Source organism: Varroa jacobsoni, unplaced genomic scaffold (assembly GCF_002532875.2).
Source record: "Varroa jacobsoni isolate VJ856 unplaced genomic scaffold, vjacob_1.0 contig00413, whole genome shotgun sequence".
Lineage (NCBI taxonomy): Eukaryota > Metazoa > Arthropoda > Arachnida > Mesostigmata > Varroidae > Varroa > Varroa jacobsoni.
Genome location: NW_019214461.1, coordinates 1 through 142,797, shown reverse-complemented (window position 1 = coordinate 142,797; position 142,797 = coordinate 1). Strand labels below are relative to the sequence as shown.

The 142,797-nt window shown below is 39.1% G+C and overlaps 10 protein-coding genes and 4 long non-coding RNA genes across 36 annotated transcripts in view; 10 read left to right on the top strand and 4 right to left on the bottom strand.

Moving 5' to 3' along the window:
• The window catches only part of Hacl (2-hydroxyacyl-CoA lyase), a 9,727-nt gene extending 207 nt beyond the window's left edge, over positions 1–9,520 (top strand). Inside the window, exons 2-14 of one of the 3 annotated variants that reach the window (XM_022851818.2) lie at positions 2,469–2,661; positions 3,281–3,374; positions 4,599–4,699; positions 4,878–4,955; positions 5,150–5,219; positions 5,841–6,004; positions 6,271–6,380; positions 6,640–6,803; positions 7,184–7,303; positions 7,499–7,652; positions 7,993–8,262; positions 8,540–8,726; positions 9,194–9,520. In XM_022851818.2, coding sequence (XP_022707553.1) covers positions 2,479–2,661; positions 3,281–3,374; positions 4,599–4,699; positions 4,878–4,955; positions 5,150–5,219; positions 5,841–6,004; positions 6,271–6,380; positions 6,640–6,803; positions 7,184–7,303; positions 7,499–7,652; positions 7,993–8,262; positions 8,540–8,726; positions 9,194–9,226 — 1,728 coding nt within the window. In that variant the 5' untranslated portion in view covers positions 2,469–2,478 and the 3' untranslated portion in view covers positions 9,227–9,520. The remainder of the gene's footprint in view (positions 1–2,468; positions 2,662–3,280; positions 3,375–4,598; positions 4,700–4,877; positions 4,956–5,149; positions 5,220–5,840; positions 6,005–6,270; positions 6,381–6,639; positions 6,804–7,183; positions 7,304–7,498; positions 7,653–7,992; positions 8,263–8,539; positions 8,727–9,193) is intronic. The other 2 variants (XM_022851819.2, XM_022851820.2) reach the window with 2 other exon arrangements.
• A 179-nt stretch (positions 9,521–9,699) lies between these two features.
• On the bottom strand, positions 9,700–42,841 carry app (Palmitoyltransferase app). The gene is made up of 8 exons (XM_022851816.2): positions 42,024–42,841; positions 40,762–41,468; positions 30,744–30,904; positions 20,256–20,414; positions 17,828–18,120; positions 16,124–16,318; positions 15,545–15,926; positions 9,700–13,209 (listed from the first exon to the last, which is right to left on the bottom strand). Exons 2-8 carry the CDS (start codon positions 41,037–41,039, stop codon positions 12,854–12,856), a joined length of 1,824 nt encoding a protein of 607 aa, XP_022707551.1. The 5' UTR covers positions 41,040–41,468; positions 42,024–42,841; the 3' UTR covers positions 9,700–12,853.
• LOC111271185 (syntaxin-7) lies at positions 21,012–55,062 on the top strand. Of its 6 annotated transcripts, none has more exons than XM_086972822.1 (6): positions 21,012–21,636; positions 33,704–33,858; positions 39,355–39,425; positions 40,346–40,391; positions 43,330–43,569; positions 52,411–55,062. In XM_086972822.1, exons 5-6 carry the CDS (start codon positions 43,531–43,533, stop codon positions 53,164–53,166), a joined length of 795 nt encoding a protein of 264 aa, XP_086828948.1. In that variant the 5' UTR covers positions 21,012–21,636; positions 33,704–33,858; positions 39,355–39,425; positions 40,346–40,391; positions 43,330–43,530; the 3' UTR covers positions 53,167–55,062. The 6 variants fall into 6 exon arrangements, 5 of the variants coding, with proteins under 5 accessions (XP_086828948.1, XP_022707556.1, XP_086828949.1 ...); XM_022851821.2 differs by having other exon boundaries at positions 39,876–40,391; XM_086972823.1 differs by lacking the exon at positions 40,346–40,391.
• LOC147752027 (uncharacterized) lies at positions 46,620–50,469 on the top strand. The gene is made up of 2 exons (XR_015315234.1): positions 46,620–47,457; positions 50,098–50,469. It is a non-coding gene; the product is annotated as an uncharacterized LOC147752027 (long non-coding RNA).
• A 4,130-nt stretch (positions 55,063–59,192) lies between the features above and the next one.
• LOC147752026 (uncharacterized) lies at positions 59,193–61,877 on the top strand. The gene is made up of 3 exons (XR_015315233.1): positions 59,193–59,577; positions 59,745–59,813; positions 60,761–61,877. It is a non-coding gene; the product is annotated as an uncharacterized LOC147752026 (long non-coding RNA).
• Positions 61,878–62,866: 989 nt separating this feature from the next.
• Positions 62,867–71,085, bottom strand: LOC111271179 (uncharacterized). 4 transcript variants are annotated; one of them, XM_022851806.2, is made up of 10 exons: positions 70,974–71,085; positions 70,367–70,586; positions 69,964–70,165; positions 68,748–68,961; positions 68,151–68,222; positions 67,522–67,937; positions 67,156–67,430; positions 66,882–67,013; positions 66,252–66,632; positions 62,867–66,047 (listed from the first exon to the last, which is right to left on the bottom strand). In XM_022851806.2, exons 3-10 carry the CDS (start codon positions 70,100–70,102, stop codon positions 65,646–65,648), a joined length of 2,031 nt encoding a protein of 676 aa, XP_022707541.1. In that variant the 5' UTR covers positions 70,103–70,165; positions 70,367–70,586; positions 70,974–71,085; the 3' UTR covers positions 62,867–65,645. The 4 variants fall into 4 exon arrangements, with proteins under 4 accessions (XP_022707541.1, XP_022707542.1, XP_086828946.1 ...); XM_022851807.2 differs by having other exon boundaries at positions 70,373–70,586; XM_086972820.1 differs by having other exon boundaries at positions 67,156–67,397; positions 70,373–70,586.
• Positions 71,086–71,202: 117 nt separating this feature from the next.
• On the top strand, positions 71,203–81,963 carry PIG-T (phosphatidylinositol glycan anchor biosynthesis class T). Of its 2 annotated transcripts, none has more exons than XM_022851814.2 (10): positions 71,203–71,297; positions 73,115–73,335; positions 74,042–74,122; positions 74,703–74,815; positions 75,137–75,328; positions 75,709–75,809; positions 76,076–76,433; positions 76,665–76,755; positions 80,515–80,607; positions 80,763–81,963. In XM_022851814.2, exons 2-10 carry the CDS (start codon positions 73,136–73,138, stop codon positions 81,244–81,246), a joined length of 1,713 nt encoding a protein of 570 aa, XP_022707549.1. In that variant the 5' UTR covers positions 71,203–71,297; positions 73,115–73,135; the 3' UTR covers positions 81,247–81,963. The 2 variants fall into 2 exon arrangements, with proteins under 2 accessions (XP_022707549.1, XP_022707548.1); XM_022851813.2 differs by lacking the exon at positions 71,203–71,297 and adding an exon at positions 71,428–71,650.
• A 1,407-nt stretch (positions 81,964–83,370) lies between these two features.
• On the top strand, positions 83,371–85,423 carry LOC111271176 (thioredoxin domain-containing protein 17). Of its 5 annotated transcripts, none has more exons than XM_086972818.1 (5): positions 83,371–83,472; positions 83,958–84,298; positions 84,503–84,590; positions 84,890–84,971; positions 85,128–85,423. In XM_086972818.1, exons 2-5 carry the CDS (start codon positions 84,154–84,156, stop codon positions 85,191–85,193), a joined length of 381 nt encoding a protein of 126 aa, XP_086828944.1. In that variant the 5' UTR covers positions 83,371–83,472; positions 83,958–84,153; the 3' UTR covers positions 85,194–85,423. The 5 variants fall into 5 exon arrangements, with proteins under 5 accessions (XP_086828944.1, XP_086828945.1, XP_022707534.2 ...); XM_086972819.1 differs by lacking the exon at positions 83,371–83,472 and adding an exon at positions 83,489–83,609; XM_022851799.2 differs by lacking the exon at positions 83,371–83,472 and adding an exon at positions 83,647–83,765.
• Positions 85,424–86,990: 1,567 nt separating this feature from the next.
• On the bottom strand, positions 86,991–98,686 carry LOC111271178 (uncharacterized). Of its 2 annotated transcripts, none has more exons than XM_022851803.2 (14): positions 98,553–98,686; positions 96,887–96,930; positions 96,431–96,668; positions 94,281–94,441; positions 93,174–93,311; positions 92,598–92,742; positions 90,469–90,562; positions 90,073–90,164; positions 89,636–89,739; positions 89,335–89,425; positions 89,008–89,165; positions 88,123–88,210; positions 87,809–87,879; positions 86,991–87,208 (listed from the first exon to the last, which is right to left on the bottom strand). In XM_022851803.2, exons 3-14 carry the CDS (start codon positions 96,447–96,449, stop codon positions 87,056–87,058), a joined length of 1,314 nt encoding a protein of 437 aa, XP_022707538.1. In that variant the 5' UTR covers positions 96,450–96,668; positions 96,887–96,930; positions 98,553–98,686; the 3' UTR covers positions 86,991–87,055. The 2 variants fall into 2 exon arrangements, with proteins under 2 accessions (XP_022707538.1, XP_022707539.1); XM_022851804.2 differs by having other exon boundaries at positions 96,887–96,926; positions 98,553–98,664.
• Positions 98,687–100,990: 2,304 nt separating this feature from the next.
• Sac1 (phosphatidylinositol-3-phosphatase SAC1) lies at positions 100,991–108,873 on the top strand. 3 transcript variants are annotated; one of them, XM_022851802.2, is made up of 10 exons: positions 100,991–101,196; positions 101,404–101,586; positions 103,000–103,156; positions 103,353–103,930; positions 104,219–104,309; positions 104,871–104,960; positions 105,191–105,314; positions 105,583–105,845; positions 106,075–106,178; positions 106,492–108,873. In XM_022851802.2, exons 2-10 carry the CDS (start codon positions 101,495–101,497, stop codon positions 106,811–106,813), a joined length of 1,821 nt encoding a protein of 606 aa, XP_022707537.1. In that variant the 5' UTR covers positions 100,991–101,196; positions 101,404–101,494; the 3' UTR covers positions 106,814–108,873. The 3 variants fall into 3 exon arrangements, with proteins under 3 accessions (XP_022707537.1, XP_022707536.1, XP_022707535.1); XM_022851801.2 differs by having other exon boundaries at positions 101,384–101,586; XM_022851800.2 differs by having other exon boundaries at positions 100,991–101,586.
• Positions 108,874–110,692: 1,819 nt separating this feature from the next.
• LOC111271181 (uncharacterized) lies at positions 110,693–114,688 on the top strand. 3 transcript variants are annotated; one of them, XR_015315231.1, is made up of 4 exons: positions 110,693–111,381; positions 112,249–112,359; positions 112,948–113,174; positions 114,586–114,688. It is a non-coding gene; the product is annotated as an uncharacterized LOC111271181 (long non-coding RNA). The 3 variants fall into 3 exon arrangements; XR_015315232.1 differs by lacking the exon at positions 110,693–111,381 and adding an exon at positions 111,764–111,778; XR_002686737.2 differs by lacking the exons at positions 110,693–111,381; positions 112,249–112,359 and adding an exon at positions 112,384–112,529.
• An 8,002-nt stretch (positions 114,689–122,690) lies between these two features.
• On the top strand, positions 122,691–132,864 carry LOC147752024 (uncharacterized). The gene is made up of 3 exons (XM_086972824.1): positions 122,691–123,056; positions 132,141–132,298; positions 132,584–132,864. The coding sequence occupies exons 1-2, from the start codon at positions 122,713–122,715 to the stop codon at positions 132,205–132,207; spliced, it is 411 nt and encodes a 136-aa protein (XP_086828950.1). The 5' UTR covers positions 122,691–122,712; the 3' UTR covers positions 132,208–132,298; positions 132,584–132,864.
• LOC147752025 (uncharacterized) lies at positions 127,621–131,197 on the bottom strand. Its single transcript, XR_015315230.1, has 2 exons — positions 130,915–131,197; positions 127,621–129,434 (listed from the first exon to the last, which is right to left on the bottom strand). It is a non-coding gene; the product is annotated as an uncharacterized LOC147752025 (long non-coding RNA).
• A 1,496-nt stretch (positions 132,865–134,360) lies between the features above and the next one.
• Positions 134,361–137,702, top strand: LOC147752023 (uncharacterized). 3 transcript variants are annotated; one of them, XM_086972815.1, is made up of 2 exons: positions 134,361–134,919; positions 136,200–137,702. In XM_086972815.1, the coding sequence occupies exon 2, from the start codon at positions 136,243–136,245 to the stop codon at positions 136,696–136,698; it is 456 nt and encodes a 151-aa protein (XP_086828941.1). In that variant the 5' UTR covers positions 134,361–134,919; positions 136,200–136,242; the 3' UTR covers positions 136,699–137,702. The 3 variants fall into 3 exon arrangements, with proteins under 3 accessions (XP_086828941.1, XP_086828940.1, XP_086828939.1); XM_086972814.1 differs by having other exon boundaries at positions 134,364–134,919; positions 135,785–137,702; XM_086972813.1 differs by having other exon boundaries at positions 134,364–134,919; positions 135,448–137,702.
• The last annotated feature ends 5,095 nt before the right edge of the window (positions 137,703–142,797 follow it).

Below are 142,797 nucleotides of genomic sequence, written 5' to 3'. Positions count from 1 at the left end.
TTGTAGAAAGAGATGTTGAGTGATGCTTCTGCGAAACGAAAACAAACAAATTTAATGCCATTGATTAGAAGGAACGGAAACAACTTACGACTATATAAATATATCTGAATACGTAAAGCGTGAGCAGTCGCCACTAATATCCAAAATGACAACCATTAAGTAATTCAGCCAAACTCCTTTTTCGAGTACTACCTCAACGATCCATAGGATCGGATTGCTTGATCTGTTTCATAAAATACACAAAAGAGTTTAAATGTAAGTCTTGACATGCGCTCAACTGTTCCTTACCGGAGGTATTGACAGTTGCGCGCGAAAGTTTAACATAAGCTCAGCACTAGTTCAATTCGGATAAATCCGAGCGTCCTCTCTGAAAAAAAGACTATCTACCTCAATCACTTCAAGCAGATTCAGTCTGTCTCAGATAATTTAAGCCATAAAAATATATGATAAAAAAAATCGCTGTGTTTGTTGTGAACTTTATCTAAAAGAAGTTTCGCTGGGTGCCTAAGTTAGTGCTGTACCGTCTTCGAAGACAATAGACAATGCTGTCAAGGTGTCATGGATGCGTTGACATTTTGACGTTTACGAACGATTTTTCAACCGAATCAGCATTATTAGCTTGCTTATGTCCAACTTTGAGTTTTTTTGAAACAGAAAGGTAGTTGAAAACAATGCGTGGCTCGTCGAGCTTACCAGTCTGCTTCTTTTCACTTCATTTGTATTCTAAATAAGATGCATAAACTTTGCAGATATTTAATTCTAATTATGACTATTTCGAACCCTGTTAGACCTCTTGTAGATTTGTCCGTAACATCACTCGTTCTACTTCGATGTCGAAGAAAAATATAAGAACCTAAGAATCGGCATGCCGTGTAGAAAAATTTTTTGTTCTGTGAATATGGAAGTTTGTTTTTGCTTCGAGTTGGCCCCGACGACCGAAAGGCCTTAGGATGAATTATTATATTTTCTGCACTCGGATCAGGCGTATAAAGCTCGCATAAGTACCACCCTAGTTATTTAGAAAAAGAATGTTATATACATCAGCGATTTGACACTTTCGTAACTACTTATTGTTTCAATTACAATTTATTTGCACATAATTCAGCACTGCAGTGGGTGGGGCCTGACGAATCGCGAATTCACATCTACGATTGTACTGAGGCGGCATAACATTTTTGCCCCAGTTTTTTTTCGATTTTTCGTGAGCGGCTGCCCCACTTTCGAAACAGACGATCGACGTTGCCCGCGGACAGAGGGCAGAGTCCACTCAGTTGCTTTCTTGGGCTTATCTATAAACGGCACGGTTTAAGGTAACAACCATCGCAATGGTTGCATACCGAAAAGCATCAATTATAAGAGTATAAATCATTTTTAACTACATGTCTAATTCTTTGTACCAAAAGTAATGCAAGACAAACGTCTTGACCAATAATAAAAAAAGCATTCTTTCATAGTGTTTCTATTTAACTGCTTAAATTATCCATATTGCTGTTATAAGGCGAATATTCCAGGACGAGCGATCTGAAAAGATAGTTACGCAAGTATTGTTTCTGTATGATAGAACCGGTGCGTACCACTTTTTTTTGACATGTGCGTAAGTGAAACAAAGTAAATGTTGATTGGGTTCTGCCGAACTTATTGACTATAGAATTATTTTTATTTCGAGTAATTGGACAATTTGGACATTGGCCCTTAAGTACTTTTCATCTTTGACACATGCTTTGCAGAGCCCTGGTTTGAACTGTGAGTGGCCACGTTACCATGGCATTATTTTTTTTTTTTTATAAACGAGACCAATTGGGTAGCTTTAGATATTCAGGCACATTTAAGAGAACTCTTACGTTTACACATCTTGCCACTTCCTTTGATGTCTAAGCGAAACAACTGCTTTTACCGAAGGTAATTTTCATCGTTATCAAACACAAATGGGATATTCCATAACCGTTCCTGAGCTGCTTATTACTGTTCAACGAGATGATCGTATGTTGATCTCGTTGCAAATTCATTCTGGGTGCAATTCATTCGTTGATAAAGAGCTCTTAGCTGAGTAGTCTATTTGGTGCGGACCGAATTTCAAGCTAAAAAGTATTCACTATCTGGCCTTATTGAAAAATTTGTTTCAATCAAATTAATTCTTTGCATACCTAGCGTAACGGTAATTTAAAAAAAAAAATATGAAAATTATCCCGTAGCTTCATTGTCGCATTATTGCATATTTATTTCCACTTAAAATATGCCGATTTTGACAATTAACGCTAAGCTAAAATCTGTTAACAGGACTCCTAAATTTTAGAACATGTTCTGGTACATGCATAAAGCCAAATCAATACTATCAGTGTCAAATCCTTTGTGAAGGTTTTTTTTGAATGTTTGTATATATCGGAAGTAATGACCTGTATAGAATAAATTAAAAGTGAATTAAAATCTGAACGAATCCGATTATTAAAATTGTATTGATTTAATTTAAGTTACAGGTATATGTCAACGACGAGTCATCGAGTTATGGCCCGCATGATTGATGGCGCGCGTGTGCTGGTGGAGTCGCTCCGACGTCAAGGCGTAGAGTACATGTTAGGTGTGGTCGGAGTACCAGTATTCGAGGTGAGCGTAGCTGCACAGCAAGCCGGCATCAAATTCATCGGGATGCGAAACGAACAATCTGTGAGTATCTACGAATGGATGAGTCTGATCATATTGTGTGAAATAATTACTAAAGATCAATACTAATGCTATGATAGATAGACCAGTAAACCGAACCCATGTACATACTGCCGTTACGGCACTTGTGATTCTTGAAAGGCTTTATTTAAAACCGGAGATCCTAGTTAGCTACTCGTGTCGGTGGTAAGCACCAATTTGAAAGAATCCAATATAACAATTTGTTTTTGTGGACTATGGTGTAGCTATGCATTATTCTGATCAACTTCTTCGCGAATTCATACGACGCTGCGCTGATACATCTAATTTCACTAATCGTCATATTTTTGGGCCACATTGTGGCACATCACGTATTGCCCATTTCAGAATTTTTTTTTTCTGGGAAATTCTGGCCTGTTCTGATTTCTGTCATCTTGTTTTACATGAAAGAGTCAAAAACGAGAAAATTTTTGTGAAACTTCGATGTAGAGTTAATGGACTAGAAGATTCATTGTAGAAATATAGCAGAAACATATATTCTCACACGTTCAGAATCATTGTAGAATATGCAATCTTATTGCCGAGAAACAACACAAAATCTTTTTTAACTATTACTCTTGTTTTTCGTTAATGCTGCGAGCAGGCCGCGTATGCCGCAGGGGCAATCGGATATCTAACCCGGCGACCCGGCGTCTGCCTGACTGTTTCCGGACCCGGTGTGCTCCATACAATTGGAGGTTAGACAAAGTCGTTCAATCATAATCGTTCGAATGCATCAAATAACAATGACGTAGTGCAGATGTTTATTAGGTTTTCGGTGCCTACCTATGCATCGTACACTAAGCACACTTGTGCGTAAGAACTGCAAACGACACCACTAGAGGAACACGTCGTCACAATTCAATTGGGGATGCAAATCTACCACTGATTTAAATTATAGTGAATCATTGCTCATAGCTGCCATATTTTCTAAAAGCCGGGTTATTTCAATCAACTTTAATTCGCCACTGCCTTCGTATCGAAACAAAATCCTTTTTCAAAAAATAATTGCTATAGCATATAACGAATAATGGCGGTCAGAGATTGACAAAAAAAAAAGACACTGATCTGATCAGTTCTATGGGTCGAACAATATCAACTTTAGTATGCAAGGAGTTGTTGCGTCATCACCAAGATTTTTACCGAATCGAATGTACTCGTTTTTCATCGAGGGAAAGATAGGCTAAAAATAATTTTTTGACGATCTTCAGGTTTGAACCTATCCAGTGTCTCAAGGAGTTTGAAAGCTTCTAAAAGTATTCCGTTTTTTTCGGATCTTACAGGCATTTTTACTTGGACATAGAAGGAGCTCAAAAATAGAATCATGATTAAAATTATGTGATGAACACCTTCCGAGGAAACTATAGTTCTAAAATATAAAGATTTTAAGAATTAAAAAAGGTGGTCTAAAATATCACGTATTTTATTTATTTATCTAAAATATTAAGCATGAATGTATTTCTTAGTTAACATTGAGGAACAATCTACCGAATTGGGAAAATGTGTGCTGGGGGGTAGGTTGAGAACATTAGCATTTAAAAGACATTTTATTATGTCATCGGACGCATCTTGAGTTTGCGGACACATAATTTGATCAGAGTTCTTTCCACAAGATCTTCGCCTTCCTTGAGGTAAACGAGAAAATTTACCAGAGCAATCTACCAATACATATCTACGCATTCTCTTTGTATGTTGTACCTATACGGTTATTATCTGCTGTCGCTTTCCCAACCTTCATCTGGATCGATTTTCATTATCAGCAGTTTTTCTCTTAAGTGTCCTTATCACGTTTAGTTTCTTTCGTATCACTCCTTCTTCCGCTGCACTCTTCCGTCTCTATCTCTGCGACTTATTTTTTTTATAGTGTTCCTTTTCAGCCCACTTGGGTTCAGCATGGTCATAAACAAATAGAAACGTTACAGGCCTTGCAAACGCACAACTTAATGGGTGGCCGATGATTCTAATCGGAGGTGCCAGTGAAAGGCAGCTTGATGGCGTTGGTGCTTTTCAAGAATATCTTCAGGTAAATTTCCTTATCATCTTGACAAACACTGCCGAATTATACAACCTGTACATAGATGTACTACTGATAATCTTTGACCGCGTGAGATCTACAAACGTTTCTCCGCATGATTATTATATATTTTATGAAAATGATTTTGGTGAAAATTTGATATCCTAATCTCTGTTGTTCCTGTTAGGTTGAATCGTGTCGAATGCATGTGAAGTATGCTGCTCAACCCAATTCAATTGAACAAATTCCGTTCGTCGTCGAGAAGGTCTGTAGATTCACATTTCCCTTCACAGACCTATGTCACAGTATTGAATGCTAAAAGAGGATCATCCCAAGCGCTAGCTACAACGAACATAAGCCTTTTATATAGAAGTTACAAGGTCGGAATTTTTCAAGGTGCCTTATGGTCTATTATTTGTCCTGTTCCGTGCTCACAGACGTACTATGTTCTTTTCACAGGCAACGAGAGAGGCGCTATTTGGACGACCCGGAGCTTGTTATATTAGTATGCCCGCTGATTTGATCACTGGTAAGATTGTTTTTATAGAATAGTAGGAAATTGCCACTAGTCTATATAAAACAGTGGTGAAAAAAATTCTTGAGCTCATCAATGATATGCATGATAACAAATTATTTTTACGTTGGACGGTCTTGTATCAAAGCAGATCTTGTATCGGCTCTCTCCAACCAATTATACAAAACCGTTGTAATATAAATCAAAGCAGTTAGCTTCTGTTGACCTACCTCGCTATCAAGTAATAGAGTGAATGTTACGTGGCTAGAGACACGAAAGCTCAGAAGGAGGCAAGCTCCACAACTCTAAAAGGTAATATGGATAATAATAATAATAATAAATAATAAAGGTAAAATAAGGATCTAAAATAGTCGTGTAGTTAAGATAAGAGAACTCGAAACATGTTTTTAGAGAACCATTATATTTTGTTTCGGTAGCAAGCATTATTGTCGATGAGCGGGTCCTTATAATCATACTGGACATATGAACATGGGACCATACTATACTGATCTATAGGTCCAAATTGCACATAGGTATTATTTCAACTATAGTACGTATTATCAGTAGTTAATGGATATGTCATGTCGGTTTTTATCGTAACCTAATTTTGAGATCAGAACCTCGCTTTGCGTTCAGGTGAAACGGATGAGTCGAAGCTCTACCATTCCAAAGTGGTAGGAGATGCTCCTGTATCCTTGGCCTGCCCTCAACAAATAGCTAGAGCTATCAGTTTACTAAGAACGGCTGAAAAACCTCTTATCATAGTTGGCAAAGGTTGTGCCTATGGTCGTGCTGAAAAGGTGAATTATATATATATATATATATATAGCAGTGGCTTTTTGCTGTCCTGTATAAAAAGTATGCAGCTATTCTGTGTCTACAATTAAGACCAGACTAACTTTATTATTAGAAAAACTGTTCTAGGGTCAAAAATTGGGTCATTTCGGAGACATGTGTTCAAATATATGTGCCTAATAATTACTTAAATTACAATGCAAACTCAATGGTCTCGTGAACAATAGTTAGCAGTTTCACGATAATTTGTTGTTTTTTTTTCTGTTTACAGAGTGCACGAGAATTTATTGAGAAGTCTGGTATTCCTTATCTTCCAACTCCAATGGGAAAAGGAGTGCTTCCAGACGATCATCCCCAGTGTATTGCACCCGCGCGTACAAAGTAATCTACAATTACGTACAGTACAATTACGAAGTAAAGCGTCGTTATAATAGTCAATTTACTAACCCACAAGATTTATTTTCCATAAACTTTTCTATGTGGTCTATTTCCTGTCGCTCTTGTATCCTCATGTGAAAGTCATAATGCGATGAAACAACAAAATGAACATGGGTTGAATAGTCAATTCATAGTTTTGCTTAATAAAAAATAAAAGAATGAATGAATAAACAAAAATTATCAACTCGTTTCGTTTCGCCAGGGCGCTTCAGGAGGCCGACGTAATCCTGCTGCTAGGCGCTCGCACGAATTGGATGTTGCACTTTGGAAGGCCACCACGTTTCAACACGTCTGTCAAATTCATTCAGGTTGAAATTAAAGCTGAAGAATTCGACAACAGTGCGCCCACTGAAGTCGCTCTTCTTGGTATAAATAATCTTGGCTCATTCCACTGCTGGCATATAACGACGATGATAACATTTGAGATTTATCCACCCTTTTATGAAATAATAACAATAAATGTTTCACGTTTTAAACTGTGTTATTATATTAAGAGTCATTTGTTACGAGTTGTAAGCACCCGAATCACTTTGCTAGAAGAGATACATGGAGCTTGTATGGCTACCGCTCGTACTTCACGGTTTCTTTAATAGTAGCCGTATTGGCCAAAACTGAAAGTTATGGCCTACCCTAGATAGTCCAGGCGTAGCATCAGCCAAGGACCAAAAACATAACTTATTTCGTTTCAGGGTATTATCTGAGCAATAAGAAATCTCACAAGTTTAGCACCCTTTTTGACGTTGCAGGCGACGTGAACACAGTCTGCGTCCAGCTGCGAGATGCTTGCTCATTCAAGCACGATTCTTCATCCGACTGGATCAATGGACTCCGATTTAAAATGGAATCCAACGCTAAAATTGTTCAAAGTGAGCACAAGTCTGAACTGGTAATTATAAACGTGTAGTTGTAATTTTTTTTTGCCGATAAGGAGATTGTTTCCACACGAACTAAACATGTTCTCTGCGTCAACATACTACTCAACTAGCTACTATGAAATGGAATACATACAGAAATTATTTTTGCCAATAAATGCATTTATTATCAAACGACTATGTCCACAGGCCTTACGGAGAGTAAAGCTATTCCAATGAATTACCATTCCGCCTATAAGATCATCAGTAAATACCTGCCAAAGGACGCAATAATCGTCAATGAAGGGGCCAACACGATGGATATAGGGCGAACCATGCTTCCCAATATACTGCCGCGCCATAGGTACATACACGAACACTTCCGTAACGGTTGTATTTGGCGCTGTATTTATAAGGCTTTATTTTGTAACTTGTCGTTAGCTACCGCTCTTTTAAACGATAATGGTTTTTCTTTCAGTTTTATGACTAAGTATCTATTTAACGAGTGTCCAGGAGAAGTCAGTAGGACAACCCCTCAGAAATAATTTGGGCCGTTTTACCTGTGAAAAGAAAGCTTTCAATGTTATGTTTAAATTTGAACTAGCCGGACGGGACCCAAAGAAAACGTGATATAATTTTGTTGTTAGTTAATAGAAGCATTTAGATAAAAAAATTAAGCCATTATTAATTCTGAATATGCGCAGGCTCGATGCGGGCACATTTGGTACAATGGGCATTGGATTGGGCTTTGCTATAGGGGCTGCCTTACACGCTCAAGCAGTGTACCCTGGAAAGCGGGTCGCGTGCGTGCAGGGCGATTCAGCTTTCGGCTTCTCGGCGCTCGAGTACGAGACCGCCGTGAGATATCGTCTACCTATCATATGTATTGTCATTAACAACAATGGCATCTACAATGGATTTGACGAAAACTCCTGGAAAGCGTTCTACCAATCTGGCCAGCACGAAGCTCTTTCGTAAATATATAAAATGATAAGCACCGAGTCAGAAAATTAATTCTGTGAAATAATTTAGTTATAATGCTTTCGTTTATTTTTGAATTTCAAACGTTATATCTGACGAACCAGGCTTTGGCCTGAGCTGTTTTGCTTTTTGCTATAGACTCACCTTGAATGCAGTCGAATGCGTCTACAGCAGTCTTCAAAAGTCGCTTCCGCATGGCATGATGAATAGGCACTTCTCTCACTGATTTCAGTACTTTAAGATACTATATACATCTAATCTGCATTCTAGGCTGCCTCCGAATGCACTGACGCCGAACGCGCGTTACGACGAAATTTCGAAAATGTTTGGTGGACGAGGATTCAACGTAAAAACGCATGCGGAGCTTGCTAAAGCAATGAAAGCAGCTGTGGCGTACATTGACGGACCATGTATCATCAACGTAAACATTGACGGAATGGCTCAGAGGAAACCACAGGTACTTCTATAATAAAATCATTGTTGCAGTTACGACATACATATGATGTTGCCACCATGAAATCCTTGATATAAATTGTGCGCTCTAGGTTTATCGGTCCTTTTCGTTTTACACATTTGAACCACGATCTCGGGCCAAGGCGAGTCACATGCAAATAATCTGAGTAAGCGTTATGTCCTGCTGTACGTTGGACGGCTAAATCTAAATCTCTGACTACGAGAGCTTGATTGAGTCCGTGATACAATTACGTAGCCACCTTTTTTATTATTAAGTAGTAACAGGGCTCGAGTGTTAACTCAAATATGAAAGAACTCCTGTTGCTGAGGGTTATATGAGAAAGTAACTTGCAATGAAACCAGTCCTTATCTAGCGAACGTGCGTAACGACTTCATTTGCTCTTTAAGTAGGCAAATAGATAATAATAATAAATTAAAATTACAGATTTCTGGCTTTCTCGTTGATTTCAGGAGTTCGAGTGGCACACAAGGGCCAAAATATAACTATTGCCAGGCAGATACAAACTGCAGCTAGCACAAAAATAGGGAAGTCTTCTTTGATTTGCCCATTCGATGAGCCTATCGTAAATTACCAATCGCCAGTTCTATTGTCACTAAGTGACACCACGGTTATTTGCTCATCTCATTGCATAAACGAAATATGCCTACAAATCTTTCATGCCTCAGGTAATAGATTTATTTCATCATATACGATACGCGCTGACATGAACCTGAACGACAAACCGCGCGTGCAGCTAATCCTATCGCCATTCTAAAATAAATATATTTTATAAAGTATTACGGTGCTTTCCTTCCCTTTGATAATGACACAATATTTTTTTTTGTTTATGATAAATCTACTCGAGTGACATCACTACAAGCACCTGTTCTATACGATTTAATTTAGCAGAAAACCACGTAAGCTCTCAACCCATTCAACGTCGCCCACTTTATTGCAATAATTGACAACACTTAAGTTTATAATATAAATACATTTATTTGTTGTCTATACTTTTTGTTTCGCATGTTATCTTATCGTTGTCGTTATCTTTGTCGACTTCTTGGCATTTGTATATTAGGCATCTTCACCAGTCGCTGTATTGTTGTACAGTTCTTTGTCCTAAACACAGCATCTCATACTCTACCCTGAATTCACTTTAATTATAACTCATTCAGTATTATTTGACTTCAATCAATAAAGCTATTAGAGTGAGTACCACGATTTCTCGTTTTTATTTCTTACTTGAAATATCTAATGTCCATTTTGTAGTCTAGTCTATTCTATTGGAGTGACCGTTACATTAACTATGATTCGTACGTTGCTCGCATTCATCATCCGTTCTCAATTGCAATTTAATTTGTTTTTGCGTCAAGGCAAGGGATGGTCTGAAGCCAACTGAACTGCCATATCGATCCTATCATTTTTCCGTTGCTTTTATGTGCTTTCCAATTTGAACGGATAATAACATTATCTTAGTATTATTCTATAGTTTACATAAAATGTCATTTCCCTACGCTTGCTTTTCGGTGTTCAAAAAAGAAAGACATCTCTATGTACAAAACATGATCACCATTTTCATAGCCGTTACAGTTGTCCTCCAGCATGGTCACATCCAATAATAAATATCCGTCGTCATTTTGTCAGTCAGACTTTTCTCATTGGCTTTGCTGTCCCTTAGTTCCTACTTCGTCGATTATCGCTTGAGAATTCTACACGTTGATGAGCAGGTTGTAGCCGTAATGATTTATTTTACGATCGTCGTAATGAGGTAAAACTACACAGAGAGACTATCCCAAAATTACGTTCTCGTCGCAATGTAGCATGATAATGAACTCATTACTCAGCATTTATTGACCAGGAATGTTTATGGTAGGCACGATATAAGTGGTTGCCCATATGAGGGTCACACAACTTCAACAGTAGAATCAAAGCAGTCGTGTCGTTGATTGTATTTAGTTGATTTCAGTATTGGTTTTTGACGAGGAATCATTCGTGAAGTCTCAAGCCACTATGATAGATCGAACAGTTCGGTTAATTTTGGGGCACTCTTAATGGCTCCACAATGTGAAAGTCGTTCAACAGCTGTTAACATCGTTTTTCTTATGCGTAGCCAGTAGAAACGTCAATTTACGATGAATTTTTCCCCATAGTCGTTTTTATTCTGAAAACCCCACCGTACAGTCATCTCGTACTCAGCAATTTAATATGATGAACTATTTATTTACACAGCATTTCTTATCGTTCTAAACTTTCATTACTTTACACTTGATTAAAATCATTTCTGATAACTTATTCATTTGTTACGATTTGTCTTTGTTATTATTATTATATGTTGTTATCCTATCGATTGTAGCACTTGCCACATAACACATGTCTTTGTATATTATTACATAGCACATATCTTGGATCTCTCTTAAAATATTGGCAGGATTTCGTTCAAACTGGACTTGAACGAGTCGACTCCAAGCCCATTCGAGACTAAAATGTCCAAGCCCATGGTAAAAATAATTATTCACAAAACGCACCCCCTTTCCCCCGTCCCCCGACGGCTCAGGTCATTCAGTCTTCATCGTGTTGCTCTCGTGACCCTTACGATATTTTACAGTATATATTTAATATGTACATTGGATTGCTGACCCTTTTCCAACGACTTACCACTGAAGGAGTGCATTTTTGATGGCCCGTTATGTCTATATTTGGATATAAGTACTATGAACGTTTAGAGGGCGAGTAATGAGCAACCGATTATAATTGGGCATCGTACCCACTCGGTCGCTTATATTCTTCCTTCTCATTTGTGGAAATAAAGAAAATCATTCCTTATATCCTATCTTGATGAAATTCACAAGGAAACATAAGAGCGTATTGTAGATCTAAAATTCTATTGTTGTACTGGCTTTAATCTTAAGATTTTTCGTTCTATCAATAAGATAACGTAATGTCATTATGCAGTATGAACTGTGTCCGTCGGGCCAAGACACAATAGCTTCTACCGTCTCTAAACGTTATTGTTAACGTGCCTGTTCTGTCTCATTGAGGATTCTGTGAATTTTCATCATATGACATGCTTTTGTGTTAATAGTCACACCCATATATAATAGCGAGCGTAATTACACCTTCCGTTATATTCATGAAACTATCACTGTCACAGCCCACTGCTTTCAGTTACAGTTACTACTGCTACAAGTACTATTAGATATTTATATATATATATATATATATACATTTGTGTCACCTTTCTTCATTCTTTCATCCTTTTGTCCACACAGCAGAAAATTCATGTATTGAATGAAGCAACGCAATGTGAAGCGCTATATTACAACGAATCCATCTGTTAACATTGGTATCATGCACATATCACTCAGTTAGGCCTTGCTTCACGAGTTCGGGTTATCCCGGGACTGTCGTAAGGGCAGTAAGATTGCATGGCATTGGCCTGGTGACAAATTAGAACTATACACTCATTCACTGGTATGTGCAAAGTTATTTAAATATAGTCTTATCCAACTTAACTGCGAAACCCCTGAGGGTACATCACACTGCGCTAAGTAAATGAAAATGGATCTCCCGATCGGAAAGTCTAGGTTGCCAGTGAGAGGAAAAACAACATCTAGATTGAAGCTGTCCTACATCAAAAGAATACAAATATAACACGGTGCTATCTATAGTCATTGCCCAATGCCAGCTAGATCTTAATCGTGGAATAAGCCTTCAATACTAATATACTTATCATCACCATAAGAGAACGCAGGATATGACATCCTGATTTGAGGATATTCTAAAGCTATTCATAGAATGTTGTGTTTTCCAGACACGCAAAGGCCGTACCTTCTAATTCTGATAGCAAATGTATGATCATTTCGGCCGCACATCGACATACATTTTCTCACCTCTTCTTGCTAATTACTAACATTAGCGTGTTGTTTTTCACTTGCCCGCTTATTTCTCTTTTTTCTTCTCATCATTATCATGAAACATTTCTCGTTGAAGCGGTCTACTATATAACAATTTCCACGAGCGTTTGTCGACCAGTACTTTTTACCATGATGCTGCTGCTGGCGAATCTTTCATTGCCCCGACTGCTACTTTCGCTGTCGTTTTGCACTACATCTCTAATGTCTCTCCTTACGCTATACAGACGACTGTTTAAGTATTGATGACGGAAAGTCGTTCGACGACGCGATCACCCTTGCTGGGGGTAATCCCGCGCTTTTCTGGTGAGAGGCTGCCAGATGCTGCTGGTGCTGGTGCTGCGCTTGTTGCACTGGACAACCATCAACATGGGGTGTAGCATGATAGAAACCCGTTGGCGCTACCATTTGATGCTGCTGCGTGTGAGCGAGAACATGCTCATGGGAGCTCATATGACTCCCAGGACCGCCGCCTCCACTTCCAGCAGCACCAGATCCGCTCTGATTGGCCATGTGCGACGAACGGTGCGGTGGGACCACGGCTACCGGTACAGGGTTATGACCCGTACTACGGCCTGTGCGGGACAGTGCATCAAGTAGGCATCAAGAAACACGAGAAGTATAACGTGCTATTAGTTAAGCTTTCTGTCTTACGCTTCTGCATCAGCTATGACCATACATAAAGATGTTGTGCCGGGCATGCAAGGCAGATTTTCTTCATTGGGAAATTGATTGAATCTCAAATGATTGTGCTTGCTACTATATGATTGTTGCTCGTAGACAAAGTAAAGTGTTTCCTTATTTTTGTCTTGCCTATTTTTCAATGACATTCCTTTGATTTGGCCAGCTGTTCTGTGTATGGAGTGAAAGCGTTGTGCAAACCTAACATACAGTGCAATTCAAACATAAAAACAATGGGAAACCTTATCAATAAAAAAGGTTTAACTGTGAAAATATTCGACAGCTTGGCATGGTCTTCGGCATCAACAGCTTTGCTAATCCGTTAAAGTAATGTTCTATAGCTTCGTGCAGACCATAACCGAGCAGGCTGCAGACTCGATTCAAACATTTATACCTTCTTTTCCTGAGTGTGGTGTATATCAGTTTACAACAATTCGAAAAGTCCATTCGAGTTTGCAGTGCATTGTTGTCTTCTAACACACGCATATATATGCTTCATCCGTTTATGCTACAGGTGGACAGTGGACAAAGATATGTACATATATATTCTGCTTTTTTAGCTTGGTGCAAAATCTTTTCAAACGAAGAAAGTTTATAGGTGGCGCTATAGCGTACTTTTATCACACCTGCCTCATGTAAAGGTGACACACGAAGCTATCTACAAAATCAGAAACAAAGAGACATAAGAATGGAGAACACTGTAAGAAATCTCTGTTATACATTGCCTTAGCCTGATCAATCAACTGATTGTCCCCGTAGCCTATTTCCGGGAAAAAATAAGAGCAACTAGAAGACCGAAAGAAAGGCTGGTATAAAAACTGTCTGACAGTGCCGATATAGTAAGTGCAATGGATTTGTAATTGCCACTTGTCACATGTTTGCTTGTCATCTTGAGACATTCGTTTATTTGGATATCGCTCAATAGTATTATCAATGGTTTTCATTACTGCAGTGATTAAAGATCGAGACTGTTGACAGAAATTTTCGCTAAACTTCGTTCAAGAAGTAAGGCGGTGTTTTTAAGTAAGTCACGCGGCACCATTGTTGGTCCATGTTATATAGACATATCGGCAAGAAAAACCGCAGATTAAGCATGTGACTATTGCTGCTGTTATTCTAAGCCATCGACACTCGACCACGGCGCTTCCTGACGATAAGTAACAGCATTTTATGTTTAGAGTCGTCGAAAAATTGTAACGACCTTTACATTATGACCCTTAATTAGCAAGGTTTGGCTTTATTGGTGGCGGGCGCAAATTTTAAATTTCAAATTGGCGTCACATGGCCAGAGTTTAATTTCGTAAAAGATTGATTGAAATTGTATTTGAAGGATATGCCGAAAGTAGAAGCATTGCTAAACCGCTTTATGTAGTAAATTGTCAAGTTCTGCTACATTACAAGATTAATTGTCATTCGTAGCTGTTGTTTACTACCTAAGACCCGGTGAAGGTGCTAATTACCCTCCCACCTCTCCCCCCCGGCAGGTCTCGAGAATTAAATCTTTCTTAAGCACTTTGTAGGACCGACAATGCCGTTAACATTGCTTGCTATGTCGGCAGCATCCGTGGTCATTTGAAATGTTCACTTTTCACAGTAGAACAATGATGAATTTCGTTGTTTGTCAACTCTCGGTTGTCACATCCACTCGATGGCCGATAACGTCCTCTGGGCTGAGGTGTCGAATAAACGGTATAATAGACGTGTTACCTGGCTTACCTTTTCATCATCATCATCATCATATCTCATAAATTGTGTCACCAGAATGTACTGTTTACTAAGTTCAACTTGAACATAATCTACGAGACTTGCACCTAAAAACAAGTCTGATTACTGATACTCCAAATAGATCAACTATAGACAAATATATTTTAGAGAAAAATCAGAGTACTGCTTATATAGAAATATACACCTCTGTGTGGAGTTAAGGACCCATACGTAACTTTTGTAAGAATACTGCTTTAATACAAATCAGGCCAATACTTGCTACGATCTGCAACTTCACACAACTGTTTTTAGTCTTATAGATATCAATGATTAGTCAAAAAAAAATAACAAAAAACAACAATAAATAATCCTAAACAGGATATTATTATTGTAGATATTAAAGCTGCTGCACGAATTTTTAATTTCTCAGAATAGGTCTTCTGCAGGTTGACAACTTATCGAAAAATTAAGTTCGCAATCGCCCGACATAGGATAATCTAGTTCTAAGTTTAAATCGCAACTTACCTTGTATATGTTGAGCTGGGAGAGTACCCGCTCGATCGTGACCACGAAACTGCTGTTGTTGTCGATGCAGCTGTTGATGCTGCTGCTGCTGCTGCTGCTGTGAATTAAGATGTGGATTCCACGTGGCAGGCGGGGCCGATGTGGCACGACTTTGGTGTCCAGGATGGCCTATGTGAGCAACGAGATGTCGACTATCGGCAGGTCCTAATCCATCTGGTTGTCCCGTTGACATGGCAAGATTACCGAGCCCGTGGCCCCCGTTGTTTCCACCGCCTCCTCGGCCATCACCACTAACCATTCTCTCAACCCTGTCCAGCTGGCTTAGAGGAATGCCTCCAGCAGCGACCTGCTGACCTCCGGCTAAATTATGCTGCGATCCATTCTATGAGACAGATAGTACGTATGATAATAGTTAGAAAAGTTAGGGGAACAAACGGCTATTCAATAAAATAGTATTGTAGCTTTGTTAAAAGATCACCTTAATTACTAATATTCTAAAGTTCTCTAGTACTTTATAAGGTTCTCTAGAACATGGGCAATCCATTGTAACGTTATACCGACGTACGTAAGAAAATGTACCTTCGAGCTGGCATGCACAGTGCTAAAGGGTCGGATGGTTGTAATCCTTGACCCACTATCAACGTAACTTCTTCGAGCAATTAACGATGGAGGTATAGGCGCACACAGCACACCAGCACAGTTGGCTATACAAGACCCCTGCGAATACGGATTGCGAACGTCTGCCCCCCGGCGAGATGAGAATGATCCTTTGATCTGGAAGCAGAAAACAAAAATTAGTGTGAGGTGAATTATATATGGCAAATGGTCTTTATTTATATAGGAAACAAGATATCGTCAATTTCTTACATTGGGGCGGTATAATCTAGCTGGCTAATAGGCATCGGTTCGTTGTTATGATAAACAAATGGTTATTGCTGATTTAGGCTGTAGCGTTCAGAGATAGTTACTAATGTCATTTTATAAACCTGTTAAAGAAACATGCCACATAATACTCCACATCAGGGCTGACAATCCGCAACGTAGGCCAGTTTTTTGCGGTTTCGACGGGAGACTAGAACGGACCTAGTTGTGCCATGTGCCTTCCGGACGGCCCCTCGTAGTGATAATTCATAGTTCAGATGAAATAAATAAAGCTTATTTTTCTACGACGGAAACAAAACTCTTATTTGTTTTTAATGACATCAACTTTTGTAGGGATACACGTATTTAATCTAGCCTGTCGCCTTTGCTAAAAATTATTTTAGCATATAGACGGCTCTATATGCATATAGCTTTAACATTCATATAAGCTTCTGCAGCTTCAGCGTAAGCTAGCTAATTCATTTCGCTACGAGTTGCCTTGGACTAAAACATATTCATTCTACGATAACTTACGTCAATAAGAAGAAGCAGAACCCTCTCCGGAAGATTTCATCAGAGATGTATTCGTCTATTTTCCGTGCGGTGTTTGGGATTAGAAAGCAACTTAGGAACCATGGAAATATCATTCCCTCTGTCTTGCTTACACAACTACACTATCTCTATATTCAGAGAAGGAAATCTGATAAATAACATAAATATAAACAAGACAAGATTGTATTCTAAATGTATCACCTATGCGGTACTTATGCTACTACGTAAAATCGGTAATAACAGCAACCGTGATATTATCGGAACAAGCCCCTGCTGATTTCGACTCAGAAGGGCCGAAGAAACGACGGTCTTGTGTGCAGGAAGTAGCCATGATTCCAATAGGGTAACTGAGTAGGTAACGAGCAGGTTGGCCAAAATACTGCATACAAAGATAAACAAGTAACGAGCATAGATCCAATATCAAAAACAGCTCACTTTATTAGAAAAAGCACTAGCATTAATAGAAACAGATGAACTATGAAACAATGTAGATGAGTAAAATATACTAAATAGCTATAGGAACATGTTAACTGACTGTATTGAATCGTAGGTATGCGTGTATGGTAAACACCAGATCAAATAAAAAAGGAACGAATGGAAACCGATTTGTGCCGCGGACCGTGAACAAGTAATGCTTGTGACAATCCGTGGTGTACACGTGGCATATATCGTCAAAAACGTTGAATTAGTAATGTGATTCTTGATATTTCATCATTTGGATTGACCTGCTACACACAAACAATAGCTAGTTGTTATTTGGACAATTGTCCTTTTATATATGGCTCTTGGCATGCTCAATGCGCGTACGCATCGTGCATAGATCGGTGTGTATCAGCTGTTTGCGGTCGGTTAACGTTCGTTAGGACTTACATCCTCGTTGGTTGTTTGGTTAGCTGTTGTTAGATAAGTGTGGAAGCCAGCCAGGCCTAGAATGCTCCACAGTGAGAAGAAGCAGACGACGCATTCGATACATGATGCGGGGTTGTCCCGTAGTGTGTCGGGTAGAGACTCCTTTGTTCGCGCTTCGAAAACCAGCCGTGTTATGACGCACGCAAAGATGAAGATGCAAAGCGCGGCTAATGATACGATGAACAGGTAGAAGTAGCGGTAATTACGTCGGCCAACACAGTTCCCCACCCATGGGCAATGATGATCGAAGCGATCTAGAAAAATACGATTGGGTCAAATCGGGTGTTTAGCAAAACAAACACACATATATACATATATATATATATATATATATGCTCATATGTGTCGTTCAATAAATATGTTAGTCAGAAAACATCAGCAGTTCCGATTCCGACTATATATGACACAAGGTGTACTGTGAAATTCAGCGAAGAGTTTTTTGGTATAAAAATACCGTTATGTTATTTAGCGGAGATCAAGGTTTTATTATTAGCTTCTAATCACTTTTAAGTAATATTTTAACGACCAGTACGATTTTCAGTCTAAATTTACGAAATATTTAAAATTTGTTCACTTTGTACTCTTTCTGTATGTCATTGACTAATAAAGCTGACCATCGTAAGGTTTGGAGTTACGATATAGCTGTTCCTCAGGTTACATCCTATCACACGTTATCCAAAAGGGCGGTTCTAGCAAAACTAAAGTAAATAAGTTGTGCCTTAGATACCTCAGCGATATACTAGTTCATAAAAGGTCATGATTCTTCACAAGTTGGACGGTGGAATTAAGCCGTTTTTTTTAAGGAATTAAAATGTTTCTAATTTCCCAAGCAGTGTTTGCTTTACACGCATTTGTTTCACGTACAAGCAGATGACTAGTCACGATTCAAATATACTCATATACGTATATACAGGTATGTAAACTATATGCAAATGCCTTTGCTTTTTTTTGCTCCATCTGCCAAGGGAGCACCTGGTAGTCATTCTGATTCGTTTGACAAAAGCTATAGTTTGATCTTCTGCAAAATGTGCTACTAGCAGAAAGGTCGTCCGACGAACTTGAACAACGTCTAATCATTTTGAGGAGCATGCATTGAGTATGTTAGGCTGGTGGGCACCTAGAAGGATTAGCACTTTTCCTTTAAAGGTTCTCATCCATTTATGCACTTTGTACAAGAGCTTCATGTGCAGAATGTGCGTACTTCCGCTATCTGCTATCGCTGATTTGAAACTAATTAAGTGTGCAGTAAAGATGCGCAAGGAGGCCAACTATTACTGCGATAACAGTCCAGGCTCACTGTATATTATGAACAGACCTCCCCCGCTTTTTCTGGTTTCCGATGATCTGCTCTAAATCTAAGCAAGAGTCCGTTCTGACTGATTATTATAACCTGAAACCAGCGAATTTTAGAGATCGAACAGCAATGTCACTGTTGGATGGGCAGTTTTTTTTCTTTGAAGCTTACTTAGACGATGATGAGCGCATCAGTACTTCACAGCTGCACCAGTTTTCAAAAAACCGATGGCAAAAAGCTTTCTACTACTTTGTCAAGTTTGGTACTAGCTGCCGACGGTGTAGCATCGTTCGGTTAACACTTGAAGGAAAAATTCCATCTGCAATAGTTATGCGCTTCACGGAAATTTCATAAAAACTCGTTATACCATCGTTCTATATTTCAGGTCGACATTTTCGATACGTTAGATAAAAAGAAGGTGGAAGAAATTGATCTGAAATTTCACTACGCCATTACTCAGTACGTCCGTCAAGGTTTATATGCATCCGTTGGACAGCCAGCCCGGATTCCATCAAAGAGCATCCTGTCATACGAAATTCTGGAGATCCTACAACAAACGAAACTGTTGGCGCTCTATGTCAACGTCGATGTCCGAAGTCCACCTGATAAGTCCTAAGTCATACAAGGCAATGCGGTGCACTTACAGGGTGCAAGAGAAGTAAACTAATTGCTTCAAATTGCCACAAACTTGCTTTTTGAAAATACTTCGCCTTGACTTCTTCAAAAAACATGCCACGACTGTAAAATTAGTTTTATCCGACTTTGCCGAGTAAATTTTGACACAGTCGCTTATTGAAAGTGTAAACACTATGAAGCTAGCAGTACGCGAAATCGATGTAAGGCTGGATAGAGAGTACAACAGAATGATTTGAAAGCAAATGCAAAGTCTCCACAACCTGAAAGCATGTATACGGTAAGGAATCTTTATATTACTGCAGCTCGTTCGCATGTAAAAAGTCTTCGAAATGCCGCGCTGCTTTACACTAAGCAGATTTACGAGTAATTAGTAAGATAATTAACGGTGTACATTTAATTTGCCTATGTTGACTCCGTGAAGATTTCGTAAAGTGAGTAGGTAAACAAAAGGAAACTCACCGACACAGTTATCACACAGGCTGCAGTGCGAAGCCCTTGGCGGCCTGAAAATTCTGCAGGTAAAGCAGTATTTGAGCTTGACGGTCTGTCCATGAATTGTGACTTCTTTCGTTCGTGGCGGTGGACGTAGTGCGGCCGAATTTTCGCCATTTGGCACTTCTGAAAGCAAAGAAAAGAAATAAAATATAAGGAGAAAATCGAGAGGGGTCCATTATGACGTATAGAAAAACACCGATTCTCTTTATTACACTACCTTATATTCTATTTGTTTTTTTACCACCGCTGGTAATGAGTTGGAAATTACTTTTCCACAGTCAAGATAAAAGGGCTAATTTATGACGTAGCAGCCACTGCGTTCTTAGAACTTATCCTCACGTATTATACAAACTGCAATAAACCCTTTGAGAGGCTCTTTTGATTTGTTTATATTTTATGGTTTCTCAATCTCGGAAGTCGTTTTCGAAAAGAACCATTGTTATGAGTAAATATGAACTATTGCTATCTCATCTAGTTACCATTAATGAATTTGCCGGCCAGGTAGATTGCAAAGGGTCGACCTCATTAACGAACAACAACAACAACTGATGTCTTTGTAAGAACTTCAGTACTTAAAAGAGTCGTAATGCTACCCTAATCAAGATTATCATAGAATACGTAGAAACCAGCTTTAAAGCTGTAACAGGTTTTACAACTGCTTTTGTCTTTAAGGAGTCCCAGTGCAGATAAACCTGTACCGCTGTTTGCCATTAGTGGCACTACTCATCAATAAATACTGATGTCGCTATCAATAAGTGCGACCTGCTTCTCTTATACAGGGCTGCTTGATTCAACCAAGTCTTTTAGCTTGATCAGCTTTGCCATTTTTTGCTATGTTTCGTATAACAGAAAGAAAATTTTTCTGTATAGGTGCCCCCGTCGATGCGAATTCAAGAAGCGACGTTCTCTTCGTGCGCGTTTGTCCGCCCGCCTATGTCGGATAGGGATGACATTGAGAGTGCGATTGTGGCAAGGCACTTTGACCGCTTCCTACGTTGCTTGGGCGCACATTGTTGAAGCTGACGATAGCAGCTTAACACGACCTAACATGTACAATGTCGTTTCATTCCATTTTCCTTCTGTGAGCGTGTTCAATTGGCACTCGGTGCTGGCCACCAGACTACTGTCCTGCTCAGGGGGGCAAAAACACTCGTTAATTGTTCTACCTATGGTCACGCTAACTATTGCTGTCGTTGACGTCGTCGCCGCCGACGACGACGACGCTGCCGCCTCTTCTAGCAACAGATCACTCGGTGACGGCCATTTAGCAATTCGACGATCGTCGGTGGACAATCGCATGACGAATGTGACACTAGGACGACTGTAAATTCCAATTGTTATTCGGGCAAGTATTTCATTGGCATTCAGTACTATCAAAATTCAATAGTCATTTATATACTACATCGTATTCCTAGGTAATAAACAAATTTAAACAAGTAGTTACCCGCACTGTAGTTAGCAGTGTACTACGCTATATCTGTAGGTAAGTGTGAGCTATAAACTGACACACATCGGCCCGATTAACAGGAGGCCAAATAGGACAGGCAATAGCAGTTTTTGCAACTCCATACATACGCACAGGTCCATACTTTTTTCCGCTATTGTGTGTTCTGCGTCTGCGTATATTTATTATATGTTCTAATTAGAATCGCGTGTTCAGAGATTGTGTTGCTTCTACACCTTTTGTTATAGATAAAAAAGGCGTGTCTTTTAGCACGTAAGCTTTCTTTGTCCCTTCGTTTGGCGCTCTTTAGCTTCCAACATCAACAACTTTATAGTACAAGCGCGTTTCTTTCATATAATTGTTAGTGACAACAAGGGGGTCTTCGACCTTGCACCGACGGACAACCCTCGCGTACAAAAAGATAGACGTTCGAACAGCGCTTCGGAAGAAGCGTTCCGTTCGGTCATTTTCTACTGGTCGCACGTCTGACACGTGGATCGATGCTAAGACCCGTCTTTGTGACATACAAAAACATGCATTGAATCTACACCCCGGCACGGACGTGCACGGATTTGACAACACGATCGAAATGCGATGCTGCGTACCGGGAAAAGCCAGTAAATCTGTAATGTGACAAAGCAGCAGCTGTCGTAGCTATGCGAGCCTTATTACCGAAATTGTCACGCTGCTAGCGCGTCCCGGTAAAACAGTAGTGCCGAATCGCGTCACGGTAGAAAACTGACAAACACGATGCCTTGCATTCCTTCCTATACATGCAGAACGAGAGAAAGGGATAGAGATAGACGTAAACAACTGCAAGAGCTGATGATGTCATGAACACGCCACATTCATAAAGATGTCGCGGCCAGCTGCGCAAGGCGAATCGAAAAGCAGACACTAGTTTCTTACATACACACACATTCTACAAGGCATACTAGACAAAACATATAAATTCTAAATCACTATAGAGTTATACAATTAATACGAATATTACTGCATACAGCCTTTGCTGAGACGCCACTTTCAATGTTGTGCAGCTTATTCTCCAATTGAGTTACAGCTCCAAATCTATAATTTTAAGGCATCATTCACAATTATGTATAAATGTTTTTTAGGTCAAACAAAATGGGAACCATGCTAACAACAAAAAATGTACGAAAGGAAGGCTGTGAGTTATCTGCCCTAGCAATAATGACGTTGTATCGCTACGGAATAGATGAATATTTCAGTTACACCATATCCAGAGTTAAGTGCAGGGTACGCAATGGATTTCCTTCGCTCTTTCCGTGAAACGCTATTTATATATATATATATATATATATTATATATATATATATAGCGCTACACTTGATTGAATTAGTAACAATGGTGGCAATTTAAAGCCATAACTGGTCATCAACTTTGAGCTTCAGGGGTAAAAGGGCGATTTTAACCGAAAACAAGCACATTCGGGGACAACCTTTCATCATAAAAACAATGGCGATGGCGTTTCTTTTTCAAACCAATTTTTTCTATTGTTGCTAGTCCGCATTATGACTACATATTACCTTCTTCGAAATCCACTCCATGTATAGATGTCTTACCTGGGCACAAAGCTTAGTTTCGTCTTTTTTGTTTGTGTCCAAGCTCGCCTTTGAACAAGCAGTGTATGTCAAACAAATCAAAATGCTAATGTATTGACCACGTATACACATTATTTTGTATTCTACTGTTTCATTAATTTAAACACGCAATTTGATACGAACCAAGCGTTCTGACTATCCTATCAAACACAATTTATACAGCCCCGGCTAATTAGTCAGCAGCATCATTCAGTAACCAGTCCAATAAACTTCATTGTCTCATTCGGAACTGTGTACTATAAAACTAGTCAAATAATCAGATCAGCATATACAGAAATGATGTTATTTGACATCACATCCAATCGTCAGGGGTATTTCAGAAGCAATCATTACGACCAAAAACAAGTACAAGTGGGTAAACAACATGCAACTACAGAGCAACAGATATGTATCGATTAGTAATTTAACACGTACGGGGGACACGTACTATTCACTAACACCTACTTTACCCAGATGCCCACAAACGAGTGGCTGTAGCCACAAAAGAAAACAGATCTCAAACACCCAAGTGTCCGATCAAGCTAGTTTAGCGGTGGCACAAAGTCAAAGGCAAACAGTGCCATCGTTGTAGCCACCACATCGTCCACGTGGCGCCCTCTACGTATCCTATAATATGACTGCAATATCTAGTGTCTATCTCTGTTACTATATATGTTACTATTCAATGTTGCGTGTACTATCTCACGTACTGCACCTGCCGCATTAAACAACACCGTCAGCGATCGTTATGCCACACTGAGCGGTCAACAATCGCACGCTGTCCCTGATATACGTTGAATTATTGATTGGTCAGCTATAATAACCGTTAAAAAAGCGGGAACAGTTTCTATCGCATCGCGTACACGAGCACACAGACGTATTAAGCCGGGAGCGTTTCGGTCGGAGAAGAGGTTTGCGTACTGGAATCGTAAAAGCAAAATTGTAACAAAAGAAAAAAAAAACGTACAGTGGCATATGATGTGAATCGTAACAGCCATTGTATATTCCGATTGGTACGTTTAGCCACTTGTATACGGGTACATCGCTGCATGGCTGTTTTGTTTTTATTTTTGGCTAAAGTCCCATCATTTATCATAGTGACAAATGACTGTCGAATTTCGCACCTTTTTGTTTGCACCAGTTTGCGCTGTTCTAGCTACTAAATTAGCAATGCCTTCTGAGCTGCCCCAAACTAACTAAAATATCTTCTTTAGGCTCAGTCGAATTCTTACGCTACCTCGTTGTCTGTTCATTACAGTTTCTTCAAAAAGATTTCGTTCTAATGGTACTGTCGTGGTGCCCTCTAAAAGGTGCCAATGCTACGAATCTGCTCCTGTTCGATTTATCTGTAGATTTTATTCGGAACATTTTGCCTGCACAATATATATATATATATATATATATATATATAGAATTATTCTTCATTTACACATTAAAAAGCCTATTTTGGAACAAAAAATGTGCCGAAAATGTACGATGATGGCTAAATGCACGCACTCACCTCCATTCATACAGTAAATTTAAGTGGGCTTCCTGAATATCCAACTTACAAAATTACGTATGAGAGAGTTAAAAATAACCCTTTGTACGCAACACACCCTCAAATCGAAACTCATACTGCCTAAACATGAATTATCTATTTAGTAACCCTCAAGTGATTCGAGCCCATCGAATGCACATATATTTATAGCACAAATCGTAATTCGCATTCGACATAGCGATGTTTGCAGTCACAAACGGATTAAAAAAAAAATAACATTTTTATTCATGCTTGAAGTATGTTTTTAAGAACGGCGAATTCTCGGCTTTAATAGTATGCATTTAATTGGGGACGAAAAGCACGAGCCAAGAACAGACTTTACTGAATTCTATATCAGTTAAAATAATCTTTCAATTACTAGTATTGAAGGATATGAGGATACAAGAGTTACCAGATTCATTGAAAATATGCCAGACTGACGTAAACTATATTTTGTAACAAAGCAAATCTGCTCATACCATAACGAACGACCGCCTGCTAAAACAGACAGGACCTTATCACCAACACGTCGAAACTGTTGTGATTTATCCAAATATTTTTATAATGCTAAACAAACGCTGATTTAGCCGCATGACAACGGTTGCCTCAACAATTGTGCTTTGCAGTTTATAGCGAGACCCTAATTCAAATAATAATCTGCTGTTAATTTATCTCGTCCTGCAAGCAACGATCGAAAAATATTATTACACTGATTACGTTTTCGAATGCTTTTTTATATATTCGAATAGTTAAGGCAAAGTTTTAAAAAATCCTAATTACGTTAATCATTTCTGCCAGTAGCAGCCAGCGTGACGAGTAAATCGATTGATTTTTTCACTCAGCGAGAACACCTGTAGCGAGCTGGTTAGTGGAAAGGCAGAAAATGGTCCACGTTTAATGAGCACTAAAAGTGTACTCAACGAAACGATCTCGAAAAATCTTTTGTACTGCGAGATGATAATTACTATTATCTTTTACGTTACTCAAGGATGGCCTCTCTTCGAGAACTTTTCGACGACAGGATTATTCTCTATACCGTCAGTGTTTTTCGTATAAAATATCCACAATAATGATATCAACCTTGGTTAGGCATTACACCTAAACGTAACCTTAGCAGCATCGAATAGCCTATCATAAAATATGCGATTTTAGTTCATTCAGCTGAGTCAGACCCTCAGGCGTAATAGATCTACAGGCTTCCCTCTTACTTCTCTTAATCCTCCTTGATTCGTATTGTAGCATCGTTTCACATAGTACCAACGTCAACATAAAACAGTAATACTGCTGTCCATACATAAAACATCCCTAGCCGGCCGGCCTCCCACTACTACACGTGGCAGAACTCCCGCTTTTTGCGCGGATACATCTGGCCGGGCAAGTAACATATAATCAAAAACGCCTCAAACACTGCACGCCGTGCGCAGTGTACGTAAGCGACGTCGACAACAATAATGGCAGGCGTTTCGGACATCGCGACAACACTTTCACGCAGAGGGCGTTCGATCGTGTGGTAGAATCTCTCTCTCGACGTTCTTCTCGGCCTAAAATAAGTTAGACGACTTGCCCGTAACCGGAAACGTCAGTCAGCGCTCGGCTATAGTACTCGTCACAACAGCATTAGCAATAGCAGTACGCAACATAACGTATATATGAGTGGGAGTTGCGGGGATAAAATGTTTAGATGATGGACAGATAGATATCGGATTGCCTTTGATGTCATTGTTGAGCCTGAATTGAAGATGACCAGACTAGTAGATTCACTGCTTTTCACCGCAGCGATAGGTCGTACCTGTGATAAACAGAGGCATGACTGTTTATCATTTATATGCACAAAATTTCCGATTTCATCACTAATAGAACTATCACAGGATAGGAATAATTAAAATGATGGCCTCAATAATGAATAACATGGGAAGGTTGTATCCCCCCCCCTTAGCTATGTAGAGCATAGCTATTACGATAAACAGTTCAAGGATCTAACCACAGGACAGCGGTATCTCTTTAATATAGTTGTAATCTATTATGCCACTAAATATTTAGATCTTTCAGAAGGGCACATATTTGCATTGTCATTAAACTGATAAAATTTCAATAGAATTCACAACTGTGTTCGCCTGAATAGCTTTCGGTTTTACATATCTGTGCTTTTGGCTTAGATCGAGTGATATATGTCTTTGCATGGAGCGACATATACGAACGGTTCAAATGAGGTCTTGATAAGGGCTAGGTTACTGTTGAGGCATGTACTCATACTGTATTTGCGCTATGCTAACAGAATTCGAACCACAATATACATGTAGCTTTGCATTAGGCGTTTATTAAACTAGTATTACAACATACATGCAGTAGCAACAGCAGCAACAATCGGTTCTAGCGGTCAGAAACGCTGAAGCAAGCAGCGAGCGTCTGCTTCACGGACCGCCGGATGGTCTGACTTGGTATGAAGTGGGATGCTAAAGCAGTGCTCGCAAGTAGGCAGCGCAAGGCATGACACCCGCCGCCAACGACAGTAAAAAAAAAGTCTTAGGGCACTCTGGTACTGGGAAGAGTGACTGGTCAAGCTGAAGCTAATATGCCATCGTAACTGAGCGAACGAGTTCGTGAGCAATGCACGGTTAGATGTAAAGCTGACAACGCTCAAACTGCAAAGATAATTCTGTTGAAACTTGGCTCTATTTACGTAGCAACTGGCCACCTTAAGAAATCACCAATTGAACATTGAACTAATCGAAATACGTCCAAAAGGAAAGTTGCTGCCACTGCCAATCCAGTCAACATCTAAATTTCTTTTTTCGATTCTGTCGTAACGCTCATAAAGATGTCTAGTATATACACACAACTTGGATTATACACGAGCGTCATATCAACGTTATCGGAGAGAAGTAGTAGTGAGCTTGTGTGCAATGCTAGCAATGGTTGTTATTACAGATGTTGTCATTCGCTGCTCGTAACAGTTGCGGTTGTAGTGGTTTTTCTGCCCCCACAACCGTGAAGACAGATGGATTCGACTGCTCCAGTTTGTCAGGGCGGCGAACAGCACCAGCGGCATGGGCAACTACTGGTCAGCCCTCTGTGCTTACGGCCTCTGTGAATGCCCCTGGCTAGACGTTAGTGCTTCATCACCCACCACGACATGAAGTCTTCATTCTGTTGACCAGTTAAACAGTTGTCCGACAGCCCACGTATAATGATAAATCGATGTAACAACAGTATTACTATTATTGCTATAACATTAGTACGAGGCAGGCAAAAACGCGATGAATATCGTATTCGCCTAAGAACTGGGCTAAAGCACTGTATTGGGAAGAAAATATCAATGATAGATTGTGTCTACAGCTCTTTGATCAAAGTCAGCTTTACATTGGTAGTTCTACTTCGCAAATCGTAGTGTAAGTAAGCATTAAGCGATTGCCCGCATTTATGTTCTTAGCATGATAGATCATGTCATTTCCTTTCAGATCAATAGAAGACTATGTACGCCAAAACTGCAAATAGACAGGAAGCTGGGGGAGGCGAAGGGTAAGATGAAAAAAAACATTGGAATGAGTGAGTCGAATCTCTGTTGAGATGTGCATTGTATAAGTTACGATCCCATGAGGGATGAGAAACAAAGTTAATTTGGGTGTGAGGATATAATTTGAGTCATAATTAGAAAAAAAAAAACACTTGAGGCATTTATAGGTGTTTCCAGGAAAATGGCATCTCTGGTTATCTATGACGATTTGGGCCGTACTACAGATGATCCGGTGATCGCGCGAAGATAGTAGTTATCTCTATTTTAATCTGTCTGCGATAAGCCGGAGCTATTGGCCTGGATGAAACCAAGTTATTTTAATTGCATACATATACGTTACTACCACAGGGCACTACTGCGGAGCCCTTTCAAGGGCGTCCACGCTTTTGCCAGTTGCGCGCAAAGCATAACACACCCTATTGATCTACCAATTTATGCTTCCAAAATATTTATGTGCATCTTCACTTACGTCGTCATCGTCATCACGGTCACTGTTACCAGCTAGCGCTGCTCAAATAAACGAACATATAGTAGTACTAGAAGAACCTGCGGCCTTCACCCCACGCTTGTTTTGCCATTGATTTATTTCATTTGTTGATTTTACATCCAGCCAACTAATACAGATTGAAATAAATATGCATCAATAATTATCCCACTACAGTTATCCTGTTCCATCTAATCTCTTTCTCTTTTGTAATCCTGCTCATTCATCAGTCCTTTCTAAGGTTTGCCAGGGAACTCAGCCGTCCCTAGATTTGTCTTTATCGTGTTACGTTGGCTTTTGGCCAGTTTTCCATAATACACTTACAGGGCTTTTGTTGTGTTCCATTCTAAAAAGAACTATTACACATACATCTTTGCGATATTTTGGATTTGTTCTCTCTGAAAGAAACTAGCGAAACCTTTTTTTGACGAAAACAAGCTCTACATCTATCGTTTTAAATTTACGGTGAAGATGTATTAGAAATTCGCTCAAAGAATTGCTTGAAACACATTTTCAGGCAATTCTTTGAGCGCTTTTGAAACGCAAAGAGAGCCAGCATATTTTTCGCAACTTTCACTCAAAAATGTTAAGTTTATGTACAGATATGTGTGTTGCACTCATCGAGATCTATCGATTGACATCAACAAAACTTCTACATATAACATTAAATTCACCTTCCAAACGACAAAACTAAGATGTAGATATATCAATATGTATTGCATTCCGCGTCAATTCATCTAGAAGTTTTGATTGGCAATATCTCCTAGGATAAACTTCAGTGTAAAAAATTTTGGTCTCAGTTTCACCTGATCGGAAAAGCTACACCGTCCGATTTTTGGCCCTTTTCACGCTGAAACATCTGGTTTAGCTAAAGGAATGTGTAACGAATTTTTACTCGGCTCGTATGTCTCGCATTACTATTCAGCTTATCTAAAGCTTTTGATTGATGTGAGATTTTTTTGAAATTGCTAAATTCATACCTGAACGCTTAGATAACTATAAAAAAAACCGTCGATATAGCTTGTTGTAAACGGCACCAGACAATGCACGTTAAAATCTAGATCACAAACACAAATCACATCTATTTAGTACCGATTATTTCTGCATTGAACTAGACAAATTCGTTGTTTATTTTGCAGAGTTCGAAGATTTCAGCGTCAGCATTTCATGGCTATATGCTCTTAGAAGGATATTCATTAGAGCATAAATACAGAAAGACAAGGCTCAGCAGTCTTGATCTTCAAAAAATGTATATTAAAATGCAACGCAATATGACCGGAAATGGTCCAATTTTTTCCTTTTTTTTTTTTTTGCTTCATTATTAAGCCATAACTAATGCCGACAAGTGCATATACCTCCATCCATTTCGATTGCAGCGTGAGTAATTAGGTTAGGAAAGCACGTACACGGGCGACCTCACTTGACTCATTCCTTTCATAAGACCTATGCCCAATCACTTCGTTCCTTCAACCCTAACTTCTGTCAATTTCATTATCCTTGGCGCTCCGTGAAAGCTATGATGATTAATAATCATGCTGCACTAGGCGACAATTATTATGAATTAGCCCTGCCAAGAGGCTGAATAGATGTATAACATCAAAAAGAAGCTATCAAAAACCATTGCTTGAAATGTATCAGTATATGTGCTGCCTAGAAATACCTAGCATTTATTCACGGAATTGCCTAATTTTCTCTAAGAGAAGTACACAAATGTAGACGACATGCACCGTTTAGCATGCTCTTAGTACAGTCTCAACATTTTATTTATACGAGAATTCTATCCCTCGATTTTTAATTTGAGTCTGATTTTGGATAAAAGGACAACTATAAATACGTTAGGCAAAAATATGACCAGCTTAATCGGAACTTGTGTCAGTCGAAACCACGTACCTATCTGTTTCTCGATGTGGGCAGCTTCTTCAGGTGTGGCCCTGGGTATCACCCCCGGATCAGAGAATGACGTCCTAAACAACGAGAGCATTACAAATATAAATAGACCCCCCGCCACTGCAGGGATCCATCGACCGATATTCGTGAACAGGTACGGGCAGCTGAAAAGATAAAAACGTTTAACTAAATTAGAACTGAAATATATTTGAGTACCTTCAGGTGAACAACGATAGAAAAGCAAATGTGGCCCGTTTGATAGAGTGCTAGTGCTCGTTCCGTGTAGATTCAGTGAGCTGAAATAGAAAGTCTCTACATCTCAGCAAAGTGTTAAATTTCGATGTGATCCTGGCCTATATTGGATACTCCGCTGTATGCAGGTCCGATAGTATCGAAAGTATAGCTGCTATGAAATGCTATTGCAAAGTATGTGGTGCCTAAAAATATGCTAACGACAAGCCTGAGCAAAAAATACTGAAACTCCAAGGATCTAAATGGGGTACGATAATGTGTTTACTGGTGCTAAATTATTCGTGCTAACGAAATAAGCTGTCGTTGAAGTCAGTCGTTGACAATTATTAATAAAGCTGTTTGAATTAAAGCTTTTCAATCTGTCCAATGGACGAATCTGCGATTCCGACTATGGCTGGCCGGCTAAAAAGGAAACAAGAGGCGAAGAAACCTAGATAAAGTACAGCAGGCTACTCGCATTTAGCCCAGATGGAGTCTTGTTACTGCCATTAGGCAGCTATTTCTGCAGAAAAAAAAAATTGAAAGCACGAACAGACAGAAGTGATCTGTCAGGGCAAAGAACTAAATAGTGGTGGCAACAACAGTAGAAACAGGTACCGCTAAAACCAACAGTAGCTATTCTCATCCTGCGACGGTTGAGGCTTCGTCTCATACTTCGAAGGCTAGAACCTTATTATTGCGAAATGATGGGACAGCTGCTAATCTTAATGGCGGCATCAATAATAGATCCAGCTTCAAACAGGTTCTAAACATTGCTAGCAACAACAAATAATGACAGTTGTAAACGCCTTTGCTTCTCGTGAACACTGAATCTGATTGTAATAACAGTATTATTATAATACTAATACAACTATTTTGCAAAATCTCGGTAAAATATTTCTTAGATATTTAGTAATTTTTCAGGCCATGACGATTCTAATACTCAATATCACAACTTACGAATTTCCTACGGAAAAGGTTTATTGTAAATGGTAGATTTCCGAAAATCACAAATATCAAGCCTTCGCGAATTTGAAATATCCCTCAGCGTATTTAAGTACCGAAAGTAGCAATCCTGACCCCTCGTCGATAAGAAATGGGCGAATAGACACAAATAGAAATGAAGGGTGGGTTTAGTCGAATCTGGTATGTAATTTATTATTATATCGACCCTGAATAACGATTTGCCAAAGAGTATTCTAAAGCACTTCGTCTAAAGGCAGGGCCATAAACAGAAGTATTAGATTGAAACTAAAGTGTTCACGAATTTACAAATGCATATGACCGTACCTCTTTAAAGTTTTCAGTTCTTCTAAGGAAAGCCAAATGTTGTAATTGCGTATACCACAAAAAAAAAACGACGAAGTATGTCGACTACCACAGTCACGTGAAACTGTGTTCACACATAGTTGATTGAAGTCAACATGTATTAGAACATTGTCACACCACTGTTCATCAACGAATGAAATCATAATTTCACACTATTCTGTTTTTGTAACGGCCTTACGCTTGTAGTGCTGAAGGCACGTCCATGACGCGCGAGAAGCCTTAGAATGTGCCGATTCGGTTACAGCTATGCACAATGTTCCAAGTGAAAACCTCTAATCATGACGGGCAGCGGCAGCTAATGTGATTATTATTAACCAGATTATCTGCAAACGTTCTTTACGCTTCCCGCACGTTGTCACATATACCGTACGGTGGTCTAGTTCCACACGCACAGTATCCCGCGCCTATACTACATTATGAAGTCTCCCTGTCACGCTTAACGTTCACTCATTTATTATACGTTTTATAAAAAATAATTTGAGAAAGTAGCCCAAGGTAAACATTTATTGTAAATGTCAGAAATATTTCGTGGTCTTTACCAACGTAACCCGTCTATGAATGTGTCTGTCTTCGTTTGAATACTGAAATGAAGATTCCTGAAGGATTTAGGAGAAGTTTCAACGAGTATGAATTTTTATATAAGGATTTTTCTGTGTTATTAGGAAATCCGAAAGAAGCCAAAATAGAAACAGACGAAATGCGTCGTGATAAACGCTGGGAAAAATATACATATATCAATATCTGAAGTAGGTCATGAGTTTTGATCAACGTTTTTGCATCTATATCAACATTGGCATATGGAATGGAAACACTTCTGCTTAAAACAAACGAAGAAAAAGTCTTTCAGATGTATATGTATATTGATATATATCTACGAAAAAAGTAGCGCTTTTAATGTTCGAACAACGCAGATATACGAAGATATATATGCGCGCACCTTTACGCAAGGCTAACCTAAGTATCCGCTCACTTACACATTGGAATGGTATTCTTTTATTACTGTACTAGAAATGGTAATTCTTCTTTTCCCCGCTTTTTATATAGTGCGTGCTTTAAATCGAACAACGTGTAAGTACGGTGTGGAGTAAGGACATATGGCCTCTTTGCAGCTCATGTTAATCTTACGAACGGAACGGGATAGAACGAGAGTCTGACATACAATTCGCCTACTATCTCTATTAAAAAATGATTAATGCAATGTTTTGACATGAGTCCGCGACTTACTTACACGCCTAATTTATACGAATGCTTTTATCTAGATGAAGCACATAAGCAAGCGACATAAAGCGTTGTTTTAATTTAATCCCAACGCCTTATATATATATATATATTTTTTTTTTTATTAGTTGTCGCATATCACGTATGTTGATAAGCAGATGTTGGAACCGTTTTCTTTGTTGCAGAAAGACCTTGAATTCGAATCCGCCAGATCCGAATATCCGATGAAAATCAGTGACATCACGTACGCACGCATCTAGTAGCTACGGAAACAAACCAGAGCAAACAACCGAGTTTTCTCCGAAATTTTGAGAAACTTATTACAATGGTGACTCCATAGGTAAGAAATAGAGGCTTACTTAATAATTTTATTCTCTCAAAAGTTGCCTGAAGAAATAGTAAAATAAAACTTTTCTAAGAAAATGCCTTTCTCACTTGACAAGCCTTTTTTAGGGGTTTCTCTTAGCTGAAAAGTTCTCGTGTTTGCTCTACACATCCTGGGTTTGGTTCCCATATTGGCTGGTCTTTGACTTCGCCTAGAGACAGATAAGAAGTAAGGAATTTTTTTTTTGATACTAGACATATTTGCCTAAGACAAAATTTAGCGGTCCAAAACGATGGCAGTAGCCTTGAACAGCAATAGCTCTCTAGCTACATACGACCTTTCATTGTGAAAAACTTAGAACAGGAAAACAATTAGAAGCTTCCGACTACTAACTTACCCGCCCAAAATATTTACAATATAAATTCCACTCCTGAATATACTTGTTTCCAATTATAATATTTATTATATAAATTATAAAACGTTCCATTTATCAATATAAAAAAAAATTGTTGTTTTAGAGAATCGTTGAAATGCGTTTTGCGGTTTTCTGAAAAAAATTACGCGGTAGCGAGCTTCCTTTGACCTTGTTTTTAAGGACTAATCTGGAAAGGATTCGGGTTTTTCCGTTACAGTGATGCAGATAAAGTCTGGAAATCACAATGTGTTTTATTATTGCTACATATTCTAGCAGAAGCTCTCGACTAAAAACGCACTCATCTATTGTCTTGACATAAAAAGACAACTTTGAAATTATTATATAGCTCTACTGCACCTTCTTCTTTTTAGCGCTACTTTCGTTTTCAGAGACACTGATTCATACATCAGAGCTGGATATTTAACTAGATACTTCCTAATTACATGAGGGAAGCTTTTTTACAACGGTAAAGCACAATATTTGGAAGGGTTTTGGTTCTTAGAAGTCATGGGTTTCTATACTGTAAATGATTTTCGCTTTTCACAATTCCCTAGGCTGTTTCCTAATATTCCCCTAGTTCACAATATATATACATATATATATATATATACTGTGAACAATAGAATCGTATCCTAAAATTGGAAATTTTAGTTCAAATTTTCATTAGTACATAAAAGTTTACAAAATCAGAAGTGCGCACCGCTGCAAAATTTTTATAAAAAAAATATCAAAATAAGAAATTCTAATACCCTTTATCTTATAGTTGGCGCTACTTTCCGTGTGGGTGACACCTCTGGTGCGCCCTTACATGAGCTTCCTTTGTGATGTTTTTGTTTTATTTGGTTGGCCCTTAAAGAAAAGTTTTAGGTGAACGAAAGCCCGTCTCCACATATGTATAGTCAGCTCGTGACTATCTGCTAACGTTACCTTACGAATTCGGACTAAAAGAGTTATGATCGAAGAAGTATGAGAAGGAAAAAGAATCATTTTCGGCTTTAAATGTTTTCCTCTTTTTGGTAAAGTAAAAGGTTGGTGCAAAGTGCCGATGAAATATGGCGCATATATTCCCATTGTTAAACACATAATGGTTCACTCCCCCCAACAAAGGAGCCCTGCCATATTTTAAGCAAGGAGCCTTATGCGTATAACGATCGCCAATGCAGAAGCGGATTGTGCAAAAATCTTATCGTCTATTTATCGTACGATAGTTACCTAGGGTGTATAAGGTATTCTCTGTACAAACTAAACGAAAAAAGAAGTAATCTATTAATAAACGCAGCTAAACACGCGTACCCTAAATAAGAATGATGATAACTCCAAACATCGATTAAATGCATGTCAAAAAAAGTGTCTATCATTTTGACCGAGATATTATACCGTGCCATACACCGGCCACTTTTTAACAGTTACATTGTCATCTTCTCCCTGTTATTTGATAAACTTGCTGAAATGTTGGGCAAAGATGACAAGTAACTCATCATGGTATAAATATTTCGAGCTAAAAAGTGGTGTTTCGTGAAACATATGTAAAAAGTCGAAATGGACTCACGTGGGGACACAATGTCTCATTTTCAAATTATCCTTGTGTCCGAGAACATATAGCAAATCACTGAAATGAACTAGCACCGTTAGATGTATAATGCCTTCAACTTCAGTTCTCGTTTTGGAGAAAATACAATCTTGTGATGCCTCTTTGACGCCAGTTTTTTGGTTCAGATAGATGTTTTGCTCTAACAGAAAATACGGTATGATGAAATAGCTTCTAAATGAGCGTACCTTAATTCTTGTAAAGAGCCTTAAAATCTCGGGTAGCTAAATGCTAACATAAAATCAACAGGAGCCTAAGGCAAATGTGGGCTGAAGCCTTTACTGAAGAAGTGTTAGACTTCCACGTGCTGAGAATAAAATATTTTATATTTTATCATTTTTATTTATTCTCATGCGGTGTTGAAGTACGCTTCTAAAATATTTTTCAGCATGTCTCACAGAATTAATATTTCAAATATTCCATTATTCAATTCTTCAGTATTGGCGTCTATTCGTGCACAACAGCTTGATTACTTGACTGGCCGTTTAATCCTCGATTTACAGATAATTGTTTCCGTATAAAGCGAACAGGAGTCTTGCCTGTTAATCAGTTCTGCATGAACTTTTTTTAATGGAAACAGCAGCGTACTTATTGGGAGTATATTTGTAGTATTAAAAATTAAAGATGAATTATTTGACCTTTTTTCGTAGATGACATAAAGATGCCTCACAATAATAGGCCCATTTCACGCCTTAAGTTGAAAAGTTAATTTTTTATGTGCATTGTTAATATTAGCCCCATGTTTCCATCAATTTATTTGTTAGACTTGTCATACAGCTGAGACAGGAACTCTCAACGTTAAAGGAACCTGTGCTACATTCTACACAAGAATTGTCCTGACAATTTGATGACTTCGTCAAAAATGTCAGTTGTTCATACCAAGTTTACTGTCGTTACAGCGTTGTTTTGCAACGGATTATTTTGGTTAAAAATTAGTAAATCTGCTAAATTTTGTTCACGGTTGACTTTTTTTTTTAACGATTTATGATTTATCAGCTTTCGACGGCTAGCTGACAACGACAACTAAAGATATTAAAAATACTGCACTTCATAGACCAAAGGATGATAAACGTGGATAAAGTGTTAAATCGGTGGTCATTGACCTGCTTATGTTTGGGCTAGTTTTTCCTGTAGAATATTTTTTACGGTTTTTCTTTTTGTGCGCGTTCGCATTTATCTTCTGTTGTATTTGTTTTATCAGTTAGGCGTTGTGGTACTACAAGAGTTTATCTTGGTATGGCCATATTCAAATATTTATGTAAACCAGTTTCTGGTGTTGTTCATCGGCTCCGACACTCTCAACAATCCGTCGCGGTCATGGCAGCGCTAACAAAAAAAAAGCCAATCAGCCGCGATTCTATTGATGATGCTCGTCTGGCCGCAATTTACGTCGAAACGGCCAGCATTTTTGTGTACGATGTAGGCAAACACACTTATAGAGTCTTAAAGGCAGTACAAGGTATGCACTAACTAAAATGTTTTTGCTGCTTATTTTATTTTGGACCTGCTTAACGCCAGCAAGTGTCTTCCGTAGCTGAATTAGATAAAATCTCATATAATAAATATCATAAACCGGCTAAAAATACAAAAGGAAATGCTCGATCTGACATGACATATCTTTACTTGGTGTCCTTAAAATGAGCTTGGCTTGATTTGGGGGTAAAAATGCACTGGCAAAACATAATATTTTCCTGACAGCAGATGCTACGAGAGCTCCATAACAGGTTTTCTGCAGATACATAGTGATTAACCCAATTTCTCCATAAATTACAGTTGTGAGCAGCGGGGATATACCAGAATGGCTAACGCTCCCATCAATTGTATATGAAGGCACAATTGGTATTTTTTAAGTAAATTATTTGCGCGATCGCCTTGCGGGTTAATAAAAGAACGCTACTGCCAAGATTTTTGCATTCTGCAGCAGCAAAATCTATTTTCTCTATTGGACTCAGATTGTGTTTATCTCATACTATACAATGCGAAGCAAGAATTTCTTACCAGTTATAGACCCTTTATATAGCATGCATTTGCGTATCTCTTACTACCCTAACAGATACAAAATGAAAACTTTCTAACTGTTAAATGATTCGCCACATCCAATTTAGAATTTGGACTCATATATATATATATATATTTGGTCTGTTCTTTATTTCAAAAAAATTTTTTACACGTTCCTAAAATGTTATTGCCAATTGCTATGTGTATCCAATATCACCACCACTCACGTTGCAAAGTCCAAAACAATTCACATGTTTTTTTAAAACTATTCCTTCTTTAATTCACCAATAACTTTTTAATCGTACCTCATTAAGCGATACTGGTAAGCATGAATTCAAAGTGCCGTTAAAATATGCTACAAACAAAACGACCAAAAAGTCCGAAAGGTAAAAAAGAGTTCGAAAAGCTGCAGCTTATCTGGGCAAACCAAGTAGACGAATTTGTATTTTTCTTTCCAAAAAACAACCGTTAATGTTTATATCAAAAATGAATTTTTGAACCGTGTTGATACACTTTGAGTCCTCTAAATATAAAAGCTATTTAGGACCTTACGATTCGCCGTATGGTTGCCTTATAGAAATTTTACTCGGGTTTTTCGTAACCCAAAAACTGGCCAATAACGCAGGTCGAAAAATTTTATCAATCAATTTCAGGTCGAAGAAAGTTTTTGTATCTTCGAGTGTGTTCTTCCATCGTAAAGAGACTGTAGAATAATAGATCATTTAGCTAATTGCGAAAACGACGCACTGTCTTTCTAATACGACGAGTTTTGTTCTGCAAAGAATAGCCTTTTTTCGATTACTGACGATGGTAGATGAGCGAAAGTTCAAATTTAGGTAACGTACCCTAAATAGTTATATAAACCCCTAAAGGCAAATGTTTCAATCAACCATACTAGTCTATTTACTCCGGATAAGGATTGCCTGCACTCTGATAGTGACCTAATTTGTTTAGTGAGAAGAGGTCGTTAAACGGAATACTTATGACCCCACCTGCAAGTATAACTTAATAAAATTATCGCGATAAAAGCTTTTCCAATTTATAATAGGTCAAGTTTGCGAGCGGGCTTTGTCGATGTCTGAAAACACAAAGTGACTATTGTTTAATGCAATAATTTTTCACTTGCGACTTACCTAATGTTTCTATTTTAATATGGAGCCACCTTACGCTAGGTATGTTAAGATATCTAACGTAGTTCCTCGTGTCAAGGACTCTCGTGCTCCGACCATACATTTAATTTGCACAAACACCTGACCACTGTATCCATAAGAGTCCTTCGTTGTACGAAGTTTTCGTTCTAAAGGTCATAATTAGTTCGTAGAAGAATAAAGAATGGGCCAACGGGGCGTTAAGCGTCCGATAAGATACGATGGCCAACATTTAGCTGGCTTTTGTCTGCTTAGGGCGCTCTTTTCTGAATCGTAGAATGTGAATCGAAAGTGTTCCTCAGCCTCCAGTGAATCGACGGGTGTTAGACAGACAGGCAACTAATTGTTTGCCTGACCCTCAGATTTTTAGACTGAAGAACGCCGCACCACCAATCTCCATCGGCACCACCAGCAACAACTACGTTACGAATAGGTACGTTACCGAGACTCTAACACTAAATAACGACAGACCACCCACACCATATATATGTATATATATATATATTAACGCGCATAAATTTTTTAAGTACGATTTTGGCGAATCGGAAAAAACGCATGACAGCTGTTATATGTATTATTACCTGTTAGTCAGTTTTCAACAAAGCAGGAGTAATATACTGATGGGCAACCTGCAGGCTTTGTTCTGCGCCTACCTAATTTATTAAGCAAACCTCGAGCACGCTGGCTTACGCTACACAATTTGCACAGAAATATACGTTTTTGCGTTATACGACATATAAGCATGGACATTGCTGATAGCCACTTAAGTCCTAATACGACGTTGTTTTAAGCAGGAAATGTGAAAATACTCGCTTCCGTAGATTTACAGTCAACCAAATCAACACTACGCTCTACGATCAAAAGCAAACTTTTTTCCTTGTAGGGAAAAGGATTTGGCCAGTCGGCTTCATCTTCCGCGCTGATTTTCCCAGAAGCGAACCAGCCAAAAATTGACTTCAATTTGTCGTCTTGGGTCTGGCAAACAAGCAGACAAACAAGCACAGACTTTTAGCAACACCATGATAATAGATAGATAATGAGTAGAATAAAATTGTTGAAATGAGTACAGTTGTTCTATTTATAGAATGAAATGACTATCGCACTTAACACCTCAACTTACAAACTTTGCTAAACAAAGTACTATATTCATGCAATCTGGAATTGCACGAATATACTACTTTGTATAGAATGGTGGCTTTTGTTCGAAGAACTTCGACTTTTGCCGCCCCGGTAATAAGCCGGGGCGGCTAGAGTCGACTCTAACCGGTGATTGAAGACCTCCAGAACACAATTGTTTCTTATAAACCGTTTCAATTGTTGCTACTATGTATCTGCTGTCGTGTTTTGCGTTAGGACGATAGACATGGCTAATACTGACAAACCGAAGTGAGAGAACTAAGTAAGTAACGCTTTTGTTATACGAAATATTGGGTCACGCGTCAATCTTCGAAAACCTTACAATGAATTCCTATTGATGTCGAGTAATTAAATATTTAGAAGAGTTTGTTATAGACCTACATAGTTGCTGCGGCATTACATAGTTTTATGTTTTATAGTCCTTATAGTATCCTTATAGTATACATAGTCATATGTTTTAAGGCTCTGATTGATCTAAAAGTATTACTAACCGTTTTGCTAGTTTTCAGTGGCTTTTTCGGCAGGTTGCGGCGATAATATCGATATATATGAGGTTACCTATTTCTGGTGTCTAAAAACAAATCAGATCGGATTTTTCTTTCTCGCTTTAATTTTATATTCAATTAACTTACTCGAAAACGAAGAATAGTGTACACGTGCCGATGATGAGGGTGCACGTAAATAAGAAGACATGAGTTTGTTTGGCCATCATGAGACGGCCATCACAGAAAAATTTATTCCTTCCGGGGAACACTTCGTAGCGTTTCTGACGTCGTCCACTTTTTTGAGGTGGGTGTCCGTATCCTCCACCACCACGGCCTCCGGAAGCCCCTCCGTGGCCCCGCTGGCCGCCGCCCGTCGTATCCGAGTCGTGTGGACGCATTAGCGGGGGTGTCCCGATCTGTCTCATTGTACGAGCGCGCTAACTAGACCTCGCAAAGAGCAGAGGTTTGACACCGCCAGCGGCGATGAGGGATACGAATGCTCTGAGGAACAAATGGTGGCGGCCAACCAGTCAACGAATAATGGGTGACTGCTAACCGCTGCTGCTGCTGTCGTTGTTTCTTCAGGTTTAAGCTCGACGCAGCGGCTAGTCGTAAGTGGCACAACTTGCGCAGCACATGCCCTCACATCACCGGGGCTATGCCTACATGCTGGAAAAGCTACATACGACAAAAGCCACTCAGAACAGCAACCACGTTCTGCTATCGTTTCACAACTGGCTAGCAGCATGACCAACTACTTCAACAGCGACTCGTACCGAGGACATACACAACAATAACAACAGCACACACTTGCGCTCCCAAACACATCGAGCAGTCACTCAACATCGAGACACCTGCACCGAGAGACTACTGTTAGCTACAAGAATAAACACTGGGATAAAAAAGTGTTGGATCAATGGAATTGCTTGTCTTTAGTTTCGCAAAATAATGATACACCGACCGGTGTAGTGTCTTTAGTCAATTTTTCACTAAATAGTAGATAGGAACCCATGCTTCAGCGGCGGAGAGCTGGTTGTTACCGATAAGATGATCCGAACATACGGGGCTATGTTAATCGCAGATATTCGAGCAGATACGCTTTGCTGGTTGGCTCCCAGTTGTATTTATGAATTGAGGAAAAAAGTGAGGGTATCTCGTGAGCTCGATTTAACAATGAAACCGAGTGGGTTCAACACGATAAGAGAAAAATGTATACACTCATTTAGATATATGTATATATATATGTATAGAGGCACGATATACATTCACAGCCATTCTCACACATGTTTTCTACATCCCGTACAGACTCCTGTATACACTCCTGCACCCAGATAGATATATGCTGTAATATTTATAAAGCATGTGTTAAACGAAATGAACAAACGGTCTAGATCAGTCAGCAGCTTTACTTCGGTACGAGACATCTCAATAGCTGTACTGCTGGTAAACACATATTCTGGCGGCTGACTCGAAATGCCGACGAACTATTAGGCGTTTCGTTCTAGCAGCAGAATGATACACGAGTGTCGTCGTCGATGTATCTTTTCAATTTTGCTTTTTTCGTTTTTCCTCTGTTGTGTTTCTGTCATCGAGCTTCACACGGCGGTCGCATATTCCCGCAGATCGCAAGTGCAGGGTAATGCCTTCACAGCTAGCCGATCTCAGTTTGACCGCCGCTACAACCACTTGAACCGGACACCCATTGGCTACTGGAACGGTGAGAGGCGCTACTACTGCATAAAGGACCATCGACACATCGTCACCATCTATCTCTTTGATCAACGGTCGTTCAGTCACTCTGTTAGATGACAACAAAGGGATAGTGTGTTATTGGCTGCCTCCGCTGGCTGTAGCGGTGCTATTGACGGCGATGGATGAAAGTACAACCACCACGCAGGATAGCAGAGAAAGCGGTATCACCAGCAAAACAAACGACTATTCGAAATTTAAAGGTTGCCGAGCCCATGGAAAGGAGGAGAGCGCTCCGCTAACAGAGTAGCGGCAAATTTGAATGCACAAAATCCAGAATAACAGCCACCTTGCAGTAACGATATTCCTGACAGGTTTCATCAGTAGATATTTGGGGCCGATAAATGGTTTCTGCTTATATCTGACCAGCGTAGGGTTTATCAGTACACTTAGTTTTGTCTCGATTATAAGTAAAGCCAGCCGCGTTTTGCTATCAAAGGGGTAGCAGCTGTCTGTTCATGAACCGGCTTAGCTGGCTGGTGTCCGACAAAAAAGGTTCACCTACAAATATATTCTATATATGTTTGAAAATTTCGCATACTTTCACTTAGAGATACCCTTTATTTGTAGAACGAAGACGGCGAATGACAAAATACCCCCCGCCCCCCTCCCCAATTGGCGTAAACAAGACTCGATGTAAATCGTTGTCTGGTAAGCATTTACAGGGGAACCACTGTAATCTCTGTGTGTATGGAAACAGCAGTCGCTCTGCTAAGAACAACCCAAATTAGTGGGTAGTTGTCTATGCGAAACTCCTTCGATTAAATTCGTATACCATCTAGTCAACAGTGGTGTTGTAGCAGCTTGTTAAGGATTTCCAGGAGACCAGCGCTAGCTGGTGCTCTTAGTGTTGATTTGTCTCGGTGTGTCTGTCTCCTGCTGTATCATCGTGGCATAAATAGTACGCATCGATTGATACGCATTTACGTGACAACGTAAACTACGTTTTCTTGCTGTTTTGGTTAGTGAACGAAGTCGTACGCCAGACAATCCTGGACGATAAAAGCTATAGCCACTCAGTTCGTCATCTTTTTCCACCGGCAGCTGCGAAGACCAAAACAAAGACAAGGTGTCATCGTTGACGTGGAATTATCTTGTCGTCGTTGTTAACAATTTCAGTGACGATTAGGCAGCCCCAACAGGGCAGCCAACTTCTCCGGCCTCATCATGTACCAGTCACAAGGAGATGTCGACCAACTCACGCAGGTTTGTTGATTTACAATTGGGCTTCAATGATTATCATCGATCAATACCAATTCCACCACTACTAAGATCAGATGCGGTCATGACTGTGTACAGCTAATGTACGTGTTGTCATTTATCAGCTAATAAAACAAAGTTAATTTTATAGATAACTGAAATGAGAGATGAATAGAATATGAATAAAAAAGGGTGAAAGTTAGCTTGTGTGTTCGGTGCTTAATTTTTTCCAAGGTAAATTGCTATCCCTTGATGAGTGTAAAAGATTCTGCAGTGCGGCAGACAGATTTCTGCTACAAAGACAGAATTCCTCGCTAAAGTGGCCGTGTCTCAGATGAGAGGGCTAGAGCTCAACCGGGTGGATATGGAGTCGATTTGTCCACGTCACCCGCTGTCACTTAATGGAATCAGTTATCATCACGGATGCAGTGTGGCTTAAATAAATGCAGTTCGAGTTGTTTCTTTCGTAATATATCATTGTTATTATTAGTGGGTAAAAACTGAACTACGCAGAGATACAGATCGAGCTTAACGGATAATCTGTGCAGTCACATGAGTCGGGGATAACGAGCGCCTTCATCATATCTATAGAACAAGTTGACCGTGTAATGTCATACGAGGCCAATAACAACCGCTGTAGGTTGAAGCTGTTTATCTATTAACGCAACACAGACTATGACTTCTTTTTCAAACCTCATACGGGTGGGTTATTCGTATGCAGTCATTATTAACTGAACGTAGCTATCATTTGATGATGAGCATCTGAAGACGCATATTGATTCCTTTCTGCGCCTCTATTTTTTTTGGTTAGTTTTTTTAGATGTTATTTAAATATTTCCAGATATTTCTCAAGAACTGCATACTGCTCGAGTACTATTTAGTTAGCAACACAGATTGAAAAAGATTTTTGCAAATAAAATAACCAAACGGGCGGCGGATTGCAGCAGCACGGAGTTTGTGCGGACGTTTTCAAATGTAGTGATATTAGGGAACTCTTCCTATTGCAGACCCGTCCTTCGGTTTCTGTTCCCTTTACAAGCTTCTGTTGCATACGTGAATAATCTCACGATGTTTATGATACCTTGCGAAGCGAGAGGGATTTCGTTAGGAAGTACAGTTCTATCAAGCAATCAACCAATCGTTTTGGTCACCCTAAGGCTACGCCTCTGTACGATATTTTGTTGTTTTTAGATTTACATTCTAAAGTTCCAACGACATGCATGGTATTTTTAAAGCATCATGTATCGTTCGGTACTAATTAATAATATGTCCCTAGGTTTTCGGGAAGTGTTCAGACATTAAACCCGTTACATGTTGAGCGTAATATATAATTTTGCACGCGGTGCCTCACTAGCAGTCTTTTGCGATAATTGATGGAGCAAATTAGTGGTTACGTCTTTGATTGCACTCAAATTAATGAGAAATTTTGGTAGGATATGCAAGAGCTATAAAAATATTTGCTACTTTAGCCTAGAGATTTTGTAGGCGTTATTCGATGTCGTCATCATTTCTGTAAGATGCAATACAATAGTTACGTGTCTGCCTATTGAAATTAAGGGTATGTAAAAATCTAAGTCCGAATAAGGCTGTCGAAAGACTTAGTTTCGTTCTAAGAGCGAGCCCTCTGAAGCAACGCCTAATGGCTCGAGTATTGGATGTAAAACTTAAAATATCTAATTTATTCGACGCTATCAAGACTGTCTAATATTTATTTTATTCGAGGCTATCAATACTATCTAAGGTGACTAACAACAAGTTAAGAATTAAACGTTCGGTAAGTGTTTGATACGAAGCAAGTGATATAGGCCGCTTCACTTGCACTGGAATATTTTGTTTACAAAACGTCAGATTAGGGTTTTTCCTAATTTATGAAATTAGCTGTTTGGGACTTAGTATAATTTTGATTTTGTTGATTTATGTGGCTGTTGAAGCTAATGATGTACTTGCTTCAATCGTGCTAATAATAAAAATAGTAAAAGCCCAATAGCATCCGAGCTAATAAAATTTCACTTCCTCAGACTTAGCTAGGGTACATAAACGACGCAAACCTATACTAAGAACGTGGTTTTGGCTGATAGGCTTTTTATGCAATTTGATTTTTATTCGCTTTGACGGAAGCTAGTGTACTTTTGTCACTAGTTATCGTCGGTTCAGTGGGGTGTAATTTTGATCCATGTATCCAAACCAGGATTTTCGTTGGACTTGTGTTTTGAAAATTCCCGTTTTTTGATGCGCATCCATTTACCAATACCGATTTTCAATATTCAGGGCTGACTGAATCGTTCTGGAACGCATCTAGCGTTTTTTCTTGCACCAATAATGTTTGAGTTCCATCGTACTGAAATATGAATCACGCTTTTTTTCTAGTAACATCGTGGCGGAGCAGCGTCTTCAGTGAATAACTTTAGAGCTTACTTATTTTATTTAGAAACGTTTTCAGAGTTCGACCACCGTGCCTGACTAATCTTGAATACCTGGCGCGACTTAAAACAGTTCTTCAATTGTAGGAAGGCAATATAGATAGGCTTCCTAAGCAAGTTTACAGTCAAAAAAGCATAGTCTGTACCATTAGCAGCAATCTTACATATGCCAACAAATTATTAAACAATGGCTATACGTTGTGGGTAACGGTTAGGCCTTAGAAAATCGATAAAAACATCTGTCTCAAAGTTAATGTTGTCGACACTGAAATTTCAGGCTGACAATGATTATTCCACAACAACCAAATTGAGCTTTTCTGTTCACAGACTATTCCAGAAAGCCTCAAATGCGCTTATCGGCACTAAAAATTTCGTTTTTTTCTACAGACCATGGGTCTGTCTTGGTTGATATATCGTATCGTCAAGGAGTATTTTTCCTAAAGATATGCAAAACAATTTGTTAATGAAAAGTTATATTTTTTTAACTATGACGATTCTCTATAAACAGATTTAATGATTGTCATCGGTGATAGTTACGAGTCAGTCTTCTTTCGGGTGTCGAGTATTCAATGATAAATCCACCTAACCTGGCAGGGTTTTCGAGCGTATTATTCATGTTCAGTGTTAAGTGTTTACGCATGAATTTTATGTCGTTTAACTATTGTTTTATGCCTTTTCACTTCAATGATAGGCTTTCATTGTTTGCTAATAAGATAAAATACTAACAGGGAATTCTGTTCTGACTAAATATGACCGATTTAGAACATTTGTGCGACACTAATGGTAGTAAATAGATGGCGGTCATTATTGTAAACAATGAATACACCATTCAGTTATGATTTTCTGTGTGGAAAATAACTGGTAGGAATTGCCTTCCTAAGATACAAGTACAGTGATGGTGGTGATTAGCTAAGCAGCTCATCTAGTTCGCTTCGATTTATTATATAATTTGAGAAAGTACACAGTCTTCGAGCTAGAGCTTATTTGGCTATTATTACGATATTCTTCTCCTAGGTGCGGCAGCTGTTCATCAGGTAGTTGCATCTAGACCGTATTTCAGTAATACATTCATTGGCTCTGCAGTTTACGATTTATCAAAATCCATAACGATTTTCATCCATGCGAAAGCTCGCCGCGTTTGTAGTACTGCTGGATGCTATGAGCCGACTGGTATCAATACGTAGAGGTTATAGCTGCTTGATATAATACTGTTTACAAAGTTTTAGTAAGCACCTTAATCCTTCTTTTGGCCTTGTGTTCCGCGCTTTGATTTGGTTTTGAACGGATTCCAAAAAACTCATTATTTTTTTTATTTCCTGGATGCGTTAACTTGAATTAATTTGCTTATTTTTTACCCAGATCTGTCTCTCCACAAGCATCACTAACGTGGCGTTCAACGGAATTTGTTGCGAATTACGCAAAAAAATTACAATGGGAACGTCCTATCTTTTTCAATGTATTAAGCAAACAACACGTAAGTATCCATCATGACACGCGTCCTATGCTTATGAACTCTTTCATATGTGCTGAACGTGTGATTACTCATTAATTTATTGCTTGCATGGCTACTTATAAGCTCAATGTTACAACCAGACCACAATATACAGACGCTTACACGTAGTAGTGTATGAGAAAATTTATCATCTTTAGCAGCTATGAAATGTAACGCGGTCAATTTTATCCCGTTGTGAAAAACCTTTAGAATGGTCATTTTAACCGGTTTTGTTGAGCTTGAATTCAGTTCACTCACTAAGATTATTATGTACACCTCAGCTGCCACTATCACACGCAAAGCTAAGTACTCGCAACGATACTGCTGGCGCTGAACGTCGGTCTGATTAGCTGTTCGTCGCTAATTGAGTCTTTAGTTAAGATGCAGTGACGTGTCCAAGCTCGTCAGTGGTATGTATACTAAATTAAGGAGCAGTCCGACACATCTCATGGCACGGCAGCCTGTGTCTATTCTATGATAGACAGGCCGTACTAATGCAGTCATTTTGACTTGTGGAATCTCTTAAGTCAGGAGGAAAGGAAATGTTTGATAGCGGGTTCCTAAAACCTGGGTGGTAATTAAATCACCCAAAATCGGTTGCCTAGATACTGCAAGAACTACGTGACCTACTTACAAAAATGATATGTTACTATATAAACAGTTTTTTGTTTGATTAAAATCATAGGTATCATAGCATTTAGAAATGTGATTCTAGATTCAATCAAAAAATATACAGATAAGGTGCGAACTGTACGGAGGACAGATCACATACCGTGCCAATCGTATTCCGTTGAGCATTGTTAAGCGTTCTTTAAAGCATCGAATTCAATTAGTTGGAATAGCTGACCTGAAAGCAGCATGTTATAGCTACCTGAAAGCAGCATGTTATAGCTACTGGGATTAAAGCTAAGGTCGGTTGTTTGACATGGTGAAAAAGACCACCGTTCTTATAAACGAACATACGCCAGGTTACATATCTGGTCTCGGGTTTACCGTACTCATTAGAGTGACATTTGGAAGAGGTTAGCTCTGAGCATGAGTTGCGCATTACCCGCTATTTTCGGTGGCGTAAGATAATTTAGGCTAATCTGTTAGGTTGTTTTGAGTTTAGTAGCTTAAAGGGCTTGTGAAACTTTTACATAGTATAAAACTGAAGAGCAATATTTCGGGTGTGTTAAATAACTAGAGTTTGAGAGCTAATGCCATATCTGGATTCTGTTTTCTTCGATTCGGGTTGTGATTGAAGTATGGCGACGAGATCGTATGCTATCGATCGCCGCCCTACACGTAAAATTCTTTAGGATTTCGAATGATCTGACAGCATTGACCATTTTCTTAAATTGCTCACTTCCGTTTCACGCCACTCTCTCGCCTCATCTTCCTCTAGTAGGCTGTACAGACTGACCTGTGTTTCGCCTATAGCGAAGATATATTCCAGGTTTTGTTGTCATATTGCCTCGAGTACACTATACGTATTTCCATCCATTTTTAACTCAGCTTACGAGCATTTAATCGTTTGTTTTTCATCTTTACTGTTTTTGTTACAATTTTGTAATACGTATTCCGGAAAATCGCACATTGAATTTTCAGAGAGCTTATAGTTCATATTTTGATTTTCTCACAAGCTTCGGTGACGTAGGAACTTGTTCTTTCGCCTAAGGTGTTAAAATATAGTCACCTTCATGGTTTTTAATTTTCTAAGATGATTATATTAGTAGCAAACTGTCGTTTCGCCTACGGCTTGTTTATTCAATGTTTTCATCAGTTTTCGAAGTATTCCAAAAGTACTTTCACTTTCGAAAAACAAAAACATAATCACTGAGCCTTAATTTTCAGCATTAAACGATGTCCTTATTCCTGTGCTCAACATTGTCCAGTAATAGTTAGTCAGCTTATAGCTACAGATGTTCAGCAGTTTTATGTAGATATTTGCCAAATTTGGTATGCTTATGATTCGTAGTTTGAAACCGCTCGAGTTTTGCAACCGTGAAGTAGCTCTGGACGAGCCGACACTTACGCGCTAATATAGGATAACCATGAGAACTCGTTATTCTCATAGATCAGATAATTAAATAGTTCCTGGGTACAGAAATACGTAGTTGAGTCCTCACAGATCTCTTAATCACTGTGCATCATTATAGCCAATTCATTGTAATCTAAATATTCGATGTTGTTAATCATATTATTTTAAAATATTCAACTGAAAAGTAATGTAGTCATTTATAATAGAAATCAAATTTTTAGATGAAGCGTCAAAAGTATCATGTACTTGACAATATGCTCGAAAAGGTTTAATGTAGACGCAGATTCGTTGTGCCAGCAAGGAAGCCTTTCTAAGACGGCATCTTTTCACCTTTATTTAGACTCCAGGTTACAGATATTTGACATATATATAGGAAAATACAGGCACGGATAGACCTGGACTTCGGATTGAACTGGAGGTCGCAAAATATGCTTATCGAATGTTACGACTTGTACTAGAATGTTTAATCATAATGGGGAACAGTAAATGTTTCGAATTTACCGGCATCAACCGTTGAGCATTCTTTCGGCAGCTGACTCCCAATATGAAATAGACATGCCCGGATTCGGACCTAAACCGCCACGTGTCCCTGACATTAGCAGGCAAACGCGATCATGAGAACAACGTGGAACCTAAGCAACGGCAAAGGTAGTCGCTAGCAGTTTCATCTGAACGATTCAATGGCTTTTAAGATCAACTCATCGCTTGCGGAACACTTCTTGGTGGATAAGACTTGGTCATCCGATCTCTCGATGACTTAATATATATTAATAATGCTGATAAGGCGTAAATGATCGCTTGAATTGTTATTATTCCTGTAGTTGTTAAAAGAGGCAACTCAAAAAGGAAGTCTGGTTTTTGGGGTAGCACGTCTAGTAGTTGCTAGTGTTTAATTTAAACGCATTTGTAACAGTGAAATTGCATTATTGGCCGTCATCGTTGCATGATATATTACAAAAAAGAAAAGAAAACCATTGGCGATAGTGGTACAATGCGTTATTTACAAGGGTTGTTTACAGGCAATTATCCACAGCTTACAACTGCTTGTAAACAAAAATGTTTCAACCCAATGGAGGATCGTAGAAAAAGTGATTAAAAGAAATATCGACGTGTAGACGACAGTGTAATTGTTTTTACCAGATTTTATGAACACTAAAGCCCCTTACTGATGATATGCAAAGAAAGCTGAAGATCTTGGTGCAGAATAAATGTTACTCATGGTAGTAAAGTTTTACCTTGATTTAACTCTAACAAAAACGATGACTTGTACCACCCAGCAATATATAAGGATAAAAAAAAATATCACATTTTTATATTTACAGCAAGCATTTAGCCAAAGTTGCTTTGCCGAAATGCTCGATATCTCCTTCGCTGTAGTCTGCGAGGGCAATCGATCAAACTTATAAAAGAGTGGAAATGATATTGTTCGACATTTTGGTACTCTTGTTTTGCAACTGACAAAATAAAAACAATTTTGACTCTTTTTTTTTATTCGATTGTTTTTGTTATCGTAGTTAAAAAACGAATTGATTATTACGGATATATTACAGCTGTATACTAAATAGTGTTGCTTTACTGCCAAATATTTATATGCTATTTGTATATCTATCGAAGTATTCAGTGGCGGAAAAATATAAACGATTTTTTAGGTGCTTTCGAATTTCAGACAATATGAGTCAGTGCTGGTACCATAAAAGCCGAGACTCGGCACTAGTAGATATTCTTTAATTGTTGGAAAGGCTTTATAAATGCCTTAAAAGTAAATGAAACATTCGCTATAATTTAAATTTTATTACGATAAACGAACAAATGCTGCTCAGGCTCATATGGAAACGCCAACATGCGTTGTCGAAAAAGAAACGGTCCAGAGATGGTTCTGTCGCTTTCGCTCGGGAAGTTTCGATATGAAAGCTGCCCTCGTAATGGTTGACCAATCACGAAAAAAGTTAAGCTACACTGACACGTGAGTAGCCATGGCGCCGCCTGAAAACTAAGCATCCACCACCGAAGACTTCAAAGCCATTTGGAAAAAGCTAGCTACAAAAGGAGGGCTGATGTTTGGGTGCTATACGACTTGACGAAACAGAATTCACTCAATCGTGTTTCCATCCCTAAGGCTTCACAGAAATGTAACAAAATCGAGGTTTTTCGTTTGATGACGGGTTTATAAGAAGTCGATTATATAAGACAATGAGCGAAAAAGGTCATAGCCACAGCGGGAAAAGGTTCACAAAAACTGCTTGGACTGATCCGAAAGAAGGTTATGCTATATATTTGACAGCTTTGGAATACAATCGTGTATATGAGCTGCTGTCGCTTGACAAAGTAATTTATTTGAATTTCTGCTGCCAACAACAAACATGATTATAAGAAGCTACTGAAAAAATCGATTTATACAAGTGGACAAAAGCGCATCGTATTCCACCACTACAGTGCCAGATAACACAAATTTTTAGCTAACCAGCAAACATTGCAAGATTTGAGGAGAACTTTTAATAATAATAATTTAACTTAAAATTTTGCATCATCAGACTATCAGCATCTGTTTCGGTTTCTGCAAAACCCTGTGGATTGTTTTAATTTTATTTTAGTAAAATGGCGCAAAAATTACTTGTGACAGTTTTTCATTCACAAACTAAAGACGTTTTATAGTGATTGGATTATGATGATATTTGAAAAATGGCAAATGATCATCGATCAGAATATCTCATATTAAGTTTTAAAATATTATTAAAAAATTGCTTTAATTTTGGATGAAAAACCGTCAATACCTTTTCGACAACCTAATACTTTGCCACACATTGGTTAGTGTTACTTAATAATGATCTCTTATCTATGTTATCTAATAAATAACTGACGTTTCTCGTTTCTCTGCTGTTTGCACTTTGCCTGATTGCGCCCAATGATTCCAGACGATCACGACAAACATTCGCAAGATCTCGCAGAATGTCAACTCTATGCAGCAGATGATTATGCAACTGCAGTCGGCGCCGTCATCCGACAATGAGTCCGTCCGACAGCAATTGAGTAAAATGCAAAGTTACACCAATCAGCTAGCGAAGGACACAAATAAACTACTCAAAGAGTTGTCGGCCAATAACTCGGGAGCCAAGAACAAAATTGTCAAAGATCGGCTAGCCAGCGATTTCTCTGATTCGCTCAAAGCGTTCCAGTCAATCCAACATAAAGAGGTAGATCAGGGTCGCGCAGAGGTTCGGCGAGCCCGTGCAGCCAGTCAGCGTGGCAATCTCATCGAGCTTGGAGGTCAGCTGCCACCCCCGCCCAGCACACGGCCTGGGCAGCAGCAGACGCAACAGCAGGCCCAGCCGTCAAGTGGCTACCAACAAATTCTCATAATGAAGGAGGACCCGAATACGGAAATAGTGCGTCAATGGGAAGAACAAGTCAGCGAGCTTGAACAAAACATAATTGACGTGAATGTCATATTCAAGGAACTCGCCACAATGGTCCACGAGCAGGGCGAAGTGATTGACTCGATTGAAGCGAGCGTCGATAGCGCCACCATCCGGGTGGCCGAGGGGGCCGAACAACTAAGTCAGGCCCGTCATCACCAGGAGCGTGCACGAAGGAAGCAGATCTGTCTCATCGGCTCAGGCATCATAGCACTGGCTATCTTAATTCTCATTATCTACAACTCTGTAAAATGATTGGTGAGAGAGAGAAAGCAAGTGAGAGATTGTCGATGAGTGAACAAAATGAAACAGAACGAAGACAACGTGGAACATCTGATAAGTATAATTCGGTTGCAGCGAAAAGAACAAAGGAAAAAAGTAAAAGAATCAAAGGGAAATCACAGAATTGATATACTGCAAACACTATACGCATATTTACAGACACGACAACAGAAACAAACAGTGGCGCACGAAATAAAATAAAAAACTACTACAGGCATACGTTTAAAGTAGCAGCAGCAGAAGCAAGAACAACAACAACAAATGGATGATGAAAATAGGCAATACGTAAATACTAGAGAAAAGCGAGCGATTTAAACAAAAATTACGATAGAGAGAGAGGGGGCAGAAGAAACGCGGAAAGGGGAGGAGAAGGGTATATTGAAAGGAAAAATATCAGTTTGGCCCTTAATGTAGAAAGCTGGACGTACACAAAGAAAAGTTACAGTACAAGAAAGAGCCTATTCAGCTACGTGGTCCAGGTTTTCAGATACTTCAAGAGAATCGTGATGGTTTGAGTGCCGTTTATTGGTTTGCTTCTCCCTTTCTCTCTCCCCCTGTCAAACTTCAGTTCTCCTTCGCTGATCAATTGAGTGACGTCTAAAGCATTGAAGTCTGACGAAGATTAATTGCTAATGGATCAAACAAGACAACACATGCATATATATACATATAGGCGAAAGCATGTAAGGAAGACCCGAGAACAGGGTCTTCTACACCAGTTGGTTATTGTTATGATTACTATTACAATTTTATTTGCTATTATTTTTTTAACCAGGCGCTGCACATTACAGAAGCTGTCGTTGGCATTCTGGGTATAAACAATAACTATTACTTTACTGTTATTGCGAGCAGATGTTATGACTAAACATACTAGAACAGCAACGGTCAGGTCGAGCAAGACACGTAACAAGTTGGCGCATTAGAGGAAAGGTTGCATGATGATGTTGGTGATAGAAAAGAAACTGGATGATAAAAAAGAAACTGGATAATTATAACGCCAAAAATTTACGGGAACCACGCATATAGATTTGCTTGTACATAAGGATAATACTCAGAATATAAGTTTCTATAATTAGAACAACCTATCGTGAAAAGCACAAGAAAAATTTAACTTTATGCAATCGTGTTCGAACGCAGAGATGTCGCACTGAATAAATAAATGTAACCTGTAATAAGAAAGCAACTGATTGATGGGAAACGGAAGAAACAACTAGAAAAAGAGGTTGCGCTATTATGAATAAAACAAGCTATTTTGTCTGCATTATTTTGAAGAAAAAAATACTTATGATACTACAGAATATATTAAAATGCGAAAAAGCCTGAAAAATTATTGTCGCGCTTTTATCAGGTTATGTTAGGTCATCAATCACACCGTATAATATAGTAATAGCAGTATGTACACATAGTCACTATGACTGATGTAAGAAAAGGAAGCTTAAAATAGCTATGAAATGGCGATAGTACAGCCAAATATGATAATTCTGGTTTTTTTTCAAAAGTTGACGATGTTAGCGCCGCTGATGTATGCGTCTCTATTAAACGAGTCTAACACATTAGCCCCCCCCCCCCCCCCTTCGCGTCAAGATATGAGACAATTGTTACTCTGGGCCACATGAAGTCGGCCATTTTAAGTCCAACCGTTTATTTTATTGAGGCGAATGCACGAGTATTATAAAAGTTGCTGAAGATCGAAAAAGAAGATCTGAGCAGCGACTTTGAAACGCCGCTGTGATTCCACGAAGATGACAGAGAAGAAACCTTCAAGGTGAGAGTAATAATAATAATAATGATAAGTTTATTCTAATCACTGACTTAACGCCACTTATATCACGACACCTTGAAATAAATAGCTTGATATTCTTTAAAAAATGCTAATGTCTATCATTGAACGTAGATAGACAGGTATTTATTTGCCTGTGCAACAGAACGCATTACAGGATGAAATGCTCAAATTGGTGTTATTCAACGTCCGTAGCATTTAGACCACGGTCAGTCACACACATAAAGAGTTCCTACACACAATAGTTTTTAATGAAGTATACATTTTTTGCGTTGTCTTGATGCCCCAAAAATTATCGGGATCACTAGCGATATGAGTGCTATAGAAGGTGGCTAAACAGGAATTGAACATAGGCGAAGATAGGGCTCTCCATTAGAAAGAGCATAAGCCAGTTTTTTTTTTCACTATTCAAGTTGAATATATTTTTTGAATGATCTTGCTACCCTCGACTAGTTAATAGCATGCTTCAGAAAATAATCAGTATAAGCCTTCCACAACTCGGTGATCTAGGGATCTGCCGGTAGAAATGGTTCAAATCGATCTCAATACAAGCTACTGGCGCAGAAGGTACAAAGGGTAAAATTGTGGAACCGACACTAAAGATATAGATCAGTTCCATTGAAAGTTTCAGTACAAAGAAAACTATTTGGATCAATGGTCTATTGTTCATGTAAAGTAGTGGATTTTTTTTTATTTTAGTCAAGCTGAACCTACCAAATGGCAAAGGCGGACCCATTTCTCGATGAATTTTGATAATAAATTTCCAACCCGATTAGCCGGAAAAATCTACTTAGCCCACTTGTTTATGACTAATAAGCTCCATCCCATGTTCTACTGAGTCTCTAAAATAACTTCCTCAACCGCAAACGTTGCACGCCGCGCGAGATAGCTTTATGGAACTAAAGCGTACTTCGAATTTCACGAGGTGTTCTGCCGCTAATCTGCTTGATGATGTATCCACATTTCGTATGTCCTAGACACGGCATAATAGCACATCATTTATTTTCGCAATTAATTCGTTTATTCCAGAAAATAGTTTAAGGTCGTCTTTTATTCAAATTATGCGTTGAATCAATTAACACAACCGATGTCGGTACGCCTTCATATGAGAGCGCCCAATATAGCCTGTCCATGGAGTCGCATCAGCAGTAAAATGTTATTTATTACATAGACCAGTGCCATCTGTACCGAGGTAAACGTGGCTAAACAAACAGTTTTACATCGCATATCGGTTTATTGTGCTTTACGCAGACTGTTTAACGGATCATGATGTTGAAATCTCTTTCTAAAACTATTTAACTTGTGAGATCGAGTGAAGGTTGCCGCTAAGTTTATTTAAGGGAGATCACTCTCGCATGAATATTCAGAGGATGAAAGTGTTCTTTCAGCTGTCGATTTCAAATCAGTAGGAAGATGTAGTCTATTATCTAACAGCGAGACGCTCATGTTCGTCTTCTAAATTCACAACCAAATACTTGCAAACATTATATTAATTCGTTAGTCTAGTCAATTTATCGCCTGTCGCCACACGGCTTGAATGACTGTAAGTTTTCGACTTTTAGCAAATGCCTTCCAAGTGAGAATACTACAGCTTAACACTTTTCACAGTTAAACTTCTTCTTATATACTATCTGTTCAATACTACTAGCCTATTCGCCTTGTTGAAGTACCCCTTTAGCTGCTTCATTCACATGATTGAAGTACAACAGTTACTTGTACGACTTTTAATTTACTCATCTTGAACCTGCACACTAAGATCCTAAAAGCAGCTCCTATCGCTGTTCATCACCACGCTAAGTCTTTGCTTAACATTCTACCTCTACCCTATTCATTGATTGACTCAATATCTCGAATTCGCTCTAAATTTCACTTCTTTAGCACCTGCCTCTAATTAACTATTATTCCAGTCACAATTCACCACGTAGCCCTACAAACATCTCTTTCTTACACATCCCATCACTGTTTGAGGTCCATTTATTGACGGAGCTGTCTCTCTACATTTATTATACAGCTCAAGATCGTTCTAGATTCTTCTATCTTTATTCTTGATTCAAGAATACGTTTTAAGTCGGCTTTCCGAATACCATGATAAGGCACTTCTGATAGAGCCTTGAATTTTAGTCGAATTTGTCTTGCCACCATTTTACTGATAAACTTTCAGCGGAACCTCTCGAAATTATCTCTGTAGAGCTATCCAGATTTCTTTTACGGATGGCAATAATGATGATCTTTCGTACCACGTCTTGCTGCATCCCGGTTTAGCAAGCAGGGCGTAATTGTAATTGGTTAAATTCTATAGATTAACACGTTACGTGCTATTCCTAGTCTTGTGTGGCCTTTCGGCGTCAAAACAATTCTCTCAAGATTCATAACCGTATACCATATGTTACAGTATTCCAAGCAATAGAAAAGGTCAACTATTTTATAAATTTTACTGTTTAAGATCTATGTTGCAAATCCCAAACTATAGATATCAATTGCTAGGGTACGAATACGATTACCAGTTACTTATTATTTAAAACTTTTTACCCGCAGCTTTACAAGTCAGTTAAAAAATTTAGTAATCATGTCTTGCTCTCTGTTCCTTTGGCATTTTTTCGAGATCATCATTATTTTATTTCATGTTTGATATCATTAACTGGAATCGAGCTGAGGCTAACTGTAGTACTCGTATTTCTGTAGTACTCGCGGCAGTCGCTAGCTGTTATATTCCGCATCTTCATCAGGTCTTTGACGGATGTTAAAGACCCAATTGAAAGATCACACAATGAGTAGTGTACACGCATACATCGCTTTTAGCAGGGAAAGTAATAGTCTGATTTAGATTTTCAGGTTAGATGCTGCAAGTGCCATTGAATTACATAAGAATTATACGAGCTAGAGCATTACTCAACCCGTAGCATTATTGGTACAACGGAGGAACGTATTTAAACTTATCTTTTGTTAATTATAAGCATTAGAAAGTTAGCAACGTGTTTTTTTTTATTAAGCCTAACTAATTCTGTAAAATAATTGGAACGTTGCCGATTAAATCACAAGCAGTTAGCCTTTGGCAGAAGGATTTACGTTAATATCTTTAGCTATGCGCAAAATGTAACTGTTTTTTTATGTCAATACTGAGTCCGGAAAGATTGTTGGCATGCATGACGAACATAGGCCATATAATGCAGCTCTAATCCTCGACTCTGAAGATAAGTATTTGGTTTACTAGTTACATGAAACTAGGTGCTATTATTACGCATTCATCCATGGCGTGGACGGCATCTCTTACTTTATTGCCCCTTTGTGTCTTAGTGAAGACATCGTAGCAGGCATTGACGGCTGTAACCACAGTTTATATTTAATAACTAGTACTTTAGAGTGATCACCAGGATAAGACAATAGCGATTCTACTTAGTCCAGTTATACGACTGGTCTAGGTGTAAAATTTCAACGAACTCACTCAACGATTATGCTTCGTTGATCTTTTGCGATATCTATCATTGTACAATTTCGTGTCCTGTGTGTAGGAAAACATGTGCTTTAGGATCAGACAGAGTCTTCGCAACTCTGTAATTTTCCTTAAATCTCTTCTTTACTCCTTAAGTTCTTCTAAGGTTGTTCTTCCTAAGGTTCTGGATAATTTTACAGTTTTAAAATAAGGCCAGTGATAGATATTGACAGGTGGATAAATTTGATCCATCGATTTCTGGTACAGCAGACCCTTAGAGAAAACTGACATACTTTGGATTGGCTTTATTAAGGCGCTTTTCAATTTTAGCGTCTCATTGTGTAGGTTCCGAGAGATGATTTCAAAGTTGATCATACTCTTTTTCGCTTCCATTGCGGGATGCTTCACGTACATTACAGAATGCAATGCTTGTCGTTCATTGATCGCCAGTTGGTAGCCTTACACCGTGTAGGTAAAGTTTACCCGATGACACACCCGTCGCGATGACGAGAGTCCTGCGGCATATGCTGTGTCCCTCCCCATACCGACATTTAGTTATGAAAGCATAGGACTGAATTGGGAAGCGGAAACAACAGCAGCTACACAACAGTCCTTCGGAGTGGACAGTAATTGTGTAAGGCCGTCATCACTATCGCGAGCGACGGTTCTGACGGCTCTAAACATGTCATAACTGCAAACTACATCCCAGTTGAACTGTTTGTCCAGCGTTCACTGCTTTGACTTTTAAGTGAAAAGAGCCAACCCAAGATGTAAGGTTTAGCAGTTATTTAATAGTGCGAAACTAGCGCGTATAGCAAAGCCTATTCTGCCTTGCTTCGACGAACAATACCAGCCCAAAACGTGTTCTTTGTCTACGCTGTGTTGTTAGCGGCGAACAGTCAGCGCCATTAGTGGAAGGAATGGTGATAGGCTACGCTGCCTCCGCCGGGAATAATTCATGATGGGCGGGACCGCCATTGCTGACGGGAATTGCTAAGGAGTTACGCTGCCGTGGCACGAACGATATCCTTAGTAACGTAATCACACAGCACTATTTGCTGATGGGTGTCGACTCCTTGAGATACTGCAACTAGTGTGTTAATTAAAAATAAAATAGTGAAAATATCTTTAAAAGTCGCAACCATGTTTCTCTTGGTGTTTTTTGGAATCATAAGTAAGTTTTTGCATATCATCGTGGCTGCGATACGTATTGAGGTTCGAAGGCTAAAAGAGTTCGAGAATGAAACTGTGTATTATATGAATGTGCCGAGGGCTTTTGTTTGCGCGTATATTTCTTCTCCGTGTGCTATAACAATGTTGGATGGCTGATTCTTCTTTCAGTTAAAGAGTGCACGGGTCAAGCCGCCAGCCCCTTCGATCTCGGTGACCACCGCGAAGGCCAGCTGTCAGGTATGTGGCCTAATTAGCGTGGTATTCTCTCAAATACTAACGAAAAAAGTCAGACAAGTCTTATGACCTCAGTAAAAGTTAAATACATGGACATCGTGTAGTATAAACTCTCTCCGCTTCGTAATTTTGTTTTTTTTTGACTTGGGCACGTTTGGATGCACGTCACATAGGAACGTTTAAGTTGCGTGAATTTAGAGAATTATTTTACTTCATTATCTCACTAGTTAGTTTCAGAACTTTATATCAATAAATGTATTAAAAAGGTTGTTTTTCATCAGCCTGTGAGTAATCGTGAATACAATCGTGAATCTGCACAACTGTAAAATTACGGCTTTGTGAGGTACCTGCAACGAAAGTTAGAATTATTCCACCAGAATAAAAGTGTAATATCTACAAAACACCAGTTTGTAGCGGAGCGTTCACTAAACCAGCTTGATACGGATAAATGAACGCATCAGGCAGCTTTGTATCCACGCCCACTTTTGAGCATTCGAATGATCGTAGTAATTGTCGTTTACTACGCTTTATGGTACCACTAAAAATATTAGAAAATGCGCGACCGCTACGATTGAGCCAAATACAAAGTCGTATGATTGGTAGCATAGTGCAATGTGTAGAAAAGAAAAATTCTGTAACTGAAAGACTTCTAATAGGTCACATAAAGGATACCGTGCAGAACCATTAGCTGTCAAATACTACAGAGCAACTAAACAAATTTATTATAGAGTTTATTAACCTAGATTTTCTTAAAAAGTTTCTTATGTAAAATTATAGACCCCGAATCCGTTTGTTTTAAATTTGCATGTTTGTTTGTTCTTGGCAGTATACACTCTTCTAGGTTACTGCAGGACAGATAAACTCTAGTGACAGAAGGTCCAGTGCCTAGATGGATCTCTTGACTTAAGCGAATTTTCCTTGTTAGTAATCCTTAAATATTGCTTTTCCAGGCCAACTCTCACCGTTGAACATCTTCGCAATCGCGCTCAGTTGTTTTGCAGCATTGGTGGCCTGCGCAATTACAGGGGTTTGTGCCTACTTCACATGGAAACGCTATATCGAGGAAAAGGAGATGCAACGAGGATCAGAGTACTCTTTCAGTAAAAAAACAGACTTCGCTTAAAACATTTTCAGCCGCACAGTCATCCATTATCATGTGCAGTTACGTGTAAAATCAACGGCAATACCAATGGCGACGATAAATAGTTCACACTCCATTAAAGAATAGAATTGGAAACGCTTGCCAAAATCTAACATGAAGAACAACACCCTTGCCTTGCTTAACAACGGCTTTCGCACCAATAAGTGATTGCTACCGTTAACTAGGCAATACGCTATTACCGGGCTCTGTTAAATTAGCTTTAGCAGAAATTTATTTCAAACTACCTGAGACAGCAAGATACAATTGTTATTGTTTCGACATTTATCGAATACATACGCAAGCGATTTTCTAGTCAATTCTTGCCAAGAACTGATCTGCAACGACTTGCACTATTTCGCCTCTTTCTATTAGTCTCAGCTAGTTTTTTATATTATATATATGTAGTACATTTCATCAGTAAAACAATTAAAAATCAGTACCGAAATTGTAGGCAAGTTGTCGTACTGTCCACTACGCATACGAACGTCAAAGTGTAACTTGCATGAAGCCTGCGGTACTAATCTGACATATGCGACCAATATGCGTTCTTCTATGGCAAACCGCTTGTAGCAGCCAACTTGTATGCGCAACGCACACATATTCACCAGTATTTTGACATTTCTCCATATTCCAGTCACTATCGCCTACGAAGCTCAAGCCAAAAATGAGTAAATTTTTGTGCGTAGAAAAAGGAACCTAATTGCTCTCGAATTTTTAACAGATTGAGAATTTTTTTTACTATTATTATTGTATCCTTAATAAGATGTGTTGCTGGCGCGTGCATTAAATAGAGCAGGCCAACGTAGACATCACATATCGTACATTCACCCATCGTATTGAACTTCATCGCTTGTCAGTTCCATAAGACCTAATGTACATGCTTTACTGGATTGTAGAATAAACGAAAATTACGACTTAAACAAATATGTGGAGTGCTCTAATCGTTTGGCTATGCATCGCAAGATTCCTTTGCGTATGTAATATCTAGCTTATATTTAGGGCCTTTCAAAAAGATTAAACTCCACTTAGACGTATTCCTTATAAGTATGCTTTAATTCTAATGCATCCTATCCGTACATGGTACATGGGCACTGTATATGACTTCACGAAAGTTGAAATTTCAATAGCAGGCCACCTTGAATGGTAATCGTTTTCGAGGTGGAAAAAAATAAAGCCAATAGTATTGGCAGTAGAATGTAAATTAAAAAAGGGATGTACTAAAAAATTCGAGTGCATTGGAGCATATTGCGAAGGCTACGATCTTCAATTGAACCAGTCGTCTAAATGGGAATGTATTTTTTATTTGTATATGCCCCTCTAGATAGGATGTGGACTTAGGACTCTCTACTCAATGAGAACATGATAGAATCCAGGCAATTGGATTATCTCTTTAAAATGTTAATATAAAAAACCCTACATACAAGATGAGTTCAACTCTTTCTACGGACAATTTATGCACCCTGATTGAATGAACCGATTACCGTGAAACATTACATATAGGTGACGATCAACAGAGTGTTAATTACTGATTTATAAAGAACGAAAAACGAAAAGAAGTCTACAATAATCAAAGCTTAAGTGCATAAGACTTGAAACTAATCAGTGCCGCCACAAACGGTATCAAGCTTTTCCCTCATGACTACCTTAATTCGCTCACCTGCTACAATGAATCAGATAGTACACGAAATAATATTCGATAATTAATAATGAAAACAGAAAGACACGTCAACTACGAATGCAGTAACCGGCGTTTGTAGACAAACACATTATAGTTTTTTTTATTTTTCTTCCACCTGAAAAATTAGACTGAGTTTGCTTTTATGCAAGCCACACCACTTGTCTCCACGTAAATATAATAAGCATGGATACTTTTAACGTTCACTTATATTTTTACTGTTCAAAATAACAACACGTCTTTTGAAGCATCGGCTTATTTCCAACACAATTTTATTCGTTTAATTATTTGCACCCTATATACAGGGACAACGATTATTTACAGTTTTGATGAGGATGATTCACTAAGAGCAAGTAAACTATATGACAACGATACTCTGTCGTTTAAGACCAACAGTCTCCAATTAATAAGCCTGAGTGAGGAACAACTGAAACGCTTACACGTAACGAGAAACGACTTTTGAAGTTGTAGATGAATGGCTTTTCAGTTCGATCGGGCAATCTTAACCACTCCGGCACCAAATACTGACTGTCTTCTTATTCTATTTCTGATAAATCATTTTAATTAGACAATTCCAATATGCCTATACCATAATTGATCTCAAATTTCAGTTTATTTAGATTACCGAAAGTCAGTCATTGATCGCAATTCGCACATGTGCGGATATTGTACAACCTTTTTAAAATAACCCAGTCACTTCGCTCGAAGATATAAAATGTTAGACATCAATAGGCACGTAACAATCACGTCCTCTTCCAACTAACTGGTATAAACTAGCACTTCTGATAATCAGCCTGATATTAATCTAGAAGGATAAATGGTATTTCAACAAAAACTTCGATGTATAACACAAAGATGGCAGCATTTCCAATCAACTCAATTTTCAATGGCCAGGAGTTACAAAATGCGTGTTCAGCGTGTGGTAGTTTTAAAAAAAGTAACAATTTATTAGCATGTTAAAACAACTAGAAATTAACTGGGAAAAAAAAGCAAGCAAAGCAGTTCTTAAGTGTCATTAGTACGGTGCCAGCTTATCTACTTCTCGAAATTCGTAATTGACACACCGAATCGTGCCCTCGAGTGTGATTCAAAGCAGTAGGCTTGTGTAAGTTGAGTCTAAATTTCACCGCATATTTGCCAAGAAGAACTACTTTAATGTCAATTTCGAATGACAATAATAACCTCTCGTTGTAACATTTCCGACAACGTTAAGGGATCAAAGTCAGTCAAAGGGGTACCGGTCGTCGCTCGCAGCGTTTTGACGTCTTTTAGTGTAGAGTTCATCAACAGTCTCTTGCTAGAAGAGAATATCAAATACTGTATTCAGATGTTCTCGTTTGCTGCAACAGTAAGTTAACAGAAAAGTTAAATTGCCCACAGTGGACGACAAAGTTTTCATATAGTGACCAACGTTTCCTACAGCGCCGGTTAACAACGGCACTTTTAGTTACTGCTGCTGTAAGATCGACTTTAATTTACTATGCCTAGATATTTTTTCTCAACGTATTCCAATATAAAAAGAGGTTTGTCTATTGATGAGATAGTCAGCTACTATAAATTTTGGAGCCTGCTATAGTCATATCTGCCATTCTCCATTTTTTTTTAGAAATACGTCTTTTTTGGAGACTTTTTCCCCCGAGCAGAATCTTAGGCATAGATACAACTCAACCGATATCGTTATATTGTGCGTACAGTTTGTATGTATTTTTTTTTTATTTATTCCGAGGGACTATGAAAGTACTATTAGACGTGACATGCGTCGTCTACAGTATTGCATAGACCAACCTGGCGATTTCTTGTCGTGTAGAGGGCATGACACACTCTGACCGTATGCCTTCGGACAAAATCCAATATAATAAAACGCACATTAGCACACGTCCTGGTAAAAAGGCACGAGAACCCGCCTCTATTCGTAGCTCTATGCAAGCGTTATCCGCTAGACCCGCGTATTCTGTTCTAGATTTTTGAGCTGACTAGTAGTATCGGGTCCTCTACTTAGCTAAACAAAAACAAAAAAAGAGCTCGAGATCACGGTGAATTGATATTTGTGGATAGATAGAGATTTGAGGCATCTGTTAAACATTCAATTAACAAATTTTTCTGTTACGCTAAATTCAGTAACGTATTTAATAGCCGATTTATCTTACAAAGCGAATCGATCAATGATGCATGTAATCTTAACAAACTTGGGTATTCACATCAATTTTTCACAAATGTCAAAAGGAAACAAACGGATGCAACGCGGCTAACACTTAGTTGAAATTCTTGGCATTTTACTGTAGTTTGTGCTATTTATTGTATGTTTTGATAATATTGAAAATTATATACAGATTATAAAGTGCAGGTGGCGCACATTTTTCAGAAATGAGTAATAACTAGCCGCATTATGATAAAACTAACTAGTTTGGAAATCTGTCGGGTATGTGTCTGTGACTGTAGGTTGGTTTTAAGCGGACACAAGTTTTATTCCATTGCAGCATGCATTCAATAATCATTGGAAGTTTCATATATAATGTATTTTATCTCGTTTGTCTGTTCTATATTTGTTTTTTTTTGGATTAAGTAGCCTATTTTTTTGCTCGGCTCGTACCGGCACCACAGTAGCTATTCCCTCAACTTGGCATATGTCATTTCTATATTATTTATCGTTACTAGTTTATTCTATTTGACTGATTCGCTATTCTTTGCTGTTACTTTTTCTTTTTTAACATCGCCCTTTGATGTCTCCTTCGCCTCTGTTTATCATTTAGAAATTCTGAAAATGGGAAAAATTAAAATAAATGACTTATCCTGTGTGTCCCATAAACGCCCAGAGATTTGCTATACTAATGCTAACATATCTGTAGCTAGATATATAGATATCTCTGAAACGCACAGATCATTCACTTATTGGAGAGATCTCCCATCCGGTCTAGTTCTATTCATGCTTTCTGCTTATGTCGGAGTAGACATTACAGTTGTTGTTTTTGTTGTTTTACCGCTCTCTCAATGATTCAGATTAACGTTAGTATTTTACTGACTACCGGGACGCAAAACCGTAGCCTGTCGTCTTTCGCATTTTCAAGAATGACAACGTTTTTGCCATTAGCGGTGCAGGCTTATTAGGTTTCTTGGCGGCGACAGTGGGCGCTCGTACAGGCTCGACTGCCGAGGAAGTGCTAGCCGTCGCAGCAATACTTCGACTTTGCGAGGGCTGGCTTTTGTTAGCAAGGTGGGTACCATGTTTTAGCTGGGCCCGCTGAACGTTCCGAGGAGGTTTCGCCATGGTGTCGACATAGGCCAGTTTCGTTTTTCGAACGGGGTCCTGTTTTTCCTTCATTGACTTGCTAATTGATTCTTTCAACACCTGGAGTTTTTGCTCACGTTCGTCACGACAGCGCATATGCAGCTCTCGCCATGTCTCCTCGCCCTTAGCGGGCGTCTAGTCATAATGAGAAGTGATGAATGATCAAATTAGAAATCAACCTCTAATAACTACACCGTACCTTATTTCATAAACCACCAAAACACCTATTTTTACTTGTACCTATAGATAAAAACAGTAGAACCGTGGTCTACCAGTAATATATACAAGAAAAGGGCAGTAAATGTTCATCGTGGTCTTAATGCAATAAAACACACTAACTTTTCCACGGAAGTCCCGTTTAACGTGTATCTCCCAAAGCGGATCTGAATCCTCGGTTAGATAAGGATTATAGTACTCAAGACGCTCCAATTGTTGCCAGCTGCATCTCTCCATAATAGGGCGCATTATATCGAACGGCACTCCCCCTGTCTCATCGATCAAGTCTACGTGTTCTGTAAGCACCCGAACACACGCCTCGTACAGCGTAGGTACGGATGTAAGCGTGTGCTGTTTGCGACCTGAGTAGACGGCCGTGCGATCCTTGCGTGATGTTGTGAAGAGGACCGCTTCTTCATTAGTCATCACTCTATTAGAAGCATTCACTTTGGCACCAGAGGACGAAGTACACGCGGACGATTTTGGCTCCATACGCGGAAGAGGCTGTAGAAAAACAGTTAGTCGAAATAGAAAGGCAACACGGTCACACCACACTCATAAAATATATGACGTTTTCGAATTCGGAAAATGTTAAACAAAAGTGACCATATTATTCGTACCGATGTTAGTTAATCGATTTAATATTGTTGCAGACCTGATCAGAAAATATGTCTAATTTCTTCAAATACTCCGAACATATTAATGGATACGTTATTAGTTTAAAAAAGGGATCAACACGAGCTAAAAAATCACCTTATAATCAGTAACAAGCTGCGACATTGGAAGCAGATTTTGTGCTTCCGTCGCTTTTTTCACGTCCAACAAATCAGGTAGCCTGGGACCCTTAGGCTTGTTAATTGAGCCATTAAGGGTAGACGAGGTTACCTGCAACAAGAACGATGCATATACGAGAAAACGTCATCAACAATCATTTTGACAACTAACCCGACCAACAACCAACTCCTCACAGTTGCAACATTGTTGGCATCCATAATTGTCTAAAATTCTTAATCACAATTATACTGACCGTCATTTTGGGCGAGACCGCAGCGCTTAATTTGGCCCCACTTAGCTTCTTTTTTTTCCGGTGCTTCTTCGGGTCAATGCTGCCAAGGCAGTCCTCGAACGAACCAAAGTTCGCTGCATTCATTCCATCTGGTTCTTCTTCGAGATCGTTCGTACCCTCTGGAGCTTTCCGTTTTCGATCTCGGCGCTCCTTCTCTTTAGAACTGCTGCTTTCTTGCTTGATTTGCACACTACTATTGTCACCTATTGAGCCAGACGACTTTGACACCTTAGATGCTGCAAAAAAAATAATGCCAATGATATGTGATATCTAGGTTGAAAAATCTTAGTATAATGGGGCTTAATGAGTTTAAATTCACCAACCTACCCTCAGCTCGGTGTGTCTCAGGACGCTTTTCGCTCTTTATTTTCGGAGCTGTTTCAAGGGACACATCTTTTTCACGTTTAATTTCTTTGGCATATTTGGATGACGTTTCAGCTGATCTGCTATAATCAGACTTCGACTTGTCTTTATGATGATTTCGCTGTTCACTTTTGTGGCTACTTCGTCGCTCTTCTTTTTCGTTATGATTACTGTGATGACTATGGTGATGCTTTCGATCTTCTTTGCGACTGCCGCTGTGTTTACTGCTAGAGTCCTTCGGGTGCCGATGAGAGGACTCGTCCTTTAGTTCCTTCTTAATCACAACTGCAGCATCCGAAAAAAGTTCAGGTTCGGGTGCTTTACCACTCGAAAATTTATTGTGTTTGCTACTCGGTAACTTATTTGATGAAGATGAAGATCTGGAAACGATGCATAAAGTTGACGTGCATCAGTTACTTGTATATTTTTGCCTTTTTGGCAACATATGGGTTATCATAACTTGGACAGAGCGTTATTTTCGTAATACGTTTCCTCTAAAATTAGAAGCCTGTCACTTCACAAACCCTGAATTCTTATCATTTGAATTTGTCAAAGAAGCTTCAGAACAGACCAAGCAACTGAGCAACACTTACTTGGATTCAAGTTCTCTTCTATCTGATTGAATCGCGTGACTGCCACGTTTCTCCTCTTTAATTTTTTCAAGTCTGTCAAGGTTAAGCACAATATTAATCTAATTGGTCATCTAAGAAACGATCGTTAAGTAGTTACAATTACGTATGCTTCTCCGTAGTATGCTGCATATATTAGACTATGTGTCTGCATAGTATTTTAATTTTTTCAATATTGGTGCAGTAATATACTTTTTTAACAAATTTGAAAGCACAAGACTGCATCAGTTTGCATGTGCCCAATTAGATTAGAACCCAAAACCTTTTGGTTCCAAGTCCCTAAGGCTAAGACAAAAGATAACGCACTAGGATTGGCTTTATTTTTTTATGGTTGAACTGTTTGAGACCATTTGTTTCTAACAACAACATGCATTTTTATGTTATTTAGGCATTGATAAAACTAGTATAAATACATTCGACAAAGTGAATTAATAAAAACTGGAGACTGATTTCAGACTATTCGACAGACCGGACTGTTTGAATTGGCGAAGTTCCAAGAGTCAGTATCAAGGATGAGACAAAGTCATAAAGGCCAATGAGGGATCAACAATTGACGCTCACCTCTGATCTTGTTGATTTCTAACACCTTCATAAGCTAGCTTCCTGAATTTTACATCATCAACCGGCATCGGTTCATAGGGTTCAGGCTCATCTACGGCTGGTGGATTTTCCATTTCGGCCTCGCGATCAACAACTTTTCTCCATTTTCGGATTAGGTCAGTTGCCATAACACCGGCAGAGTCATTACGTTTCTTGATGCAGCTCACTATTTTACCTAGGTTTGTAGAAATAGATTAATTTAATACAGGAACGCAAAAAAACTTCCGATTAGCATCGAATAGATCGAAATAAGTATACTAAATAGAATATTGCTTACTTCAAAAATAGGACGTACCACATGAGTTATATGCACTTGACACGTAGAGGCGGGTTAGTCAATTTTGTCTTTGAGCCATAGAAATCTTTCAAGGGTGCAAGCGGTACCACTTACTGATTAAGGTTCACTATAGTTAATTGATTCTGCTCCCTTATTTAGTTCCATTCATCACAACAGGTTCTTTGAAAAGCTTCATATTAATCGTCATTGTTATAAACGTCTACATGTAATTTCTACCCTCTCCTGCCTCAAGTCCCTTGGTCTTCTCTCTGATATTGTAACATTCGCCAATATCGTCCTGTTCGCCCTCTTTATTTTTTATTGTATATGTTTGAAGACTGGCCATAATTCTAAAATTAAGCAACTTCCGGTCTAACAGAATGGAGCCCTACGTATCGTTTCAAGGATTTTTCGTGCTTTCCATACTATATTTTCGTGCTATTCTCGGTATTTTCTAGTCGCGTTAACCCTGTTTCGGTCGCTTATTTCACTGTACTTCATTAAACCCCCCTTTTTTTCGACTATTATGGGGGTGCGTTGTCGATTTACCCTCTTGCGTAATCAGAAATTACTCATATTATTTTACCCCCTGCGGCCAATCTTTGTTATTAACCAAGGCCAAAACTGCAAACTTCCTATACCCTGACCCTAGAGAACGTATAGAAAATCCTATTTTCTGAAGTTCTAAACCTAGGTTATCAAATATCTCCTCAGTGGTTAGATACAGTTAGATCTTTACTCTCTTTTTTACTTTTAGGAATTGCTGCTGCACTTTCATTCAGTTCTTGCACCATCAACTGCTAATGAAGTGCGTTTTAAGTCAAGTTCAATAGAATCTCTTATGATATTTGGTTGGCGAAACATCTCCAATCGTTCAGATGCTTCCGTGATATTACTTACCGATCCCAGTTTCCTGCAAGATATCAACGGTCACTTCCATCTTGTTGAGTTTGTTCAGTGTTTCCTTTATTACTAGTTTGTCGTCTGAATGCTTTTCAAGCCGGCGGCAATACTGTTTGATTTTCTCCAGTATTGACATATTGTTGCTGTCGACGATATTGGCAAATTCGATCAGTCGTCTCTCGCTGCTCCGGAACGGTGTCTGTCCAGTTGCGATCCGGTCGCAATACCGTATAATCAATACGACATAGTCGATAGAAATTTGAAAATTACGCTATACATAATGGTAGTTATATACAGTTAGTATGAGCAAGATAAATAATTATGATTGCCGCATTTACACGCATGTGTATATATATATACATATATACGTGTATATATATGTATTTACATATACACGCACAGTTACCGTTGATTAATGGGACCTAATAATATTGGCCATCGAACTAAGCTGACCAAAGGGCAAGTAACGGGTTGGTCTTGGAAGAGAGAACGGTCTTGCTCTACGCTGTTCGCTCTGCGGGTTATACGGCAGCTTGATCTGCCTTAAGCATAAAGATTCCAAGCGGCAGCGTGGAGAACTGGAAACTCCAGGTGGCCTCTTTAAGCTAATATCACGTCATCTGAAAGAAGGAGGTATTTGAAAGGCAACCTTATTTAAATAATCAGACCACACACATATTAGGCTAAAACAGGGTATTGGGAGGCCAGTCACATTGAGCCGATAAAGGAACCACTCAACCGTGGTAAAAACATTGGATTCTACGAAGAAAGGATCGGCAACAACAGCTGATTGCATTTCGGCCCTCTGTCTGTTGGTCGCAGACCAGTCGCCATAATATCGTCGATAGAGTGAGGCGAATAGAGAGTGCTAAACTGGGCAACCACGCAATTTGGATAACAAGTGGCAGGCGGGCAATAATCTGCGGCAAAAACAATTTAAATATGTCGAAATAGGGCACAATCAGTAGCACGAGTGGCAAACTGGTGATACAGCAGCGCACACGTACCTGGTGGAATGAATTCTCATACGACAGCTAGCTATCTTAGTCCGGACCAGGTGGCAACGATGATAGCACCGAACGCCAAACCCGTAACAACAACAACAACAACAACAAACAACAACAATACTTGATGGCGTACCATTTTGATCTTGCATTCCGTAAACTCCGCGATTCCCGTCAATTAGCTACGTACATGATAGCAGTAGGCGTATACGCTGCGTATGTCTCAGCGCGTACTCAACAATACAGACGAGTGACTATTTGAGTTGAGTAGGGCTCAGCCAAGGTTTGAATGAAGCAGAAAGCAACTCAAGTTATATTGTCTAGCAAGTGAGTGCCTTTCAAATTCATTCATTTTAGTGGTAAGTCACCTGTTGTCATTTTCTGTATCCTTCTGTGAGGAGCCGTTCAATGTGTTCTGACACTTCCATGAAATAGCGAGACACACAAATGACAAATACGGTTATGTCTGCGACCGAGCGTAAGCCGGTGTTACCGCTAGTCGATGTTCGAATTTCTTGAAGTTTAAACTACTGTGACTCAAATCGTGCGCCTTTGAAATACCTAGTCACTGCTGAACTGACTACATGTCATTTGCATCAACATGCAAGGAAATTTTTTCTATTGCTAATACTGAGTTATGTTTTAGTGTGTCGTACAGGCGTCACTTCTAATAGTTTGTGGTAAGTAATTCTCCGCGACTATCATGGACATAAACACATTTACGCTAAACGAATGATATCAATTCATAAGAATTAGGAATGAAGCACAAGATCGGTTATGTTTACGTGTCCTGCGTAATTGATATAACAGTGTTGTATATCATTGAAAAAAAATATTCCTAATCTTAGATTAAAGCTTTGCCAACATGAACCGTGACTGCAAGTATAATCAGCTGTGCACCACTTAACTATAAAAGTAGCTAAACACTTAACAGCCTTCAAAATGCGCGACAAATCAATGGCTACTCAGATCATTCTCTTATCAACGGTACAAACAACGTTGTAGTGATCCATGCAGCGCTACATACCTAAACACCGCAAATAAGCCAAAACGTGTTACCATAGGCACACAGAAAACACTTGAGCCCAATACGAAGCAACTAGCTAGTGTCATTCGACAATCACTTCGTACCGAAGCCGACCTGTTGCGTAATCTGCGAGAATACATTTTCGAAGGTCTGTGTGACCTGTTAACACAGTGCCGGGTTAGCATTTCAATGCGCCAACTCGTAATATTTGCCTAATGTCGGTAATTACTCAACACCGCGGGGTAGGTTCTATAGAAAACATACATCGTCCGTATCTTGTAGTGAAAAGGCTACGAAGTCTGCGAAACGTTTTCGGAGCGTCAAGAACAAGATAAACGATAAGTGTTTTAGCAGATCTTGTTTAACTAATTACTTAAAAAGGCATACGTATATCTGGTACGACATCCTATGTTTAGAAGTTAAATCCACCGAGAGTACCGCCTGTCACGATAAATGCTAAACGTCAAATTAAGGTAAATAAAAAAAATTGTAAATGAGAAATTGCTTATACATTTTTCGTAGACATTTTTTTTTGTAAAATTTCGTATACTTATTGGCTGCAAATATGAACTTCTAGCTCAGTTACTGATAAAAATTCGTCAATCTCATTGGTCTTCGCATTCGCCTTTGTTTCTGACCGTTATAAATCAAAAATAGCGGCGGAACTGCTAATCGTTTAAGATACTTATTACACTTGTGTTACACAACCTTCTCTTATATACGTCTATGAAGAGAACAGTTGCAACAACAAAGGCAGCATACGAAATTGCTATATCATATATTCATTGTGTCCTATGCAAGCGCTTAGTAACTCGCAAGTCTGCATTGAAGTTAGTGATCCACCCTGCCGTTGCTCAATGTAGCTTTGCCGGTTGATTTGTTAAGCTTTTCTCAATAGATTCTCGCTGAAATTTCTAATAGACTGAGCTTTAATAATTTTCGAAAGCTAAGATTATATTGAATTGTTTAATATATAATAAATCAATTCAAAAAGATTCTCGTTAGGTATACATTAATAAAATGACTTAAAAAGTTTTGTGCAAGGCACGAGAGCAAGTGAAGGTTTACAGATTAATCACTGGTTATTAATTGATATTTAATCACATGCTTATTTCAGTATAAATACACAACAGCGACAATGTTGACTTTTTGGATACCTCCATTCCTTTTAGTGGGAATTGTAGCGTTAGAAGATCGGCATCAGTTGCCGAATGCGGCGTCTGGTGAATTGTTTTCTGAAGAGCTGCTTATTAAATCATTACCATCCGGTCATGTCTACGCTCAGTTCTGCTTTTCAACATCGCTACACAATCCCGCAGAGCCGCTAAACTTTTACAGGTTAGCAAAATTAGATAGCCTATGCTGCAGTGCCACTTAAAGCTTATAGATCAATTGCACTTTGCAAACTTAAATACGTATTATTATTATTCGTATAATATTATGTATCCTGACGCATCATCGGCCGCTGTTCTTGCAGCAATTCGTCTCTAATTTTGCCATTCGCGTCTTGTGCGACCTAAATCAATGGAGTGACACCCAGCTTGCCTCTTAATTGAATGTGTCGCGACAACAGCCTAATTGTGAGCTTGATATTGCCTGATGTTGAGCAGAGTCGGCATTATCTTTTTGAGTGCATCGACATGCAGCGCCTAACAACCATATCAACACATTTTTTTGGAATTTTTTCCTCTCGACGTCCTGTGTCGTCTTTTTCTGCTAAAGAAGAGGGCAGATACTTTAGTGAACTGTGGCTGAATTCAGCAGTAGATTCAGTCCTAAGGATCGTTCCGATGTCATGTTTATTGTTCTTGAATTATAATCGAAACTACGCTAAATTTGACGAAATGCCTGCTACTCAATATATCAGATTTCGATTACGATTTATTGCCAAAAAAAGTCATTCGTCGAGACAGTTTTATAAATAAAAAAACTATTCCACAAATTATCAGGCATGGGTATCATTTACATGGGTCGTAATTGATTGAGCTATAGATCAGACAAGACTGAACAACTAACGTATCCTGCTTTGACGTTTCTTTCACAGGCTATTCCCGATGACTGTTGGCGAACTGCTACAGGCTAATGCAGTGGATGAATTCCATCTTTCTCTCACCCAAGGCAAATGGTGCGTAAATAAGATAAAGATGTTTCGCACGTCCTTGCAAGTACATATCCCGCGAGCGCAAATTCCTTCGCGTGTGTCAGTCTTACTGATTGTAGTCTAGGCAGCAGTTTTTAACAACAGATTTACTTTCGAATTTAGTAGAAAGCGCATGGAATGTGCAATTGATTATGGGTGTAAGATGACTCTGATTCCAAAACCATTATTGCACATGGATTTACTCTGCCCACTTCAAACTACAGACCGTGAAATATTGTTAAAACAGCTTAAATTAGTTGCCGTGTATATGTGGATAATTCGAGTCAATGTTTTACGTATTTCATATGCGTTGAGGAGTAACTATTCTTTTTACGAAAATTGGTATAATAATAATTTTATAGTATCGGTCTATCTATGGGATAGGGCTAAAGTAGGAAACAGCAATGTTCGTTTCTTACAAATGCAAAAATATGCATTTAGCAACGTGCCCCATTGCAAATCCCGAAATGACTTCCTAAAAATAGTTTCGACGTAAGAATCCTTATTTGCGACAGGCTCGTCCCACTGTCAGCGGTGAAATGACTTACATTTTACTTGCATGTAGGTCACATGAAAATTGGGGCTATCCGGTCAAGGATCGTCCAGCTGGAGCACTGCTATGGGCGTGGTTCAAAGAGAATCCAGAAGAAAATTGGAAGAAATTCGCTGCTGCACTTGGTATGATTGCACTATATCTGCGCGGAATCTCGTTCGAAACTATAAACCCGTAAAGTAGAAAAACTGACGTAGACATCAGTTAGTATTGCTGAATATTAAGATGTACGTATTAAATTAAGCACGCAATTTTATCAATGCAACGAGGCCCAAATAAAGAAAAAGTGATAGTCTTTTGTTAGTGCTACGGTAACATAACATGTGCTAATATGTAGGATTTCAAATCAGGAATAGCGCCTTTATTGGCTCAAATTTAGAAAAATGTTATAAAGCAACGAGACTGTAGATCATACCCTAACTATTCGTTTTATAAAAAACTTATAGGTGGCATTACTTGTTCATCGCTGAATTTTATTGACGACACCATCACGGCTATTCCGAAATACGTATTTCGTCCGGAGGGGCACCTGAACTCAGTGAATGCCACCAACTTACGACTAGCCCTCCTACCTGGTGAAGCAGTTTGCACTGAGAATCTTACGCCCTGGCTCAAACTTTTACCTTGTTCTAATGCCGGTTAGTATGCATACCAACATTATATGATGTTAATATATGCTGTTAAGTCTTTTTTAGCTGCGACATATACAGTTAAATTTCTTCATTTACATGTGTTGTAGAGTTTACGTGTAGGTGAACTGTTTTTGGGATAAAAGCTAAAGTTTTTTTAAGAGCTGAAGTATCAAATTATATCCGTTTAGACTCATATGAGATACGACATGAGCTCTGCTTTGCACTCACTGTGCATATATATATATATATATATGCATACATTTATGCATGCATTCACTGGAACAACTGAAGCAAGAGTCAATGATTAGCTATAAATATCCTGTAGGCGTACATATGCATATGCTGTTTAACTAATTATTCATTTATTATACAATTATTTAAAACAGGCTTGTCGCAGCTTTTAAAGGCCACGTCGGTCTTTTCTTCACACTTTATCTCAATCGGGATGGACGTCAAGAAAACATGCTTGGACAATTCATGCTCACACGTTAGTTTGCTATGAATTACAGTTCTGAGATCTTACTGGAAGTACCATGTATAGCACATGGATAAGCATATGATGCAATTTGTATAGTCTTTTTTCCGTTTGTTTAATTTCTATTACGAGTGACAAAAGTCAGTTGACAAAAAAAAAATACAATCTTGATCTAAAAGTTCACTTATCGCAAAGTGTTTGCGAGGAAATTATTACATATTACTTTAATATATGTGTTTAGTGACAGTCTCATGTATGTTTTCGTAAAATGTTTCCAGACTCGACTTCTACTGCAACAGTATGTCACTGTTGTGATGGACCCTACATTCGGCCCTCGACGACAAGATTGGAACTTTATGATTTTATTTGGTAAGACGATATCAGCGGTTTGCCCCCTTGCCAGCAAGAGCTCGGTTTTAGTAGATTTGACGCCAAATGGGGTGAGTGCTGCAATGACTCTAAGTCCCGAGCCGCACAGACTAGAAAAGGCCGACAGCGATCGTGAATTTGCCATTTACGACATCAAGAGGCTTTTGCAAGACCATGGTCATGCCAACATATATGCTAAATTTGCAAAAAACCACATGTATTGGACGATTAAGCCTCCACCAATTACCGTTAATCGCTACTTGCAAGGTAAGTGCTTTTGACGATTCCCATGGAAGTTCGTTGTATTTTCCCGCTGTCAAACGATTATTCGTTTGTATCAAAGGGCATTCAAAATCAATGCGTTTTCTGAATTTTAATATTTCAAACCTGTCTGCTTGTCCTTTTTTGTAGAAAGGCAAGATGATCATTTCTTATCTAATGTATGCAGCACAAATCATTTATAATTTACTTATCTTGTTTTGGTCTTTTTGTGCTCAGGATATGGACTTGATCAAGGTGGAATTCGTGCAATCATCAAAAATAACCACTACACTTTCTTTAACGTCACTTATTTAGAAATTATTCCTTGGTAAGTAAAATCTTTGCAAACCAGAGGGGCTCTCAAAACAATATCGTGCAAGTCTAAATTTCTACAATGAATACCAAAGCTAATGGAGTTAACTCTAAACCAATAAAACTTTTTCAAACCGTTTCAGACATTCTGAACACATTTGTCTCCACACATTTTCCGCTGAAAAACAGAGAAAAGTATTTAAATATGTACACGTTTATATAATATACAGAGTATAAGTAGAGCAATAAAATCTAATAGTATTGCGGGACTCAGCACCAATGACAGTCAAAAAACAAAATAAAAAATATTACTGTAAAGAAGTTCTGCAGCACCAACGGTATCATAACATGCACGTGCTATACAGACGACTTTTGACAACTTATCTGCTATCCGCAGTACTGAGTACTTCTAATACTTCAAAGGTTTGTGGCAGGCGTATCAACTGCACTTATACGGTAGAACGTTTACGTCAATATGTTATTGGTATTTGTTGTAACAAGAAAAGCTATGTACACTGCTATTAAATGAAACAGAGCGAAATCGCCTTAACATCGTTCCAAATTTTTCCAAAGATCGTTACTACAGCTACAATGAGATTCATCGTTAACAGCCTATGCTGCGGTAGAGCTTACGGCGGCTTACTCTAAGCAGTTTGCGTGACGCTGCGGTGCTAACTTATTTGTTTGCTAAACTTAACGAGACACTAGGTGTCTGGGTTCGAAACTAGACGTAGAAACGTTTCGTTTCTCACGTAGAGCCAGCCATTTAAAGTAATTCTTAAATATAGTACCGAACGTAAAACTCGAAACACTAGGTTAAAAACAACCATAGGTTCAAACCGTTTCGTGCTAGGAGTCAGCCATCTAAAGCGGTATCTTATAGCAGTGCCGGTGGTGAAACTCGAAGTACAGACGCACCATCATAGTACGTCCCCACAGCGGAAATACTGTTTTCCAGCGTCGTTGTCGGAGTAGTGTACGGGACAAACGTACTCCGTACGGAACTCCGAGAGTCATGTTTTTTGTTTATGTCAACGATTAGACCCTATGCAGTTATTTCGCGCGGGCAACGAAGCCCGCGGTTGTTTGAGCTACCTTGCGTTTAGAATAGTGCTGTGTAATCGACAAGGTTTACCTTGAAAATTTAAAAATGCGGCCTGCTGCGGCCCCGGTGAATATCGAAGACGAAAACAGATCGTCTCTATATATCGACGCTGCCAATGACCCGACTAAGCTATCCGATAAATTAGAGGTAGTGGGCGAGAACCGTAAACCATTGCCACAGCTTCCCTCGGCAATCGCAGCAAAGCAGAAGGAGCAGCATCGAGCTCTCGCTATTGGCCAACATTCAACATCTGCCAAATATCAAAAACCATTTTTTATCATGAGGAAGGCTATTGAAAAGTCAACACCTAGAAAGGGGTTCAGTCCAGGTAAAATAAATAATAATGCATTTTGTAGTGGCGATAAGTTGTCTAGCAGAAATCAAAACTACAATGCGCATATCTTGAAGGAATCCGTAACGGCATGTAAAAATAAAAGAGCCCCTCCTATGTGCAGCTTTAAAGACTTTTCTAAACTTCTGACGAGTCAGAGTAGGACGGAAGTTGAATCAACAGGCTGGGCGAAAAACGATAGAGTTAAGGCTAAACATAGAGAAGGTCACATCCAAGCAATGCATAACGGACAACAAATAGGAGGGAATGAAGAATACGGTGTTGTTACAAAGTCGCCGGTAAGAACTCAAATATTTGGTGGAAAAGCGGAGTCTATTCCTATACCTTGTGATACTAAAACAGCAGCAGGCGCATCGCAGAGCTTTCTAAAGGAATCTGTTTCCAAAAATCATGCTAACAACCTTTCTAAGGGCACCACCAATAGTCCTTATAAATATGCGACTGAAAATAAAGTCGTCGCTGATTCAGAGAAGTTATTAAAGAACGATCATATTGGGGATAAACGTACGCTTTGTCAAGTTCAAATGAAATCTAAATCCGGTCAAGTTCAAACGAAATCTAAATCAGATCAAGTTCAAACGAAATCTAAATCAGATCAAGTTCAGACGGAAGCTAAATCAGATCAAGTTCAGGCAAAGGCTAAATCGGATGAAGTTCAGGCCAAGGCAAAATCAGGTCAAGGGCAGGTGAAAGTTAAATCAGGTCTATGTGAGAACAATGTTAAATTAGACCAGGATGAGAAGAAAGTTCATTTAGGAGAAGCTGAAATAAAGGTTTTAGAAAAAATTGGGAAGTCAACAAAACCAGGTCAAACTAAAAGTTTGTCCGAGAAAATAGATATATCTAACTTTGTGAGGAAGGATTTCGAGAAGGACACGGAATCGAGAACTAATCAGGGAGAAGAACAAGAGGGTAGTAAGCTAGAGATGATTATAGATCAACCGAAAAAAGCGTCGGCAGGCCCCACCAAACCGGTGGATGAAGACGAGCCCTTAAAAATGTCAGATGACTACAACTCTAGGCTGGAGTCGAAAGATCCTTGTGTAAAACAGGTCGAGCTGACCGACGAGCACAAACCTGATCTTGAGAAGCTGGTGGCAACAATGCCCACCAGTGAGACGAAGCCGGACGAAGTGGTGGAGGACACAACGGATGTGATACCACTATCGGCACCTGAGCCAGCCAAAAAACTAAAAGTGGCCCCGGTACCTAAATGTAAACCTGTTATTAAAGAGAAAAAAGGTATAAAGCAGCCGAAACGTGGGAAGGGCGTATCAAAATTTCCGCCGAAAAGCAAAAAGCCACAGGCTAGCTCTACAAATACGATATGTTGTAATATATTCTAAAATGGTTTGCTTGATGGTTAAAAAGACTTAAACCGTTTCCCGGCTACGAGTAACGGTACTTCCTTTAGTCAACCCATTGCTCCTAAAGGGAAGTGACTGAGCTCTATTACGGTGATAACAACAAGGAAATCTCTTTCATTAGCATATCACATTGCATGTGTTTTTATAATCTGTGATATCTTCGTATACGTATGTTTAATAATAAAAAATAACAATAACGCTTACGTGACACATGTTGCCGATAATCACCAATTTTATTAAAAGGTACAGGAAGAAAAATGTTATAGTAATATATTTCCCATAGAAAAGACCAACTTGATCTGGTAGCAAAATTCGAACCTCATAATCATATGGAAAAATAGAAATATATTTCCAAGGTGCTAAAACATCATAGTACATTATTATTGCTACGTTTGACTGAATAGCTTCGTGAGGCGAGCTTGCGCATTTACCATTTACAGTTTGCTATACGCTTCATACGTTGTTTCCACTTCCTGGCGAACGCAAACACGAACGCAAAATGACAGAAAACCTTGCAAACAAATAACTATCCTAAAAAGTTTTCATAATTTGTTTCAACATATCGCTTCATAATTCAATTTGTATGGAAAACAAAATGCACAGTTACAACCTGCTCATACCAAACTTGGCTTAGCCATCAACTTGGCTTAGTTTATGTATATTCTGAGTAATTATTATTCGACGGTCGTAGCGGATAAACCAATTTTGTCTAGATTCGAAATCCGGTTTATGCCCATATCAAGGAACTGGATATATTTGTACACGAAACTGTTTGCAATTGAAATTATTTTGGGTCCGTATTATCATTTTACACATATTGCACAACAATACATCAAGAGGTGAATCACTTCGCCAATTCGTCTTTGCAATATTGCTATGGTGCATATGGTGACGTATTGCGTTTGCGAACTCAAACTCACGTTTTGTTTTGATTTTTTGTGTCATTTTTAGGTACCTGAGAGTATACGTCCATACGTTGACGGTCACGTCAAATACGAAGCGAATTTACCCTAATCGCATAGTGTTCCAACCCGCATTGGATCGGTATGTGGTCACACACGAAACACGATAATCATTTTCCAAATGGATTCTCACGTTGACGTTCATGATATCATCTCTGTTTGATCACAGCTGGTTATTAATTATGTTAGGTGAAATGGTTCAGAGTGATTTTTTAGTTCACCAACTTTTCTTTACAGAGAAAAACCCTACCATCTTGAGATCGGGTTGACACTTGAACCATACTCGCGTGTGGAAGTTTTCTTCGCGTTTGAGCGCGCTTTCCTTGTCTGGACTGAATACCCTCCTGATCCGCATTTGGGTTTTTACATAGGAGCTGCTTCACTTACCACTAGGGTGCCCTCCCAGGGCTTGGCAAACTTCACTGGAGATTTGTCCGCTTCAGAGAATCTCGAGTTAGCCTTATTGCATCGTGGCGACAAAACACGATATCTCGTTCTTTTCACTGAGATTCTTTTAGTAACACTACCAACGCCAGACTTCAGCATGCCTTATAACGTTATCTGCTTCGTGTGTACAGCACTTGCTTTAGCCTTCGGCCCTATCCATAACATTACGACGAAGAATCTTGTCTTGCAAGACAAAACGCAAAAAAAGGGCTTTATATACAAGATTTTGCAAAAACTTAAGGGAGTATCAACAAGAAAGGCTAAGAAGGAGTAGTTAGATTATATACATGTTCATCTACATTTATTCAATAACAATTTATTCAGATCTTGAGATTTCGTAGGTGTGCGGATCTGGATGGTTGATTGCTTCTCGACAGTGCGAGGGTTAATGATTGTATAGCTGAGTGACTGGCGGCACAAGTTTTTCCCCACCAGTCAGTGTACCATATAAAAGAGCTAACACTGAGCGTAAATATGTAAAAACGCTTAATTTGTACATGTAGCATTGTAGAAACTGATCCACTGAAGCTACGTCGTATATGAATATATAATGTAATTTAATATAAAGTGACGAACACGGATACACATAAATATATATATATATATATATATAAATATATATATACACGGTATGTACCGCCGTAGTAGAAGCTAAACCAGAAATCAGAATTATTTAGTATTTAGTGTAAGTACTGAGTAGTAACGCTAAACATTTGGATAATGGATATCAGTTATTGGTGATATTGGCAGATGGCTTGTTTTGTGATGATATCTCGTTAGGTATTTCACGGATGATGTAATTCATTACTTTGCTAGAAAGAAATGGTAAATAAATTTGCAAAACAGCGGCTCATAAAATGTAAAACCGCTTAGCTTTTTACTTCGCGCATTGGATAGTTAAGCAACATATAACAATTAAGCAAGCGGCAGCATGTATAAAATGTTAATATTTAGAATTCAAATAAAGTCATTTACTTCATTGAGTTCATCATTCACTGTAATTTTTCCTCCATTAACTTTTGCAACAAAAGGTTCTACTAAAGAGTGATACCACTGAAAACTCTGAACTAAGATGATCTGGAACTCTGTTTTGACAAATAGTCGCAAGAAAATACGTTACCGTATCGTCGGCTAGCTGGGCGTGTTTTCGCGTGCAGAATTTTGGCTGGCACATTACTTAATCGGCAATACGAAAACAGTATTCATCAATTTAACGACCACCGTCGTGAACAAAGAATCGTCTAAAGCAACGCATAAACGGTGGTACTGGACGTAAAACTCGAAACATTCAAATTAAAGGACTGAGAAAAAATCAAGTAGCACGAACCGTTAACAATCCACGATTAGAAGAAACATCCAATGGGAAGACTAAATTTACTTCATTATTGATTGGTAAAATCGATAACGATGTAGTGTTTCCCTCTAAAATCTCCTTTATTAATTGGTGGTTAGCCATGTCAGGTAAGAAAAGATGTGAAGAATATGTTTCTTTTATGTAACATATGCAAATGGAAAAAAATATGGTAGAATGAAGTCTTTACATTTTGAACGTTAAAATAAGGACAATATAGGTTATTGATTAAACAGGCAGTATTTACATGTATTGCTCGTAATCGACAAGTACGAGAAAGTCTTCTTTAATATTATGTCGGTGTGTTTATCTAATCTGAATAAGAAAAAAACAAGGCTCAGTACTTTTTCTCAAAAAATTTTTGAAGTTCGAAAATTTTATACATAGAGTATATCTCCTTTTCGGTTCAATAAACAATATTTAATTTCGCTATCAAGCAGTAAAGGGAAAGAAAGTTATAAACGTGGAGCAAAGCTCAACTTTTCTGATATTGGGTGTTCAACATACACTCAGAGGAGATCAGATTTGCTTGTTTAAAACCTAGTTCTATACGCAAAAAAAGGAAAATACTATAAACATTTTTTTGGCATTCGCCGACTGAGACTTCTTTCACGAACGCATCCACTCGATGTTAAGACCATTTACTTTAGCCGAAACTTTACTTCAAAACCTGAATCAATTGCCGGTAATTTTTAGAAACATTTCTGCTAGTGAAGAATCGTGCGACCTAAAAAAGGTTCGATAAAGTCTTATTCTAATAAGTCAGATACAACAAATTTTGTACTGACAGTCTGTCAAGGATCTATCATAGACAAGGGTTAAGACACAGGCCAGTAAGTTCAAAAGTTGCAAAAAGGCTTAGTGATTTAAAAAATTTGATAGTCATTGATGATTATCTGGCAAATTTAATCAGAGATAAATAGCCTTATTTTCAAAATAGCCTTTTATTTTTACATTTAAGATTAAAAATCTGTTTTCAACCCATGGCGGTTTTTTTCGGTATGATCACGGAAGATTTAAAATCTCCCGCTTTGCCTCGCTTAAACCTTCTTCGTACTTTTATGAACGCTCATAGAAACTTTCAACCATAGAAACTTTCTGGGGGTTTGTTCGATTTGTAGATTTTGATATCGATTATGCTCGAAAACAGTTAAGTAGTTTTCTATAGAAAAATACAATATTCCGCGGTTATTAAAATGAACACGTTGAATTTGTAATAGACAAAAGTTTTGAAAATTTGGCTCTACTCTCGTTCGTTACACCTGGCGTTCTTGAGTGTTTCAAATGTAATTTCAATAAAATAGGATACTTCGAAATATATATATAGAAGCTTTTTAGGCGAATATAGGGCAGCAGCGGTTTACGAACGTTAGTTGTTCAGCTAAAAAACGGATTTGGCTTTCGCGAATATTCCCAACAATAGGCTACAGTTGTTGTAGTGGGTGTGTAATCACGCGGAGTTCAATAGAGTGTCCCCAGTGCTTCAAAGCGTAAAAAACATAGAAGAATTGAAAACTTCATCTAATTTATTGTGGTATTTAGGTCACTACCTTGAGGGTTAGTTTGGCATTACTTTAGTTTAAAAAAACTTGTGCAAGTAAATGAGTGTCATTGTATGTTTTCTGGTGTTTTAGGTGGTGAGCAGTTCTATAAATTAAACAACGAGGAAGTACGGCTGCTAAGTAAAAGAACATAAATTTTAAGAATACGAAAGGGATTATAAATACTAAGCATACGAAGCGTAAGGAGTCGTTGTTTTGCGTATACGCGCGACGCACGCGCCTCGTGTATCAGTAATATATCAAGCAGAGCTGATATTATATCGCCGTCATGCAGAGGACAGAAGCTGTTAAAGGCCTCGAAGCACTTCGTACAAAGCTGAGTGAAAGAACAAAAGACACAGCTGCATTTGTTTATTTCGTTGGAGATCGGGACTCTGAGACCCAGATAAGCTGGTGTCCGGACTGCGCTGCTTGTGAGTAGAATCAGTACACAATATTCTTTATTGTAATCTTAAATAAAGTGTTTGTATCTTGTCGTTTATTATAAATGCTTGTATGTTGCCATTTACTATACATGCTTGTATGTTATCGTTTATTATACTGAAAAAAGCTCTGCTTCCGTAAAGCAAAGATGTTTACATTAAAATGTAATATCGTTTCTTGCTATGATGTTTTAGCGGATCCCGTGATAGAAGACGCAGTAAAGTCAGCTAAGCCGAAAGCCACAGCAACTTTTATCACATGTGAGGTTGGCGACAAGTTATTGTAAGTATCCGTTTATTATATTCTAAAAATATGTCGTATTCTAAAAATCTCTCATATGTATGTGGTCATTTGTCAATTTTTCTTCACCACGTATTCATGTCGTCATTTAGCGTTTCAGCTGGAATTTTTTCACCACGTATTTATATCGTCATTTGTCGTCTCAGCTGGACTTTTTCCTTCATCGCGTGTTTATGTCGTCATATGTCGTTTTAGCTGTAATTTTTTTTCAGCAAGTATTTATGTCGTCATTTATGTAAGATTACATAGTGGTCATATCGTATGCACTAATGTCGTTACAGCTGGAAAGATGAGACCAACGACTTCCGCACCTCAGAGGACCTAAAACTGACATCTATTCCCACCCTCCTACGTTTTGGAACTGTAGGCGCTTCTTCCGATTAAGCTACATAATCGTACTTTTCTAACATATCAGCTACATAATCATAAGTGCCGATCACACATTCTGCTTAAATGTATACTCTACAGTATACAACAACCAAAAATAACCGGCCGTTTTGGGTTCTCCTCTCTTTCTAGGACAAGAGACTAGATGACAGTGGGTGCAAGGATGCTGCTAAGGTGAAGGCATTTCTCGAGGAATAATTTCCGGGTGCAAAGATTTCTTGAACTTTTGATAAAGTATGCAAAGGAAATAGGTTATCAAGCGGATGCCTGCATATCCGCGTTTTCGTACTTCTGCGTTTTCGTATATTTTGCATTTTTGTAATTCTGCGTTTTTATCCTAAGGCAGTCGAATTGGAATAAGATGGAGAATAAGGACATTACCAATCGGCTACACCACACTACCAATAAATAAAAGAATAAGAACTTGATTCAATGGCTTATTTTTATTTCGTTGCTTTATGCTTCTGGGTCAATTTGTAACGCGATACGGCGATAGGATATTACGCGATTCCCTTTCACTTTCGCCAGACATAGTATCACTTCCTATAGCTGCCATTATTGCGTAGCATTTTTTTAAATTGGGCACATGGTTTTTTTTGTGGCAATTCATGTGCTTTTAACGTTTTTTAACACTGCGTGCCAAGCTTGAATAAAAGGCCTTCCAATAATATTCCCTACTGGTAAATCTCAACTTTGATGACATCAACGCCGATCCAACACGACTATTTACAGCTTATTAGCTAGCTAATTGGCAAAAATGGCTTATATTTCTTCGATAGTCCAATGGAACCATTCTTTTCCTGGCCTACAACAAAATTCCTGAACACACTATCCAGTGGTGGAATCTGTGCCAGGCTACCTTATATATGATGCCCCAGAAATCATTATGAAAAATAGGTTCCTCAGTAGCATCTGGAATAAGTGTCCATAATCCTTAATTCGTAATAGGTAGTTTCGCGCACGAACTACAAACGTTGCCGATGTAGTTTAGCAACCGGATTTAAAGGAGGAAGGAACATGGATCCGTCAACCTTTTTTGGTACCTACACCATTGTTGCTCTATATTGTGAAAGTATTGCTTCCGTGTTCCACACATATCATATTCATTGACTTGGATTTTTTTCTCTATATTTACAGGTTAGCCTGCTTATGCAGTTTCGAGCAAGTATTGCTTCCTATCCGGTTTTGTATACACCCTACACAGGGCAATTAAGCAAGCAGAGTTGTTTCGATACTGTGCTAAAGTGATATAATACAGTTGGCAACTTTGGGAATTAACGCAATTTAAGTGACTATAACACAGTGCTCTTTCATAATGCAACTCATCGAGCTCGGGCAAATATAATCCGAAAATAGTAGAAAGGATAAGAATAAGTTCCGAGTTTGTGTAGATGCTTCAACTTAATCGCTGCCATGAATTCGAAGGGACTAAGGGGTCATTAGATGGCCTTGCGTTGCTTACGTAGACATGATTCGCCGCTCGCATAATACACTAAATAACAGGAATTGAAAAGTACAAATGGCTTTCGGTGTGGTTTGAACGCAGTGCAAATTAATAATAGCTGAGTCCGGTGCATCCAATATTGACCAGTGAAAAACATCTGTACGAATAATTCTGGTAATGCTCGTCAATGCGGGGTTATTTGGCAATCGGTTTTTAAGGATGAGAAATGTTCTGTGGCTGGAACCATTTTGCTTATTTATCGCAACTTACCGGAGTTCAACTTATTCAACTATCAACCTTTTGTGCGTAGCACCGCAAGCCTTATAACTCTTTTGGTTGCTTCGACAATTTATGTAGGTACGCCGTTGTAGACCAGTTATAGCAACTATTAGGAGTAGATCCTTAGTAATGGCGATGTCTAATTCAAGCCTCATATCGATATTTTGTCTCTCTTTTTTCTCGCAAAATATTCAACAAAAATGTTATACCGTAACAAATTGGCTCTTCTCAATACGTACTTTTAAGAAGCGTACTTAGTAAAGAGCCGCATGTAGGTATGTCGTATCTAAAATAAGTTTCTCCTTTATTATATTATGATTTTTAATTACAAACCCCTCTATGGCAAACGATGGCCCCTGCGCAGATCAAGGGCGCGCTGAGCATTAATGGCTCGACAGATATCGACGACACTCGATGATGTTAAATAGTCCATAGCTATAATGTTTGTTGAAGTGCGGTATTCTTGATTTTTTCTCCACCACAACATTACCTAGGAATAAAAACATAAGTGTTATATAAGAGCCGTGTAGCCGAGAAAACTGACATAAACATGCAAATTATACATCTACTGGGGGATTCATTTAGTTCTCAGCTGCTCGTGCATACCACGCATGGTACGTTGTGCGCCTATTACTGTCTATGGATATATTGCCTATCGCAAACAATTGCACATATCCTGGGATAAATATACGATATAGTGTGTTTGCTTGTACGTTGGCAAATGTGGTTGACACAACAATGGAACAAATAAGTTAAAAGGCGGATAGAGTTCACAATATTCCGGTGCGCTTTTCTTGCATCTAAAGCACAAAACACTCCTGAGGTTTATTTCATTTACATATTCAAATGAAGGGAGACTTCAAATACACTTGGGATATTTTTCGCGTCAATTTATAACCATGAGTTCCGTTGTACGCCGCAAAAATGGAAATATATTATAGAAGAAAAGACAATATAATATTATAAAGGGACGACACAAATCCAAATACACGAAACAATGAAACTTTTGTGTGTAAACGAACTTCATAGTAGCTCAATGAAGCCTTGTGGTGGCTACTCGTAAGTAGTCCACCAGACACTGGCTACTTACTTTCATATTGTTTAGATGTGAAAGTGCCCGTACACCGCCCTGATACTGATCAAAAATAATATTCAACGCACCTGTAACACCATGAAATATTTCCTCGTATAAGTGCTCTTCTCGCAAGAAGTGAGACTGGGAAAATAGTATCCGAACGAATCTAGATTGAACGAAGCCTCAGTTCCAAAAAATGCTAAATTAATATTCTAGAATACCTTTGAATAGCAGTGATATTCGTAATAATAATCATTTAAAGAAACAAATTATAGACTATTTTAAACAGATCTTAATTACCGGCAGCTTCTTGAAAGCTCGCCACCTACCCTGAGGAGTCAGTTGCGCCATGGCCGAATAAAGCCTGTTGCCTTCGCTTTGCTGATTCTGCATCTGCCTTAAGCGATCTTTCAGCACCTGAATGTATGATAAGTGTAGAACATCAAAGCAATAATCCTATTATTATTAACATTGTTATTATTGTCCTTTTCATTTGTTAACCGGTGAATAGGATACCCTTGAGATCAAACTGAAGGCTAAGACGGTAAAATTCTATTCCTTAACGATACACACGTGTATTTACGCCATTTAGCCCGGATGCTGAAATATCCCTTGGCTATAGCTAACATAATTGAAACTATTCTATGTTCGACACTAGGATTATGTTCTACCGTACTAAAGGTTAGTGTTAGATCATTTGCCTTTGGTCATAAATGATGATTCTCTTTATTTACTACACATCAATTATGAGTCTGTCGCCAAGCTAGTTCAGCTATATACGAGGCGGTGTTCACTTATAGGCTAGTCTAATTATTTAACGACGTTATTTACTTAGGATTGACTTTTGTCAACACGTTGTTAGTTATATAACGTTTAGCATGAACATGTGCGTTTCTCCCCTGGCAGTCACACTCGCAACAATATTATAATCTCTGGCTCCAAAGGCGCCAGAACATTCTACACAGGTTCTATGCCGAAAATCTTATTTGCCTTACAACTTCAAGAATCAATGCGAAATATGCTTAGAAATAACTAATGACAGAATACTGCACCTAAAAATAAACTCCCTACACAAATGGTAAAAGGAATTGACTTTATATGTGTCAGACGGTATTTATAATGGTGCGGTTCGAGAGCTATGTCACTGTTTCAGTCATCAAAAAAAAAATACGTACATATCTATGCATGCTTAACTATGCATAGACGATGATTACCTGTAGATTGTCGGTGTTTGCCCACGCGTGGTACACGCCAGGTAGGAATCTACGCGCGAGGTTGTCATCCTGTGAGAATGTGACCACAGCTCTTTGATTTAATGCAACTGTCTCGGACAACGTGATCATATGGGGACGATACTGCAAAATGTAAGGTCCTGTTCGTGGCACAAAATAAATGGACAAGGCTTAGCGTCTGGATTCAATGTTGTATGTAAGGTTAACTGCAATTACAATTCTAGATTTATGGGCTGAGCACCATTTTTTGAACACTTTATTACAAACAGCGTCCGATTATCCAAACAAATTCGATTATCGAATGCATACCAAGATGTTTCTCGACAAAATCTCCCAGTGACGTATAATCCGCTGACGTTTTGAAGCCCCATGGGAATTCGTGGAAGTCGATGAAGATCACCTATAAGTATGAATGATTGAACTTTCATAGTCTCTAAGGCCTTCATATACGCGCGCCTTGCCAAATGGCATCAAGAGCCCGCTTGCATAAATGCTCAAGACAGTTTTTTCATATAGCTTTAGTTTTTTAATACCACCTTAAATAAAGCAAGTTTCTAATTGAATCACGTCCATAATTATCTAAAATTTCTTAATTCTCTATTTTCCTTACCTCACGTTTATGTTCGTCAAGGAATTTCTTAACATCGTGAAGTACGCTTTGCAATCTGTTGTCCGTTCGGATGGCCGAGTGAAACACCCAGAACGTTTTTGTGTCTAAGAAATAAAGTGCATGACGATTAATATGGATGAAATTTGCACTATTGGCGTGTCGACAGATACACTGTATCAACTACTTCTGTGGAATTGTAAAAGAGGCAAAACATGCTGTGTCATCTGCTATTTCGTTCTTGACAATTATGTTTGCAAACGATAAGACCCGTAAACGTTGAATGCGTCGTTCATCATCTCATACACAAAACACTCCAACCTTTAAGACATCATCAGCCACATACAATCTCAGATGCATAATCAGTAAGTAAAAGCTTCAAGCGGAAAGTTTAGCAATTTTTAACCAGAGCATCTTTGACTGCTTCTTCTGGTACTCACTATTTGTACTGACTAATCCTGGCCGAATATCGAGAAAACGGCTTCCATATACGAGTTGTGAGTAAATGTCCTCCTCTTGGCAATCGCGATACCTGAACAGATATCAGTTGCTATACTAACTACAGTTATATACTCGAACAACATAAATGTTTGTCTACGTAGTATTTAGTTTGCTAGTGATATTTGCAAGACTTAATAATTATATATCATAAGCACATTCATAAACGAATGAAAAATATATACAAACTGTAATACTAGATTCAGAAAATGTGAGAAATAAACTAATAAGATGTTTTTCTATTGACGGCTAATAATCGCTGGTTCGAACTCCGGTGTAAAGCATATCTTGCAAATTCTCCTTACAAAAAGAGAATTCTATTAACAACATTTGCGAACCATGTGATGAAAGATTCTTCATGAGGCTCGTACACCTTGTAGGCGCCAGCGTTGTGCGATCCTGGTATTGCAAGGTAATTTAGCGTAAGGTTTCCTGAAAACGTGAACCACACTATAGCACTAAATTTGTTTACATGTAGAATTTAAGATTAGCAGGAATCAAAACAGCAATCAAAATAATCTTTGTGTAAATTGGTAGCCTGAAAAAGGCAAAATCTACTGATTAGAGCTCTGCTATGCGTACATGTTTGACGGTCCCCTTGATAAAATAAATATTCCAGCTGCATCGGTAATTGTTAATAGTATGAAGGCTAGTCAAACGCCGTTCGAGTTGCCATTTTTTATCGCATAAAAGTTTTTGTGTTAGCGTTTATCTGTATTAACTTACAGACGCTCTGATGAACTCGTTCGCCTACATGTAGTTAATTGGGATCAGAAGATTGGTGTTAGCAAAACGGCTTTTTGTATGATCCTTCAAGCTGAAACATTTTGATAACTGCCTGTGGCGCGGTCAGACCAATTTCAAATTTATAATGGGTGTAATAATTAAGAAAGAACAGAAAAGTTGTATAAAAATAACCGAGTCTCATCTGAAAAATCGAACTCGTTATACTGCTGTTCTGAGTCCCAACGCCCTTCATACACCATGATTACTAGAATAGTTTGATCTCCTCATATTATGCCAAAATAATTATTCTTGACGGAAAGCTAAACAATGCAGGGCATCGTTAGCACACGCTTGTATTGTGCGTACGTCAGCGTACACCGCACTAGAGGTACGAGTATGTTTTACTGACATGCTAATATGTATAATGCAATTTTTGTTCCCTATGCTTCAGCTTGAACTTCAACACAACTGTTTAGCAGTCATTTTCATAAATTCTTTTCTACAATCGCATGTAATGATTTAATAACAACTCCGAATAAAACAGTACTGTTCTACGTAGACACGTTTGCTTGAGACTTGTTTACAAATGTCAGAATCCAGTGAATTTAAATTCTGGGCTAACAATAGGCCAAAAGTGCCAAGAAGCGCAAAGGCTGCAACACAGCGCAAGAAATCGGAAAACAGGCTAACTACTGGAACTCATCTGGGCTAACCAGCTGGCGATAAATACTCTCCTCTAGAAAACAACTTCTAATAGTCGTATTAATACTTCCGGATTACCAGAAGTGACGTTTTAGATCAATTCTTGAACTTTTTTTTTTATTTAATGTCTGTTACAAATCTTCTGGGTAACTAAAATCTGTTTCTCCATTATTACGTGCTTGCGGTCTTGTTTCAAAAAATAAATTTAAAAAGCTTTTTACTCTCAAAAGACTATACGGGCGAATGCACGCCCAGTAGGGGAAGCCGCTACATATGTTCTACTCTGTTTTGAGCACTCTGTATACAGAGAATATTTTTGAGGTATTGTATAGCACTGTAATTTCGGAGTAAGAGAACGACGTTAAGTCTCGATAGTTATCGATCTATGAATAATGAAAGGCGATCGTTTCTAATAGGAAAAAGCATTAGGAACGAGCATTCGACGTCTATCCACGTTAGGCCACTGTAGGCCATAAACGTGAACGAAGTACATATTATGAGAGAAAGATGCGTGAAATAATTATAACCATGAAGATGAATCCCAAAGTGAATAGTAAATATGCCCATATATCCGATTACTGTATTCAGGAGCCTGGAAAAGCTTATATACAGCCGCAGCTTTTTCAGTACAGGAAGGGTCCATGGTGCCCTAGTAAACAGAAAACCGAAGTATCGTAGTTAAAAGCCGAGCTCTTTACAAGCCACAGCTGACGCGGCCCATAAAGTGGACAGTCTAAAGATTTAGAAAGTTAGTCAAAAAGCAAATTTAGCACTGAGTATTTCCCAATCAGTAACGTGCATCGGCCCCTTTATTCACTAATTACAATAATATCTGAGTTAAACGTCGAAAATCTTGTTATAAATACGATCCTAGTGTATTTAAAGAATAGGGCTCACAAAGTAAATGGTAAGGCTTATTTTCTTGTTTCAACAGCTGCTGGATGCTGCCAGATTCATGATATGCTATACGGAAAAGCATTCGCGCATCGCTGTCCATTTTCGAACCCTGAATACAACAAAAATTAGATCAAAAACTCACCAGCGGCAGGTTCTTGATCAACAAGCTGCCCCATCCAGTCTGGATAAACTCGCAAACAGCTCTCAGCGACAATCGTGGATCTCCATTCCAAACGAATGAAATATCCGATGCAGTCGGTTGGTACAATTTGAGCACTAAAATTACTCTTTAAACCAAGCAATACGGTAAGGTGTTAATCTTGGTATAATTTACCAGTGTAGTAATAAATAACTCTTCAGGTCAGGAAGCTATACGATTCATTCAGATTTCTAATTTCCCAGTGCTTAACTTGTAGAGATGATCTCTATAGACATCTTATACCTGGACATTTCCTTTGCTGTGTCGATAGATAAGAACTATCAATACTACCCAAAGATATATGAGCTTGGTGGTAAATCAAAGTAAAAAGCAGACTTAATCATACAGGCGAAAAATCACACAGTACATTTAATAATTCCTTTTTATGCTACTATTTTTATTAGGGCTTCTATTCTAGTTCGCCTGCAAATTGCGAGATTGTTAATGATTTAATCTTTACGCGTAGATCGTGTCTTATACGTTCTACAATCAGAATGACACGAAATGCCGTTATCTTACCGGTGGTATGACGTATCCCGTAAAGATTCGTCCTTCAGTAGGGTCTTCGTCATCCTCAAGTTCATCGTGAATGTTTATTCGTTTTAAGATCGATCTGAATTCCCAATCGCGCGCAAGTACCAAGCATCCATCAGTGACCTTTAGTATTAGCCATAGGTAAACATTACAATAAACGGAAGCAATCTAATGAGCTCCATATTGAAATAAACTGAAGCACATTTTGTGTTACAAGCAGATAATTAGAATAACAAAAACATAAAACAGTCCTTGATTATTAATGATGTGTTAGGGAGGATCTACAATTGCGCTACGACGGTCTAACTTACAGGTGTGGTAGTTTTAGTCTTACGTTTTAGGATTTAGAATGTGACGCAAACGCGCAAAAGCGCATCAAGAGTATAGGCTGAGTAATTTCCATCTTGGCGAAGTTATAGTTCCACTAGAAATCTTTTGCCGTGCTTCGCAGGACAGCGCACGTCCCTTTCTAGACTTGGCAATTCGTCACTGTATTAGAATGGTATTAAGCACAACCAACATCAGCAGAATACTAAGTTTAACAGCGAAAGGTTTTTAGGCACTAACTTTCATATGAGAGAGACTTTATAAAGACAGGTATTATAACTATAAATTCTAAAAAATACACACATTTTATTATTGTAATAAAGTGAAGAGTTTTTCTTTTGTAGCCAAGTGGACGACCCAATTAGGGTCATCCACCCCTATGTATGTATGCAGGTAACGTTGCGTACTTACAAAATACTTCATTATCAAAAATTTTATTTCAGCCTTTCGGTTATCAGTATCTTCTGCATACCCTGACACACCAATAGGGGCATCAGTCACCGTAGAACTCAGATAGACAGCACATACATACTCTGCAGCGATTTAGATTGTACTACACTGGTATGACCTTTTTTTCGGAGAAGCAGATTTCTCCGCCAAATAACTGCGTATGCTATCATCTGCTTCATACTCTGTCGACTTGACAACTTGCTGGTTTCTAAACAAATAACTGTAAGGGACAGATATCAAAGATATAAACCATTGCTAAAGCTTCAAGTTAGACTTGACGATAATTTAATTCTTAATGTGTTGACACACACTTACAAGGGACGTATTGAGCCCGCTGAAATGAACAGCCACTTCTCGAATATGGGTATTATGCTGTCGACGAGGAAGTCCTGGCGATATGGCGACAAATAACGATACCGGCCTCTGCACAGTGCAGCTGGCTCGGTAAATGGACGCCAGTTGAAAGACTGCAAACACTACCAGTAGGTGAAATCATGATCAAACAGTGCCGATTGTGAACATTTGTCGTGTATTCCCTAACAGACGCTACGACAAGGTTACATTGATACTTACGTGACCAACCTTCTGTTGATGGTCGAATCTATCTTTTTTTTTTTTTACCTACCGTGGAAAAGTTTTCGGCGCATCTAATCCATCCAACCGGAACTTGTTAGTTGTCTCCGACATCAGTAAGCTTTTTTTCTCTATTCTCTCATGACGTTTCAAACATTCGCATAAAGACGTACTTGTATGCTTCGCACGGAGATTTCAACGCTAGCTATCAATGGCTGTACCACTCCTTTTTATAGTAGAATTTCAGATTTTTTACATAAAGCCTTTTGCGATCGGAGTGACGCCGGATTAATTTTAATCACCTGATAGCAAAACGGTATACTTTCACACGGTTGAGTGGGTTTTAAGGGAAGGCAGACGGTCAGTCGCGTAGCTTTGTGTGTAATTTTTCTTAAGTTTTGTATGAGTTTCGGGGTTCTACGTTTTCAGGTGTACGGTAGCAAAAGTAAATGTAATTACTACTGTATTCCTGGATGGCTCAAGCCTAATCGACACCGGGCATAATTAAATCGACAGGCACTCCTTATGAGAGGTCGATTAATTATCAATAATGCGGTAGTTCAATGGTCTGTCTCTAAGGCCAGCAATGATTTGATTTTGACGATAAAGTTGGAGCTAAAGATGAAAAAAAAACCTAGCTAAGCTTATTTTATTGCTAAGAAAAACTGACATGAAAAATCCAGTAAAATCAATCAAATTTGATATTGAACACCTTTATATGGTGAACACATACGCAGAAATAGACTAAAATACAGATTATGCTTTAATGTAGGCAACTGTGACTTTATATGGGGCATTGTGTCGTCTACTATCAATGGCGCTTTGTCACCTCATGAGGATCTAATTAGATGAAACATTAATATTGTAAAATAAGAAACGAATAGCATTTTCGACATTTTTAATTTACTGACACGTCCGTAAAAATTGGCGCGGATAATTCTTGTAAATATAAGAATATATAACACTAACAAAATGCCAGGGGTGCTCGTATTACCGCTAATGGAACATAAAAGCATAGCAAATCCTACTTATCTGTTTTACTCGAAAAGTACCTGCAGAAGGTCACACAATGTGGAAAAATTTATATTTATATGTATATATATATATATATATATATATATATATATTATGTTATACAAAAGCGCACTTAACTAAAGTTGAACATTTTCTGGGCTTACTGATAGTTAAAGAATAGATCTAAAGACACATCAAACTTACACTAAAACACAAATAGCACGGATCAATGTGGTACAGAACGCCTGGTTTAAATTTATGAAATTCAACCCATGTGAAGCTTTTTCAGTTAACGTCTCTAGAGTTACTTATAAACGCACATCCTCAAACGCATTTATCAGCCTTTGGAAACATGTGTGAGGATGCTAACCTCCTAACTACCATGCTGGCCTTCAAATTACGCTAAACATTTAATTATTAAAATGCAGACAAATTCATTTGATGCATGAACAGCGTCTGTTCCAAGCTATTCAGTGTCTTCTTTATCGAAAATAGAAAAAAATTTCAAATAAGATAGGTTACCCCTTATGATTCGTAACATTCAATGCGTATTTCTACGAACGTGTTTTCATAACAAATTGTTTTATTAAATATATTGTATTAAAAAAAATGTATTATCGAAATTTAATCGGGAACATTGTTTTAAAAATGGGAAAATGAAAAAGAAGGAACCTGTTTTTGCGTCTTTTCTCTACAGTAGCCGCGAGGTAGCACAGCGTAAGTCATATCAATTAAAAAAAACTAAATAAGACAATGAACAAAAAAAATTAGGAGTTGATTTTAATTAACTAGACTAAAGGAAATTAAAACGACAAATGTCTAAGAACTTGGTGTCGCACCCAAAAACATTAACTTTCAAGTATTACTTCGCCACTTACCGTAATGTAATAATGCCATTGCTTACAGCCGATGATTTCTTTGTTTTCTTCAAAGAGAGGTCCAACTGTTACATGCAAAGATCAGTCCATCAGTTTACACACAGCACTACTTTTTTCAATGTACAATACAGTTGTACTTCAGGGTTGCATGACGCACATCTGTACAAATCCGTTATGTCTGAACACGGTCCCACAGCGTACGATTTCACAAGCCTCCGACCCCACCATTGAGTGACCGCTTAGTCAGCAAAGAACAAAGCAGATAGTATCGTTGTTACTGAGAAATCGGTTCCCCTTCTGATCGCCGCCCGCAATCGGTTATGTAATAAGATACACGATTTTCGCGAGCTGCACAGCTCCGATCAAACAATTTTACGTAAGATTGACTAGATCTTATTATTATTAGCATTATTATTATAGTTCGGCTACAAGTATAGCACTGGCAAAACAACTTACTGGTTGCGTAGTTCTTTAGAACTAGTCGTGTTGACGTTGTCTGTCTACAAGAACCGAACAATGTGAAACCACATTTTTTTGGCATTATCATTCCGGCTCTTTATATACTTATATCCTACGAAGCACGTACTTTCGGCCTCCTACGGAGTCGTGTCGGGGAAGTCAAGCTTTAAATCTACCTAAAATAGGTAGATGATTTGTTTGCTATATCAGTAGTTGTAGTAACTGCTAACGCCTTAATCGTTTGTCCTGCACTATAGGTACAGGGAGCTGGGGTAGTGAACAAAAGCTTGCTGGCCAAATAACAACAGAATTCAATTTTTTCAGTGCAGTTTCCGCCAACGATCTGTGGCAGTAGAGTAAGAAACATAGGTTAGTCAAGCTAACTTTATATTACGTTCAATGCTTGGCGGCCACTGTCTGAAAGCTAAGCATAATCTGACTTCGCGGACGGTAATACGACCATCACTCTGATCTCGCTGATAGACTAACAATAGTGAATAAGAGTCGTAAATAAACTACAACAATCGAGATCTATCCAGTTAGCAATAGCACTAATGCAGTGGTAGCAGTAATCAGTGGTGCGTGATCGAGTAAATCTGAAGGAAATTCGTGAGGTAAAGAGAGAATCGCCGCAGGATCGGACTGAATCAATTCACAGCGTACGTTCGAAACATTGCTGCGGCCCGTGTCAACGAGGGCAGTACAGAGGAACACTGACCGATGTAGTATACTACCTGTCTAATCCCTGTCGTAAGACAATTGACAAGATATCTACGACAGGTGGCCATAGGCAAGGGGATCCATATTACATAAGGTGGTAAGCTGTCGACAGCAAGTGAACAAAGCAACTAAATGGAGCGACAATGCTGCGATAAACGAACGCTCTTTTGCACGAAGGGTCTGCGGAGCACGCGTCGAAATCAGTGCATAAAAAGGGTCCTTGCTTCGCAGTGACACCAACGGCACTGTTAATCATAAACGAATGGGTTACTTTTATGTAAACGTGTCGACTGGGTTCACTTGCGTTTTGTCGGGGAACAGTTTCAAACGCATTTGGAGCGGATAACATTACAGAACTTCGAAACGTTAGTGTTCAGTTTCTATCTATGCGTATCTAGCTATTGTTTGCGTTTTATAGATGGATCCACAGATGTTAATTATTTGAGAATAATCGCCGATGAGTAACTTTTCATTTAGACCGTCAGACAGTCAAAACCGTTAGAAACAACACAAGCTTGCATATTCATCTGCTGACAAAAAGCTTGGAAACATCCATCTTCAACATAAAATTCAAGAAGTTAGCAATTGCAAATAGTGAAGAACTCTAAATAAGAGACAGAAATAGTACAGTATCGCTTTCGTGGGAACATTTTTCTATACTATAATACATTACAGAATATTATCCAAATATCGATGTTATCATTTTCCATTTCTGAAAAATTTGAAATCAACGTAGTTGTCCTAAGTTATATAAACTGACACAATGTTTTAAAAGCAATGAACATGTTTAGTAAACTATGACATATTGAAACACTGTTTCATATTTCTCTCAGAACACCATCCTTCTATATATCCATACGTATATGTCTGAAATTCTTAGCATAGCGTCAATATATATCATACATCTAAAGTTTTACCAACACGAATTGATGAAGATACTGACAGTAAATAAATTCACTGATATAAATTCACTTAGATTCGTTTCGTGACGATCTGGCGTTCTCCGTTTCAGTCAGTTTTTGACTTTTGAGCACCGCGATGTTGAGGGCCGACGACGCGTGGCGCAAGTAACGCAAGGCAAAAGGCACACAAACCGACCGTGTGACGTAGGTTACCCGGAGGCTACATCTCAGTACGTAGGCGAAGAGCGCTGGACGTTTGGAAACAAAATGACGGTCAGTGGGTGTCTGTGAAGCATGTGAAAGATAACTGCGTGAGGTGCGCTCAACGGCAGTCACTGTGCCTAGGAGGTAATAGGATAAGTTGAATGAAATTTTTGTTTTACTATACTACATACAGAAAAATCTTTGTTTAGTTAAAAGCAGATCAGTTTAATTGGTGTCTGCTTGTACAAACGGAGATATCTTAGTAACCCGAACACCATATGGATCACTATGAAAGTATAGCAATGAATGCATTTCATTGCAAGCAGTCAGGTAGACTTATCCTTCGAAGTCTTTCGTTCTCCTAATGGAAGATACGATAGGAAGACGACGAATGGGGCCTATGATATTTCTCCCTTACCATAGTAGATATGTATATCAAATGTTGCCAAAAGCTAGAAATTAACGTAAAGCGGAAATCCTTAGAACGATTCGCCGTACAATAAATGGAATGGGAAGACACAACAGGAGTATAGATGATATTGTCAACCTGATATCTAGCAACGCGCCTTGTATTAATAATATATCGCAGATTTTGGCCTGAGGATCACAAACTACAAAAAGAGAATGTACTCAAAATGATACGAAGTCTTCGGTGAGAAACGAGTAATATTACGTGGCATTATTCGTTGTATTAAAAGATAGCGTTGTTTACTATGAGTTATGCATCTCTGGTACATACGAATCATCTTTTTTTCTATTGAATGGAATACACCACAGACGATATCAATAATACCTATTTGTATCCAGTTTGCTATTTAAGTAAATTAGAGAAAACGGTGCGCGGAGTCGAAAAATAAAAACGGAACAGTTAGTTGATTCGGTGAAAACGTTTTGTGTTTTTATTAAGTTTTCCGACATTTCGTATCAAGTTATTGGGAAAACAATTAGATCAATTAACGGCTTGTGCTTGGATCAAGATAAATGCGTATGAGATATGTACAGGCTGTTCAAAAAGTTGTCCGATCTTAAAGGTCGTTATGGGGTTAGGTATTATTTGAAAGGCTTTCTCTAATTCTAAAATCCTTTATAGTTTGAGCCTTGCCAATGGCATATACTACACGACAAGTGGGATTAAATAAAGAAACTAACACTTAACATGGTTTGTTATGAAAAACTCCTCCACTTTCTTTGGATAGTGTGTCATGTCCTGAAATCTTAGCCGTCACATTTTATTTCAACAAACCACTTAAACTAGTCTAAGTATTCGAAACTCACTAGTCACTTCTGAAAGCTCTTCTAGTACACGCATTATTGTATTTTATGTGTTACGTTGCTCTAATCGCCTGTCTATGGGGAAATTCCGCGTAGACACCTCTCTCAAAGTTCAACGACGTTTTTTTTTTGGCAGTATACATAAAAAATATATGGAAATTTTCGGGGAGTTATGCTCTTTTGAAGCTTCTTGTTCCTAGGTTCATAATAGTGAAACCCAAAGGAACTCCAGAGTCTGAAGTTCTGAGGCACTCCAGGCATTTAAGGGTTGACTTAAAACGGTATTTAAGTTACCTATCTGGCTACTTGTTGTCTTCGTGTAATACATATACGACTGAAATTGGATTGGCTTAACATTTGATTTTTGGCAGAAGGTCGAGATTTGCTGACTACAGCTTCCAAATAGCATATTTGTGTGTATATATAGTACTTGAAAGGTACGAGTTTCAATTTTTTAGAATTTCTTATTCCTCGTATGATAGCGCATTTATCAAACAGTGACCAATATTAATTGCACGTTGGCTGTGAAATACGTCTTACTAGGACGATGCGTGATTCGTTAACCTCTTCGTCAGCCTATTCTAGGTGTTTAACTGATCACGAAAAGTACTGTGAATCGCCAGTAATGTATCTCCAAAAAAAATATCCAAGGCTATCGTAGCCAATCTCTCCTAAGTGGCATTGTATCACTATACAACGTATTTAAATTTTTCCGTATCTCGTCCACCCTCTGTTTACATTTGAGTCACCCTTCTCAAGGATTCAAAAAACGTGACTAGTACTCAGAAGGCAAATCTTCTTTTTGCGTTATTTAATAGAAATATAAAAACACCATACGCTTCGTGGCAAGTCTGATAGATGCATACATCTTTTGTGTACCGATCCGAAGCAGCATGTCACATTATGTCTATGTATGAATATCCTGCGTCTAACCCATGTAGTCAGCAGCCCGCTCAGGTAGTTGTCGACAGTCGAGTCCTTGTAATGCGTTCATCAATAAAAACATTGCTGATTTGGAACAAAAAACTGAGGGCTGCTGTCTAACACCATAAGAGCAAGGCTCGATCGTCCTTCTACCTCTGTTTGATACGGCATTGATAGTTAGTGTATTTTTTCCGTTAAGACTGTGCTGGTGGCTTCGACAGACAACCGCCAACGGACAACCACTGAGAAGGAATTTCCAAAATCCTGTGTACCTGTTGATAACTGGTAGGTGTTTCGTATCGAAGGCAGAAGGCAGCCTTTTTTCGAGGAGTCGAAATTACGCACTGTATTTGTGGCCCATCAGTAGATTACAAGCAATATTAGCATACACAGGTTGGAAAGAATCGACTATTATTCTCGAAAGTAAATGAACTGCCCGCTGAAAAACAAACGATATAATTTCATAAACGAGGTATCTGTCTGGTGCCGAAGATCAACGAAACGTGAATGAGATCAATTGTTGTAGCTGGGCAGCTGAACAAGACGTTAATCGTGGTGGACGTAGTGGTCTGGTGCTACTACCATGGAGCTTAGCGACTCATATGTACTATACAGCACTTCACAGCTCTACGCACTGCAGGTAGCAGGTGGATCCGAGACATTGGTCATTGACAGGTAGGTGGAAGATAGTCGACGTAGAAAATATGTTGTAACAAATAGTAGTAAACAACTGGATCCGAAAATCCGAAAAATCCAACGCAAGTTTATGAGTCTGAAAAGCACTTATAACAAAAAGCAAAGTAATTTGTCACAGAGGTGGAAAGAAAAAAAGTATTTGTTAATGTGCCAGATTTGGCATTTTCGTAACAATGGTATGTGCTCAATAAGCTCATAAGTTTAAGCGGTCTTTAATACATGTATTACGAAATTTACTCTCATCGACACTCTGTTATAATAATCGAAGTAAAAACGATTCGAGCCACAGAATGGTCTACAGATCAGTGCTCCATGTGGACTGCGTTTTTCTTAGTAGCTCATTGTACCGATCGTAGGGATAAATAAATGATACACACTTGAGAACAACAAATAAAAATGCACTAGACCGTGTAGTTCAATTAACTTAGATTTACTGTAACTAGATATTATTATACCAGGCATTGAACCCGAAAGTTCTCAGCCTAAGTCTCTCTAAAATAATTTAGGGTTGCACTTTATATAATTAAATGACTATGGCTTTGCTAGATTTTTGTGACTCTGCTTCACTCAACGAACATCATGGCATAAAATTAACATCTTTCTGAAGTGTAATATCAATCTACATAGTTAATGGTTAAATGTTTTTTATATGCGAATAGATAAAAAAAAAATCTCAATTGGGCTTATTCTGCGATGACACCTTATTTGTTCTCCATTTTTGGAGAGATGAAGCGACGATGTCATACATGCAGCTCTCGCGTAAAATGTTGCATAGCGTTCGCTGTTATGAAGTCCCTTAAATGATTATGATCTAAGATCTTGCACCATTGCTAAGCAAACCTCGAAATAGGTATCGATTACTACACATAAGATAAATATAACATCTGATACTACCCTGCTTTTCTCGGGCGCGACAGTTGAACAAACATAATAATATTAGACTCTTAACACGTAGGGTTAGAGTGTCCTGAAAACTGGAGTTTTTACTGAATTTACACTTCGTTGATCTTTAACTGAACCTTATCAAAGTTAGAGGAAATTTTAGGTTGAGTGCGCGATAATTATCATACATGCCTAACCGAATAGTCGTATCTGATATTAGCGAGAAAGATGACTGGTTAACATTGCTTTTCAGTATTCACCGCGAATATTGAAGAAAAGATTATGGTAGAGTATATATTTTGTAGCTTTTATTTCTTTACTCACCGACGTTTTCATGTCAAGACTCTCGAAAACCTAGTGAGTACCAAGTTGAATGACTTTAATTGCGTGCAAAAGTATAACAAATATCACTACATAATTATAATGCTGCGTGGAAAAAAACCCTTATAGGGTGATTTTAAAAAGCTTACATGCAACATGCTCCTCTTCATGAAAAGTTTACCTTTTCAGGTTAAGTGGCGAGGTTCGGGTGGATCGCTTAACAGAGAAACTCTTTGAAGGTGCATCTGTTATTGTACCGCCGAAACAACAACACGTTTTTGGCTTTGCCGGACTCGTCCAGCTTCTTGATGGTGGTCATGTTATCGCTATGACGGCACGCACGAAAGTTCGTAAATTCCTATTTACAACGCACCAATAAATTTCTGTGCAGATGGCAATGTTATGTGCATCGTAACCACTAACTTTCACTTGCGTTACTTAGTTAAGCATGCGCTTGCTGTCTTTTCGGTCCACGTTCGCAACAGTGCAAACACAGTCATCTCTTAAATTAGTGAGCTTTCTCCTATGGCGCTTTTTTGCAGGTGGCCAGCGTCGGTGGCAAAGCTATTTACCGTATCGATGGTTGGCAGTTACTCCCATTAGCTCGCAGTGATGTACATCTTACCGAGGAGCAGCGGTTGACAAATGCCGTCTATTTACAAATGGTTTGGCAGGTTTTACGAACTCCTTACTTTTATTATTCGACTAAATTTGACATAACGCACTCACTTCAACGACGCGACAAGACGACAGCAGGATTTTGCCAGATGTCTCTATATGCCAGGGCTGATTCGCGCTTCGTGTGGAATCAACAATTGTTAGCCGAATGGGCGACTGGAGAGAGCCAGCTACAGAAGTTCCTTATTCCGTTACTTCACGGCTTTGTTATACAGAAGCAGTTGTCACTCAAAAATGGCCAGAACTTCAATTATACGTTAATCTCAAGACGAAGTGTACAACGGGCTGGTACAAGGTTTAATACCCGTGGCTCTGACCTTGAAGGTAATGTGGCTAACTTTGTCGAAACTGAAATCATTATTGAGACGGCAAAAGGACGAAGCTCGCTGGTGCAGACGCGTGGCTCGATACCTCTTTTGTGGCAACAACTACCTGACCTCAGGTAATTCATTATTCAGTGCAACTATATCCTATGAAGCATAGCACCGAAAATGATGACAACCTTCTTTTTTATTACTCGAAGTAGCAACTAAATGGAGCATCTAACGAGACAAAGTTTGCGGATCGGGAGTCGCCACATGACTATTGAATGACCAAATACAAACTAATATTGGAAATGCATATTTCTATGCTGTACATAAGGATAACTACTTACAGGTATCTTAAGTACATTTGATATGCTCTGATGTATTATTCTAAATTGAGGTTTCATTTAATATTGCATAATTAGGTACAAACCTCCACCGATGTTGATCTCTGGGCCGCAAGAAGAAGTTGTCCGTAAGCATTTCGAACAGCAAATTGTCACGTACGGAAAACAGGCATGTTTCTCTAAAGAGATCATCTGCGTATACTAATTGTTTTGAAATGGTTTTATATTTTTATATTCTTTTAAATATTATTTTTGGGTGCAATCCATGATTGGTTTAGGTTCATATGTTTATCCCAATGATAATGAGACCCCTTTCTACAAAAAGTACGCTTGGTATTGGTATATCTGGCATTCTAAGTCGAGTATAACTCATACGTATAGGCGTATAAGGCGTACTGCAGAGATTATTAAATTATAGATATATTAAATTATAGATTTATAATTATGTTTTATGTCAAAGCTTGACTGATAAAACACGTCTTATGAAAACAAAATAGTGCTGAAGTAAACTCATTTCCATGGTTTTCTTTCCTGAGGAAACTAATGGAATTGAGCAAGAAAGGAACGAGTGTGGAGGCGGCCCAATGATGGAAAAAACAGCTCATAGCTCGATTTATAACTTACCGTAGTTTGAGGTTCCTAATTCAGTTTGCAATATTTGGTGGTATGAACCACATTAAAATGTAATAATAATACTAAATCAGAAACGGTGTATGTTGACGACTTTTAGGTTGTATTAAATCTTATTGACCAGAAAGGTGCGGAAAATGTTTTGGGCAATGAATTGGCGCGTTGCCTTACTGTCATGGAAAATTCAAATGTGAGTCCTCTTTGTATTGTTACTAATATTAAAAACTACTAAAACTGTATGGATAAAGTTTACTATATTTTGCTTTTTCAGCAATACATTTTATTTCCAAGTAAAATAAGTGATAGATCAAATTAGTTTCTACAGAAACAGAAGTAACTAAAAAAGTAGTCGTAAATGCATCCAAATAGTTTGCTGTGCGACATTGTGGATAACTTTCGTATGTACACTATTAATTCTAGGTTCGGTACGAGCCCTACGACTTCCATACGGAATGTAAGGGAATGCGCTATGACCGACTAAAGATTCTTATCGACCGCGTGGCCGACTCACAGGATGCGTTTAGCTTTTATATGGAATTTAATGGTTCGTTCTACCTCAATAGCGGAATTTGGAATAAATAGCTAGCACTCGCATGTGTGATACGTTTGCCTATGAATATAATTCTAAATTTGCTACATCGGAATTTAGGATAAACTGGGCAATTTTAACTCTGTTAATGTTTTATAAGCAGTCTGTTATCGTGTAGCTAAATGAAAAGTTGTTCGCTGTGTCAAGTGCATAACAAAATTTGAACTATATTTGACTTAAAAGATACTTCACTCTAACAAGTGTTGATTTTGTTATATCTCAGATGAGTCATCCCAGGTGAAAGTCCGCTCACGGCAGCAGACTGGAGTCTTCCGCACAAATTGTATCGATTGTCTGGATCGAACGAACGTAGTTCAAAGTTTGTTGGCGCGTCGCAGCCTCGGGAGTCAGTTAGTCGCTCACGGAATAATTAGTAACGCAACCGAGGTGGATGACAACGAATGTCTGGAGAAAGCTTTAAGGATGATATGGGCTGACAACGGAGATTTTTGCTCTCTACAATATGCTGGCACGGGCGCTCTTAAGGTAGAAATGAAAAAGTTGTAGTAAAAAATAGGGTAGAATCTGCATATATATATATATATATATATATATGTATATATATATATGCAGATTCTACCCTATTTTTGAAATTGAAATGACAGTAAAAATTTATATATATATAAATTTTTACTGTCATTTCAATTTTGTTAGTAAAGTGAGCCCATTTTTCTTATACACTAATTGATCACATTGGATCGTATTTACTTTACAGGCGGATTTTACTCGCACGGGAAAGCGAACAATTTTTGGTGTTATGCGTGACGGTTATAGATCGTGTCTTCGCTATGTAAAGAACAACTTTTTCGACGGACAGAGGTAATTCTTAGGGATAACTCAAGAAGCGGTTAGCTGAATGTGATTGCCAATAATCTAAACACTAAGCACGTGCATGCACTTTTAAGTACTTCTATAAAAAGATGAAGTGTTACAAAATATACTTTCGCAGCTAAAGAATATCAAATATCTACAATAACATGTAGTTTAAAAAGCTACTAAGGCAACTTTTATAAACGATTTCTTTATTAAGCATAACTTGGGTAATGAAAACTTCTGTAAGACTTAATTAACGGCCTTACATTATATGTTTGTTCCGTTTTCCCTCAATTTGTCGTTCTCCTCGTGCGTATAGACAAGACGCAATCGAGTTAATGCTTGGCAATCATCGCCTTGACGAGATAGACGCACGTCGCCAGCTGAGTCGTCCGCAACTCCCGCCAGATGTCTTTCTGGCACCACTTGTACTCGCCGTACTAGTTTTCCTACTACCGCTGCTCATTGTACTTGGACCTACGCGTGAGCAACCCAAAACGCTGTTCTTTATTGTGATTCTTTGGGCACCATCGGTTATGTTCCTTCTCTTCAAAATTAAAGCCAACCGGATGCTGTATGTCGACAAACCTCGCTGGCTAAAACCTGTAGCGCCTGTCGCTACTAATTCCTTTCGTCATTAACATGCAAACAGAATCTATGATGGGTCGGCTTTACGGAAGAACGCATTCTGGTTCAAGAAATGCCTCCTGGGGAGACAGTGACAACGATGACTTAATGTATATCAAAATCGTCTGACGAAAAAATACCAGCAGCAGTTAGAAGTGGTAGTCGCTTCTCCAATCGTAGTCAAGGTAGCAAATGTTAATAAGGAATTTGTTATTGTTCAAATGAAGATGGTTAGACAAGTAGCTGGACTGACGAGTGTAGAATCTTTGAACAAGACACGGTTAGCACACGGAGTGAGATGGCATCATCAGGCTATGTTTGCGGCCGTTGTAATAACTTGTGGCGCATTAAGCGACGGGAACGCGGAACCAGACATATACAATATGTGCAATCACGGCACTTTATATCAGAAATATTGCATACATCAGCACAGAGCATAATTATATTTAAGGGTAACGTTTGTCCTATGTTTCATTATAGTTAATGTTGTTCGTTACCTTATCCAGTGAATAATAAAAATTATAACAGAAATTATGTACGCGTGCATGTCGTGCGGATGTGTGTGTGTGTGTGCCGGTATGTGTAGAACATGTGACTACTAGAAAAACAGTGCTGAATTTAACGCTTGAATATCCGTCCTATGCGGCTGATGAATTATTGGTGTTAGTAAACTTTAGTTTGAATATACTTTTGCAAGCGCTTAAAAGCGCTTTTGCAATTTATTTTGTACTTGTTAGTTCAGGTTAGCTATTTGCAGAAGTAGGATCAGAAAAAGTTCGTAAGATCTGCCTTTTTCTATCTAAGCCGCTCGTTAGAGTGAATAGTTTACCGCTCAAAGATTTTTACTCGAGTAATTCGTCGAATGAACGCCGATTAAAATAAGTGTAAGCAAATTCGAACAGATTTGGCTCGTCATCGCATTACTACATGATTACGCGTTTCGTTAGTTCTTTTACCAGTGTCAGTATCCGTTGTTGTTTAGCAATCGCCATGGGCTACAACGAATCTGAACGACCGTGTCGATTGCTAAGAAAAAACAATTTATTCAAATATTTTACTATTAATAGGAAATAATAAAAAAAAAAAATGTTTACACGTTTTAGCTGGACTGAGGAATGAATATCGGCCGAGTTAGAGATTTTGGAGTGACTCTTATAACGTGTTTACCTTGAGGCCGAAATTCACCAGGTCGACTATAGGAAAAGGTGCTTATGAAATTGAAGAATAAAGAACGTGGTTAAATAATGAACAAACACAAATTATCCTAGATCACTAAGTAAGCACATTAGTGGCTGCTAACATGTGAGGTGCCGAGTCAACGAGAGCGACGGTACAATAAAGGTGTTTAACCAAATGAAAGGAAAAGACAAAGTGGACATACAGTCGAGTAGTTGTGTCCATGTTTAAAAGATAAATGAGGTGGTGAGTAGGTTGATTATTTAGGATTAATGCAAGAAGAGAGGCAGGTAGACAGACGAATAAACGAAGACAAAAAATATGACGACAACGGTCCGTTAAGAATGTACAAATCCAAAGAGTCACACTTATACATGCATGCTTCATATAAATATACATATTTGTTGAGAAGGCTATCAAGAAACAAAATCAACACAAGCAGCAGGGATGATAACAGCGCTAAAAGAAATCGGAATTTCGATAATGAAAAATATTATTGACAGAGAATAAAAACAACTGAGTTTTGAGACACTTTTCTCAACTGCGAAGAAATGCTTATTAGACAATTTGTATTATACGTTTTATATAAGGCTAGTGGCAGTGAATCGAACGGCAGGCCGTTTTTACTTAGAAGCCATGTCAGTGAAACACTGAACTGTCGCGCGCGAAAAGAGATCGGAAAATAATCTGAATGCTTGAAGAAATATGGCGAACAAAGCCGACGGACGAAGGCTAGTCAGCTGATGTTTCCGGATTCCCTTGTGACGTGTTTTTGTGCAATTTTGACGTTATGAAAATATACGGTGTACAATCGCAATGTTGAAAAAAATGTTTTTTTTTTTTCTGAACACGTGTATCGCACTAATAAATTGTTTCATTATAGTACGAGTTTACTGAACATAGGAGATGTTTCTTTGTTATCTTTCGTTATTTTTCTATTGATGCTTGTGTTCTTCCCAGAAATCTATTTTACTACCAAATACTTCATGAAAAATTTACATTCTAGATGCTATGTATCCCATAGCAGGATTCACTAGGCCAGAGGCCAAACATAAGTAACCATCGTTGTTGCTGTTAATTATTAGTATTATTGCTAGTATTATTAATTATTCTAATGATTATTACATAATAAGTAGAACGAACGCATAGGTTATTAAAATCACTTGCTGTGCAGACGAATACATTGACCAATAATCAATTAGCCATCAAGCAAACAAATCCACTTAAATCAATCACATGTTAAAATTTGAAAGTACGAGTGGAGCGCATGAAATAGATTGGTGATAGACGGATGTGATTGCTAATTATTCTTTGAATACCCATGTTACAACTATAAGATTAACACTATATGCCTTCTGTAATTATAATATATATTTTTTTGTTGATTTCAAATGTAAATTCAAATCATTACGACGAAAAGTTATGTAGATAGTAATTAGGATAGCAGTCATCTGAGTACTAGACCAGGAACTACATGGGTCGTCACGTCTATTCAGGCAGCGGTAGCCTCCTTCCGCTTTGTCCTTATAACGGCGGCTCTCTAGTAAAAATAAACTAGTTATTTTAGGTTGTGTCTAGTACACTTATTGTAGAATCGGTACATCCCCGCCGCTGCGACAATGTTATATTACATATAATATGTAATTAAACTGTTTTGTTAACTCGGAAGTAGTTATATCGAAACTTCTTAATAATAACAAATAGTTATTAATAACTGTTTGTCATATATGTTTGATGACTATTAACTAAATTTGAGAACTATTTGTTCACTTTTGCCCAAAAGATCAATTTACCAACAATTCAATATAATATTTTCGGATAGTACCTTTGATGAAGTAGAATGTGTGCTTATTGAAATGTTTTCTCTTCGACGAAAAGTATGACAATATAATGAAGTTTACACTATTGTAGAGCAGTACGAAGTAAAAAAGGTTAGGTTAATAAGTAAAACACCAGTCACCTGCTTTATGGCCTTTGGTAAGGCCTTCTTCTCTCACATGTCTGATCAGGACTACGCTGAGTAATTCACTTCGCTGCTAAAATTATGTAGGTTAATTTCACGATTATGAGTTGAAGTTAACCAGGAGATTAACAAGTCCCCTTTTTTTAATTGACGGCAAATACTTTGCAGATTTTTCTTATCATCTAATAATATATCTCTCGATTTTTGTCAGTTACTTACTTGTAAAAACGGTAGCAGGATGAGAGATCGCCAAAATATGTAGTTAAAAAAAAAGAAGGTAAATCTTGCTTCTCATCTACTTCTGTTTACATTGCAAACGTAACTTTTCCGAAATATAAATCCACCTTATATGTAACTGGAAACAAATATGTCACATAAACGAAAGATTTATTTCTGTGAAGAGTCACCCTTTCCGATTAATGTTAAAAATCAAATTATCAATTTTCTGAGAAGGCGAGGTAAAAATTGACAGTACAAAAACTTGAGTGCAATTTTTTAATGCAAGTAAGCAACTATTCAATTTACTATTTTCTTATGCAATGTTGCTACAATTGGTACAAATGGTATAAATAAAGAAAGTTATTTTCATATATATATGGCTATTCATTGACAAATTATTACCTTGCGCGCTTACTGGCTTGTGGGAGATTTCACTTTAAGACATTATTTATCGTAGAAAAAAATGAAGATGCGGATTTTAGTCAACTGATATGAGAAAAAAACATCCAAAATACCGTGTAAATTATGCCGCCCAACACAACCTTGGCACATATAGATTCACTTTGATTTGTTGTAGTGTCTATATCGTTCTATAAATCTTACCCATGTTTCTTCGTGCACTACTACTCCCTCCCCCCATGGCGTTATTCCTACTACAACTGGCGATACCCAAAAAATTCTCTTTTTTCAGAAACCGTTGATCGGGCGTTGATCTTTTGGACAAGCTTTGGCTAGGCTTCAACCGTCGCCGTTTTCTGTATCAAAATTTTATCCAAATTATAGAAAACAACGAACTGGCCATGATAACCCGCGAAACTCTCGAAGTTAAGAAGATAGGGCTACGAGATCCTTGTGAAACTTTGACCATCAAAGTGATAGAAGTCGCTAAGGCCGTGAAAGCAACGGCTTTCCATGGGCAAATAGTAAATGGGGTATCGAGAAAAGCTAATCAACGTGAACAAGGCGTGTCTGACGACTCAAACAAAGGAGTCGAAAAATAGTTTGTGACGTCCTAGTTGGCACGGTTGCCATTACAACTAAAGGAGTTCGCCAGCTTTGATCTCATGTATTGAGTCTCGGCGTTCTATAAGTTGATAATCGAAAAGGAGCTTATAATGAAAAATGACGTATTTATCCGGATCGTAAAGGAAAAGCTGCAATGCTTTTTGAAATCGCTAGTCGAAGAAGAAGCCAGCATACCGGATCGCAAAGGTGTACGATGGGGTAACCAAAAGGCTCAAATTGCTATGGAAATATCTTCTAGCACGATAAAGCTGGACAAATAGAATTCGTCCCATGCACATCTGCTAAAACCATAAATGCTTATCAATAAGAAGTGGAAGGAGCCGACTAGCGAATGTTCTCGTTGGAATTATAGATGACGGCTGAACGACTAAAGAGGATCGCTTGGCTTCGGTCCTGCACCCAAACAAACAAACGTTTTGTTTTATTTCGGATGTGGTTCGTTGTCAAACGGAACTCAGTCGTTAGCCGGCTATATATAAGGCCTCAGCGACAGATGATCACAGTTCTTGCTTGTTACACTAGCTGTTTAAAAGGCCTCTGTGGAGTCTGTTCTAATATTTAGGTTCTTAATCTAACTATCTGGCTGTCATTGTCGGTACAAAGTTCACATGGCTCTTGCCGAATTGAAACTTACTTAGACGTTATTATTGCTATTATTATCGCGTAGTATCCGTTATTCGGCGGCTTGAGCGCCTTCTGTATTATATCCATTGATTTCGTTTGTTTGTCTTGTTATACGTCGCAATTATACAAATCAATGAAGATGTATTATTACAATTTTCTCGGTAATATGAGATGCATATGTTTAGGTACTTTTAAGGGATAACATCTGTAGGTGTATAATTCACTAACTACAGCAGGAGCTAATTAGTGTTTGATATCATTAGGTGAACCCAATTGCAAACATTATTGTAAGCCAACTACAAAAACGCGAAAGTAGCATTATTCGGCAACGAGATGATGTTATCTATCTTTCGTACATTCAACCTTCTCCTGCCGTCGTACATTTGTAAGTAGCTCGTAAGTTTACCTTATAGCTCTTACCACTTACCGATGTCTTTTCAGACCCATGGACTCTGTCAGATGTTACCTCTCGCCATCTGGCTTATCGCCTACCACACGAAGATCCCTCTCCAGGAGCGCGAGGAGGACGCCCTCGCTGTGCAGACGTTGCAGGTGAGTTTCTCCTTTTTTAGCCCACGCTACATAGTCGAACGAAGAATCCGGGGCATTGTAGCTGGCAGCCTAACCTTATCTTACCTTTTGCCAATCCACTCACTAGAACGAAATTCATTCAGCGACCGGTTCGCTCTGTGCTCGGGCCGTCAGATCACCTCTGGCCAATTGTGCGTGTGTTTCTTATGCAAACTACGCGTAAGAGAAGTTACCTTAAAGGGCCTTGGGCACTTAGAATGGATAATAGGTTTTCGAACGGAACCTCTAATAGAATTGATACGTTTATCCAAACGGTTCGAGCAGATCTCAACCGTTGAAGTTTAGGTCAGCTCGCTCGCAACGTACGGAATCGAATTCAAAAACCGTGCGTCAAATGTGTTGTGCAGAATAGTGGAAAGGGCCCCCGGGCCTTCCCTTTCTCCGTTAAGGACACCTTATTCGAGCTGCAATGGTTAGGCAAACCTTGTTGCCCCGAGAACTGAAGGACACTTTTGAGCGTGCTCTCAATCTTATTACCTGGTTCATGTGCTTTTTTGAGTTTCATAGCGAGTATTTGTCACATAGAGGTTGATGTTTATTATTTTTCAGTTGGTACAAGGCGTTGATTGTTTGACTTGAGCCTGAATTGACGTTAGTCTTTGATTTGGACCTTCACATTGTGAAAATGGCGAAAGGACCCCGGGAAACCTGGGTGCGTCGCCGTCCAATTCGAAATACTTGCGGCGAAGGTCGTTGATGACGCTGTTCTTCGGGGAGCAAACGGACGATTCTCGGTTCGCGTCGATGGTTGCACCGGGGCAAGCGACTGGACTTAGGTGAGCGAACTACTCCGCGAAAGCTATTTCTAATTGCTGAAAACAAGTATCCTACATTGACATACTTAACAACAAATTTATTGTCAGAACAGGCCTACCAAGAATGTCAGCTTCAATATAGATAGACAGCAAACATATACACTTAGATTCTATTTTGAAAGAAATCTCGTTAAGAGCTTCCCTCTAAGTGTGATAACAACCCCATAAATGAAGGGTCACGTTTAAGACAAGACAAATTCTACAAATTTCTTATATGTCAAGGTGGTTTATCGAATATTTATGCTCCCGCCGAGAGTTCGTATCATAAATTTTAAGTGATGTTAACATAATTTCCCTTCATTTATATTTTACTATGCCTACAATGCCTCATTAAATCCGATATACTAAAATCTGTCTTTTAGAATAGATGTTCTGGTCGTAAATCTATATGGTTGCTATTCCAGTCTTTTTTAAACCTTTTTACCTTTTGTAGGCGTTGTAAAAAAACAAATTCTGGTACCTAGTGCTAAGTAAGAGAGGCTAAGTTGAATTGAGTCCTGTGTACTTCTTCCCATTCCGACCAACTACTTCGGCCCACTTTTGGTCACAACGACACATCGACAACTGGTTATTTTCCCACTTTTCAACCAACTTTTCCAACGAAAGCTGCTGTTGTGGACATTTTTCTTCTTGGCCCCTGATGTCGCCGTCGTAATGCCTCTTGTGCGCTATTGTTGATATTTTTTCATAAGTGCGTTTACCATGTCCCATTTGAGCCTTTACCATGCTCCATTTGCCATACCACTAGACAAGAACCCGCAGACGACTTCCGAAATTCACGATCTGTTCCACGCTATTTACTCTTCTACTCTAGCGTGTCATCCTTGTTCTTTTTTCGGAATCCTTAACGTTATTTTTCCCAGGCAGTTAGTTGGAGCGCTTTTCCATTCTCTCCAATACGGTCTTCCGATCTAATCCCGCTCTCTACCCTTATCAACCTTCTTGACCAACACACTAAAGCAGAGTCTAAAAGCGGCGGACTGAACGCTAGTGACATAGCTCAGCTCGAATCCTCTACCATTTGGCTCAATTGTTTTGGGGGAGTTGTGTTCGATGCTCTGTACTGGATTTAGTGGTTGAAAATTTGAAATATCCTCAGTTTACCTTTGGGGTGTTTTCATCGACTCCATTTTGCACTGATCTCCTCCGCTTGTACCTTTGTCCAATATCTCCTTGCCATCACCTGCCTTGGTATCGCTATCACCATTTGCCCGTTAACCTCCGGTAGATTAACTGCAATATTCAATTGAGCTGGAATTACCATGACCTACTGAAGAAGGAAAGTGAATCACTTCCTTTGGACTAACGTTTGGATACCTATTTTCCTTTACTTTATTCCTCGTAACCACACTGTATGTAACCGATCGTTAAGAACCTCGTCACCTGTCTGAGGACTCAACTTGAACATTTGCACCACGAAAATGAAAAACCATCATCCTAGATCCAAATAAATAACAAGCGTTAACCCAGCATAACCCTACGGTGTATTCTTTTGCCTCTTAGGCCAAAGGCGGAGAAGCTACATTTTTCCAGGCATGCTTCTTAGTTTAGAAAAACGATGTTAGTTAAGTTAGTTGTTGTAATTATCGTTCGATAACCACGTAGAAAAGAATGCATTTTAACCCACAACTCGAAAAACCGGAATGAACTGACTTTAACTACGATCCACCAAACCTAAACATCATGCAGATCTATTTCAGGACCGAGGGTAGGATCATTCCTGGGTCGAAATATTTTCCGCCTGCGATTTGCAGTGCAGCTTGTAGCTTTTCCCTAAGTATATCGCACGTTCCAAACACTGCGTACAGATGGAAAGCCTTTGAGTGTAAGGGGAGAGAGAGAAGCAAGCCTTCTTCAAAAGCCTGGAGCACCGCAACACCATATAAGTTTGTGATATAGAACCCGTCAAATTAGGAGAGACTAACTAAATGGATACATAGATAGAAAACCTTAGTTTTTTTTATAGATACGAGTAACTATGCTTGCCAGTTAATGTCAATAACACTTTCCTATTGGTCTCTTGGAGCAAGAAAGATGAAAGATGCAGATTATTGTTGTTTGCTACTATTCCAGTTGTGTGTTGCATTTGAGCCGGACTGTGTGGATACATAACAGAATGAAATGTTCAGTATCTGCCCAAAGCGTAGGTATAAGTCAAAGGATGTTTTTCGTGGTTTTCGGCCAGAAAATGAACGATTTCAGTAGGTCACCCGAAAAACATATCCGTGGCTGTGTACTCATACCTACTTTCATCTTTAATAACCTTGACCGAGATTCTTTGAATTCTTATCGTTTCAAAGGCAGTTAGGGCAGGTGGAGTCAATGGATTGCCTGGTCGAAAGCGAATTTTCTCCTCTGTTCGCTATAAAAGAGGCGGCCAAAATTTGTTGGTATTTGAAAATTACCGTTACGCTAAGCATAACGATTGTTTAGCAACCTGACCTTAATGTCTGCCACAATGACTGATAGCTTGTTTGCCTCGTCCGAGCGTTCGATCAAGCGTCGACTAAGAAAATGCTAACCCATAATGAATCCCTACGTCATGATGTCTTGTTCCTGTTCGAGTGGGTGGTAATCGTAACAGATCCCATATCTAAGTGGCGAGCATACAATAACCACTAGACCAATTGGAAACACTTAAAGGTCAAATATTATTGGCTCAATGGATGTCATGAGAGAATCTCGTGCCATGTCGTGCGCAAACAAGTAATTATTCGCATTGTCAACATGCTTCGAAATGCAGGCCGTACGTTATTCTAGCGCCTATAACGTCGTTCAAAAGAGAGTGGCAATTTACTAGATCCCTACGCTTTTGCCCAAAACATGCTGGGCAATTTTATTAAGGTTGAGTACTTTACGTGTTTTGCTATTAGTATACCTTTGACTTGATTAAAACTCGAGATGCAGTCGAGGTAAGTTATATGATGGTGATGACTGAGGTTGTATTATAAGCTAGTTTTGCTTAAGTTACGTGTTCGAATCGCGGGAAGTCTTCAGGCGGATCTTTCCCACAAGAGAATAGACGCACGACATAGGTCAGGGCCGCGTCCTAGCACATAAGGCCCCACGCGAAAGGTAAACAGAACTCTTATTAAGGGAGAAGTGCTACCATTTACTAGCAGTGCTAGAGAAACGGATATGCAGATAACGTGGCTGCAAGGTGGGGCGTACGCACCAACCACGTACCTTATTCAATGTATAGTTGAGTTTGCAATGTATACAAAATGAAATGATTTTTTTTCTATGCTGAGTACGTTTTCGGGTTGCGGGTTTCGGGCCCGTTTGAAATATTCCGTTTTTATTACCACTTTTTTCATACTATAACTGTGCAGTATGTGCTGTTGGCGGGACTTTTCCCGCGCTAAATTCATACAGATGAGTTTGAAACACAATAGGGTGGTAAATAGTAATAAAACAATTGTTAGTTGCAGACGGCTAGCGGTGAAATTTGTTCTGAAAGTGTATTAAGAACTGAACGTAAGTAAACGTTATCTAGCTAGGTGGTCATTCAGATACCTCAGCAAAATTATCTAACCTACAAATTGTGCAGCGGGTAATGCCTATTCAGCTCCGAGCTGTCCGTCGTACGTTAACGCTATTCAACATTCAATCACAAAGATTTAATTAGTTAGGGCCTTGCATTGTATTTAAGGCTATTTCTGGCTACAGCATCTTCTGTTGTTAAACGCCCGATGGCCTCGCGTGTCACGAGATTTGACAATTCTCTAAATGCTTTTAGCTAATAAGTTGCTGAGCATGACATGTCGGTAGATTCAAGAAGAATGGAATAGAGTGGTTTCTCTGCCAGTAAAGTTGACCCAAAACACTTTTTTGTAAAATACTGTCAGCTGTCGTTGCAGCCTTTTCAGGGCAGACATCAATGGAGCAGCGTAGGTTTAAGATGACGTGCATCTTTAAGAAATTCGGATTACGCTTTTTACAAATTCATCCTTGTGTGTACATAGGACGTGTTGAGTAGAGAAAAAGTATGATCATTTTAACTGCGACTAAATTCGTTTATATGATATTCGTAGTTATTTGGTTCAGTGAGATCTATCAGTTAATCATTAGAAAGCCACAAACAACGGTAAGTTTGGGTTTGGCGATCAAAACCCCGTGCCTTGAGCTTGAGTAGGAACAAGGGCAATATTTGGCGATGTATGGCGTTGTTATTGACACAAGTACTGCGTACAACCGATGGTAACTTTATTATGAGGTACGCTACTACGGTATGAATTTGTTTTAAGGGCTGTTTTTCCGTAACGGGCGGAAAACCGCTACCTTGGTGGCGTTTAAAGATTGTTTTTGCCCACTTTGGTTTATTACTTCAGTGTAGTGGTTTATCATGCTAGAACCAATTGCATTTCTAGAAGAGGCCTCCAGTTGTCAACCTGGACAACGATGTGACTTTTGCTATCTATATAACCCGGACTATCAATAATTTAATTGCTGGTTTTATTGAATGGAGAAAGACACGCACCGAAGAATACGACATGAGGACGACGAATCAAGGCCGTCTCGTGGTAAGTATCCCGAATATTTTACAATTCCGGCGTGATCGGCGGTATTGCATATGCTAAATGGAAGCAAGTTTATAAGCATTTTTATTTAACGCTGCAAATATGGACATAGATTAAAAAAGTTTTTCCCTAGACCGACTCTTGGCCAGAAAGGCCTCAGAGCTTCGGGCTGTTAAAACTCTTAAGATACTTTTACGGGAGCAATAAGGTGCGCGCTTTCTCGTTTTCATTAGCCGAGTATTCTCTACACATAGTAACCTAGCCTTGAATGACAGCGTAATAGCCTTAACGGTAAAAACAGCCTATATTACAACAAACTGGCTCATTGACTTCAGCCGGGAAAAATTTCCAACGTGGTACTCAGACTATATAGATTATCCCACAATTTGCAAGTGTCGTCACAACTATGTTAATGAAAGCTTTCTAACCTACACCCGAAGAGACGATTACCGTTGATTGTGCTGCGTAGGCCTCCAAAGACGTTTCCTTCATCCGTGTACTCCATCCCAGTTTCAATTCAGAATAAATATTATGAGCCTTAGTGCACCAATTTCATGAGATCCCGGCTGAAGTAGTTCAACCCTTTTGTTGGCGTTATTTGCAGCAATCTGAAGATTTTCTTATCAACAAATTCAGCCGGACGTGAGCGCAATGTCCCCAGAAAGCTATTTCAAGTATATTCTCACGTAACAGACGGCAATGATACTTTTAGATTGAAGCGCACTCAGCTTTATTTTCCCATAAAAACAACGGACACCGAATCACTATTATTAATAATCTTGTCTCGACTGAAAAAGAAAAACTGCAGCGAATAACTCAAGTAAATAAAAAAAAAAAAAAAAAAAAAAGTCGATCTGAATTGAGGTTAACTGTGGCAGGTTATATTTTAAAAACTATGTATACATAGAGAGCTTTCATAGAGATTTCTCCATAGAGAGAATTGATTCTAGCATTCGAAAAGCGCTACTTTTATCACCACATCTTTTCAACGATTAATTTACTTATTAAGCCACTCGCATACTTTGAGTAACCTTTAAACTATGCATCATTAGCAGAAGGGATCAAGGAAAGATTTGCGTGAAGATGCGCGGTAAACTTTAACTAAATATCATCAGAAAACGATGGATTTGAAGGCAAAATATCGTTTGGAAAAGGAAATCAAAGCTTTTTCTTCCTCGAAAATTGGCACACTCTATGAGTCCATTAAAAATGTATAAAAACACTTAATAAAATGGTCTACTCACTGATGAAATTAGTTTAAGAGGAAAAACCGAGTGGTTGAGGACCACAGAAGATTTGATCACAGCTTAAGACTTCCGATGAAATAACGATCGCGAAAGTTTTTGCGTAAAGGAGCACATGAAGAATGAGCTTCCTGTCGGCTTAAACTGAATTCTAATAAACACACTGAAAACAAACAAAAAATACCAGAACTGAGTCGAGGAGAGATTATGTGGTGTACCATAAAGATAACTTTTCTTCGGTATTTTGGAGCAAACCATTGCCGTAAACGAAACAAGGGTCAGTCTGTGTCGCCCACGAGTATAGAATCAAAGAATGATACCAACAGAACAGAAGGCGATTTCGGAGGTAGTATTGAATAGATTCGGATACAAACTGATGCCCACCGTCATAATGACTATCAAGGGTATTTTTTTATTATAATTCAGATGTTCTTATTTTTTAGGCCTAGGTGATTGTGATTAGTTTTATGCCTTAGTGTAGCCTATTCAGTTGTTGGTTATTTTGACCACGACACCGAGGTTCGATATGGCAATATGAATCGCAGATACACAGTTGCTGAGAAGTTTCCAGACCGTTAACATACGAATATATACACAATAGACGGGGGGGGGGGGGGTATATGCTATGTATACCAAAATTTCATGCCCTGACGGTTTAAAGCTGGATAGGTTTTTCGATCCGCTGAGTGGGCCGGGCAGTTTTTCATGTAGTAAGTATAATTCTTCTTGTCCAAGAAAGAATATATATATATCCTTTCTAGTAGTAGCATGAACCTCAAGTAGTGGTTTAGTAATGGTTGTAAGTTTAATATATATGGTAGAAAAAATCAATACTTTGTCCCTCTAAATTTGAAGGGGTCCCAATATATATATATATATATATATATGTATATATAGGTCTTCATAAATCATCTATCAATTCAGTTTACTTCTACATTAATTAAAGTATTTAAGGCGTTGCTGATAGCCGGTCGAAAACCTTGAAAGCAGCGAAAGTTGTCTTAATGGGATAATTTTGTTGCAAAAGTTAAAAATGTCAGTATCATCACTCTCTCAAAGCGCCTCGAACCAATGAATTGCTGAGGAACGCTTCGACGATATTCACACAAATCAAATATGATTGCGCGGTGGTACTTATTTTAGCCTAAAAGAATCATTGAATCTCAACTGGGATAATTCGGTAAACGGCTAGCACTAATACCAGTATGTTTTCATAATAACAATACTGTAAGCTGCCATTTTCATCTCCAGCAGTTAAAACTGCCCACCTATCTTGTAGTTTGCTGTAGAAAACGTTCTTGAGGAAGGGGATACGTACCGTATGTGTACGTAACAAATACATTTAGGTCCGTTAGGGATTAGTCTCTATTACACAATTTCGTAATGGGACTCATTGGTAAACAAAATACTTCTAAAAGTAAAAAGCAGCACCAATCGTTACAGAGAAAACTACAAACGATATCTGTTCTATGTGACTGCATTTTACTATAATCCGACAAACAATGTAAACGAAAGGTAATCCCGTCCAACCTCATTATGAATGTGGACACGTAACAGCGCAGATTGTGGCGGCTTTTGTTCGCCGCCAATCTTATGGACCACGTTTGGCAATCAGCATTAAGCTTATTCAAATGAAGTTGTAACACATTTGCACTTTGTCCTAGCTTTGCTAATCTGCTGCAATAGACCATTGCTGCTGCTTCTTAGGAGTTCTTAGGAATGGAAGGGATAACTTGTCCAAAGTGATGACCAGCACCATACAATTGGCTGTGGGAAGCAGGTATATCTGGAGGCTCGGTATTCCGTAAGGTCGAAACCTAGCTGCGCGCACTCAGGGGTGGTGGTACGTATTTTTAGCCTATGTTGTTCACTGTGTGGGGATCTGGTCGCACGCGAGCACTGAGCCCGTACATAGTTGGCAAGCCGGCCGCAACTGAAAGGAGTAGAGGGAGGCAGTGGGAATACTTGTTGGATCCTAGAATTTCGCGGGGCTCGTCGGATACAGGCCGTACCAGTCGCTGCGTCGCTAGGGTACTCTCGCACTTTCCAAAACACAATTTGCCTTACCTCAGACCACTATTCAGCATCACTGAGCTACCTAACCAGACACATGCAAAGAAGCTCGAGTATGTATCACGTCACGATCTCACCTGCATCGGTCCCTTAAACTCCGAGCGATATACAACCGGCTCATTTTGGAACGAGTCTGAGGCCTTTGACATTTTAGGGTTGCAGAATCGTCAGGAAATTGGACATACTCTGCCAGTTTGTTCCCACAAAATCCCATATAAGCATATGGCAAAGCGAACAATCTGAAAGGCTATGTTAAACTGAAAAAAGCTATGTTAAACTTTTTCTTAAAGTTGTTCTCATTAATAACACGACGATGTTACTCTCTAATACTACTTCACAAAAACTCGTGTGTGTTGCATTGAACACCTGCTCCAAAACAACCTCAGATGTGCTTATTATCACAATAGTAAATTATGTGCCTGTACGTAACTATTCGGAACAGCTATTAGCAGTGGAAAAATGTATGCGATCATCTGCGTGGTGCAGACTATTACTTCAGAGTGTGCTTAACCATGTAGGTGTTAGGCTTATGTTTCTACCACAATCTCACGTTCTTACCGTCCACTTTCTTCTGGCCTAGGATAAAGTCATCTGAAATCACAGTATATTGTGAGTGCTCAGCTTACTTCAGATCCGCAGAAGCTTCCTTCTGTCTCCCGCTGTAGATTTCATGTTTCTACAAATCTCCACTGGAAAGAAAAATCTTCTTTCCAGTGGAGTACAAGGAAATCCGAAAATGTCGTTTCTAAGGGCTGTCGGGCGATACCCTCAATCGATGTGGGGAAAGCCCTCCCAGTTGTTGGATAGCTATACCATCGACAGATAGACAAAAGTGAGGAATGAAGCCCTCCTTAACTCGAGAAGTGAAGTGAGCGATTCCAGGAAGAGATTAGAAGTACTGCCTTGGAATGTTTGATTCGAGCATATTGGGCCTCGAGCGAATAAATTACTATCGCAGAACCCAAGATAAGTGTCAGTCGGGAGAGATAGTCTAGTTAGAAGTGATATGGAAAAAAATGTTTCTGCAGAAAAACTGTATTGAAAGATGGACCGGTATAAGGTGACGGTATCAGCACCCTTCAAACATTCGCACGAAGTAGATAAACGCGTGTTCAACAAACATACACCCGTAGATTCGAAAGGCTCGGGTACGATGCGAAATGTCAAACCGAAAAGCTAGCACCGCTACCCATCGTTGAGTGGATAAACGCATTTATGGTCCAGAATCTTTCATTAGGTCGTTTTATTAAAGAGATCACTTCAGCTTTATACAGCCTTTTGGCTCCATAATGGTACAGGCGTGAATGACAACTGTCACACGTGCTTTGTGCGACGCTGGTGCAACGTACGGTTAGCTTGTTGTGCTGGTTTCTCTCGAGATGCTAAGTAAGTTACACAGCGGATAACAACAAAGTGTATCTGGTTGCAAAAGCCCGTAGCGAAGCCGGCGTGGGGCAGATCAAATCGCATACAGGACACAAAACGTATAGATTAAACAGAAGTAAAGAGCGGGTTGGAGAGGGACGAAAACCACTATTCCTCCTATGTGCAAAAAAGACGCTCGAATGCACACTACAACAATAGTGCTGTACAGCCTTTACTTTGAAAAGCACAAGGAAGCAGAGATATTGCCACCCCCGTCTCATTTCTTCGTAGGCAAAGATGGCGTCTAGTAGCGCTAGTCGACGACGTTCAAGTAGGACGGTCACATTCGAAAGAAATTCAAGTGTTCCGGGCATTCTGACAAAAATTGCCAAGCATCTAAGCTGCCATCCGGAGTATCACGTCTATGATGGTGAGCTGTTCAGCCTACGGCGTAAAGGCTCTGACCCTAGTGAATTTAACCATGAGCGTTACCATCGGCACCATCGTGCTTCAAAGAGCTTCGCTTCTCCACCTGGCTATCACAACCATCCCAGAAGAAATTCGAACTCTCGCCCACCCGATGGGTTTGGTCTGGGCACAGTGTTTTGTGTCCGACGAAAATCGATGGTCGAATATTACAGGTGAGCAAATGTCCGTTGTATAGACGCGTTGTGCTTTGCATGTTGCTGCAGTGAACTGCAACGAAATACTCTTATTTACGATCAGCTTTTTTATAGTTCACTATACGCGGTCAAATTATAGGGTCAAAAGATTCTCTCGTTCAGTAAATTAAAAACGCTATTTTAGCGTAATCACGGAGAACGTGATTAACGAGGGTTAACGCCTACACATAACGAATACCGACAACGGACCCCGTAAGTTGTCACGTCATATTTATAGTGGTATGCGCAGAAGCAGAACCAATCAGGCGTCATCTGAAGCACCACTGAGTAAGATGACTTTTCTCTGGACCGAAGGAAATACTTAATGCCTGGTAAAACTCCAATTTAGGGTGTCGTTTCAAAAAAACACTGCTCTAACATTTATTTCTATTGCAAATGATAATGAACAAGCATACGTTCATATGAGGGCACGTTGGGAAAATAGTCACTTGGTCTTTTTAACATGCAGTCATGGCTGAAATAGAAATTTTGGCATTAAGGTACGACGGTCAATAAGAATGATGTATGAGTGCATTACATTTTATAAGAAGTGCCGTCACTTTCCAAATAAGCGTATCAGGCCGTGCAGCTGAAAACTTGCTTGCACTCATTGCACTCTCTTTAGCTAATTTTCTTGGTTGCGTCCGTTATTATGGACACGTTTAGGGCTCAGTCCGTTCTTTCGGGGATAGACGTAAATAGTAAGAACAGTACGCAGCTCCACTGAAGATCTGTGCTACACATCCGATGTTGACTGTGCCTTAGATCTTTTGCAAAGGCATTTTTGTTGGACTATGTTACGAACAACGACTGAGCAATCATTTCACGTTTGCTTCTTCACGTCTAGTACGTCTTCATTCACGAAATTACGGGAATTTCTCCAAGTTTATACAAAGAAGTGTTTTGATCTATTATTTAACTCCAAATCATAAGAAAGCCTATACTCGAATTTACAATCTATTCAAAAGCATATAAGATAGCGCCAAACAACATATGATGGCGTATATATCTTGTGGATACTTTATGAAGCTTTTATGCATATTATTATTCCTCAATGAGACTAAATAATAATCCCTAAAATAATTAAGCTAAGTATAAAAATACTTCACACGGAAATCTAATGGTAGATTTTATTTGTACAGCAAATCACATACCTATCTCGTAGAACGGACGAAGGCTGTGTGTAGAATAAAAAGTCACCCGTTGAGATGACTACTACCAAAAGTAAACGTCGATAAGAGACACGTTTGAGTAATGAAAACTTCGATAGCACGAACAAAGCGAAATGAATGTCTTTAGTACGCCCCTCAAGTTCTTCATTTGAAAACTATATATTATTTATTATTGTTTATTAAAACACGATATTCAATAAATTGATGAAGGCGTCGAGAAGGCTTGTAGGTTCGCTGATGAGGATTTATATGTATTCTTATGATTATTTTGTTTCGATAAGCCTTCGATTGTCAAACGACTAGCCTTTGAAGTTCCGTTTACGTTGTTTTGGGTGGCATTTTTTGGAACGATTATTGTGAAATGTTTACGTTACACTGCTCTACTGGCAAAGCGACAATCAACACGTTTGGATCAACCATCGTACAAAATAAATACAGTATTGCTTGCTGAAAATATTAATGGGTTAAAAAAATCATTGTCGTCTAAGATGACAGTGATTTTTAGCGATAGGTTACCCCTGGAAGTGAAACTGTGTGCGTTTGTGTTTGTCCACGTTTTGTTATCGTTTTGTTATAAAAATGAAAATTTCACTTGCGACGAGAGTCCCTAGAGTGGATGTATCCTTTTTCGAAATGTTATTTATAAATATAGATTCCAAAATAACCTTTTTATAAAAAGTTATAAAAAGGTTATTTTGGAATCTATATTCTAATACAGAATATCCTTAAAGAATAATCGTGAAGATAGAACGAAAGAAAAATGATGATAGAGGAAACGTTTGGAAAATTAGACATACAGTAAGGAAAAGGTTTTTAAATTGTATATAACGCTTAATTTAGCAAAAGATGAAGGACAGAGAAACTTGAACGAACGAAGTGTAAAAGGTTCTTTCCATCTTTCTCAAACGATCTAATGGCATAAGCTATATTTTATTGTTGTAGTGAGCGGTATTTATTATATTCACTTTGCTCAGGCCATACTTACATCCGTCATTTGACGACTGACTGCTCTGGACCAGGTCGATGAAGATTATATAGCGATAGGGAAATACTGCTCGCGATCAGACATTACACCGTTCATATTACCAAGTTTAAATATAGCTCAGACTCATATGACGTATGTGCGTAGCATTTCTAAGAGGTAAAAAAACGTGGCCAGCTTCTAGATTTAAAGGACATTAAAAACGGTTCCCATAGATCGGACTGGGTCGGTTAGGCCTGCGTAATTTGAATATTGAAGTTCCGAGTATAAAATGCGCTAGCTAAACACCAGTGAAGCCTTGACGAAAACGTGCAAGCTGGAAATACAGTTCGTGAGACTTAACTTCCGCGGCTGCTCGAAATCGACTAGTTGCGCCATTGCCGGTCTTTATACATCTTAAAGCAAATCCTAGGGATTAGGCTGAAGGAAGTCCGGTGGTTATTAAAAACGTACAGCAATTATTTTGGACAATTTTAGGAGTCCGATGGAGAAATTAGAAACTATCTTGGAGAAACATGTATCCACCTTGGATCGAGTTGTTTAGGCCTATTGGATCTTTTGAGATCCTTCGACAGTTTAATTTTTTTGGACTTTTAGCCTGCGAACAGCTAAGCTAAAGCTTGTTAGATATTTTCATATAGGGGGTTGTTCTGAAAGACAGTCTGGACCAGTTGTGACTACTCGAAGCAGTTGTTACAACGGCTTCCCTTAATTTTAGAAGAGCATTCTTGGAGCAGGTTTATTTTTTTATTTTGACCAAGAATGGAGGCGCAATGGAAGCCAGCGATAGCTGTACTACATGAAACGTTTCGGCGGGAATTCACCTCATGGAAAACAATTAAAATCATATACGTATATATATATATATATATATACACGTATATAAAAATAGAAATAGTGAGGTCTAAATTAGATTTAACATACCTTATAAACCATTAATAATCTACTTATTATCGACTATAAACAACGAAGCCAAGCATCTCATTGTTGTGATTATTTTTGTTGTTGGTGCTGTTCTTGTTGATACCTACAGTCTTCAGGTGCGTATGTGCACACATGTCAAACCTCACCGAGATCATTCAAGACAAGAACGCTGTGCATGGGAGTTCAGTGCATAACAATTGTTTATGAGAAGGAGTAGGCTAAGCAGATTGCGGTGTCAATACCGACAATTTCTTCAAGCCACTGGTTCTATATCAAGCGCAGGTCTTAACTTATTATTGGAGGGTTTGGGTCATAAGGCTGATGCGCTTTTACGGTCTGATGGTATTGGGTGTGGATGTTCCGCCTCTAAGAGGTGTTCCACATCTCTTTCCTAGATCATGTATGTTTTCGAAACTTACTGCTTCTGAGAACAACGATCTTTTGGAGCTGGGTCTGCCGTGTGGGTTCAGTCGTATAAGACCGCCCGGCACTGAAACGTCCTGAGTGTTGCATAGGATCGCTGTTAAATATTGTATGTTTAGTAGGGTGGAATCGGAGCGGACAATGGCAGACAAGGCCTTTAACTTGATGCTCGTTCACGCCAAGCCGTTGAGCCCTTAGCCTAAGCTAAGGGGCCTGGATGGAAAAGGCAGGGGGGTGGCCACGCTACGCGCAGCATAAACGAAAGCCTCAAAGTGGGTGGCTTGCTGGGCGTTCTAAGGCAGCTTCACGTAGCAGTGGTCGACTGGTACGGCCGAAAGTGCCCCAGGCATCGTCACCTTACTGGCGGCTGTGTAAATTTAGAAGTTGTTCCCGCTAGACTTCTTCCCCCTTTGAGTAAGCCCGATTCATCTGGTAGCACTCAGATAAACACACCGTCTTGAGGATATGTGTTCTAGCCCTGAGCCCGCTAGGCAAGCTCGGAAAGGAACCGAGTGGATCGTCCTACCGCCGCTTTGACTGAGCAAAAGATACGCTTGCTGGCGGCTATTGCCAACCTGTCAGCCTTCGAAACAGCTCGTTCAACCGGCGGGCATAAAGGCGAGAATAACACGCGGGCATGGTGGCGCAGCGTGGCGGCACTTAAGCCTTTCGTGTGTCGGCTAGCGTTCTACTCCGTAGCCGTTCTCACATTTAGTTCTTTCCGGTTTGCCCCTAGCTCTGCTGCCGCGAAATCAAGTGACGTATTAAATTTGCACGCAAAGCGAGCAGCAGTTAAGGCGTGCATCGAGGCAAACGGACTGATGGAACGCTTAATGATGTTCTGCTAAGGCGTAGACGGAACGAAAAAGAAATCAACTTGTCGTAACCGTGGATCGTCGGTACGTCGCTGCGCCAGAGAGTAAATTGTGGTCGTAGGCGATTATAAATCTGGTCGACAGAGGCGAGCCGAGCTGAATAACGGCTTTGCTTCAACAAGTCTAGTAGCAGTTGAGGAATCAAGTTCCTTTATAACATAGTTTAAACAGAATTGTGACAAATTTTATTATGGTATTACTCAGCTCTGAAGTTCGTACGGTATTCTGTATAAAGTACGTATAATAACAGGTAGCGATTCGATTCAGTTTTCGTCGATTGTTAAGCCCAGATCATCGAAGTTTGGCTCACATTGTGTAGTTAATTGGGTTTGCATGAAGTGGGGAGTGGGCGTTAGATAGGACCGTTGCTTCTCCGGCCTAGGTTCGGACTGGTATGTCTCGCGCCATCTAGCCGCCGTTCTAAACGCGCTGTGACTCTCTTCCCTGATATCGCGGCGTCCAGCTGTTGCAGTCTGTTCAGGTAAGCATAATGATTAGCACAAGAACGCGCAAGGAGCTAACTAGAGCTGAAAAAATTAAATACAACGAATAATTATTTTAAATTCTGTCTCAGACCAAACGATTGGCCTACGATCCAGCCATATTCTATATGGCTATTCTATAGTTTTTACGCCATGGACGATTTAAACCATAAACATTTACTAACTTATTTTATGCGACTTTAGCTACCAGCCCTAGCAATAACTAGACGTGTAACAGACGACTTACATTAGGCTGCATAATTGGGTTAAGAGCTATATTTAGTTTTACCCACGAAAGAACGAAGCGGTTATAACAGGTAAGTTGTTTATTATTTTCTAAGTTTTGCAATGAAAAGTATACATCGACGCAAGTAATGGCTATATACAAATTAATTAGTTGGATTAATGTAAGCAGGAACTAGAGACACAGTGAAGTCTTAGTAAACCGATTAGATTGGTACGAGTTTTTATACTTTATTACACTATACACATTATAATTCTTTACCCCAAATTTGTTCGCTGCCTACACGGGCTACACGAATATGGTAAGTACAAAAGAGAGAAAAAAAGGTATTCATCTGATATTAGTAATAAAACTAAAATAATTATCATGTAGTTAGACAAAAAGAGTACTCATTTAGTACTTCTATAATTTTCAACGTCTCCATACGTTATTTCACCCAGACCCTTCCAGCTGGAACCTGTCGACTGAAGATTTGCAGGAAAGACTGTTCCTAAATATGAAACTGGGCGTAAATTTTACATTTAAGGTCAGTCTATTCCAGAATAAGGCCTAACCCAGGCTACACCCGCCAGTTAAAATGGCCTATGTATTTCTAGTTTCTTAGAAACTGCAAGTACTGCATTAATTGAAGCACTAACCGTCCTAATAGACTTGCTCGAGCGAAGCGTTAATAAATCTAACGGGTTCTTCATGTTTACATAGTGCATTTTCTGTAACAAAGACTGTTTACGCACGTAAGACGTGCAACTACGAAAGCATTAATGGGTTTTAATTAACTTCGATCTATTTGCACATAAACCCAGATGAAGCGTCTACGTAAACAATGGGATAAGTAATGTGCCCTTCTCAGATTTTCGCCCCCCTACTATGTGGGTTATATTATCTTTTGTAAAAAAAATTAATGGTTAGCGTTCGATCCGGCTAGCAAGCTTTGTCATCTATTACGAACTCAAAAACTATTTTACTTTTTCTACTTATGGATATACTAAGGACTTAATGATATTGTCTTAGATATAACACCAATAAAAAACGAATAAAAAGATGTGGTTTTTCTACTAAAACACAGTGAATCGATCAAGGATACAGCGAAATCGATATCGAATGCGATAAGTGATAACAGGTGAACCAATGGGAAAGACGGCAGAAGACGCGCAGGGACTTGCAGAGAGTAAGAACGTTTGAGGTCCGTTTTGAAGGCGTAGTAGTGAGCCATACTGGATCCATACACCTATGGGAGAACCCCAGAGAAAACCATCTGCAAAAAAAAGCACAGCAAGACAATAAGCTTGGCAAATGAGAAAATCATTTGTATCGGTAGAGAAGTAATCGCTCGTTCTACTTTTATTGGAGACTATATCACTAGCCGGTAATCGTGTGCAGTACGTGATGACATTTTATTAAAGGCAAACGCTTGTTGTCGAAACAAGTAGTGAATATTGTCATCTTGCAACGTTAAATGTTTTCAGCAGGCTATACATGGGGTTCGTGTTAGCTTTTAACGACTATGCTATATATATGTGTATATATAGTATTTAGACAAGCGATCATAGCATGTAGCTGTTTACGAGCTTCACGTTCGATACTGGCGTTGCTTCAGGTGGCTGACTTCAGGTGAAACGAAGTATGCCTACGCTCGTATTCGACTCCAGACTATCATGTGCTTTCAAGTATAATAGACAAAGATGTTGCTATTGCGCCCCCACAAAGCAACAAATAGTCTATTTTGATACGTAACTAATATACCTACTTAGTAGTAAAATAGGCAAATAGCTAAGTAAGAAGAAAACGGTCTACGCTGGATCGATTTGCGCTGTTCTAAGACACTTTTCGTACTCAAATGGTAAACCTGATAGTTTCGCAATATAATGACCAACTCTTTCAATTCTTTTCAAACCAAATTTATTCCTGGCTGTAACATCTGGAGAGACCCCGTTCGCTCTGTAGGAATCCCAACGTTTGGGGTCGACTATAGCATCTACCATATGTTTAGCCTCCGTTTAGTGTGGCGAGGTAGAGAGCTTTTATCTTCAACTTGTTTGTGACGCATTTCGTGTTACGTCAACATTACGAAATAACTTCATCCGCAAATGTCATTTTTAACCTTTCACGGTCTGTTTAGTGCTCGGCACAAAGTAAATTACCAATATAGAAACGAGATTTCGCGCTTCTTGAAATCTAAGCACGAGACGTGGATGGCAGGAATGCAAGACATTGGACGGCCACACTTTCATTGAGTCGTTGCGCACGAAGGACCAACGGCTACTTAGTATAACCAGTCCTTAGATAGGAGACCCCGTAAAAGGGCGTCTTTTGCTTAACAACGTAAAGTTTATGCTATTCGATGATCTAACGCTGACGAAAATGTAATAACGACATCAAAAACTGCGCTCAATTGGTCTTTTCAACATGGAACAGATCGAAGGCAACCTGTACGGTATGTAGCATCCTTTCGAACATCGTACAATAAATCTCGTGTCCTACCTTGTAGATTCACATAGTCCCTTTCTAAGAACGCCCGAAGGAAAAAGTTACCTTTAGACGGCACATGCTCCAGTCGATATTGCTACAACTGTCTTCTTTTAGCATTACGTAACTATACGATATTTTAATAGAGGTAATTACGAGCATTGACACACATTTGGATCACATTTGACTACGTTGTAAACGGACGCAATATGCGGGCAAGCGTATAATTTAACATCAAATTAACATTATAGCTGAGACCTGATTCTTACGTGATCGTTTGCCCTGCACCCTAATTACGCGACAGCGACTATTGTTCTCCTGAACGATTGGCTGCTTGTGGTACATGGTTGATAATCCTGGGAACAGTGTACCCGTTTAGAATCGGTCATTCTTTGTTGCCGTATCTTCGAACCTATTTGACGCTGCACAGCAGAACCATAGTCCGCGTCATAAAACCTGGGTAGCTTTTTGCAGCGTCCGCTGGGGCTCTTCTGCTATTACTGTAACTATGACTGCACGGAGAATGAACTTGTTGCTTGGCAACTGTCTCATCCACACTCCACCGAGCGTTTCTCTGGGGGCAGAGCGGTACTTTCATAATGAGGTGACCTTTGGTGGGAGGCAGCTGCAAGCTACGAAGTGATGATGAACCGCATGCGCCTCATACAAATATAACCCCCCCCTCTTTTCCAGACAAACAAAAAGACCGCATCTAATTTTTGAAAAATTTAGGGTTGTCACGTCGACTATAGTGAGGAACTCGAAATTCGAATCACGAATACGCGTAGAAGAAGATTTTTGATAGGATGTTTCATTGATTTTACCGAAAGAATACGTTATCATTGACATTAGGATGAAAACATCGGTGCTTCGTAACTAGACATACCTACCGTACCCAAAGGAGGTCATTTTATTTTGCTATGATTTATTATTGATATAATGCAACGTAAGTTGAACGACAGAAACCGGTCAATGCATAGCATAGAAAAAAAAACAATTGGCTTTTCCAGAAAATTAGTAATTCGGACTCGTACAGTTATATCCACAAGCGTACTATGACTTCTTTAGATGGCAAGGCAAGCAAAGCTATATAATAGCATATTGCCCCACATCCGTGATAAGAATAGACGGTTAGGCGAGTCATCCACAATGTATCCGAACAGCCCGGGAACCTTTAAACGACGTTCAGCGTTGAGTTAGAGAAGGCCGGATTAGCTACAGATTTTTTTCATTGGTACTCGTGTTAAAATGCGCATTTTTTTCGCTAGTAGCATTCTAGGCATGTATGCCACACGATGTACTAAGAGCAAATCCGAAATATATGTAAATTTGATTGGCCTTGGTTGAGTCTGGCCAGATTGTTTGTTTTCAGTAATAGTTTATGTAGAGGTTTAGAGGAAAAAGAAGAAAAATCGCTTTGGTAGGTCGAACATTATACTTAGTGTGCAAAAAAAAATATATTGTATGAACAGATGGTTTTTCTGTTATGTTTCAGTCGATGCGCCTCGGTCAGATTGAGGGCACTGCAACGCACGCCGCTGTATGAGGCATGCAACGTTTGACTAATTGAGTATCTAGAGTGCGACACGGTAAATCTAATCACGAGACTACCCGCCATAAGTTTCGAAATTGACTAAATGGTTTCGCGCACTGGTAAATTTTCCGGCAAAACTTAAAGTTAACGTAGAAAACTTTAATCTTCAATGAGTCGATTCCTTGCTGTTAACTACAGTCGAGGCTGTATTTTCTCCTGCGGGAGATCAAACATAATGATTACAGTGGAAAATCGATTTATCGTATTTTAATATATATATTATTTATCATAGTAATATAAGTATAATTTATCGTATGAAAGATCTGGTTGGATGGTTCGGACCAGTTGCGTACCGAGTAGAAGGGGAAGATGCTAATAACTACAACAACATCGAATATTCTTAGGAAGTATTATGAAATTACCCTACCAAGTTCACGGGACAAACAGGCGGATAATTGAGAGCAGTCAGCGTCATTACGTTATGCTTGTGGGATCGCAGAGTCTGTAAGAGACTTTGGTAAATGGGCTAGCAGTGGCCCAACACGAGGGGGTCATAGGATACAGTAATTACGATGGTGGAGTGATAACGTAAAATAACGGAGGGATATTGATTTGACTAACCACAAGTGGTATAAAATTGAATCTGAGTAAAGACACACCTTGATCCTTCATTTTTGGAAAGCTGATGGATATTGTGATCCTCTTCTCAGAGTTCGGATAGCTTGTATAGCAGTTGAAGCAGCGCTAAACAGGACTATCGAAGCCTGTTGTAGGACGAGGTTAGAAATAGGTAGTATGAGGTCGGCGATCCGCCGCACGATACGGCTTCAGCGGCGAAATTCCGTGCGACTCATATAATTCAACTCAATTTTCAACTATCGGATGGATGCTTGTGTTTGACTATCAAAAGACAGGATGCAATAGCCTAAAATTTTGCTAATCAAAAGATATGCCCTATAGCCTTATGCAGTAGTGACGCATTGCTTTTAATTCGAGGCCAGTTTAAAAATTGCTTCGGTCGAATAGCATCAAGTTCTAAAGAGCTCGCTCGTCCCGTACTATAGCTAATTTTTACCGTGCGCTTTTGCAAGGAACAGGCTTGAACGTGGACAGCTCGTATTCGGCCTGATGGCAACTGCAGTGTCTTTCTAGCCCGTTTCTGGCCTGCATTGATGTGCGCCTCAACTGAAGCTATTTTTTGGAGCTTAGCGAACATGGGCTATCTGACGAGAACACGGTGAATGAAACGAAGAACTCGGGAGAGAGAAAAGGAAAGTTGAGGCAGAAGGCTTTTGCGTGAGCGTAAAGAGTCTGCAGTTTCCCTTCGAAACTTAGTTTGCTGTACTTACATAACGTTTTGGCGAGGGTGGAAAATTCAACGCGCACCTCGTGTACTAACGAGCTCATGGTTCCATTGAGATCAATGCCTTTCATATTTTCACTTGTGCTAAATTTACTACTGGTAACAATATCAAACTTACTCGGAGATGATATCGAAGCGATCTTGTCGTTGTGGTAAGACATTTCAGCGACTGGTTTACATCTGTATAATGGCGTTTATTCCAAATTGCGATGCTCTCTTAAAGTCGGAAGATTTAACTTGAAAGGCGCATATGTTTCGTTATTATTAATACTATCGAAGGTTATTTTTGGAAAATTGCAGTCAAAGGTACGTATACCTATGAGTTGCGGGACCGTTTAAAAGAATCACCAGGTATTGCTTATCTTTCAAATTGACGCAATTCGATCTACGCTTGTTTCTCGCAAGGCATAAACCCGCTTCTAAGAGCTATCTGTACCGTTTTTCAGAGCTTTCCAAAGGAATCATTAAGCAACAGTGTATGTATTTTGACGTTCGTCTGGCAGATGCACACACTGAGCAGAAACATCAAATCGAATTCTGATTCATTAAGCCAAATGATATCTATCAGCTCTGTCGAAACACAGGCAGACCTACGCTGCCCTGCCGTTACCAGGCAAATTGAATTTCCTTAGTATCGTTCAGCATCGACTATGTTCGTACGATACATCCCAAAATCACTTTACTCTCTACTGAACTTTCATCCGCCTTCACTGCCAATACAGTCTCCTGGGGTAGTAACAAGGGTCGTCAGCCCATTTGCCACCCCCAAGATTCTTCCTGGGACGTACCGAGGGACGAGACCCTTTCCATCTCTACATCAGCGCTAGCTACTGCTGCTGTTCTACCCTTTCTTTTTTACTCTGCACTAAACTCGCATTTTCGCCTCTCCACTTCACGTGGACGTTAAGGACCGCAACAAGTTGGACGAACCTGTCTGTTCTGATGGTCGCCGGGCGGCAGCAGCAGCAGCAGCAGCAGCAGCACAAATGATGCCCGAAACAAGTGACCAGCGTTAGTAAACATTAGCAACTGTATGAGCCGACAACGTCGTCGTCGGCGGTGGTGGCGAAATTTTTTCGCCCGTACTTCGATCGGAAGATTGTAATAGGACAGTCACAATTTCGAAATTCATTCACCGACTGTTCGCCGGTCGTCTGGCCATCGTCGTTGTTGATGATCATTGTTCATTACTATAATTATCGAGTTATAATTATACCTTTCGGCCACTGCGTCATCGATAGGGTGTGGATACACATAGCAGCAGAACGTACTGCCTTCGTTCGTAGTGTGATTACAGTAGTCTCATGGCTGATGCATAAACGAGGTGTGAGAAGTGATTTTGGTGTCGTGTCCAACGAGTGCCCGAGGTCGTTGTTGGTAAGCCAGCTAATCAATCAATGCAAATAAAGTTAGGAAAAGAAAAAAAAAAAAAAAAAGATTGTTGATCCACTAATCAATCCATCAGTATATCGCTTTTGATTACGACCAGTGTGTTAATGACCGTTTTTCCACCGGCCGTGTCCTGATTAGGATGATGCTTGAATTCAGATGATCAGAACGCCACAACTTCCCTCGTTCGTCGATGTGATTTATTCGTAATATATGAAATTAGTCATTTATTATTCCTCTAGACCTGGGATCGTCAGTATTCTCTATCTTATTTCGTTCGTCGATTCCTTTGTCGTTCCACCTCGATTCGTTAAACAACTTTATCAGTCTTTTTTACATTAGAACAGCAACAACAGTAACAGTCAGCGGCCATCCTGTAGACGTAATACGCTGCCCGATACGTTGTAGCGTTCCGCTTGGCACTCGTTTAACTAGTCGTTGTTGAGTTCGGTTATGTACTAACATAGTGTATGGTAGACTTAGGATTAAATGTGAGAACAACCCGTGTGTTGAAAGGACGAAAGACGAAGTTCGTGCAACAAGTCATCAGTAGTCGTTTATCGTAACGAAGCTCGGAAGCTAAGCGTATATGTATATGTAGTCATGTGCAGGCTAAGCTTGTGAGAATCTATGGACGAGTGCAGGAAAAACGATAAAAGTAGGACAGAATCGTGTAGTTTCTGTAGTAAAAAAGCACACAACCAATGTGAGAAAAACAAAAGAAAAAAAAAAAGTGCAACAACGCAGAATTAGAAGAGAAATACAGAATTTCGTAGCTGAACATAACAATCGCTTGGCGCGGGAATGGGCGTAGTTTTTAATTGCCCCAGCCGGCAACATTTTTTTGCTACAGCGTGGCCTCAGAGCAGGAACTTGTGAGTATGTCGGAATGAACGTGAGAGCGGAAAATACGAACGAAGCAAAAGGAGAGATACGCAGATAAATTAAGCGATAAGCCTAATACCATAGGAGTGGTCAAATTACAAAGTTAGATACAGTTGCTTAAACAGCACACAAATGTAGCCGAGTGCATCAGTAGAAGTTTATCGTCAATCACTGTGAATGAGCAAACGCTCAAGGAGCTCGTGAGATCTACACCTCGAGGTGCTCCTGAAGCTTACGTAATTAGACGATAATAATAGTAAATAGTGTAACCGCAAGACAGAAAGGCTAGTAGCTTCGTCATTGAGCAGGAGGCCCAGGCTGACGCGTAGAGCCGAGAGCTGTTTAAGACAAGGTCTCCTCTTTTCGTCAATTATATTCGAAAGTTTCCCGGAAGATCCTGGAGCGAGATCACTCACTAGTGGCGGAATGGCGTCACTGCCAAGTCTACCGACGGAGATTCCTGACCTTTCGCAAATACAAAGCAGCCTGGGGAGCCTGCTAGCGCGTCTTCGTACGGACGCCGACGAAGTTGTGCACTCGCTGGCCAAACAATGCCAAGTGCTTTCTAGCAATATCTATGGAAGTAATGTGCCGCGAACCGTACAAGTCACTACGCCGCCCGAAGAGGACCGAAAGAATCAGGAAAAGAGGCCATCCGTCCAATCAAGGGATGACAAGGACCGTCAGAGCCTGGACACCCCGAAAGAGTCGAAGACCATCACGAACAGCATCCTGTTTCTTCACGAGGAGGAAGCTAATCAGGAGTACCTTCAATCCTGGTGGGTGGACAACTACTTGCAAAATATTTTGCAAATCTATCCTTCAACAAAGTCCAATGCGAGCCTATCCATCAATTGTGACTATGACCTCCATCACAGTTAGACACCTCAATCTTCAGCCATTTTTGCTTCCATCGCAACCGTCACCTCACAATTGGTTTACCCCTGTGTGATGTGTCACCGTACGTTGCCACCTCGTCACCTACAATACGCATATGTCCCATAATATTAACAATACTATGGATAATACTAACGAATTAGTAAACAAGTCACAAAACCGCACCAAGGCTCGTGTATGTGTCCTTGTCCCACCGCCTAATTTCAGAAAAATTGACAAGTAAAATAAAGGAAGATCAATTTGTCCTCTGAAGCGTTCATCAAATCGGTGTTGCTTCTTCGCTAAGCTAACCCTTCGTTATTCGACCTGGTGTCCTGCTCACCCGAGTTGCAGCTTGATCCTTATTTGTCCTGAACGACATGCTCTGACCTAAGCCTGGCAGTAATAAATTGTCTGCACCCACCCATCGTACTTCTCCGCTCTTTCTAGAGCCCATGCTTAAGTCCCTGTAGCTCGAATTTAATTCAATACTAAAAAAAAGTGACACCAAATTAAATCCCCTTAACCGCCATATCCAAGTCTTTCCTATACCTTCAGGTTCTATACAGTCCTGCATACATTAATAATGCGATACGATCCCCCCCCACCCCCAGAATTGAGCATCTTGATCAAAAATCCATTGTTCCCTACACAATTCAAACGTTAAAAAATACCAGTACGTATGTGTTGATAACCCTAGCTTTGTTTTTGGCAACATTATAAAAACAATAGATATATCTGATATTTTAAGGAAAACAAAAAGTCCTCATTGTATGCGTGTTTATGTGAATTGTTTGCTAGCTACCAAATGAACAGAGCATAGCTGCGTCATTTGTGAAATTGTCAGCGTACATCTAGTTTAGTATGACTAGAAAAACGTATCGTCTGACTAATCGAAAAATAGTATGATAATGTAATCAAGAAGGGGCTTTTACAGCATCAACATAAGCTGGCATGAGGGCTGAAGTCACCAGCGGCAAATAATAATAATACAGAAATTGTCAAACAAAGTCGTTCACTAGTTTTGTTTTTAATCTTTAAGATGTTGAACGTCACAACAGAGGATGTGGGGCGGATATTCAGTGGTTTAATTATAGAGGAGATTGGCCTTTTAAGAATATATTACATCGATTACCTCAGGATTAAGGCAACCGGCAGTATTTCTCCGGTGAATTAGAGAAGGTTCGGAACATATAGCGTACCTTTCGTTGAAAAGACTTAAATTTAGCAGGCTAGTAACTGCTTACAACAAAAAAAAAGAGAAATACTTGCAGGGCATAATACGAATTGCATACATAATTTGAAGCGATATCTTTGAAAAGTAGACATATTGCCCATCATGGCATTATGTCTTTCATGATGCTCTATAAGAAGCCGTTTTGAAGAACTCTGTTTTACTTCAATATGCTAAACCCTTTCATGCTGTCAAAATGCCCCTTGCGGGACGGTGCAAATTTCAAGACGTGTATTACACCGTCACGCTCTAATAACTCTTCAACGAAGGGCATATGAGGCTGACGATATTGTGATTTGACTACCTAAGCTGAGATACATTCTGGCCAAATAAATAGAACAGATATATCCTTTAGGACCTTGTCAACGGTACAGATGGCCAAACAATCCTTCCGTTTTTCGCACTTATTCGCCTGATCAAGTATTTATGAATGTCTGCTAAAGTCAAACCATGAGCTGAATACGCTCAGCGCAGCAAAAAGGATATGAGGTGATTACGCGCTAATTATTAGCATCCCTGATAGAGATAATCGGTTCTACGTAACCACGGTGTTTCTACATCCACAAGTTTAGCATACAAATTAGGATTGTTTCTTACACTTCGTGGAACCGTACCTAACGATTTTCTACATGTGCTAAAAGTGTCATTCCTGAACGTAATTACGATTCAACACAACGGCCGTAGAGCGGAGCGACAGCTTCGATTCGGGCCCCGAATCTCTCACAAGCTCATTTCAAATGTCCCCTTCGCGGACGTCTTTTGACAAAGGCGCCACTGAACAAGTTGACGTTGTCACGGCGAGACTTGTTGGACGTTTACTCAGCAGCGCTCCATCTAACGGGTTCAAATCGCAGCTGCCTGCCTGCCTGCCTGCCTGCCGGCCATATGTACTCATCCCAACTATTTTCAACCAGCCAACCCTGTACTATTTTTCAGGTATGCGGTGTGTTATAAGGTAAATTATTCTACATCTGATACTACATAAGAAGTTGCACTTTACTAATTTATTACTTTATGCTAGAGCAAGCAAACACCTGACCGTAAGCTGTATAAACAGGCAGAGTTAAAAACCAGCAGAAACAGTACGTTCAATTTCATCCTGAATATAAGATTTGATTTTTTCACTATTCTTTGGATTGCGAGTTTGAGCTTATTATGCTTGGCCCAAATAGTGTATATACTCCGTAACACTTTCGCTGGAATCATCGGTGTTTGATAGACAGAGTCTTACAGCGTTAGAGTAGATTAAACATAAATTCAATTGGAAAAGCAGTGTTTGAAACTACCCAGAAACTAGGCTGGAGAATAGATTTTGGGGCACGAACAGTCCCGGGAACCTTACGTAAGCAAACTTTTGAAAGGACTACGAGTCACTATCTGAATAAACCATTTGAAGTCCATAATGATTCTATTTGCTGAGCAATAACTTCCCTAGTCGAGTTCCCTCACCGATCGCAGGACTATTGTCTTTCATTTAGAAAAACAATGGGAGCTGCGGACAATCATCGCTCAAGCGCTAATGAACCGTTGCGCTCTGCTGATATAATTTTAAAAATGTATATTTTCCCAAACTAAGTAGGAGGAATGTATCTTCACGTATGGCTCGTTATAAAAACGTGTTTAGTAACTAAAAAAAACAAACTAACTTCTATTGGCTATTTTCACCTCGTAGCTGGTAGGCAATGGATTAAAAATACTGTTCGATAGCACAATCCTTCTACAATAACAAAATGAAGAGAGCAATGATCAGGTTTGGTGAGAAGTTCACGAACATCAGACTTGATAAAGCACATACGAATGATTGAAAAACTGCTTGAGAAACAAAAAATCTTTAACAGCAGATATTTGAGTAAAACATATGTGAGTGAAGGTAAAAGACTGGAACATCATCCACGACACACGGCACGGCAGGCTAAATATGTACTATAAGTATGCAAAAGCGATAAAGTTGTGTAATATCTATTATTAAGTGGTTTACCTCGTGTTCTAATTCTAAAGCTGTCTCATTCAGAAAAGCGTGATCGTATTGCATTGTTATTTGATGTCTAATTGCTTTTCTGTCGGCTGACTCTAGCTAACAGAAGATCAAGTGACCGGCTGTGGTCAGCCGTCAAGTTATCGCTAACTAGGAATTGAGTTCAAGTTAGACATGAGGCATTCTGAACAAGAAGTTATGGCTTACGCCTTTTCTTGTCGTCATGTTCACTTGTGTAACTTTAAACATCAATTCTAGGCTCTATCCAATTGCCAGAATTCTTTAAATGTTAGGCTTTTTAACCTCTTTATAAAGGCTTGTAGGATAAGCCTCGTGTATCTGTTTGAGATGTATGGCGAACGCATTAGACTAAGACATACCATATTGCAAAGGATAAAGCGGCAATGTCAGCCGAGGACTCCACAAGGGGCTTCGCCAATAGTGGTCGGCGCCTCCCTGCTGCCCGTGAGCCTTTGTTGAAAGAGCAGGAAGGCAAGATCACTGTTTTTACTATCACCGTTCTAGCTGACCTTCCTAACCGTGAGGAATAACAATGTCCGACGGTGGATGCCATGCAATCTTACATCTGCCAGTCGGCTCAACTGAAGTGCATGAATACATGGAATCTGTTACAGGATGAGGATGGCGGTTCCATTATCAATTACGCTGTTGTCGTTGTCAGTTTTACACCTCTCCGTCTATTTATATTAATATAGCTGCAGAAGTATAAGTGTATCAGCCATCCGCTTTTTGCTTGCGTCTGAAGATGTTTCCCAAGTCACTCCAGAACAAAAATTCGCTCTAATCACTGATTGATTCAGTGGCCTCTCTGAGTTCCTTAAACGATAATACCTTTGCTATCGGAACAAATCGATTTTATTTATATACAGCAAATTTTAAAGAGGTGCAAAAACAATTAAGTAGTAGTTGAGAACCGCGAAAAATTTCGAAGGTTGCAGGTCAATGCGCATGTTTTATGCCCGCCATCCACATGCATATTTTATAATTACTATTATTACTCTTATTATTATGCGAGGTACCACTTAGGAGTGAACATTGTTAGGCTTTTCATCAAGCCAACGTTTGGCCAGCGTAAGATAATGGTCTGATTATCCCTTTAACCTTATCAAACAGTATTGGTTCTGCTCTGTTAACATGGGAATACGAAACGTCTTCGGATAGCAATGTTTCTGAGTGCACGGCCTTTAGTGCTAACTGAAAGGACTCAAAACACGGTCTTACGCTCTTTGTTACTCGAATAACCAGTACGAAACATTTAACAGGACTTGGAAGTATTCAGATAAAGTTTGAAACCGCTACAAAGCTCATTCCTCGTAAATTGAAGCTTGTCGTCCTAACAAGAGATAGGTAATTATCAACTCGATAAACTACAAAGAAAAAACAAGCCATTTGTGTAATAAACGGTCTTTCCATTATCAAGAAAGACATTTTAGCACTCACAAATTCGTGAGCACTTCAATTTTCACTTCCGCATGTAATGAAGCATCGCCATCAACATTGGGACTATGTAATATATTTAAGCCTAAATGTACACAGCGGCATAAATATAATTTAGAAACGAAAAGAACCCAATTAAACCTCCCGTCCCCGTGCTTCGTATTGGCAAGTACGACGTTGCCAGAGTAAACTAAGATGCGTTTTTAACAGGCAGCTGTTCAAAGACAAAAATCAATAGTCCCTCAAATGATGCCAAAAACGGGGCATCTGTCGCGAAGTATGAACAAATCCCAGTAGTTTTTGGTTGCCCGAAACCGATGGTTTGCCACACTGCAGCTAGGTACGCGGCATCTGAAGAGACAAACGTAACGTAATTAGTTTAAAAAATTACACCGTGCATGTTTAACGAACCGTATGCAGCATGTCGCGCTCGGTTGAACTGCCATCGGAAATCATGTAGAGATGGCTAGCTAAGTATGTAACTGGGTTCGATGGCAAAGAGCTACGAGGACCTACTTAGATTTTAGTTTGACGTATCGTACGTACGTAACTGTAACGAACCTCGATATTATTACGTCGACCCATTGTCTGTAGCGTTCAAAAACCGATCTAGTGACCAGATTGAATGATAGTTATTGAATAAAAAATGCCCCTTGGACATCTGTTTCGAAAGATAGCTCCTTTCATTCCGTTCATAGGCAAGCTGTACAACAATTTACTGTGGACGCACTCTCTAATTTGGTATTTTCCAACGATTTACTGGACTATATTTCACGTCAAGCAATCCAAGCATTTTTATGATATTTTTACGAACGATGCGAAGGTAGTCGGCAAAGAGGTAAGTGGCACCATTAAACGAATCGATCTCACAAACGGAACACGGTTCTGTCCTTTTGTACGAACCTGTTGAGTGTCACTTCTCTACTCGATTTTTATAGCAAGTCCCATCAGCGCATTTATTTGGATTCGTAAATATAAATATATAGGTCTCAATTTGACGGAGGGAGAAGGACAAACGGAAAAACTACTCAGTCAAAACTTGAGATTCTCCTGCACCTTTCGCATTGGCCTTCTCGTATCTCTACTGCATCTCACTTCTGGAACGGTCAGAAGTTCGAATAGCTAAAACTGGTGAAGATCATTATATCATATTTTTAGCCTCTGAATGAAATCGATGCGCTGTATGACCTACGAGGTCCGCGACTTTTTGTTTCTAGCCTCAATTTAATAGGAAATCGCTAACTGAAAATAGAAAACACCGACTAAATTTTGATGTTCGGTTAAAAACACCAGCAGTGATTATTACGATCAAAATTAGTTGTCTATCGCTACCCGTGAGCCTTCGCTTAACCGCTAATTACTCTTACAGTGCCTACAAAAGTTTGAACAGTGAGCACACATATTGTTTCAAATAGCTCTACATAATGGCAGTAATGAT

Coding starts and splice junctions, on each gene's coding strand:
- LOC111271185 (XM_086972823.1), top strand. CDS start 43,531: ATGTACCAGTCACAAGGAGATGTCGACCAACTCACGCAG. Junction 43,570..52,410: donor ATGTCGACCAACTCACGCAG/GTTTGTTGATTT, acceptor CAATGATTCCAG/ACGATCACGACAAACATTCG.
- LOC111271179 (XM_022851806.2), bottom strand. CDS start 70,102: ATGTCAATACTGGAGAAAATCAAACAGTATTGCCGCCGGCTTGAAAAG. Junction 68,962..69,963: donor CTTGCAGGAAACTGGGATCG/GTAAGTAATATC, acceptor CTACAAACCTAG/GTAAAATAGTGAGCTGCATC. Junction 67,014..67,155: donor CGGTCTCGCCCAAAATGACG/GTCAGTATAATT, acceptor TTCTTGTTGCAG/GTAACCTCGTCTACCCTTAA.
- PIG-T (XM_022851814.2), top strand. CDS start 73,136: ATGTTGACTTTTTGGATACCTCCATTCCTTTTAGTGGGAATTGTAGCG. Junction 74,816..75,136: donor GAAATTCGCTGCTGCACTTG/GTATGATTGCAC, acceptor AAAAACTTATAG/GTGGCATTACTTGTTCATCG. Junction 76,434..76,664: donor CGTTAATCGCTACTTGCAAG/GTAAGTGCTTTT, acceptor TTTTGTGCTCAG/GATATGGACTTGATCAAGGT.
- app (XM_022851816.2), bottom strand. CDS start 41,039: ATGAGACAGATCGGGACACCCCCGCTAATGCGTCCACACGACTCGGAT. Junction 20,415..30,743: donor CCACATCGAGAAACAGATAG/GTACGTGGTTTC, acceptor CTTTGCTTTCAG/AAGTGCCAAATGGCGAAAAT. Junction 16,319..17,827: donor ACCAAACAACCAACGAGGAT/GTAAGTCCTAAC, acceptor TTCTGCTTCCAG/ATCAAAGGATCATTCTCATC.
- LOC147752024 (XM_086972824.1), top strand. CDS start 122,713: ATGGCGTCTAGTAGCGCTAGTCGACGACGTTCAAGTAGGACGGTCACA. Junction 123,057..132,140: donor TCGATGGTCGAATATTACAG/GTGAGCAAATGT, acceptor GTTATGTTTCAG/TCGATGCGCCTCGGTCAGAT.
- LOC111271176 (XM_086972818.1), top strand. CDS start 84,154: ATGCAGAGGACAGAAGCTGTTAAAGGCCTCGAAGCACTTCGTACAAAG. Junction 84,591..84,889: donor GAGGTTGGCGACAAGTTATT/GTAAGTATCCGT, acceptor ATGTCGTTACAG/CTGGAAAGATGAGACCAACG. Junction 84,972..85,127: donor CCCTCCTACGTTTTGGAACT/GTAGGCGCTTCT, acceptor CTCTCTTTCTAG/GACAAGAGACTAGATGACAG.
- LOC147752023 (XM_086972815.1), top strand. CDS start 136,243: ATGGCGTCACTGCCAAGTCTACCGACGGAGATTCCTGACCTTTCGCAA.
- Sac1 (XM_022851802.2), top strand. CDS start 101,495: ATGGAGCTTAGCGACTCATATGTACTATACAGCACTTCACAGCTCTAC. Junction 103,157..103,352: donor CTATGACGGCACGCACGAAA/GTTCGTAAATTC, acceptor GCTTTTTTGCAG/GTGGCCAGCGTCGGTGGCAA. Junction 106,179..106,491: donor AACTTTTTCGACGGACAGAG/GTAATTCTTAGG, acceptor TCGTGCGTATAG/ACAAGACGCAATCGAGTTAA.
- LOC111271178 (XM_022851803.2), bottom strand. Junction 92,743..93,173: donor CGGGATACGTCATACCACCG/GTAAGATAACGG, acceptor CTTGGTTTAAAG/AGTAATTTTAGTGCTCAAAT. Junction 89,426..89,635: donor TTGACGAACATAAACGTGAG/GTAAGGAAAATA, acceptor TCATACTTATAG/GTGATCTTCATCGACTTCCA.